This window comes from Sprattus sprattus (genome assembly GCF_963457725.1).
Source record: "Sprattus sprattus genome assembly, chromosome: 10".
Lineage (NCBI taxonomy): Eukaryota > Metazoa > Chordata > Actinopteri > Clupeiformes > Clupeidae > Sprattus > Sprattus sprattus.
The window spans coordinates 14,438,477-14,582,655 of NC_137908.1; the positions used below are offsets into that span (position 1 = coordinate 14,438,477).

General features: G+C 40.8%; 1 protein-coding gene across 1 annotated transcript; it reads left to right on the forward strand.

Moving 5' to 3' along the window:
• Positions 1-28,221: 28,221 nt before the first annotated feature.
• On the forward strand, positions 28,222-76,844 carry cdh22 (cadherin 22; the record flags this gene model as incomplete). The annotated part of the gene is made up of 11 exons (XM_080845442.1): positions 28,222-28,452; positions 33,109-33,403; positions 42,892-43,011; positions 46,674-46,841; positions 48,655-48,842; positions 49,080-49,336; positions 52,156-52,292; positions 59,235-59,356; positions 66,537-66,654; positions 68,824-69,075; positions 76,333-76,844. The coding sequence occupies 11 exons, from the start codon at positions 28,222-28,224 to the stop codon at positions 76,842-76,844; spliced, it is 2,400 nt and encodes a 799-aa protein (XP_080701568.1).
• Positions 76,845-144,179: the final 67,335 nt, after the last annotated feature.

Consider the following 144,179-nt stretch of genomic DNA (forward strand, 5'->3'; position numbering starts at 1 on the left):
CACACATAAGCAATTCACAGTCGACTATACATAAAATACCATATTAAACGGACAATGAGAGTTCGTAAGGCTTGCACCTTATTAAACACGAGCACTCTCGAGCAAAAGAAAAACAAGGACTAACGTCCTATTAAACTAAACTGGCAACTCTCTCGAACAAAAGCAAAGGGAGTTTAAGTAGCCTAGACCCCACCTCCAATTGGCTCATGCCAATTATGAATAGCAGGTGTGTCATCGGCCCAGGCACCAACACCTGTGGCTCACAGCAGCCATACTTAATTAAACAAATGTCCCACGTAGCTGGGAAAGGGAACTACACTAACGTAGTAAACAGGGCTCAGTGACAACATAGCCACACATGATAAATCAGCCATTCGAAACAAACGATTACGGGTTATTTCAGCTTAACCCGGAATTTACGACAGCACTCTGAACTCTCGCGCTTAACCGCGCCGTCTTCACTAACAAACAGACGCACGCAAGACAAGACAAGACATAAAACAGTAAGACAGACGTTATGCAATGTGAGAATATGAGTTATGATTTTAAACTAAATAAACGGAACATATTGACAAGACATTGAAATTGTGTGGTTATTTAAACAGAAAGACGTTGTTAACGGAACATGTAAACTGTACACATAGCCTATACGAACATAGAACACGCAACACACACACGCCAAAACAACTACACCAGTCCAGTAAGGCAGCAGCCTACAGGCTGCAGTGGCGGGTCACTCAGGTGCCCCGTCACAATCATCTTGTGCTACATGCTTGAAAAACATAGCCTTAGGTTTAATTAGGGTACATTGACAGAGGGCCGGCATTCAGAATCACACCCTTTCCATTCTAAAGTACAAGACAATCTGTTTATGGACATATTTGCATGAAATGTCAACCGACAAGTGAAATATTATCCTCTAAGCGATAGATGTCATTACAATTTCCTATAGCCTGCATTGCCTGCCCTGACAATCTATTATTATTATGCAGTATGGTCTGCCTCCTCTCTCTTCACTGGTCTGAGTCTAGGTTTTATAATCAGTATAATCATGGCCTTGGTTATAATGACTGGGTTATCATTATGTATATGGGTCACATTACTATGTATTCATTGTAGCCATATCTGGACATTCTTACATGTAATACAGTGAGTTATTTTGCAGGCATATGCTTAGCTTTTATCACCCGTAGTCATTTTTCAAGATATGGTTTAAACCCCACGATATGCTGTAAGCATCTTCCTCTAGTGTTCATCTGGACCACCTTAAATTGGGAGTTCTAATGCATTACATGTTTTCTCAGTGGCCTTGGTACATTTCTTCAATCGTCCTTTACAATTAAAAAAATTGGGCATTTTTTTAAACAATTTGTACCACACAATGGATTACCTCCAAAAGCCTGTAACTCGGTCAATATGCTTTCAAAAGTCTCAGAAGTAAATCGCATCAAAAATATTTCAGCACCATCAAAATACAAGTCCTTTTGTTATGGAGTGTAACCAATACTTAGTCATGTTGTCTGTATAAAATTATATCCTGGAAGCCTATTCCTTTTTTCCAAATTTGCTTTTTACTCTTTATCTTTTACATAGTTATTTATGGATTGACAAAGAATAAGACAATCTTGCATTCCACAAAAACTCTTTAAGGACAAAGTTATGTTATCCAATTATGATGATCATAGAGATTTTACGTACCTTCATTCTGAAAAGAATTTTGCCATTGGATAAAGTGCAGAGTAAAATAGATAGAACAGTTATCATTCCCTAATGCTGTTTTGTGGACAGGTTTACATTGACCCAAGTGACCACATACATTTTACATTAGGAAGGTGCTGTTACGGCAAGTGGTGAATATATGATTGAACATTCTTACTGTTTTTCCCCCCATGCTCGCATGACAAATTACTTGGTAACTCTCATTTTCTGACTGTAAGAGCCAGTTAATGGGGAATTCATGTAGAATAATAATTTAGATTAAAAATGTTTAAAAATGCTTAATTTAATTTAAAGAAATTCATGATGATTTTATTTTCTAAAATGCATAAATTAGTTAGTATAAAAAGATGGATAAAAGCATACTTTTATTGTGAAATGTAAATTTGGCTTCCACTACGTAATGCGTAACATTAATATTGCCGTTTGCACTTTCAAGGTCTGATTGCAGCTAGATACGGTGGAAGCAACACAGTTTTTTGACCGATCTGTACCGAGCCCTTTCATTTCTTATGTAAATGTACTTTTTTCAGTTCTTTAAGTAAACATCATAAAAGGAAACTTGGTTTCAGTCGAGTGATTCAAATACTGGTTGTTGGACAAGCTGCAAAGGTGGTACAACGAACTTTTGGGACACAGATGTGCCACTACACTGACTTTGAACAAATTGAATCAATCATCAATCACACGCGTAAACTATCAATGTCTGAATGACAAAGCTTACAAACATACACAAATATAATTCCAAACATTTAAAAAAATACCATGTCGTTGAAACCGATGAAGCATATGGTGAAGCATAGTATAAACTGGTATAACCCATTTGCATGTCATGACCTGCACAATAAATAGGTACCTAACTATTTTTTGGGAAAGACTAAACAGTAGAACATTGTGCATACCCTTCTGCATGAATGTACTAAAGCATTCACAAAATGTTCAAAAGACTGAGAAATTGCTGTTATGATGTGCACAAGTGACTACATGATGTGGAGTTTTTTTTTCCGGTAAACCATATGGCATCGCTAATATAAGAACCTGCTTTGGTACACTGTGTGTACAGTGCTTAATAGAAAGCCTTTGAAGGGAGGCACGGAGGAGGTGATGTTGCTGTAGACAGCCACCGATCTTCATTCTCATTTGTATGCTTACCATGGGGCCTTTTTTATCTCCATTGCACAATATGTTGTGTCTTCCGTGGTGGTCCAACCTCTTGAAGCAGAGCTGGCTCTCCTACGTAAAAGGAATGTATGGCCTTTTTCGTCTTCCATGTTGAATGACTTTATTCTAGCATCTTTTCTCTTTCTCCACTCATCTGATGTAGAAAGTCAGCTGTGATCTTTTGTCTTCGAATTCGTGTTTGTTTGCGCATTACATAACTAAAAGCAACACACTTTCTACTTGTGTGATGAGACCTTGGGTTAACTATGTATATCTCTGTGTCATAATGTTTACATGTTTACATCTTCCGTTGTTTATTTAATTCTTCAGATTCAGATGTACACAGTCAGACAAGTTCAGTCCGCTCTACCGTGGATCATTGTATATTAAACAAATCAACAATAGATATATTTGGACAGGTTTTAGTCATGTGTTTGGGGCAAGAAGGAGCCAAAAGGGGAAGAGCTGTTTAAATTGCATGGGTGAGAAATGTATGTATGATGGAATAGGCCTAATGACCTGCATGTCTGTGTACCTATGGTCACAGAATTTTTTCTGCAGTTGCGTGAAAGATAGCGCTTTCAGTGGCTCTATGCTAGATCCTTTTTTTTTTTGACTAAACGTGGCGGAGGAAAAAAAAGAATTCTTTGGGCTGTGTCATCTAAACCATCTATTCAAGGCCAATCTGGATATAATTTATTCATGACAGGCACGGCCCAGCTTCACAAATCAATGTGCTACATTTTCCTCATCACGCCTGATGCAAAATGGAAAGAGACTTTCAATCTTTTTGGCCACAGTGTTGCCTTCGACATAATGCCACAAGGGACCCAGAACCATTATAATTCATTAAAAAAACGCATCACACAAAATAAGCATTCATAATAATGATGCCTGCATGGAAATGTCCTTTTTTACTAAGTCCACATCATCTGTTTAAATGTAATTTGCCTGGTGTATACCGAGATAAATTCTCATACCTGCCTGAGAAAAGGTGAGAACACTGTAAGCTAATTCCTTAGTTTTCTTTCCCTGCACGCTAGCCTTATAACACGCTAATTGTTTGTGCCCTCTACTCTAACACACTTGTTACTGCAGCACAATTCTGATTGTTGCATTCTGATGGGTAGGATGTGATGTGATATTGCAGCGAGGGTTTAAGGTGGCCACCATTAATTCGTGCCACAGGCCGCCTTAGCTCAATTCAAATTGCAAAGCGTTCGCAGGCTAAATTAAATCAACCCCCCCCCCAAATGCCAACCGTGAAAAATGCGTTGAGGACTTTGCGAACTGCTGTAGTTGTAATGCGCCTGACCTTGACCCAGGGACAGCCAATGTGACAAGACAGGTTGACGGTGCCTACTACCACAAGTGGCTTATTACCATGCTGTACACAGACACCAATATGTATACACCAGCAAGTGAGGAGTCTAATGGATGAGACAGATCTATCATAGCTACGCAGGAAAAGGGATGTCACTAACATCATCAACTGGAGAAATTGGTTTTACTCTCTGCAACTGGGGTAAACATGACACTGCGTGTCTGCATTTCTCTGCTCCATACCTCACTTATATCCAGTGTCAAATATGCACTTTACTTCTATTTTTTTTGCATATATTTGCCTTTCTGCTGTTACATCCTTCCAGCTGAGTTTTATTCTTTTTCTTTGTGTAAGCTTTCTCAATGCGCTCTCAAGTCTTTTTTCCCCCACTTTTTCTTTAAATGGAGGGCCGCTGTTTTCTTCACCCCTCATTTCACTCCTCTGATCCGCTTCTCATTCTAACTTCACTCTGTCAAACTTTACCAATTAGAACTTAGTGCCTCTCAAGCCAGGAGATCTGCCCTGCCTTATCTTGAAACTTTGAAGCGGAAAGAGTTATCTCACTCTCGCCCGACAGTTGCCATGGTAGCTTGCAAGCATACCGGCGAGGCTGACCCCTGTCTTGGCCTTCACTCGAAGACCCTTCCGGGCTCTGATAGCTCCTCACTAGTCCTGTCCTCCAGGTTGTTGACAGTAAGGACATGATTGACATGTAAAGTGCTTTGCGAGCACAGGGCCTGCCTCCTTGAGAGCAGATGGAGGATTTGCAAGTGACTGAAGATGCACATAAGTACAAGGTAATGATTCACAATTGCAGAAGCAGAGACAAAAGAGGTGCATTAAATTCAGATGAGGGCCAGACCATTGGATGGATAGATGTCTGAGGATGACTCAGGGGAAGGAAATGATTTCTGGAAATAATTCTGGTTTGACAATACATGACTTTTGGGCTTACAAAATAGATGCACTTTCTCTTATTACTTTCCTCAATCACACACACACATACACAGGAAGTGAGAGCACCATTTCAATGACAAAAGTTGCACCTATATGTATGTCAACAGCATTACTAAGTGATGTAAACAATAACTATTGGTCTACGCAGTGTCATATCAGATTAAATGTATAGCCACTTTATTTGTAGTGTGTACAGTGTGTGAGTCACAAACATTACCATCAATCACCGATAAACAATAACTTCTCAACAAAATGTCATCTGCCACCATGTGCAACAGTACATTCATCGCCTATCAAGTCCTATGTCCTATGAAATTCTTAGCAAACAATACATTTCTGTGCGTGTGTGCATGCATGATACTATCAATAATCACATCTGTTAGTTCTTAAAAGATCATAGTTTCTTAACCTACACTGCAAAGTTCATTTTGTCATCCCAGAGATAAATGCTTCTAATGCCCTTTGTCACTGGAATGAAGCAACTGGTTGAGTGAGAGATGTTCACATAAACTGGTCCATAGTCAGTAGTGCATTTTCAATGTTATTTGAGGCAGGATTATATGCACACAAAAAGGACATACAAATATATTATTACATTTTTTGAGGAAGCACGCACAGTGTGACCCATCACAACCTTATGTCATCGATATTTTGGGAACACCGAGCAGAAAGATTTCCGAACCAAACTTTACATTAAAGGCCTCATCCACTGTCCTTACATGTTCAAGTGCGCCTACCATTTACCATGTGTTTATCTTTTTTCACGGGTCGTTGTCATGATGCTCAGGGGTCACCTGTGAGACACCCCCGCCTCCTCTCCAGTGCTAATACTGTGCCTCAAAACTATTAATTATATTTTCATCACTCCTCTGGCGCCTTGTCCCGCCATCTTCTCGTTGACATCACTAACTGCTCAACAAAGAACCTAATGAAGCAGAAGAAGCTGAATATTCGCCCGATAATTAAGAAAAATGGTGGGAGGTGACAGAACTGGAGAACTGTTTTTTTCTCTCTCTGCTATATAATTGTCTCCCCCTTGCCATACTTCACTCCCTGACTCTTTCCTACATTTTCCCCCGCTAATTTTTCAGACATTTAATTATAGCCGTTTTACATTAAGGATCCAAGAGTGAAATCCACTGAGATGGTACTCTCGTGTCCAGTGAGATGCCACTAATGACAACACAGATTATGATGTTTATGCTCCAGAGTATATTTTTGATGACAGGACTTGATCTTATTTTTTCATTTTTTTGGTGTGTCACCCCCGATCTTATTGCCATCCTCACTGCCATCTCATCTCTGCGTTTGAAGTGGTCTCAGCCAGCTGTGAACAGCAATCTAGACTGACATGCTGGAGAACGGTTGCATCTGCCCATACGTATTGCACTGGAGCTTAGCGTAAATGATTTTAATGAGGAGAATGAAGAATCACTTTACTGAAATGTTTTGTGTAACAATGAAAAGTTCACATAAAAAAGCATCAAACCCATGTGAGAGCCACCCAGAACTGAACCCAGGACTGAAGAAATTAGGTCAAATGGTTCACTAGCTTATGTATTTGCCATTTAGTTTAATTGGTGTTTGGGAAAAAAAAATACTAATTATCACCCATGGGCATTCCCATTCTTTGCCGATGAATTTCTAGGAAGGGCATGTTTCAGTTAGCATTCAGACATTTCACATCACCACTCTCCAAACTCGCTTCAGAGCCTTCCACTTTTTGGAAATCCTTAGGCAAGTCAATGAATATTCTGATAATTATAAAGAAGAACAAATGAGCCTACTGCATACATTATAATATAAGATTCGTCTCATTATATACATTACAATAACTTGTAATGTATTGAATGTGTTGCATGTCATAGTCATGGAAGGTTAGGGGAATAGGTATAATTTTAAATCATGCTCATTGTGTGTAAAGCCACCTACAGTGCTGTCACTGAGCAGTAGCTTCTTAATATGCCCATATTAAGATCCTCTCTCTGTTTCTTCTGTTATCCACAGTGATGCATTGATGTGTGTGCAGTAATGTACAATAATTTACTGTTGTTATTGTTTACTTTCATATTCACCCAACTGTGTCCTTAAGAATGCTACTTTAAATGTGTAATTACACTGTACAAATACTTGATGGCATGCACATGATGTGAGTGTGAAATAAAGTAGTTTGTGTACACGACAGGTCATGATAGTTCAATGCAGTTGCCAGAGGCAATTGTCCACGTGAGGCCATCTTCTAGTATAAATGGGTTCTTAGGCCTCCAGGTGCGGTGGAAAAAAAGTCCTACACTGCAGGACCGGCTGGGGGATGAATTGAAATCTCACGGCCAAGTTGCCTTTGGGAACCCCTGGTGTGCCCAGATGATGTAGTGCCGCTCCTCTTGGTTGTGATGCTGTTTATGTTGATATTAGTGGTAATACAACAATAATGACAGGCCACAGGAATTGCTGGTTCAATCCCGGCCTCAGCCAGTCCCCATCGCGTGCTGATTACTGTGCTATTGTCCCAGCAGGACAGATGGCTCTCGGTGAAGACTTGTGATTTAGAGCACTGAATGGTAAACCCCAAGCATGTAATTTCCTTCTCCTGTGGTGGGGCCTCTTGATCTGTTGAGGGGGGCAGCGGTGTGTGTGTGTGTGTGTGTGTGTGTGTGTGTGTGTGTGTGTGGGGGGGGGGGGGGTGTGTTTGTGTAGGGCCTTGAGCTTGTGTGGAGAGGGGGAACTTTCGTGTTCATTGGTTGACACAGATTGATGGGGTTGTGGCACCTCCATCTCGCAGTACACGTGACGACATACCGTGCCTGAGTTCTCCCGGACAAGTGGTAGTACTGGAGAAGACAGTGTAGGATGTACTGAGATGTCATTCAGACTTTCACTTGCTTGCATCACTTCTCTATCATACACAGTAAACAATCAGCATGGTATACTGACGAACTGAAATCCACTAACCTCATGACTGGTAGACCTCCTATAGTCTTGGGCTCTGGCCCTGCCCAGCCCCTACCAAAAGCACTGTGGCGCTGATGTCGTTGAGAACAGTCACTGATACTCTCTCTGTCCTTTTACGATGATCACAGTGTTACAAGATTCTGGGGAGAAAGAAACTTCATTTGGAAGATTAATGTGATGTCTGCTAATGAGAATATGTTAAAGGGGACACCGTTCACAAACAGAACTGCCCTTGATGATCACTCACAGCAAGTGTTTGATTGAGGAAGGTATTTGAAATGTGCCTTATCTCCGAGCTTTGAGCATACTATAGCTATTTTCACTATTCTCTGTGATGCGGAACACTTTCAAAGTCTTTCTCGAGTTTAGTTGCCATCCTTTTTTTCTGAGGGTCTTTTGAAGTGGATGGAACATCTGTACAATTGGCAGAGAAAAGCTTCAGTAGTTATTCCGTTTTAAAGTATAACTCTTCCAGTTTAAGGTGCCCACCTAATGATCTTATAAAGGTGTGACATTATTGATTAGTCATGGGCCTTGCATTGCCATTTTTTGCTCAAAGCCAGATGGAGGCATGAGCACTCTCTAGTTTCCTTTTTTATCTTTTGTCTCTTGCTCTTTCTTTCTCATATCTGTCTCTCTCTCTCTTTCTCTCTCTCTTTGTCACTTTCTCTCTGTCTCTCATTCCCTCCCTCTCTCACTCTCTTTCACCGTTGTTATTTTTGTCAGACCTAGCAGTTTCAGCCCAGGGGCCAAATGCTTGAATAAATGTAATACCCAATATTGTAATGAGGAGTTGTGTAATGGGACTGTCAATCAAATCAGGTAATATGTGTGGCGGTATGTGTGCATGGACCATTACCCTAACTCTCTGACAGAGCCAGAGGTACTTGTAATATATATTTACAAAGCCTTTTATTTATAGATTACTGAGTTTATGTTTACCCTGTCCCACTATGCTTACTGTTACGGTGTGGTGAACCCCAGGTTGCAAATGAAATGTCTCTATGGCCTGAGATTCAGCATGCAACCACAGTATTCAGCAAAACAGCTGCAGGACTGGTGCCGGTAAGCTGTTTTCTTTATCACTCTGATAGATTGTGGAATGATAAACTGTTCTGGGATCTTTTTGTGACCCTGAATCGCCCACTCCACGCCGGTAGTGGGATGCAGGAACAAAAAAAAACTTGCGCTGTTTGAGCAAATGCTGCTTGTTTAAAGTGTATAGCACTTTCTAAAGTGTCCGTACTGTCAGGGGACGTTAAGAAAAACCCAGAGGCTGAAATTCTGCCCGGTGGTTGAAGTTTTATTGTGTCAGTGCGATTTGTCTGGCGTGGAGGCAATCAGTTCTCCGTTGCTTCCTCTCTTTACCGCCGAACTTCGAGGGCTCGTAGGAGACGTGGGGGCAGTGTTAACGACTTCTTCGAGAGTTCACTGTTTGGTCGGACCTATTTATTTTTGCGGTATACAGCATACGTGGGATGTTTCTCTTGGGGGGGGCTCTGGGTTTTCTCTGGTTGCTGCAGTCTCTGCGTCCCTGGAGCCTTGTTAGAATTGGGTTGGGGCTGTCAAAATATTTATAGGGCTTGAAAATGTTGGTTATAAAGAAGAACACAACATGCAAAGGGCCCTCTCATGTGGATAGTGCTGCAGCGGAGGTTGCTAGCATGCATGGGATTGTCAGTTAGTTATTGATTTGTGAAATGGCTCTCTGTGATGATGAGAGGGCGTGCTTTATGTAGGGCTATCATGCGAGGTTGCCTGCAATGTGCTGATATGGTCTATACGCAGTTTAATCTTTGTTGTCATACTTTATTGTGGGCATGCGGTGGAATGGATGATAGCATTAAGAACAGTTGTGGAAAGTCACTGCACTACTGTGGAAATGTCGCAGGTAGATCAGATAGAAATACTATGGTTGCATTTTCATTTACTTCATATATATACACCTCTCATTGATTCTGTGTGTGCATTTTTATGGACATTACATTTGATTGTTCTAGTATTTCCTCATCGAAACCTTAGTGCACCCACCTTGGTTTACTGTCACGGTGAGTTGCACACAGTGTGAAATCTGATATGGTGTCTTATCAGTTTGTGAAGTCACTTCTGGCCCTTTAATGTCTGCACACATAAATTGTATTCACTAAATTGCATCTTCGTTCCACTGAGGTCGTATGTGGGGGTGTTTTTGCTTCAATTCCTCATTTCCGGGGCCACGGTACGAGTGCCAACACAATACAATGTGTTCGTTTTTTCCCTCTCTCTCTCTCTCTCTCTCTCTCTGTCTCTCTCTTTCTCTGTCTTCCCCCGAAGTTCCAGATACATTGCACCCGATACAAGCCGGAGTGAGGAGAAGCATGTTTGGGAAGCGGCCCCGGTGACCGCTTCCTTCTCTAATGGGAATCTTATGGCTGAGCGCACAGCGGCCGGGATGTATGGTGTGGGAATGAGAGCGTTCCAGCTGTGTGGCTGACATGTAGAAAATGAACTGCACTATGGAAGGTGGGAAGGAGTAAATGGGGTGGGGTGTGTGCGTGTGTGTGTGTGTGGGGGGGGGGGGGGGGGGGGGGGGGGGGGGGGAGTAAGGAGCTAGAGGGAAAAAACAGGCCTCAGTGGAATTGATGATGAAGTGGTCAAATCAGTGGCAAGGTGCTCCTTCTCCCTCAGTCAGGAGGACACTGTGGGTTTTCTTGTGTGTTGTCGGCTTGTGTCTTGTCGGGTTGATATTGCGCTTCACCTGTTGGGGTGTTTGTGGTGGTTTTGAAGGATGTTGTTTCAGAACAGTCTGTCTGTAAAATAAATGAAAAATAAATCAGAATGAGTCTCAACTGTTCATTACTCTATTTTACACATTACACAAAAAAATATTTTGGTTATAGTAAATTATCCCCATCTACAAGAGAAAGAAAACAGATAGCACATTTTCAAATAGTTGTTGGTAAAGTTGTTGCTGAAAGACTGCTCCAAGCAGTTTTCACTAATTGCATAGTTTGTAATTTGGCTTGGATATAGCCCCCCCCCCCCCCCCCCCCTCCATGTGCAGGTCAATACTTGGAACTCAAACTCCTACCAGGATGCTGCCAGGTTATGTGCAGAAAAGCCCAATTAAGCAGCTTTTGTTTCCCCCTGTGTTCTTTCATCTAGAAATCTGAATGGACTTATTCTGCACTGGGAATCTCAGCGATGGCTCAGCCGGTATAAATAATGGCACAGAGGAAGCAGTGCATGGGAGCAGTTTGAGTGTAATTTATGGATGGCTGCAGTTGCGGAAACAAGCGTGACTTTGGCAGGTTATCGGCGCGCTTTGACAACTGACGTGAGTGCACTAGAGTGATGGATGCTAATTAAAGGCTCGTAAGAGGGCCTCTTTGGAGATGGCAGGAGACTGCTGCTCCGCTCATGTGGATCACTCTTGAAGGGGCAGAGGGTTGGGTGTGTGGGGATTGTCGAGGCCATGTTGCCATCGCTTTGGCTTTTTTTCTTGGTCCCTTATTTCGGCACAAGTGCTCCGGAATGCGTTGGCACCGGTCAGGGCAGACACCTCGCTTGCCCGTGCCTGCGTCCCCTCCAGTGGATATAGACAGCTGTCAGCTGCCCCACCGCGTCCCCTGCCTGTCAGAGTGCCTTTGCCAGTGGGGCCACTGAGCCCGGCCTGGCCTGCCAGTCTGCGTGATCATTGGCCAAAGCCAGGGGTGGGCCAGCCACCCATGAGATGAACGATTGAGTAATTGTGCAGCTGGCAGAGAGCGTGGTGGGCAGTGTGCTGTGAGAGCCAGCAGTCACTAGGACCCGGTGGGGAGGGGAGGGGAGGGGAGGGGAATGGAGCTGGTGGGGGTGAGGGAGATGAAAATAGAAAAATTAAGAAAAAATTAAAGAACTGAGAGGAGAGAAAAAGAAGGAGGAAAGAAAGTTGACAGGGAATACAAGAACATGAAGTGAAACAACTTGATTAACACAACAAAGAGAGGAAAGAAAGAGAGGAGCGAGAGAAGGAACAAACAAAGACAAGGTAAGTAAAAAAACAAACAAGAATACAAAAAGTATGAAAGAAAGAAAGAAGGAAAGAAAAAGTCGATGCATAATCCATAAAAGAAAAAAGAAAGAGACACACAAAGAGAATGAAAGGAAGAGACGAGTGACAGGAAGTGCAGCCAGAGAAATAGCTTGATAACTTGAAGGGGTGTTAGAGAGTATAAGTCAAGGAAAGAGAGACAGAATGGTGGGAAGGGAGAATGGAGAGTGCTCATGAGTGCTACTTGCTAGACAGGGGCTGGAGATTCTCATGGCCACTCTGATGGGAATAATAATGAGAGGGAGAGCGAGAGAGGAGGACGGAAAGAGAGAGAGAGAGAGATAGAGAAAGAAGAGAGCTAGAAAGAGAGATAGAGAATAGGGAGGGGGTGGCGGCAATCTGCAATTAGCTTAATTAGACGACCGGCTTTAGCAAGGCTGTGACAATATATGTCACCTCTCATTACATCTCGTAAGCAAACACAGGGCTTAATTCGAGGCAGCATGCTATACAGGCTTCTGTATGTTTTCCGTCCAAAACTCCTGCTAGCATGTGCCAATGCCGACTCGACTCCACGCTTGCGTAGTTGCTCGCCTTTTCACTGCCAAAAGGAAAAGAGCCTTTTGGACAGGGAGTAGGTTTCTCTGGGCTCTTGTTCCAGGCAATAATAGCCAGTCCCATGAGTGCCAAATGACTGGCCAAATGGAAGATTAGCACACATTTCCACAATATTTTGCACTAATCCAGGTGTGTTAGTGTTTGCACAAGGAATTTGTGTTTTTTGAATGTGTTTGAGTTGTAAAAGTATCACACAACCACATTTAGTAGTGCAGAATCTTTGCACGTTTGTTGCTTTGTGTAGATTTGTGTCAAATGTACATATTCAGTGTCAAACTGATTACATTTGTATGGGGGGTGTGATATATGCATAGAAAGCTAACTTAATTAACGTAAAACTAATGGAATGTCAGTAGTAGAACTGCAATGAAATCCTGGAAAGGGGGATTTGATGTTATTTCAGTCAAGTTTATTTCGTCTTGCCTGTTTGGCCCCTCTGATCTCCAGATAGTTTTAATGACATATTTTACCCACCAGCGCTGTTTGAAAGCATTGTTTTTCTAAAAGAATCACTTTCTATCAATCTAAAGCTGTGGATGACCGTTGGAAGATCAAAGCCTTACCAAACGTTGTCGCTAAGCTAAAGTGTGTTTTTGTGTTTGTGTGCACGGTCTTGAGGTTTTCTCAGTTTGACACGGGTTCACATAGTCTAAGAACTGTGACAAATTTGGATTTTAGATAGCAAAATAGCCCTTTTTTAATAAGAGCGGGATGGGGATTTGACTCTGGTGGCTTGGCTCACTTGAATGAGCAGACTGTCTGAACTCCTTGTGTGTCCTGCTTTGATGATAGCTTTCATCCATCAGATATGAAATGGGGGAGGCTCATGCAGGGCTGGCGTTCAGCGTATGCATTATCAGAAGGAAGCATGAAAACAAGGGTGAAAAAAGAAAACCAAAGACAGAACTTTGTCACAGTAACTCGGCTATTAGTTTAAAAATATCAGCCGTTGAAGATTCTGATCAGCCGTGCTGTACAGGAGGAGGAATGGCCATTGCTGAGGTCCAGTGATATCACAGGGATATCAACCCCGGCTGCATCTGTGGCTTTTGAATGAATTTGATCACAGCGGCCTACTGTGCCAGTTGTTTGTATTATGCATTGAAAAGGGGATCAGGATATACAGGAGTCCACAGAGAAGAGAGCGAGTGAGTGAGAGAGAGAGAGAGAGATAGAGGAAGGGAAGAGAGAACGGGAGGGAGAATAAGAGTGACTGAGAGCCTGTCCTTCCTCCCGTTGGCCTGGAGCCCATCTCTCCATGGTGATCAGTCTTCGGTTGTTCCGTGGGTGCCAGCTGTCAGCCCCCCCACCGTCCCCCACCCACCCCCTCCACCACTCAGTCCTCGTGCTGGCCACTGATGAGAAGTAGCAGCCATGTTTTATAATCAATCCGCGACCTAATAGGTCACGAATGGCCGCGTGCGCCTTGCCAATAGTGTTTTGGGTGGGAAACGGGATGCCTTATGACTGTATCTGGCCGCCGCCGCCGCTGTCACTGGACCCAACCGCAGGTGGTAATGTTAATTGACACAGTGCTAATTAGCCCTGGCCATTGACTTCAGGCCACAGTTGATTGCACGCTACAAGCCTGTTTCCTCAGGCCAATTTTTTTTTTTACACTTCCTGGCTCCTCTGCATTAATTAGTGTGAAAACATTCTCTTAGTAAGACATGTTGGAATTGAGGAGGATAGAGAAAGTGTGTGTATGATAGAGAGAGAAAGAGACTAACAGAGAGAGAGAAAGAGAGAGAGAGATTTATAGGGAAAGAGGGAGAGAAATGGAGAGGAAAGAATTAAAGAGAGAGAGAGAGAGAGAGAAAGAGACTACTTTTGCATGTGAGCGTAAACAGCTCAAGTTTAACGGTTTTGTCTGAAGAAGTACTTCAGAGGGAGACTTTCACCCCTGAAAAAGTATTTGATACAAATGGTCTTTAATTAATCTTGCACACATGGCCGAGTGCGTTTAAAAGATCTTCCAGAGATAGGGCCAGGGTAGCTGTAGATTGGCTAAAACAAATTAATCTTCGTTTCTTCCCCTAAGTAGTTTGGCTTCGAGAAAAAAAGGGAATAAACAAAATGCTTTAACTTTGAAGTTCACTCTTAAGTGAAAGCACACAACTCTAATTGGAAACACAAAAAAATGGTTTTGAATGAATTCAACATTAGCATGTCTTCCTCACGTAGCCAGTCTAACTTAAAAACCTTGCTGCTCTTCAATATTACTCATTGCCTTGCTGACAGTGTTTACTCTTTAATGTTACATAATCCATACATACATATTTTAGCTCTGCATTTTCCTCTGTGTCTCTCCTCCGGATTAATGACATATGAAAAGAGACTTTTTAGTATTGTGGCCTGAATCACTGGTTTTGCTTTTCTTCCTTTAAATGTCATACATGCCATTGCCATTCATCGTCAAAGCCTGCCTAGGCTGAGAGAGAGAGAGAGAGAGAGAGAGAGAGAGAGGTCCAAAGAATCATCATTGTTACTGATGTTGGATGAAAAAATAGGCTGAAAACATTGAAAACATAACATTCAGGCATCAAGCAGTGTAAGGAAACGGTAAACATCAAACATTGAGTTTTTGCTGGTATTTTTTTCAGACTTGGAAGCGTTTTAAAACAGCTTTTAAAAAATATAGTGTGGAAGCTAATTCTAAATGCTGTTAGAATTCCACAGTACACTACAAAAGGTTGTAGTATGATAATAAAAAGTGCAGTGAAGTGCTCCTATTTGTCAGACCACCTGTTCAGTGCCTCTGTCTGTATTAACAGAGGGACATAACGACTTCCTCTTTGGCACTAGAGCGAGATTGACGTATAGTAGAGAGCTCCTCTAATAGGTTTTAGAAAAATACCTCCTATTAAAAAACATCAGAATTATATACACTTAAAATCCAATGTGAGAGGAGGGAAGATGCAAAAGAATCAAAAGGATGACAAAAAGATGCCATCCATGGACATGAACCAATTGTTGGCGATCAGAGAGGTAGGATCTAAACCAAGATAGGGCACAGCCTTTGATGGCAACATGATGTTCAAGTCTCTGTAATAGGATATGATGATCTATAGTGTCGAAAGTGGCACTAAGGTCTAAGAGAACTAGGATTGAGGTGCACCCATGATTGGATGCGATTAGTAGGTCATTCAGGACTTTGACTAAGGCAGTTTCAGTGCTGTGGTGGGCTCTAAAGCCAGAGCTACTATTAGCTACTATTTTTTCAGGTATTTTGAACAAGAAAGGAGGTTTAGATATGGGTCTATAGTTAGCTAGATTATCAGGATCAAGGTACGTTTTTTGAGAGAGTTTGATCACTGCTATTTTGAATGATTGCGGGACATATCGTGAATTAGTGAATTATTCATTGCATTAAGTAATGTCTCACTTAAAAAGGGTAGTGCATGTTTAAGTAGTTTTGTGGGGATAGGGTCTAGTAGGCACGTCGATGATATAGATGAGAGGATCAGGGTGTTTAGTTCAGGGAGGTCAGTGGGTGCGAAGGATTCAAGGAGAGCACCAGGTTGAGGGGGTGTTGCCATAGTTATACCGCATTTTGGAAGGGATGTTCGAAACACTCTTGTCCAGAGATTCAAACAATGGATACCAAGTGGCATAACAGCATTAAATTCTCTAAATGGCATTAAATGTACTAACACGAAATATCTACTCACAGACAAATAATGTCCAAAGTTCAAGAGAACTTGAGGCTCAAAATAATTTCTACAACAGTACAATTTGACCTATCGCTAAGCCCCGCCACCCCTATTCACTGTTGCTAATATGGTCAAGTTATCAGAGCTCACTAGAGTTTACAATGGCAGCTATCAGTGTCAAAACTATATCCCAAGAGGCTCTAGACAACTTTTGGAGACAAATGGACCTGATTTCGTCTAGAAGCCTTCAAAGGGCCTTCATTATGCGATGGAGGGATATGTTTAAAATTTAAAACAAGATATCGTTGATAATGTACAGATCACAATGCAAGAGGGAGAAGCCTCATCTCACGGTCATTACGGTCTCACAATATGACCGTGTACTGTGCTGGGCTGATTAACTGAAACACGGAGCTGCCGGTAGCCCTGCCCGTTGGAAACAGCATGTGAACCAAACCACTTTGAGGAATAGGGGGAACATGATTTTTCAACACTTAAAAAACACATTGTTTTACGTCTATAATTAGCACCACTTGTGTCGTTGTGCTTTTATTTCATATTATTATATTTTTTAACAAAAAAATGTTGTGTTTCCAATGATTGTTGGGGGGGACAACTTTATGGTAGGGGGGAACATGTCTATGGAATCAGATCAATGCCATAAATATTTTGTAATCTGTAATATAGATTTTGTATCTGTAATATAGATGTTGTATCTGTGAAACCATCTACACTTTCAAAACCTATCTACAGATACGGATTTCAAATACGAAATGTATAGATACATTTCTACACTTTCAAAAACTATCTTCACTTTCAAAATCCATTTACAGTTACGGATTTCAAAATACAAAATGTATCTACACTTTCAAAAACTATCTACACTTTCAAAAACTATCTTCTCTTTCAAAATCTATCTGCAGATACGGATTTCAGTTACGGATTCCAGTTACGTATTATGGATACGGATTTCAAATACGAGTTACGGATTTCAGTTACGAATTACAAAATCTTTTTGGCAGTGTTTTATCCAGCTTTCTAAAGAGCCAATCAGCGCTTATTGCAGATTTTCTAACGCGCCAATCAACACATTGTATCCTGTACTGACTAGCCAATCAGCGCTAGCTTGCTGCAACTGCTGGGAGAGTTGAGTGAAACGGTTATGCAGGCAGCAGCAGTTCACTGGAAACAGACACCAAGACACCGAGAGATGGCACAGGTAAGAAGGCCTATATTTCAAGTTGTTAATAAAGTAATTGTAAAACGCACAATCATAGTCAATGGTTTTCACTCCACACTTCGTTCCACCTGTTACTCAGATCCTTGTCGTTGTATGGAAGATAGTATGAACTGCTTTGGTAGCTAACGAAAGCTAACGTTAGCATGCTTGTGACCGATTCACATTTAATTAAGATAACCATGAACAGTATTCATATGACCCATTATCACGATGAGAACATTTAGCAAACAAACTGCTATTGTCTTGTTCTCCAGACACATGCAGAGGTGGTGGTGGGGGTATAACGTTAGGTGCATCCTCAACTGGATAATGACCAGCCTGATCTCAAAACCACCTTGCAATGACATGTCATTTTCGTTTCTTTTCATGACACTTTGGGGTAGCCTTCTTGTAACCATTTTCTGAAGTCCTTGAAAACGCTTTATTGTGTATTTTTTGTGGAAGCAAGTTTTACGCAAATACACTAGTTAGATCCATGGAAGTTGATGGAACAGTTGATCTAGGCCAGGGGTGGCCAAACTAAGTAATTGTTTGAACATTGATGCACTTAACATTTTTCTGCATGGACCATAAGCAAAAAAACACAATAACCTAGAGTCTAGTCACTTAAGCATAACACGTACAGACTCATAGACAGCAGCATGTTGAAAAATAACTGTTAACTGTTGATTTTTGCTTTAACCAGAAACCCCACATTTGTAATTTCTTGTAACTTTAACATTTACAGTCATACACATGACCAATCCATATCCATGACAAAGAACCATTATCATAATTTTGGTAATATGTTAACATGAATGTCTACTTTGAGTGTTATGTGCTGATTGTGTATTGGATGTTCATGTATGCATTTTTGTCAGGTGGCAGTGGGAAATGATGTTCTCCACAGACTGAGGTCTAGGTTGGAGGGGGCCTTAGATCGGCAGCCCTAAGACCTTGACTATCTGGAGTTCACCTGCAGGAATCAGATGTCTCTCATACAACTGTTATCTGCCAGCATCCATTTCCCAGTGGAGGTAGGTTCAAGTTGTATTTTTTCTTTGCTTTGGGCCATTGACAGGTCTATTCTTACAAGTTATGGCTTGCCTAACGTTACTGTTTGTGATCCCTGTATTTATATTATCTGTACAAAAGTTTCGCTCATAGGCTTCCCTAGATTAGAACTAGCTGACTTCCCCCAACCGAGGACTGGTTTAGCTCCATTGAGTAAAAAAAAAAAATACAATGTATCCCTGAGTGTGTGTGATCAACACGATCATTTTGATCACCATATTTTACATAAAAGTGATCGTGATCACAGATCACACACACTCGGGAGATTAGCCACATTATGGTTGACAAGATTAACAAATATTTTGAATATTGTTGATATTTGGCTGTTCACCATGAGTTCATTGTTTTATTGCTCAATGGTGATCTTGCCCGGCTATCAGTTGGGGAAGCCAGCTACATTATAACTGATACTAATGGACAAATAACACAAACATACAACCTTTTTTTTACTGTAAGGGTTCATTAAGGTCTCGCAACAATATTTCTGGCCCATAGAGAGTGTTTTTCCAGGATTGTTACAGCTGTCACTTCTTTCTTTTATACAGGCATATTGACGGGAACCATAAATTGGTGAGGTGGAGAATGGTGTTCCATGGCTGTGTGGATGGGTACAGTCGCTCCATCATATACCTTGAGTGCCTCAATAATAACAGGGCATCAAGTGTTTTGAACCTGTTTCAGCAAGGTGTATCTGACTTTGGTCTGCCTTCGAGAGTACGGAGCGACCATGGAAGGGAAAACATAGAGGTTGCCCGATACATGCTGAACAATAGAGGGGTGAATAGAGGGAGTATGATCATGGGGCGCAGCGTACACAACCAAAGAATAGAGAGGCTATGGGCAGAACTAAACAGAGTCGTTTCTTATTACTTCTCTGACTTATTTACGTTTATGGAAAATGAAGGCATACTTGACTCTCTTTGTGATCTTCATTTATTTTGTTTGCATTACATTTACTTACCTCGGGTTCGAAGGGGAGTAAGAGAATTCAGGAGTCAATGGAATAACCATGGACTCTCTACCCAAGGAAGCCAAACCCCATTGCAATTGTGGCATAGAGGTGTTGTCAGTCATATTGGAAGCAACAACACAGCTATACGTGGTGTGTTTCAGACTGATCAACATTTAGGCACTGATAATGGCGAACCGCTACCTACAGTAGAGAGCAGGAATAATATTGAGGTTCCTGAAAACAGTGTTCATGTAAGCAACAGTACCATGCAAGAAATTCAAGAATGAATTGACCCATTAATGAATGATGGAAATCATGGAATACAATTATTTCTGTCTCTTTTAAATTTTTTGCAAGCAAGACATCCCAGAGGACTAAGTGAATGATTCTCTTACTAGTGTGCAAAGTTGAGTTGGCTCTTAGCCTAATAATTTCACTACATTGATATTGATGTTGCTAGTTGATGTCTAGTATGTCAATAAACTTGAACTTGAATGAAGAGATTGGGCTATTATTACATAAAAGATTTATTGATGTAAATGTACCTGTATAAAAAAAAAAGTAGATTGGACACATCTACATTCTGCAACAGAACCCCCAAGCTCATTCAACAAGTAAAGTACATTTTAATTAAACTTGACAATAAAAACAAATTCATCAAGTAAACTGGCTCCATTCTTACTCAAACAAACAACAGGACAAATGTAAGCCCTTACTAGGAAATGTATCCACTGAAGTTAACAAAGCAAGCAAACTTGTGTCTAGTGTGAATTCAGTAATTTGAATTTCCAACATTTTTGGAGTGGATACCGACATTTTTTTTTTTTTTTTTTCATACTGTTACATTTTATACTTTTCAACTTTAAATTCATCATCTATGGCATGCCAAACCCCTGTGTTTCTTATTGCAAAGTCCATGTTGGTCTTAAAACAATCGTACGTGCTGTAGATCGGCAGTCGAAGACAGCTGATGCAGGTGTTGGCAACAGGGAACTTTGCTGCTTCACCACTAGGGTGAAGAAATTCAAGAGATGGTTGAGGAGAAAAGCCGATTGGTGGTACTGCATCAGATCCAGTTGCAAATGCTAGGATGTCCCCCAACTTCTTTGATCCATCTTCCTCTGTGGAGCAATCAGGACAGCATAGAATTAAGCACAGAACACAAACTACATTTCAGGACTTTGTTGGGGTGGAAGATAAATATGAATGAGAGACAGACCAAATACTTAAAATCATAAACTTTGTCATGTTAACACCAGAAGCTTGTTTCCCTTTTCCTAGAAAAGTGCACATATGAGTTTCCTGAGTTGTTCTCTCTATCTCTCACACATACCTTCAACATCTTGCAAATAGTCCCTCCAGAAAGCAACTACTGTTCTCTCCTCTCTTTTCTGGTTGCTCCCCTCCTCTGACCACCGGATGTGGAACAGCCCATCAACCTGGTCAGCGGTGAGCGGCCTTGGATTGTAGCACATCACTGGACTGAACGATTCTGGATGATTCTGGATCTGCTCCAGGACTCCAAGCGTTTTTAAGCCATCTCTGAACCTATGACAGTATGGGAGGAATGGTGATTCAATGAAGAGTTCACTTTTTTGCATGTGTCAGGCATCAAACAACAGGATTTTCAATTTAACTAAATTTAAACTACCTTTCAAATGGTCCACGGACTCGATTAATGACTTGAAACATCAAGACATCTTCCACAAGTCTATCCCTGTCGTCAACACTTTTCAGTGGCTTCAGACAGCCTGCATTGGCAAGATAGTCTTGGAGAGGTTGAGTTGACTGGGTGAGTTCCTCCAGAGTTGTTGATTCTGAAACCTAAAAATGATTAACAGTTTATTTTTTAAAAATCAGATAAAATTCTCATCCAAATTCCAGTTAAACATTATTCCAGTGACTACTTTTAGCTCAAAACTCAAATGTTCTCATATTTCAACACTGCTTTGCTAGAAGTGATCGTAACTTTGACGTTAGTGGCTGATGACGTGCCAGTGATATGATTTTACTTTTAATTGGGTAAGACTACTTCAGTCCAATGAACGCAACCTGGGCACTTCGTCACATCCAAAATGATATCTTGTGGCAGATGCATAATACCACAGTGTAAAACGGATATAAGCTGATCCATTTAACTGAATTGGGGGCACAAATGATAAGACAGATAGATAGAGAATGCTGAATATGATGAAATGAAAATGCATCAAACCTTTTGTATTTTCTCACGGATGTCGGAGTCGGCGATGTCCCCAAGGTTTGGTCTTGATTTCTCTGGCCCTTGAACAATGCAGTCAAACAGTGTTTGAGAGAAGAAATTTGGTGAAGGCCCTCCATGTACCAGACTTAATGCAATAGCCCTTCCTGTAACAAAGTATCTGTCCTCTCTGACAGCTGAAAAAAAAGAGAGGTAGAATTTAGGTAGTGTTAGCATAACCTTTTAACTTTTGCCATGGAAATGCCTTAAAATCACAGTTCGTAATCTGAGTTCAGCACCCTCTTTGGTACCAGGGTAGCCACACTGGCTTTTTACAGTGTTAGTCTATTATTTCAAAGGATTAAAATCACTATGAGGTTCAAAATGGTATGGGAGCCATATACCTGATGAATCAAGAGCCAAGTTGAGGTTCCCTTCTGTTCCCTCAAACACTGAAGACTGTGCAAGAGCTTCTGTAAGCAGTCGAAGAAATTCTCTTCTTGTACCACCAAGTTCCACAGCTTCTTCACTTGTTCCTTTGTCGTCCGAAAATCTCACACTTATCCTGTGTGTTGGGTCAAACGAGATTCTTTTAAAGCCCCGAATGGCACCATCAAGCACAGCAGCACGGTTTATGTTGAACCGGTTGACTTGGTTCTGGTTGATCTTTTCAGCAAGAGTAGATAAAATCTCTTGTACAGGGACACTTCCAGATGAACTTTCTTTTCTGAAAGCAAACATCAAAGGGAAAATAATGTTTAGATCACTGTTCCAACCATACGCAGTTATAGTGTAGCCATTTGTGCATACACACATCCACCTGATTTTCACTTACAGTCAAGGACAGTGCTAGCTTATTATTTAACGTTGTAATAACTTTTAATCCTCACTTCAGCTAACTGTCCTGTAAATTGTAGTAATTTATAATTTTACATTGTAATGAGTTCTTATACAGAATTCACTTTAATTGGGTTAAGTTAGTATAGCAGAATAATTTAAGAGGAATTTGAAATCGCACACTGCAATAGTTTATAATGTACCTCAACTTTATAATTTATAACCAGGAACTTCTAATCAAATGTATAGATAATTACAGACAGACGCAACATATACATTCAAAACATTTGTTTTATTTATACTGTATCAAATCCCTTCCAAAAGGGACAAGTAAATGCAAACTATCGAGACCATGTAACATGTTTCAGAAAAACCCAAATAAAATAAGATGCAAAATAAATGTAAAGTGGGAGATCGAGATACACAACAAGTTGATTAATTAACATGGTGTTGGATGGACAGAAGGGAACAATTCCAGATCCAACACTTGACTTCACTGAAGAAGTTTGTTTTTTAGGGATCTGATCTGACCCTTGCAGAGAGGTCCTACCCCAGTTCCATTATGACCTTTTTATGCTGCTGTCTATGAGTCTGTACGTGTTATGCTTAAGTGACTAGACTCTAGGTTATTGTGTTTTTTTGCTTATGGTCCATGCAGAAAGTTAATGTTAAGTGCATCAATTTTCAAACAATTACTTAGTTTGGCCACCCCTGGCCTAGATCAACTGTTCCATCAACTTCCATGGATCTAACTAGTGTATTTGCGTAAAACTCGCTTCCACAAAAAATACACAATAAAGCGTTTTCAAGGACTTCAGAAAATGGTTACAAGAAGGCTACCCCAAAGTGTCATGAAAAGAAACGAAAATGACATGTCATTGCAAGGTGGTTTTGAGATCAGGCTGGTCATTATCCAGTTGAGGATGCACCTAACGTTATACCCCCACCACCACCTCTGCATGTGTCTGGAGAACAAGACAATAGCAGTTTGTTTGCTAAATGTTCTCATCGTGATAATGGGTCATATGAATACTGTTCATGGTTATCTTAATTAAATGTGAATCGGTCACAAGCATGCTAACGTTAGCTTTCGTTAGCTACCAAAGCAGTTCATACTATCTTCCATACAACGACAAGGATCTGAGTAACAGGTGGAACGAAGTGTGGAGTGAAAACCATTGACTATGATTGTGCGTTTTACAATTACTTTATTAACAACTTGAAATATAGGCCTTCTTACCTGTGCCATCTCTCGGTGTCTTGGTGTCTGTTTCCAGTGAACTGCTGCTGCCTGCATAACCGTTTCACTCAACTCTCCCAGCAGTTGCAGCAAGCTAGCGCTGATTGGCTAGTCAGTACAGGATACAATGTGTTGATTGGCGCGTTAGAAAATCTGCCATAAGCGCTGATTGGCTCTTTAGAAAGCTGGTTAAAACACTGCCAAAAAGATTTTGTAATTCGTAACTGAAATCCGTAACTCGTATTTGAAATCCGTATCCATAATACGTAACTGGAATCCGTAACTGAAATCCGTATCTGCAGATAGATTTTGAAAGTGAAGATAGTTTTTGAAAGTGTAGATACATTTTGTATTTTGAAATCCGTAACTGTAAATGGATTTTGAAAGTGAAGATAGTTTTTGAAAGTGTAGAAATGTATCTATACATTTCGTATTTGAAATCCGTATCTGTAGATAGGTTTTGAAAGTGTAGATGGTTTCACAGATACAACATCTATATTACAGATACAAAATCTATATTACAGATTACAAAATATTTATGGCATTGATCTGATTCCATACATGTCCCCCCCGGGATCTCCGCCTATGAGATCAATGCAATCCAGCATGTTAATGGTTGTTTTTTGTTTTTGTATTATTTTCTGTCAATCTGTGTGTTTGTTTAATTTTCTGACCCTCTGTATCTGTGATAAAACTTTAAAAAAAAATAAAGTGTCAAAAAAACAAAAGGACAAAACGTGGTAAACATGGCCAACAGCTGTAAATATCCTATTTGCGGCACGATTGTTTTGTTCATAATAGTATCATGAGTATGAAAATAATGCTGTCACTTGAAAAGAACTCCATTTATACGGTCGTGACAGAGTACTTCACATGGTGTATTCCCCTACATCTGTTGAGCTCCTTTGTGTTGGTCCTACTCTTCTCACAAAGGAAGGAATTTAGATGGATGTTCTCTGGTTATAGTGGGAAGAACGGACCAGTCCGCAATGTTAAAATAAAAGTCACATGCTCTGTACTGAAGCAATATAGTCTGTGTTTCAGACAAAGTTAAGGGTTGAAATTCCACAGGAGTTTTCAAATGTGAAGTTCTACCAAAGCCTAGGGGTACAAAAGGTTAAACACCCAGAGGTGTGAAAAAGATTTCCTCTTGACTCTTAAGCCTGCTGGTTCTACTGTCTGTGGCCTTGAGGTTGCGATATCTCAGCCACACTATGTTGTGGTTGTTGTTGTCCTGTGTGTGTGTGTGTGTGTGTGTGTGTGTGTGTGTGTGTGTGTGTGTGTGTGTGTGTACTGTGTGGAAGGTTTCACAAAGACCATTAATCACCATCTCTCCCGACTCTCTCTCGCCCCACAATGGACCTCGGCTCTTATCAGCGTCCCTTTCTCGCGTGATGTTTGTTTGAACTATTAGGGACTGTTGCTGCAATGCATCGAATTAATTGATTAATACTTTTATCCAGTTAGCGCTTCCTCATGTAATTAATCAGCTGGCCTACCCTGTCCCTGTGCTGCTGGGCCTGATGTGCTCATGCTGTGTCTGTGATGTATTGCCGGCCCTCCCCCGCTCCCAGCACACCTGACTGGGTTACCTGTGGAAGCCATTGCTCTCGCGCTGGGCACATTATTGGGATTCATGCTGCGAAGGCTATGGCCCCAGGAAACAAAAATAGAGGATTTATTCTGTACATAACCAACAATGTTCCTTTACCCCTATTTATTTATGTGGTATTCAGTAAGAATCCATGGAATGTTTAAGATTTAGGGCTGGTAAATGTTTGCATACATCCTGATCTCGCTAGAAACCCCACACACAGTATGTATCCATTGTATTATAGATGCATTGTGAAAGTTACACACCATACCTTTCATTCTTACCATACCACAATATCTCACCAGTGTCACGGTTTTAACATTTAAAGTTCTTGAATCAGGTTTTTGAGCTAAGTAGCCATCCGAACAGTGGCGGCTCGTCCATAAGGGCGATTGGGGCGACGCACTGCCTATGGGAAAAGGAAGAAAATTAAAAAATTAAAAATTAAAAAATGATAATTCCTGATGTAGAAATTCATTTACGACTACATGTCAATGTAAATTTCATATTTTTTTTTCTGTCAGATTCTACCACTAGACCGTCTGATATGCCTCTGTATGTCTTTGTCGAATCAGGTAACAGTCATTCAGTCAGCCTAGAGTCGTGATTCAAATGGCCCCGCCCCTTCAGGGCGATCTTGTGCGAAATGAAAATCGCCCCAGACCTCGCCCATTGACTCCCATGTTAAATGCGTTTTTTTCACAAAACAGAGCTCTCTCAATGCATTCTCTATGGCTTCCGGGAGGGCGAGCCCCTCCAAGTCTAGTCATAAGTAAGCGACGCAAAAGCCTAGGGTAAAACGCAATGAGGACGTCACACAGCTTCGACAAAAGGCATGTCAAGATGGCACCTGTTCAGCACAACAACTCCATCCGCTCTTTGACAGAAACTTCTTTTTAGTCAGCGTAATTTTGAAGATAAATTGACCAAAAAAACAATTAGGACTTCCTAGACCAAAAGTATCCATTCAACAGTTTTCTACAATTGGAGGGAAATTGGAACAAAAGAAAATCGCGGTCCTGAAGTGGCTAACGCGGTCTGTATCTATATACCACTGTCACTTTTCATAGGTTTCACAGTGTGAACTAACTTTAAATAATTTTTAATGTGATGACTTATTTTGCTTTTGTAAGCCAATACTTTCAAGATCAGTCAATAAATATCGTTGGTTTTGACGTATGTTGCCCCCTTCTTTCTGTTGTTAGTGGACATATCATGTGTCCTGTTCAGCTACATCATACAACATTTGAGACGTGTGGATAATGAAAAAGTGGGATCATTTAATGTGGAGCCACATCATGTTTGCTTATGAAGGCTCCTGAATGTAACTTTCTTCCATAGCGTTCCACTTGTATCTTGCTACTCTAGCTACGTAGAAAGAGGGGAGATATTACTGTTGGTTGCTGCCAATAGTGGAAGGTTTTGCTGTATGAGTAAATCGGATAACTTAATGTACCTACTGAATAGGTCGCCTTAATCATTATCAAAAAAATTGCCCCCCCTGAGAATTTTTTCAGGAGCCGCCACTGCATCCGAATACACCCCTCTTTTCCATGCTCCTGAAGAAACCTTTGTTGATTGGCTGGAATGGTTAATGGCTCAGTCCTAGCCATTTGTTTTTATGAGACATGAGTATAATTCCACTGAATGTGATGAAAAGTGTAAGGGATAATAGTCATGCACTGTACCTTTAAACGAACAGTCATGATCACAAACTGTACCACTAATATGTCCTTTTTCTGTTACAGGGCAAAGCCTCATGGATGTCCCTCATCTACGGAAACAGTCTCAACAAGGCCTGAAGAAGGAAAGAGAGCTGTGGATAAAGGCTTGTCAAAGACTTCTAAACAGCAGAACTCCTCAACAGAAGAATTTGTACCAGATGCAGCATATATTTCATGCTTCTTTCATGCACTTCTCATACATTCCATTATTCTAATTGAGAACAAAACAACTATTTGAACAAGAGAGATCAACATCAAAGCCACAGCAACAATCTGTAATCTGTTGATGTATGTACATGGATATGCGAAGGATGTTTCTAATCAAAGATATTTATTTATCCTGAAAGTACTGAGATTCTTTGAAATTGATATTAGGTACATGTATTTCAGCATGTGTAAATTAGGCTGTCCTTTCTGACATTTTATGGTATTTTCTGCTTCAAATTGACATTAATTTGAAATCTCAGGGAGAGAGAGAGAGAAGTGTCAGTCTGTCCATGGTTTGCATTTCTTTGCATTTTAAAAAGATGATTTAAAGCAGAATCTGTCAAAAAAAAAAAAAGCAAACTGGGATCATGCCTTGTTCTTTTATGGCTCTCTAAACATCCAACTATGTTTCTTATTTCTTAATACTTTATATTATCAACTTCTTCGATATTGTTTGTAAAGCACGTCCCAGTACTCCGGTTCTGAAAGAGTGTTAATGGAGGGCAGACACGGGGACTAAACACTGAGGAAACTCTGGCATACTCAAAGTGAATTTCACGTTAAAAAAACTGATTATTTTTGCACCCATTTCCTCTCTGAACTTTGTCAACATACACAAGTGGTAAACATCTACAGATGAGAAGAAATTTCCAGGAACTATAGCATAAAGGGAATATTTTCGTTCACTGACTTTGGATCTATGTGGGGTTTGGGGTGTGTCTTCTGAGACCTTTCCCCTCATCTTGCCTGAAGTGTCTGTCACCCCACCACATGTAGACCTGACATGGCTCCCTGTTGGAGGCAAGGGGCCTCTCTGCTGCCAGTGACTCTTTGGCTTCTGCAGTGCTTCAGCTGGGGACAAGCAGAGACAGTAAGGACTAGCAACGTGCTAACGGGACCCGGAGCCCAGGACCAGGGCTACATGTCCCATGAGCGGGTGAAGAGAGGATGGGTGTGGAACCAGTTCTTCGTGGTGGAGGAGTACACAGGAACAGAACCTCTATATGTCGGAAAGGTAATATGCTTTTCATTGCTTTTCGTTGTTTTCCTTCATTTGTTTTTTTGAAAATTGGCTGGAGCAGCAGAGAAAAGAAGCATGGAATGCAATAGAGATTGTGATTATCGATAATGATGCGTCTAGATTACTGTCTAGACACATTAGTGTAAAAACAAATTCATGCTGTAAGATTGAACTGAATGCAAATGTACCACATAGATTATCTTTTGCATACTGCCAGCAGTAAAATAGACTTAGGCCATGCATGTGTCAGCATAACCCTGGCTCAGATAATCCTCAAATGAGGCCCTAAAACTGTCTCTCACCTACCTCCCATGATTCTGTGTTCTACCACTTTTAGACAACATTAGTCCTACTTTGGTGAGGCTGGGCTGAGACCAGCACGGGAGGAGGGACACATTTGGAAGTGATTCATTGCAGGGGGAGTGTGGGGGGGTGAGAGGAGTGGATGTTTAAATGGGAATGCGTTGTGGGGGAAGAGAGATGATTTTATTAATAAAATTACAGAGAGTTATTGCACCCCATGAAGCCAGGGCACGAGCCAAGACTATTAATAGTGCCTGCTGGTGTTGCTGGACTCATCCATCGCTGAGGGTATCAAAGACTTTAATTAGGACAATATAGGATTAAATACGATCGCCATGCCTTTTATCAGCAGTGGCCATTTAGAACAGGTTCTCTCCCCCCCCCCCCCCCCCCCTCCTCTTCCCTCCAACTCAGCAAAGATGCCAAGGCTGCCCTGGCCATTAATTCAGCAATGAAATATGATTTTTCCTAAATGGTCACTCACTGTGCAATAAACTGGCAGCTTTGTTCAACACATTTGGATAATGAATTTCCCTGCCCCTTAGCCGATCCACAGACCCCCACTTTTTACCTCAAATGTTTATTTGTTGTCATGAGAGGACAAAGCTTAAATAATGAGAAAGTGAAAAGTGTAGCCCTCACACACACACACACATCATTTTCGCTGATTTGCAGATATTGTTGTTATTGTTTTCATAAGTAGCACAATAGAGTCCAATAACTTCTCACTTAAACCACAAAGTCCCCAGTTGACTCCTTGGCTGCCATGCAGGACATTTTACTTGAAAATGTAGCTCTCTGGTAACTTGTGGTAAGCGCGCCCCCCCCCCCCCCCCCCCCCCCCCCGCCCCTCATAGTGAGCTCTGGTCATTGTTCACCCTCCTCTCCATCAACCTCTTTCTGTCACAGCGCGCATTGCTTGTGTCCGAAATCCTGCCCAACCAGATGTGCATTCAGTTACACGTAACAGGTTGCCAATTTAAAAAAAGGACTGCAATGACTCCCTTCCCCTCACGTATCCAAGATTTCTTTTTCTTTTTCCGCTTTTAAATGTCCTTGGGCACACAGGTTCAGCTCACAAGTTACCCGAGTTGAAGGAGGAGATTGGTTGGGTGGAGGGGTGGTCATACGTTATACTCTCCTGACCTTGTGTTATCCATGAGGGACGTTTTCCATACGTTGGAAGAATTCTTGAAAATGGCCTTCAGCCACAGAACAGCAGTTCTGAACAAAGGCACGGCTGAATAAAAACATCTTATAGAGGTCTGCTGTGAGCCAACAATGTGCAACCAGGTTTTGTTTCTTTGTGGATCCCAATACTTCCTGCTTGTAGAAGACTGGAATTGGTTTTAAAGACCTACACTAGAGTGTAGGGAGGGCTGAGTGTCTATGTGTATATGTGTTACATGTTGCCTTCAGTGACAGAATCAATGAAAATGTCCGATAAGCTTCTGAGTCAGGGTTGAATGATGCAAAACTGAGCAAGAGGTTTTTTTTGATCTCTCCTCTTTACCTTTCTTATATTTTTATATAGATATGCGAAATATGTGGCACTATGGCAGTGTGATTTTATCAATATTTATGTGTGGTTAAAAAATAATGGACAATCATTTGTCTTTTATATTTTCTGCTAAATCCACAGATTGACTGTCTGGGTCTCAGGACTTGACATAGCTACAGTACAAAACAATATTTTTATACTATTGAAAACAAATCTCTACAAAGAAGGAGAGGGAACTCTGGATCATAAAGAGGGAAATCTGGATCTACACACAATTAGACCATTAAGTAAAATACATTTTGATGTCTTTGATGTAAGAAATGCATAGTGAGTGTCTGAGAAAAAAAGCCCTTGCTTTGCATACATTACTGCTGGACATTTATCAAGATGTATAAAAAGTCTTGAAATTTAATTCAATTTCAGTTCTGAAGCTTAGCTGTCTATGTAATGTGGTCTGTTAATGTTATATATACAGTATGTGGATGACTCAGACACACTTCATTAAGATTGCTGAATACCACTAATTCAGTCTGTAGTTATGGAGACCATTTCTCTCTCCCTGGTACATTTTGTTCAGTTCAGTGGCACGATACAGTTTGTGACTACTCAGTGTGTTACTACACTTGTCTAATATTAAAAGGGAGATAGAATCTGAATCCCTTCATAGTGAGTGTCCTGCCTGAGCACTCGGTTAGGTTGATGACCCAGGAGAGGGAGGTCACCCCCCTACCTCCGTCCTTCCTCCCCCTGCAGCCCTCACCCACCAGGGGCTGTGCCACACCGCCACCCGCCACCGCTGGCCTGGCTCAGACACTCCACACACAGTTGGACACAAGTACACACACACACACATGCGTGCTTACACATGCACGCACACACCAACACACATAATAGTGATGATTTTTTTTAACCAAGTGCATATCCCATCTTTCTGTGTCTATCTCAGTGTTGATCTATGGCAAGATTGTCTTCTCTAAAGACGGATTTACTCTTTAAAGAGGGGTCTGCCTGACTCTCAGCCAGTCTGCCTCAGAAGTGAGACCGGTGAACTTCCTATCAGCCTGTCTCTGATATCTCTGTTGAAGGACAGCTTGACAGTTTAACTTCTCTTGGCCCTGCCGCTGTGGAAGATACAAAAAATAAAAAACTGAACAAAACAAAAAAAAAAGAGAAGAGAAATCAATCCCAACACTGTCTTTCTCGACACGTCGGTTCAAACAAGTTGACACCGCAAACAAATTATGACTGCTGATTAGCTTTGCTCAAATCCTCATTGTTTTTTGCAAGAATCTATTAGCAGCCAAGCTGCATGCTGCTGAAAAATGGCAACGGCTCGATGCTGGTGTCTGGGGCTGCAGCTTAGCAGGAGCCCTCTCTTTGACCTTTTGTTTGATGTCCAGTGCTCAGACACAGCCACAGTTACAGCAGTGAGGAGTGAATGATGTATGGACAAATGTTCCTTAAGGGGGGGGGGGGGGGTTATCTGTTGTGGGTTGTAATTACTAGTAGGGAAGAAAAGTGTCTGAAAGGATCTCTGTCTTGGTGTGGTTTGTGGGTGGGTTTGTTAACGATTGTTCTTGTTCATGAGCAAGAGAGTGCTTTTTGTTTTTTCTTCTGTTTTTTGAGTTAATCTGTATACCCAGAATACACTCTAATTAGTTTAAAGCGATGAAAATTGCAGTTAGTGTTTTTTTTCCCTTTGGAACAATCAGGGAGAGCTGGATTGCGTTTTATGGCGGCAGCTCGTCTTCAGATATTGCACTTTCACAGTCTGGCTATTGGAGGAGTTTTTTTTTTTATATTCGTACTGAAATATTGATGCCCACACCCAAAAAGTGTATATTTTCTGAGAGTTCATTTTATTTGACTCGGGGAGGATTCAAAATGAAATGGGGAAAAAATGCCATACGGAGGCCAGGCTTGCATTATTCCCCCAGTTTTATGACAAATACTTAATGAAAATCCCCAAGGGGGTGATCGAATCCTATATTTAATTAAGGCTTTATAAAATATTAACAGAGGAGATGGGGGGGGGGTTCTCCCCCTCCCTTCAGTCCATGGCTGTTTGGATGATGGGCCCTGGCTGCAACCACTTTTGAATGATAATGGGCGACAGAGGAACCGAGGCCAGCAGACAAAAAAAAGTGTGATGGAGCCAAAGGCTGTAAGGCTGAGAGAATGTCCTGCAATCACATTAGGGGGAAGTCTTGGCAGATTTATAGCGAGGGATGTTTAAGTTCACTCTCCCTCTCGTGTTCAGTCATACCTTTAGCAGCCTTGGAGATGAATTTGATCTGATAATTTGAAGCCCTTTTCAGAGAAGGGCATGCCATGCTGAAATGTGCAAATGAAGAAGGTGTGCTGCAGTGCAGTCTGCACATACCCTTAAGAAAGGGACGCTGCTGTGTGGTACGTCTGTACATTTAACAGAGACTTCCTCCTTTATGCTTCAATTTTCTTTCTTGATGTTTCAAGGTTGAGTCATGTAGCCCTTCGTATTGATAATATGTAGTATTTCTTACAGGATATGCTTCTGAGGTGTTTCTAGAAATGCATTTTTTTACCAACCTTACATGACATTACAGGGCCAGTAGTAGTTTTAAAACCTCCAGATGAATTTATTTCACTCATATCCAGGTTTCAGATTTCCTCTGTCTGAATGCTAGCCAAACATTTGGGATGAAGGAGTATCATAGTTCAGCCCTTTGTGGTGCTGTTTCACACCAATTCTACTCCATGACAGGCACGGCTGTTTTTCCCCTTTGCAGCGGGGGCAGAACCTGAGAGAAACTGTGGGGATTCCCTCCTCATCGCAAGTGTCACTCATTCATGTGTCTGACCCACAGATCCACTCCGACTCCGACAACGGTGAGGGCATGATCAAGTACACCATCTCGGGGGAGGGCGCAGGGACCATCTTCATCATCGATGAGATCACAGGCGACATCCATGCCACGCAGAAGCTGGACCGTGAGGAGAAGGCCCACTACACGCTCCGCGCCCAGGCCCGCGACCGCTACTCCAGCGCCCCGCTGGAGCCCGAGTCCGAGTTCGTCATCAAGGTCCAGGACATCAACGACAGCGAGCCCAAGTTCCTGGAGGGCCCTTACATAGGGAGTGTCGCAGAGTTATCACCTATAGGTAAGAAACGAGTGCCGGAGAAATGACAAATCTGTCACTGAGGAGAGTAATGACGAAACACACTTTATGTGGGACCTTGATTGTGGTCTGAGGTGCAGCTTTGATTATTAATGCTCCATTCATCAACTGTCACCTGCTCTAGCGGCTTATATTAATCATCTCCCACAAATAGCAGTATAAATATGTATTGATCTTGACCTAGTTATCAAGACAACATGATAAGGTTTAATGACGATTCCACTAATAGCTGAGATTGTAATGGCAGAAATCTGTTGTCTGTTGTGTGTGGGTGTGTGTGTGTGTGTGTGTTTGTGTGAGCAAGACTGTTTGCAAATGCTTTAAGAGCGTGTGATAGTAAATGCAATGGCTCGAGCACTCTGTCACTGTGAACCACCTGATTGGAATTAATTCCTGCTTCCTCAGCATGTTCATATGCAGGACTTGGGGGGCTTGCAGTGTGTGCAGAGGCAAGAGGGAGAAAGAGAGAGAGGGACAGAGAGAAAGATAGAGGGAGGGAAGAACGAGAACCGCAAACGCTCCGACCCTCCCTCTTTCCTCCGTCTGCACCACTCATTCACTTACCTCTCAGTCAAATTACACATTAAATGAGTGTGCACTTCATGTTTTATACATCGGACAGAGTGGCGGCTCTAATGAGATAACAGTAGTGCTTAGTCAAGCATTTCCCCGTTTGTTTTCGCCTCATATTTGCTCTCCTGTAGAACAACTCCTAATGGCGTCACTTTTAGCATGCTGGTGATAAGGTCACCAGCCTTCCATCAAAGCCAAACTTGACAGGAGACAGTCAATACTTCTCAGCCCTGACAACAGCCTGGTAAAAGCCTTCACAAGAGCTCAACAGTATGGTTGCTCAGATGGGGTTCACTGTAAATAATGGCTTAGTGGTTTAGAGCTGTCTTCCAGTGATGTGATCCTGAAAAGATATACCATGTTCTTTTTTTTTTAAAGCTTTTTAAAGCAGGAACAAAGAGTGCGCCGACATGATTGATTAGCTTTTGTGGTTTGTGTAAAGATTTTCATAGAGACACAATCACCTCACACAAATGTTAGTAGGACTACTGTTTATCAGTGCAGCATTGTCATGACACATACTTGTAGTTGTTAAAATATGAGTAAGTAAGTATGAGTTTAAGTATGAAGAAAGTATGAAAGGTGTTATGAAAGTATTGGTTAATGTGTGAGGTACCATGATGCCTGGCATGCTTAGTGCGAGTTAACAGAGGAAAAGTGAAAGCTAGCGATCTGAGGAAAAATGAGATGTAATCGGAGTGGGTGCCGATGCATGATCGCTGTGCTGTTTTATTACCTCTCTGCAATAATAATAAAAAAGTAATCAGGAACAAGCCCCCAGCATATTCATTTTCACTTAACGTTCCAATTATGCTTGCCCACTCTTTCGTTCGCTGGCCAGTTGCTGCTGGTGGCTTTCAAATACAAAGTCCGGGACCAAAAAGCATTTGTTTTTGCCATTAATCAAAGTGTTTGCGGGGGTCGCTGAGTTGCGGTTAACTCGACGAGGACTACCACCAAAGCCAGCCAGAGGAGTTGCACGCAGGGAGTTTGTTTAAAACATTCGCCTGTAGTGTCACCCAGTAATAAAATCCATGTCGTAAAACACATTTTTCATGCACTGAATATCAGTTAGGACCAATGGCAGCGCAGCAGAATAAATAACAGCCTTGCATGTACAAAAGACACACATCTCAATGTTTTCATGTGTTGAAAAGTAATGCTGAAGCTCTGAATAATTATAAATCCGACCATGACAAATACATGAAATGTGTTGCATACGCATACGCTGTGACATTGGAAATGATGCAGTCATTTCGTCATGTGGAGGCTAAACTCATTGGTCATGGGGGAAGTGGTTATCCTGCATTTAGTGTGTTTCATATCTTTTAAAGCAATCTAGGCCAGGTTTTTAGTCTTTATGCAGTTGCTGGTATTTCAGAGACAATAGTAAGACATTTTTTCAATCTTGTCAGAAGAGAAAATTATGTTTGTTTCATGTGCATACAGGGTATTTTACTTCTCATCATGCAAATTCTGTGGATGATGCTTGCTAGCACTGATAGCGAAGGCAGCTTCCTTTATCATTGTGCCTGCATTCCTTCTGTATCCATCCAGTTACCTAAAACAAGAAAACGCACAAGCACCCTTTCACATGACAATTGATAGAACGTACATTATGTGTACAAAGATGTATACCTCATGTATGACAGATTATGATTATGATTTTTCAAACCATCAGTGTTGCTCTGTGGTTTTGAAGGTAAAGGACAGAGAAAAGGCCCTACAGAGTAATATTCTGAGAACCATCTTTAAAAGGTACAGCGTTTTGTAAATGATGACTTTCAAATGCGCAGAGGAAATAGAGAACAGATTCATGGTAATGCACCTTGAAGCGTTTGGGCATTTGGCGAAGGACAACAATAAATGCTAGGATCAGCCTAACGTTAGGAGAAGTAATCATATGCAGGTCTGTTTGAAAGACAAGTATTCCATTAGGAGCAAAGGCTGAGTCTGAGTTCACCAGTTACGGTTCCATTTGAGGCCTCCCCTAATTGGTCATTATACGCATAGGGGCGCTAAGTTCAGCTGGGGAGCTGCACTTGATGTGAAAATGGGTGATGACTGATTGGCCATCCTTGCATTAATACGAACTCTACCTTACAACATTTACCATTTGTGTTTTGCATATGAAATATTACCTTTTATTTTCGAGGTTTTAAATGAAACCTGTGCTGCCCTTTCCAAAGTAAAGAGTTGTGAAAATCCATTTCAGGTTTGTCTGTTTTTCCCAGTGTTATCAAGCAAAGCTTTCTCACTCCTGTATACTTGAGACTACCCGGTATGTTTGGCAATTTCAATGGGTTATAAAACAGCCAATGTTAAAACTTGCTGTATACAACACTTAAAAAAAAAAAAAAAAAAGCCAGAACACTCTTGAAACAGTGGGCTTGGTACGAGGGGACAGGAAATATGATCCCTGAAAGCACTGACACAACACCTGTGCGACAAAGATGTTTGGCATGCCTCTCAAGTGATGCACTCAGGATGGATGAAGTCACTTTACCAAAGATATGCTGTATTATTGATGATGTGTTTGCTAATGCATATAGTTGCTTTGTAGACGTGTGTGTGTGTGTGTGTGTGTGTGTGTGTGTGTGTGTGTGTGTGTGTGTGTGTGTGTGTGTGTGTGTGTGTGTGTGTGTGTGTGTGTGTGTGTGTGTGTGTGTGTGTGTGTGTGTGTGTGTGTGTGTGTGTGTGTGTGTGTTTGTGTGTCTGGCGTGCGTGCGTGCGTGCGTGCGTGTGTGTGTGTGTCAATAAAAGTAAAGTCCCACACACACACACACACACGTAGTGTTTCTGCTCTGACCCAACTAATATTACCCTGTCATGCAGTTATGGCTCCTAGTATTAGTTGTTTGATGATGTTTTTAAATTAACAAAATTAGAGTCATGCACGCTATTATTATAATTTACATTATATTTTTTTACTTGGCACAGGAAGATCTGCTCATTTGATAAACTCTGTCTGTGTTATTAAAAACAAAACCATAAATATTTGAGAAGGATGCTTTCCCCTTGCTCTTTGTGGCCATTCTAGCCAAAGTAAAGGTTTAAATATTTAGGCTTTGGCTAGTTTGCCCTGCTTTGACTTTGTAGCTTCTTGCATTACATGCAAAAATAATATGACTCTTGTACATCGCACTTTGCTCAACATGGCTATAAAGGATGAGCTATCTTTGTCCTCATTGATGACTTAGAGATGTTGCAGTGACTCATGTTGAAAATAATCCAAAACGGTTTGCTTCACAAACGGGGGCCTTCACAGATAATCATGCAACACAAATCCTCCATGTCAGAGTGCATAGATCTTTTTCAGTTTTTCAGGTGCACCACAGGAGACACTGAGATGCCATGTAGAACAAAAGAAAAGGGTCTTGAGAGCATCTTGTCATGTTCTCAGCACTACACGCTCTCTTTTTGAATATCCATGCACAACCACAATTTGAGTGTCCAGAGCCTCATCCGACTCTGACACTGAATTATTATTCTCAAATCGTGTGCTGATATTATCTCCAAAGGCACAGGTACTTGGTAAACAACATCTATTTTATGTCACTGCTATCATCTGTAGTTTGGTGAAAGCATCCCTGTTTTCTGTCCTTACAGATCCCCTCCCCCCACACACACTACACACCACCACCACCACCCGCCACATGAGATGTACGATTAAACTGCCTCAGCAGGGCAGGATGCGTCCAGGGTCAGATCAGTCCCTGACAGAAACATCAGTTGACGGATGGTGCCAGTGTAATTGTGTGATTGATGGGCTGTTTTGAGGGGCCTCTGGCCATGGCAAGACAGGTGGGGTCATGAGGCCTGTGCCTGAGAATTCTGACTCTCTGACCCACCTTGTGTCATCTCTCCTGATTGACAGTGCTGCCTCCTCTTCCAAGTTACACACTGCATTTCCTTTAGTGGCAGCATCAGTTTCAAAAACACCCACCAAATATATATATCTGAGTTTATACTGTATACATACATACACACAAACATTCATACATACATACATACATACATACATACATACATACATACATACATACATACATACATACATACATACATACATACATACATACATTGTACATACATACATACATACATACATACTAGGGCTGTAACGATACACCTACCTCACGATTCGATTCGTATCACGATTCTTGACCCACGGTTCGATACACCCCACGATATTATTATTATTATTTTCTAATTCACTTTATAATAAGTATGAGCTATAAAAAAATGAAGAAACAATTTATAACCAAATATTGAGGTTTTTATTACTCAAAGCAATGCTGTTGAAAAACATTCAACAAACTTCGGAACCTGTTATCTATCTGCAGAGCAAATGTCAGGCTCATACAAAAACATTAACGTGAATGAATTGATGCTAATACCTAGCGCGGTCTCTAGGTTAGCATTAAGCTAACGTATTTTCTACCACAGTAAAACATGCAATACTATGTGATTGTTTTTAGAAAACGAATGTTACGTGATGAGATTACTAAAATGTAGTCTGCATGTCTGCTCAGTTTAGCAGTGCTACCCAAGCAAAGGTTTGAAAAGAACTTCAAGCTTCAGACTTTCTGTTAGGGAAACAGCTTTCAATCTGCCAAGCAAATGGCAGGCTCATGACAACACGCGCAACCTTTGGGAGCATGAACTGCACTGAGTAAATTTTGCGCAACAATTAACCCCAACGCTGAAGCAAGCAGCCGCCTTTACTAGCGAACCAAACTTTTTGTATCAAGTGACCGCTGAGGGCATGTCGCGGTTCTGCCTCCTCGCATCGCGATGCAGGTTCGTGGCCCAGAGTGTCGCGATTTCTCGGTTCGATCCAATATCGTTACAGCCCTAATACACACACACACACACACACACACACACACACACACACACACACACACACACACACACACACACACACACACACACACACACACACACACAAGTGTGTTTAAGAATATAGGGAAGGGGCATGGTGTTTTTTTATTGCAACCATCCGCTGTCTGAGGGAGACGGAAGAAGTCTGTTATCCTAGTTTTATCCAAACAAGCCGCAGCAGAGGCAAGCAGCATGAAACTCTAACCGTGCTTCCACTTTATGCCCCTCCTGTAGCCGTTAAAATGAATCAGCCTGTGGAAGCTTTGCACACCTGCCAAACAAATTAGCTTTGTCCTGTATTAGCGGTTGTACATTTAGCATTCCAGCCAGTGTTGTGGTGATTGTTTGTGCTGCTTGTCCATTGATCATAACATTGATTATACACTGTAGATACAGTTAGGGAGGTGTTCAGAGCTACCTGAGAGCTAACCTCCCTTTACTGACACCACTAAACAAATAACAGCACAATTCAATAAAAGACCTTAGGTTCAGCCTGATAAAAGCTTAGATTTATATATCTGTCGCAACGGATGAGAAAATACTATCACCAAATCCTTGTAGGACCTCATTCAGAATTACAGTAAGCAGGCCATTGACTTTTATGACATAGCACTCCCCCAACCCCCCTTCGTCCTTTTTTTTTTTTTTTTTCTCCCGTCGACTTTTATGTCGGCCAGCCAGTCACATGAATCACCACTGAAGTGGTGGAGGAATAATGTTTCATGTGAAAACACCTCAGTGCTTTATGGTGCCGCTAAATTATCCATAATACGTGGAGATTTGGGGTGGGAAAGCTCTCAGTCCACCGTGATTAGGACAGGGGCTCGGCAGAGGAGTGTGGCCGACGCACTGCGCAGCATCGTGCCACCCGCTGTGGCATCTCGGAGGTGGAGAGAGAGAGAGAGAGAGAGAGGTAACGGGAACGGGCACAAATCTCCTTTACGACGCCAGTGCTTAAATAGCTGTCAGTCCGGTGTCTCGCATGTGGCAGGCCCTCTCCTTCGGCACCCTCTCCTCAGAGCTGTAATTGAACCGTCTCCTCCCTTAAGTGCAGCCACTGTCGTTTGCGGCTGTTTGAAACAGATTGTGTTGATGCCGTTAAATACATATGTGCGTAAATCTCTCTCTCTCTCTGTCTCTCTCTCTCTCTCTCTCTCTCTCTCTTTCTCCCTGGAGCTCTCTCTTTGGAGATTTAGGGGCAAAAAGCAATATCTCCAAAATTCTGTCTTCTCAATAAGTGTTTGGGTCACGTTCAAATGATGGCTTCAGCATCGATAATGTTGCTCACTTGCCTATCCTCATATGCTTAAAAAAACCTGCATTACCAGATGAATCTGACCCTAATGGCATTCATTAAATGAGATAGGTTGGATGCTGGAGGATGTAGATTATCAACAGAGTGCTGGGTTGCATAAACCATGTCGAGGAGAATATCTCACTGACATCGTCCCTTAATATCTCTTGGAGTTGTAACCAGCCGGTCCAGAATAATCAAAACAACCTGACAAAGGAAGTTGGGGGGGACTTTTAAGTCGGCAAGTTTTTATCATTTGAATTTCAAGACTGGCCCTTTAATGTATTTTTTATGGCCATACCATTCCCCGCTAATCTAGTATGACTACCTCAGTGAGTGCCATGAGGGAGGTTATATCACTGTAGACCAATATACCTCCTGGCAGCAGTCCAGCCCTTTAAGAAATGGTTATGGAAATAGAGTAGGTTAAACATTCCTCTCGTTCAAGTGGTAGAGTATATTGTACACCAAGGTCATGGGTTCAATTCCTGTGCGGCAATAACACTGCCAAAATGAATGTGTTCGCTATGTGCAACTGATTTTTAGGACAATATCTATCGATTTAGTTGATAAACAGGTTTTGTTCGTGCAAATGGAGGTTCTCGAAAAAAAACTCCATGGTCACGGCCAGTTCAGTTATGCATCATGTGTTCCTTCCTTGTTACACTGACTTGTAGTTTTGAAGAGATATGCATCACATGTTTAGCTCTGTTTGTTTGATTGTTTGATTAATTTACCTTGATACAAAATACATTTCTATGTAATGGATATGTAATGTTTAGGGAAACGTTATTGTATAGAGTTATAGTATAGAGTTCCAATGGAATATGAAAGTTCTCTTGACATTTTGGACTGATGTCCCTTTTTAACTGTGCAAGGATAATGATAACAATATCATTATATGTTTATATAAAGCATACTGTCAATCACTGTCTTCAATAGAAAAACTTTGTTGAGGTTTGCTTGCAGGATGGAGTCAAGCAAAGAAGGGGCAGATCAGGAACTGCAAGCAATTCGGCTTACTGTATTTTTAGGCTGAGGAGAAATATTTGCAAAGAGAATAAAACACACATGAAATGGAGAAATGAAAAAATGATACGCCACAGCTCTGAAACTCGCCCCAGCACTTCCCAGTGTAATATTAGAACAGAGAGGGTGGGGGAACACTATTTTTTCCGCCCATCACCCCAAAACTTAAATTTCTGTGAGCGATTATTTATTTATTTTTCATTATTTATTGTATACCCTTGAGTCACCAACAGAATAAAATCTGCTTAGGACATCCAAGCCCATAACTAATGACTTCCTTGGGAAGCCTGGGCGGTGCATTAATGAGAGGCAAAGCCACAGTCGCTTCTCGCTCGCTTTTTTAAAATGTAAACCAAATAAAGAAGCATTTGCATTTATATAGTTCTCTCACCATTGGCATACCCAGACTTACGGAATCAGTTGGGCGTCATGCTGATTATTACCTGGGGAAAATTAAGATAAGAAAGTAATCCTATGAAAGGGGGTGGCTTTCCCATTACCACCTCACAGCCAGGTATATGGAATTAAACAGCCCCCATATCTAGGGAAAAAAAGAGAGAGGAAAAAGAAGTAGGATTCTGTTGCATTTTGTTTGTTTCCCTGCGATAAGACCATGCCGAAAAAAACGAATCGGGACAGACAACAGTAGCGATTCCACATGTTTGAAGATTTGAAGGCATGAAAGATGCTTAACGTTGTTCGAATGGCAGGTTTCTCATACAGGTTTGCTCACAGAAGGGAAGCATTGCATTTCAAAGTCACAAAAAAAAACAAAAAAACAGCCACAGCTAATATATTGGCGGATTACCATGCGGACAATTTCTTGATCTGGCCCTTTTGCTTGAAACAAGAAACTGAGAAGTGGTAACGCTAGCTAAAGAGGCGAGAAGAGATTTAGTGCAGAATAATTAAAAAGCCATAAGACAGAGACAGCCGAGATCAAAGAGGGAGGCTTACGGGGAGTAGCTCACCGGCTGTAATGATAAAATGCTGTCCTTTTCCCTGTCCTCCCCTCGGGACCAGAGTTGCTGACAGGAGACAAACAGGTTTCTGACACTTCCTTCTAATTAGCCTAATTAGCATAGTGCTATTATGTGGCCGGACAGTAGCATGACAGGTCCCGGGGAATGGCTACAGCTGTGACCTTTGTGGACACCACCAGCTGTCAGCAATTACCTGCCGTGGCGGCCCCAGTAGAGGCCGCTTCTCTGTCCTTGGGTACCACTTGTGACTCAAATCTATTCCCCTAAACAAGAAAGTGATTCTTTTTTTTCTCACTCTTTCCCTTTCTCGTTTTCTCTCAGCTTTTCTCTCTCTCTTTTCTTCTTTCTCACAAGAAAATAAGCTTTTTCAACAAGAGGCATATTTCCCACCTCCCCCAAAGGAGCTTGGGCCATTAAGCTTTATAGACTCCAGGCTGTGCTTTGGTTGAAATGTGTGACTAAATGTAAATATATGCTTTGCGTTGGGAGCCCCACAGCTTGTGGATGCGCACAGTTGACTTTGGAAGAGCAGCAACTTTGTGAACAAATTCACTTCTAGCCAACAAAAGCAACTCATGGGGGCACCTGTAAATGTGTTTAAGGAGATATAATTGGGTTTTGTGAGAGGGCGTGGTAATGGGGCCATTAGCAGTGATGGAAAGCTTTGCATTCTCTAGAGTGATGTTTGCTGTTTACCCCCTTAGGGACCTCGGTGATGAAGGTGGCGGCCTCGGATGCGGACGATCCCACCTACGGGAGCAGTGCCCGTTTGGTGTACAGCGTACTGGACGGAGAGGTGTTCTTCTTTGTGGACAGAGACACAGGTGAGGGCTGGCTGAGTAATCTAAAAAAATAAATTGTCAAATATAAAATGGTGAGTACATGTAAATAGAAAACGGTATAGTTAGTGTTCAGTGACATAGTGAAAATTAAGCATTTAGTCCATGACTAATTTAATTGTGTGGTATCTTTTAATTTGAAATGATGCAGTAGTGCAATAGTGAATAATTGGATACCAACAGTCATCATTTCATTAATTAACTTTTGTGTGATCACTGGTAAAGTCATAAGTAATTGAAATGAAATGCCGATGCTGATGACTGTCTTACTGGTGCTCTTCCCTGATTGATTCTCTGTGTTCAACACCTCAAAACATATACAGTAAATACCGTAGACATCCACACACATCACCACGGCTCATTTCTCTCCTGTCGTGTTGTCCATGAGGACAAACCAATATGAAATATCTCCTACTGGCGTCAGCTATGAATCCTGCAGTGAGGTTCGCATTCAGTGGTCATTCTGAATTTATGTACTTCAACGCATGGACGGCCACCTGAAAGATACGTCTGCACAGTAGTCGTCCAGGTATATCACAGGTTTGTGTTGCCTGCAAATATGGCCCATGGGAGTAGCACTAAACTTTTAATGATTTCTTTTTGGGGGCCTGCAGGGCTTGATTTGGTTTGCCCCGGTGCACTGGATGATAAATGGCTTTGCCTCAGTTGGGCTGGCCTGCTGACTCTAGACTCTTTGCTTACCTAGGCTTGTTAAACCCGTGAAGGAGGTACTACTGTAGTTGGAGTGGGTGAGCGCATAGGCGAGGAGACACAAGGCTGTGTATTTAATTGACAAGCACTAATAGTCTGGCAGTGGGAACTGAAAAGGACATTTATTGTTTATTTGCAAAACAACACAGTCTACTGTATGCTATGGATTATGTTCAGCATCTAGAATGGACCCCCTTATGTCACAAAGTTATGTGTGTGTCTTGCATTAGCAAGAGTGGATATAAAGCAAACTCTTTCTGTAGCCATTTTAATAGACTCCTAATGTCCCTAGGGCATTTTGTGTCATGTGTCTTTTAGATCGAAAATATCTATTCCATGATTGCACTAAAGTTTTTCTAGGCAAAGACATGCCTCTGAGGGGGGGTGTCACTGAGACGTTAGTTCTGTACACCCACAAACACAGACACATATAGTTCTCACTGAACACTGTAATGGCGAGTCCTCCTGTACACTGAACTTAAAGGTACCGTATGCAACAATAGCTATTCGCTAAAGGTATGCTAGCAGCTAAAACTAACGAAATCTCTTGAAATGTGCTGACTTTGTCATTATGACAAACTAGTTACTCAACGACTGTCCTTACACAGTCAACAACATCAAGCAAGTGCAACACAAGACTAAGCAAGACGGCAAATAAGCTACTTACTAGATCGGCAGAAGGTAAACAAGTCAGGTCGGCGGGCATCGGCAGGTAAAACTACATAACGCAGTTATATGCCTATCGACCCTGCTATGCCAATGGCAACGACGCAATTCTCCATATTAAATGTCATTGTAGCGCCCCAATTTTTTTTAAGCTGTTATTTTAAGGTTAAACTGCTCATCCTAACCCTAATCCTGAAGCATAATTGTTGCATACGGTGCCTTTAATTAATGAGGTTAACTAGAAAATTGGCGTTGATGTGGATGGTAGTGAAAAATATATATATATTATAAATAATTATAATAGTAATAATAATAATAATAACGTATAACTAAGGTCTGCATTAAGGAAATTAGAGAGTTACAGAATATATAAATAGTTAAAACTAAATTATTCTAAATTCTAAATGAGCCAAGAAAGAACTACAGGCTATTTGTTGGCAGCTCCTTTGGGTAACTACCCACACTTAGCCTTCTTTTCTAAAGAGGCCATCCTTCTTTCTTTGCCAAAATAGGAGTTTAAACATTAAATTAAAGTTTTGAAAATGAGTGAGAAAAATAACACAACAGGTTTAACATATAAATTACATCAGAATAAATGTAATAAACATTGGCTACTACAAACACACTGAACATCTGAAAATGCAAACCAGTCTGAACAGAGACATTCTGATTATAGCAGTTAAATCTTGGCTGAACAAAATATGTATCCTCTTCCTTCAATAGTTTGTTTGTGGTGGCAAATTGCTTGAAAGACTAGTCTTGCTTTTTTTCATTTGAATATTAAACCACACGACCTTTGACCTTCTGTATACAGTACCTTTGTTTTTCATGTGGTTAAAATAAGGCTAATTATGGACAGCACATTTGTGAATCACTAAGAATATTAATTAAATTAAATCACTAATCACTTTTTGCTGAACCAGGTTGGAAACAACAAATACAGACCTGCTTCTGTCTGTACAATTATCGAGACTATTCCTTTGGTTTAAACTTCAAAAGATTAAAAAAATATATATATTTTATGTTTGATACTACATGACACTTCACAATCATGACGATATACTATCCTCATTTATCCTAGCAACCCTAGACATCTGCCAGTGACAAGACTATACCCTCAGAATTGCAGTGTTCATGCTTTGGACCTCCATAACAAAGGCATTGTATTGGTTTAAAATTTGTGAACACAGTTCAACCACAAATTGTGCACTGCCAACATTTTAGCAAAATTCCTTTGCAGTTGTCCATGATGACATGATTTTAAATATGCTCTCTAATTAAAGTAGGCAACTTTCAAGTACTTGACAGGTTACTGCAATCCCAATAACTTGTTATGACCTATCTTCCTTCACATCAGTGCACATATTGAAACAATAGGAACAATAAAAACAGCATGCACTAGTGTTGTGACAGAGCAAGGCAGGAGGAGAGGTACCAACATGCCAGGAAGGCCTACAGTGATTCTGGGACCCCACAATGACTGTGAAAAGATGCTTTCTGTGAGGTTTCACTTCTCTTTGACCACAGTGGATTAATTTTCTTTGGAAGTATTAGCTCCTTTAATATTCTCAGTGAACTTAATTTGTATAAGCATAGGGGGTGTTACACTTCATTATGGCCAAGATTGGCATCTTACCAGAAACCCAGAAATGCAATAATAACCAACCTCTTGCGAGAGTTAAGTCCAATCTTGTTGACATTTCAGAGTCACAGGTCCAGTGACTCATGTACATTTGTTTCTCTTCAAAGTCCCCCAAAATCCCATTTCCAAACTTTGTCATTGTGACATTGCTCATTGTGCTCCTGATCCTCTGGCGTTGTCAGCATCCCTTCCTGCAGCAAGTCACATTTATTTTTGTAGAACGTTCAGTTTGTTCAGGCTCGAGGACAAGCCATCCATGGAAGTTGCAGTTAAAGAGAGCTCTGCTTTCAAATCCAAGCCATATATACATTTGAGGATTGTTATTATGCAGTCACTGACTGTCTGTATGCGGTAGGCATTTCAATAGTGAATTTTAATAGTGAAGACTTATATGACTGTGTAGCCCAGTGTCTGGTACAATCTACATTATCACAGAAGAGACTAGAGGTTGAGAAGTGCACTGTCGGTACAATCTGCCCTATATATGCCCTATAGTCTGCTTAATTGCTTTTTTTAATAATAGCGACAAAAAAGGAATACCTCCACTTTTGCTGGACATGTGCCAGTAATGTGACCTTTCATTTAATTCCATTTCCCTCTCTTCTTCTCTTCTGCCTTTCTTCCACAGGAGTGATTCGGACAGCAGTGGCAGATCTAGACCGCGAGACGCAGGATCGCTATGAGCTGGTTGTCAAGGCAACAGACATGGCAGGCCAAATGGGCGGTCTCTCCGGCTCTACCACAGTGACCATAGTGATCACGGATGTTAATGACAACGCTCCGAGCTTTCCACAGAGTGGGTGCACTTCAGACCTGGCATATTTGCGATCATGTGTGAAGTTATCTATGGTTTCTGATGTTAGAATTCAACCTCCAGAGAGGGACAGAGAGAGAGAGAGAGAGAGACAAAGTCATCTGTGGACATTAGAGTCTGAATTGGAGTTAGAAAAGGGCAGCGTGTATGACGCAGGAAATGAAAGTAACGGCTTGAAGGTGACGATGATGGATGACGAGCAAAGTAAATAATAATTAAAATGCTGAATGTTTATTTTGCAGAGGCAAGAAAAACATTTGGTGTAAGTCCATTAAGATTCACTCAGCTATGTAAATCAGGTGGAGATTGGCAAAAGTACACGTCCAGGTGATTACTTTGCAGATGCTAGCTTATGCAAATTCTTACATTGACCCATAACAGAAAGCGACCTGTGCAGTCTGACTGCTGGAGTTGTTCAATTAAGGATGCAAACATGCACCGGCAATAAACGCACACCCCTTATGTCGAAATAGCCCATGATGTACAAAAAAACACACACATACACACACCAACAGTTAAAAGGGCTACACTCTTCCCAGTCAGTTCTGATGGTCTGTTTTTTTTTTTTGCAAGCCCATCTGTCTTGCATGTACCACAGTGACAAAAACATGTGCCTCGCCTGCAAATAATCCACAGGAGAGGTTCCAGTGAGGCGACTTCCAAAGTAGCTCTTTTCAATGAGCGCTCAGCTTCAAACAAATGAAAAGCACTTTGTATCATTGCTCCCGTATCAGAGTCAGCCTAGTGGGTGATACATTTAATATATTTATGTCTGGGAGGCAGACCGAGGGGAGCCTTGTGCTTCATTCCGACACCAGCCAAACAAACCAAAAGGAAGAGCATGGCAGGAGAGGCACAGATGATATACTCATGAGCTGTGTGTGGGGGGGGGGGGGTATGTGTGTGTGTGTGTGTGTGTGTGTGTATGTGGGTGTGTGTATGGGGGTGTGTGTGTTTTCATTTGGTCCCGTGCGTTGTGTCTCTCATTCTGCTTCATCTTCTGTGAAGGAGGCAGCATTACTTCGATTACCGCAAAGCGAGTGCCGACATCAGGCTTATATACTCCCCAAAGTCTCTTTTCTTCTCTCTGGCTGTCTCTTTCTCTCTCTCTGCCTCTCTCTTTACACTCCTTTCCCTTGTGAGAATCTCGTATGTGGTCCACAGTGATAGCGTTTAGCTTACTTTCCTGCCGCTTTTTCTTTGTGAGTCAGACCTCATTCAGTTTTTATTGAATTACTGTGGCATATACCGTATACATGGCCATTTGGTATTAAACGCCACTGAAAAATGCAGTACTTAGTACAGAATAGCAGTCCAGATTACAAACGTTAAATGTTACTTAGTGCAGTATGCAGTATGCAGTATGTAGGCTACCAGGAATGGAAGTCTGTATGACATGTATGAGTCTTTATGATATGTTTGCCTATGTGTTTTTGTCTCTGAGTGGAGAGGATCCTGCTGGCATAATGGCTACACACACCCAGTGCTCTCTAAAAGAGCTATTTTCTCTCCAAATTATCAACAGCATGCTAGCAGCTCTCGCAGGATGCAACATGGAAACATAAATGCGTAATTGCACCATTACCCAACTCTTTTCCCTCAATCCCAGCCTCCACTTGTAGTGTACCCGGAAATGCTCGCAACTTCCTGAATCCGTTGATAAGCCTGAAATATATGCGTTTAGCCTTGTCTTGTTACCATTTACCTGTGAGAGTCTGGCATGTTGTTGATTATGTGCATTTAGCTACTATACAGCTAGTGCTGAGAATAACAGGTTCCTTGCTCTCCCCATCAGAGCTGTACCAGTTCAGTGTTTCGGAGGGGGCAGATCTTGGGACCCCGATTGGGCGGGTGATCGCAACAGACGCGGACATGGGGGACAACACGGATATGAGCTACCTGATTGCAGAGGGGGAGGACGGTGAGCTGTTCAAAATCACCACAGACGGAGAAACGCAGGAGGCTGTCATTTCAGTCAAAAAGGTGCGGTGAACTTGTTTGGCCTGGGCTGCACAGCAGTTTACTTCTGCTGCAACAAAGGGCAGTCATAATATAATATAATATAATGCTATATGGCATATGTGGCATAGCATTGTTTACCATGATATTTTTATGAAGTTTAACATGTATTTGTTATACACACACACACACATCTTCAATAATCAACTTCGTTTTTATTGTTTCCAATCATGGGATTAACGTGTGTAACACTGTTCTCAGCCTCTGGACTTTGAGAACAAGCAAATCCACACCGTGGTCGTGGAGGCTATGAACAAGCATGTGGACGAGCGCTTTGTGGATCTGGGGACGTTCCGAGATAAGACCATTGTGAAAGTCAGCGTCTCAGACGTGGATGAGCCGCCGGTGTTCTTCCCACCCCTGGGTGCCATTATGGAGGTGCAGGAGGACGCCAGGCTGGGGGCGCTGGTGGGCACCGTCACAGCCAGGGACCCAGACAGAGAGAACGTTCCTGTCAGGTATGCCCAATCCAACTTGCAGGAGGGGAATGGGGGAGGAATACAAATTCTGACTGGTATTGAAAATGCCCATGGCCATTGTTAGCAGTATTGAATCATTTTCCTTTAATTAACAATAAAACTGAAGCTTCACGAAGGCCGAGAAAGGAGTACCCAATGTCTCTGCAGCTGCCTGGTTGGGGTGTAAATAGCTCCTTGGTGAGAAAGGAGTGTCTGTGTGGAACACAAGTGTGTGTGTGTTTGTGTGTGTGTGTGTGTGTGTGTGTGTGTGTGTGTGTGTGTGTTTGTGTGTGTGTGTGTGTGTGTGTGTGTGTGTGTGTGTGTGTGTGTGTGTGTGTGTGGAACACGAGTGTGTGTGTGTGTGTGTGTGTGTGTGTGTGTGTGTGTGTGTGTGTGTGTGTGTGTGTGTGTGTGTTCGTTCATATTGTGTTTGTCCCATTATAAGAAAATATCCAAAGTAACTGAGCAGGAACCAGGTTGGAGTTTTGAATTGTGGACATGCCTTAAAGCCCCACTAGCACACAATTACCCACCTGCCATTTTCCTCTCAGTGAACACAGTAACTCTGCACACAGTCCAGCTTAGCCAAAGAGTAAGAGCACATTCCTCTGCCTTCTCCTTGGTGTTATACTTCAAAAATAAAAGTAATTACCATGTAATCTAACATCTGACAGCCATTTAACAAGCATATAATCATTACCTTTTCACCTTTTTCTAATTTTGAGGGAAAGAGATTAATTTTCCTTCTGTTGCCTTTTGCAGAATGATTGAACATCTAAAGTGAACGTTTTTCATTCACATTTTTTTCCTGTATTGTTTGGCTTTAAAGGAATGTCTTTCTTCTTCCTGGTGCTCTCTGCTTCTCAGAAGCCTTATGAAGGGGCTATAAAGGCAAAGTCGGGCTGCACACAGCCTGTGCAAATTACCTCTATTAAAAATGCATGAGGCTGAACCAAAAGTGCTCCAGGTGTAATAAAGTACCGCACAGCAACTGGCTGGCTGGATGGCAGGCAGGCGGGCGGGCTGGGCTGGCACACTGGCTTGGCACCGTGCCCATGCCCATCGGTACCACTTTAATCATCTCCATTGGACTGAGCTAACCAAGCGGGTCTGTGCCCAGGGTCTCATCGTTCTCCCCCCACCTCACCCCGCTAATGCCACCCAGCACTAGCTCAGCCTAGTGCTGGCACCAAGGGCACCAAGCCCTGAGGAATGAACATGGTGCCTGGAAATGTGCCACCCTATTTTGGATAGGAAATATTTGTTTATGTTTTGTTGTGCTCGTTTGCTAGGCGAGAGGTGAAAAAAAAAAGGGCTGGCCCACTGTGAGGATTTTTTCCACGCACCATCAAGCAATTTCTTTCTTCATGAAGCCCTGAAATAACACAGATTCATGAGTTTTTTTGTGGGTGAGATTTTTTATGAGGTCTGCTTTGTGCCATCTCTATAATGGAATACCTCGTTAATGCTTAGAGGCTTATTGGAATTTTTTTCTTTATCTCATTTGTGCCCCAACACAAACCCTACCACAAACACATTCAAGTTGTAAAGAGGGATTTAGAGTTAGTTCATTAATGACTGATAAGCAGACATATTTCTCTGCAGAGTCAGTTTATACAAATCCGTATGTCCTTAAATGTATAAACATTGTTAATGCACCATTAAATGTGTGTGACTACTGCATTCTCAAGTGCTGCGCTTCCTCAAATCTGTATTTAATATCGCAGTTGTCATAGTAGGCAGTGAAGGATACATGCATTTTAACAAATGTGCAGGGAGATTCTACCTGCTGCAGTAAGATGCAATAAGATACAACTTCAATCAAATTGAAATCGGTAACCTCACTGAATGGTTTTGCTTACCTGGATGATTTTTTTTTTTTTTTTTAAGAAATACAAAAGAAAGTTCTACAGTGAAGATGAAAAGAATCTTCCTTTAGAGCTGGGGAGGCTGTGCACCCAAACCATTATAAGCTCACTCTCTACCCTCTGGGCAATATGACATGGCCTTTTATACAAAACCCCTAGCTGAACCCCCATAACCCAGGGTAAAATACAAACTGATTAATCTCTCTAGTAATTTTGTATTCCAATCATTTTAGACACATCTGAAACCGTGAAGGCAGCTTTTACAGCCCTCTGGGCATAGCAATTGAAATGAGGGTGTGTGTGTGTGTGTGTGTGTGTGTGTGTGTGTGTGTGTGTGTGTGTGTGTGTGTGTGTGTGTGTGTGTGTGTGTGTGTGTGTGTGTGCGTGTGTGTGTGTGTGTGTGTGTGTGTGTGTGTGTGTGTGTGTGGGTGGGTGGATGCTGGGGGGTAGTGGGGGCTTGGGTGGTAGTGGTTGTTCGTGAAGAAAAAGTAAAAGTAAACTATATTCGCTTGAATTTTGTTGACTCGGTAACCTTCTGAGAGGTGCTTATGTACCATAAGGAAAGTGAAAGTGTATTTCATGGGAGTGCAGCATACATTATTAATCTGTGTTTCTAAGGCGGTCTGGGGCGGCCACAGCTCTGCCGGTTAGCTCTTTCTTCTCAGGCACTCGGGGTGACATGTTTTCGATATTGGCTAAATGCATAATTATTTTCAAAGTCGTTTTCATCTTAATCAGAGTTTTTTTTTCTCTCTCTCTCTCTCTCTCTCTCTCTCTCTCTCTCTCTTTCTGACACAAACACACACACACACACACCTACACACACACACACACACACACACACACACACACACAAATGCTAATTCCTGTCTGCAAACGATTAAAAATAGCACAGTGGATTGAAATGTATTTTTCCACGGCACAATAACATGCTTTGACCCTTTCTCGCAGGTACTCAATAGACCAGAGTTCTGACCAGGAGCACATCTTCCACATTGATCCGGTGACAGGTGCCATCACCCTGGGGAAGATCTTGGACAGAGAGACGGCAGGCTGGCACAACATCACTGTGACAGCGGTGGAAGCAGGTATTTGCAGGCGGTCTCTAAATGCTGTGTGTGAAGAAGAAAGCCTCTGACAGATCTGTTCTAGCCTGAAGCTTTCAAATCTCTCCAGCTCACTGCACAAGGTGTACCTACCCTTTTTCAGCAACAGTTTCTTTTGCGCCTGTTTTTTTTTTTTTCGTTTTGCATGCGTTTGCGCAGTGCTTTGAAACTGTGTCCTCTAGGTGGCTACATGTTTGAGTACCTGCGGTGTGCTGATGCTGTATCAACTGAACAGTGCCCTGAATAGAAGCATTTCTTGTGCTCAGGTCCATATGTAGGACAACAGGAGGGGGCATGTCTAGATTTAGAATGGATTCAGCCACTGACAGTAAAATATGCACTGTGGGTTTTGCAGAAGACAACAGAAAGATACAGCACAATGCACATGGCAAAACATGCACCAACAGTATGTGTGCAGACTCCAAGATAAACCAGTGACTTGGGGAGAGCAAAAACACTGCAAAATGCTAAATGCAAAAAAGTACAAATCGTTACAGTCGTTTCTACCTGGTCCACTTGTGTGATCATTACCTGCTAATCACAATGCATCTGAAAAGCTGAAACATCAATAGGACGTAGGATGGTGCTGGCCCAGTCAATACGTTCATATTCAGTCATTTCGTAATGTTCCTCAAACTTGTAGCAACACTTGAAAGATGAATTTAAAGTGGAGTCTTCAGCATGGCGTGTTGAAACAGCTGTGATTTTGGGGACTAATTGTTTTTTTTTTGTGTTCTTCCCTTTTGTGCAGTGCATTATGTCAGAGTCACATTTTAATGTTAATTGACCATTTAAAAAATGTGAGGGAGACAATAATTGTCCCCATATCTGGGCTAAACAGCAGCCTGCTCCCGACAGATAAAGCTGCCTTCCCTTGTGTCTTACAGACTATCCAAACACAGGCAGTGGTTGACTTCATCAAAATTCCCTCAAAATGTTGGTTATCGTCCTTGGCTTGTTTACCTTTGTGTATTGTATCTATCTGGTTAGGCTTAGGGGTTATTTGAGGCGACACAGAAAAAAAAGAGCAGAAAGTGGAGGTTTTTAGTCATCACCAGTAGTTTGGAGCTCTGGCCTTTACATTTAAACACCATGTTCTATTGTTTAAAAAACAGTGCTAGTTAATGTGTATCTGTTTACCAGGTTCATGTAGATTGAGGCTAAACAGAGAAAAAACACAAATGAAAATGAAAATGTCATTCTCTTCAGAGTTGAGGGTCATTATGTATCACTCATCAGAGTTTTACCCCAAGGTTTGAAAGGTGTGACACAGTTACATTACTTCTAATATTCTTAAGCTTCATTAATTTATCATATCATCACCAACCAGAGATATGAGAACATATTCATATCATCACCAACCAGAGATATGAGAACATATTCATATCTCCACAAACGGTAAATGCACTAGCAAACACTATCCAAGTCGTACTTCTGACAGTTCCATACAGTGTGCTATACTGGCTGCTGCTGTACTTTACTCTATGTGGGATAGGAACTCCACAGTGACCACATTGCCTCAGGGCACTTTCTGCTTTAATGTGCTGTGGCAAATAGGCAGCTTAGGAACACACACTCACACACACGCACACACGCACACACGCAGACACACACATACACTCACACACACACACATTTCCTTTCATTTTCCTCTCCATCTCCTCTCTCTCCTCTCTCTCTCTCTCTCTCTCTCTCTCTCTCTCTCTCTCTCTCTCTCTCTCTCTCTCTCTCTCTCTCTCTCTCTCTTCCCTCTCACTCTCTGTTTTCATATGTACAGTATATAACGTTGGTTAAAGGAATTTCTTAGCAATTCCCAAAGTGCTCATAGTAGATAGGAGACTAACTGGAGGAAGACTGTCAGAGGCAGAGTTCCAAGTACAGACTCTGACAGCCCATTCAGACACAGTGCAGTCCTATCTGCTGGGCCAGAGTGACATATAATTTCAGAGTCCTGTGATAGTACGATACCATGCTGGAGTCTTACTGACAGGTTCTTACCGACAGGTAACAGATGTGAGTTGGGGGTTGGGCTCCTACCACTCTTGGGCTGGAGGAGGGTGGGTTAAAGAATGGTGGAAAAAGGAAGTCTTCATCTGTGTCAGCAAAGGGCCTTTGGTAAACAAGTCAGGCCACATTTTTCAGGGTTTCAAATTAACTTGTTCAAAGAATGTAGTTTGAAAGAGTAATTCAAATGTGATGTATAGTGAAAAGTTATTGGCTGTTCCATTTTGGATGGAGGTGATGTCAGAAATTAATTAACCACAGTTAAGACCAATTACAGTAAACTGTTTTGCATTGCAACAGTTTTATAGTGAGAAATGAAATGATAACAAAAATTACTTGTTTTCAGGCATTCATCCAAGTCTGAGTGAGTGGGACTAATTAAGTAATGTCATATACTCTAGAAGAAAACGTATGCTTTCATTCTGATAATTTAAAAACTGCATCAACAGGGCTGCATTTCTTAAAGCTACCTAACCACCTAGGTAATTATAATGCAACGGCTTATTTTGTTCCCAGTATTGCAATACACACATACAAACATACTCTCCTTAGACATTCTTTCCCAAGTGCAATTTGATGTATTGCGATATTCCATGAACACAAAGCTGTTTATGTGCCTAGAGTAAGAAACAAACAAACAGAATTGAGCTGAAAAAGCTGTGCTTGTATTGTTAAATGGTAAGATAACAACATTAGCTGAGACAGTATCTTTCTAGAGGCAATCCATTGCAAACAGACAACAGTAATTAATTACAATAGTTCAGTTTTACTCCTTTTGCCAGTGAGGCCACTGGGTCATGTAGCCAAATCCACTGCCAAAACTGTGCATGTAAGCTGCTTCTGTGGTGTGTGAATGATCAGCATATAGGCAGTGCTGGTGCAGCTGCAACCCTAAAAAGAAGCCTGTGGCACTTGCACATCAAAACCACTGCTTGAAGTCCCAGGCTGCACAAAGATTGCACAAAGGCCTACCGTCATTGCACTGCAAAATGCCTTCAATAAAATACCTTTTGTGGGTTTCCCAGTAACCTGTCTCTTAGCGCTTTGTGAAGACTTGAAAGGTTAACCTTACAAAGGTTGTTTACTTTTCTACGTGTGTTTCTCAATCCATCTCCTAAGAGTTACTCCAAGTGAGACCTTCCTTCATATATCTTAAGAGGCTGAATCCATGTTTCTTGAGTGGATTATTTGTAATTCACGTAGGTTTGAACATGCGTGAGATGAGTTAGATGGGCATGACTCAGATTGGAGAGCAGGTGATCATTATTACAAAGAACATAAATAAGAAATACTTTGTCAAAAGTCTAAATAAAGGAAGTTCTCAAATGAGGATGGCTGTAAACTATATCTTAATTATACAGTAGATTTGTATTGGCAAGGGATTCATAAATCAACGGCCAAAACATGTATAATAATTCATGTTTTTTTTTTCTTTTTAATTAAAGAGACACAAAATGTACTGCAACACTATCTTGGTCTTCCATCGTAGTCAGTGCATATATGTCCAGACAACATTTCTAGGCTCTAAGACATTTGTTCAATCTGAAAACTGTAATAAGGTATGGCTAAGACAGGTCCAGGCTTTTTTATGGTCCTTTATTTATTCACTCAGATTTTCCATGTACTTTATTTTCCTATGCTCTTCTCTATTGCTGATTCTATTGGGGCTATTGCTCCATGATTCTGTATGTTGTGTTCTGAAAGAGATAAACACACAGCGGGGGCGAATTCAATAATGTTTTTATTCTAATTTATGTTCCTTGTAATGATTCTATTCCATATACTTTCTTTGTTATGTTCTCTACTTTCTTTCAATCATGTTTTATCTTTTCTTAGTTCCTTTGTTCCTCTGCTTTTTTATGTAAAGCACATCAAATTGCCTTGCCTTGACTTAGGGCTAAGGACATTCTGGGAAACACCTTCGAAATGTTAAGGTATAGCTTAAAGTATAACTTTATGACATAGCATGAAGTAGTCTCTGGGAATCCCACCCCTGATAAATATAATATAATGCCAGGGTAATTATGCAGTTATGCGGTTTGCACTATGTATTTTTTTCTTGCCACTGTGCTGCAATGACTTGGCTTTGTACTTGACTTATCTCAGAACACCCTAAACCTGTGTGTGTGTGTGTGTGTGTGTGTGTGTGTGTGTGTGTGTGTGTGTGTGTGTGTGTGTGTGTGTGTGTGTGTGTGTGTGTGTGTGTTTGTGTGTGTTTGTGTGTGGAGGGGCCAGTTACTTCAGTGTGAATAACGATATGAAGTGAATCACAGGGAATCTGACTGGGAGACTTCATTGCTGTTCCACGCAAATGAGATTATGTTACTCCCTGGGGCTTCAGACCCGCACAATGTTTGGCTGGCACATTTGGTTTTCTTGTCACTCGTGCACCCTGCACATCATCTTTCCCTTGTTTATCAGTTTATCGGCATGTCCCTCTGGCTCGTGCAACAGATAGGGCGGCTCCCAGAAATGAAATCAAATACATTGTCACAGCTGTAATATGTCATGAAGATATGTGGCCCTCTAACATCTGGTGAGCACGTGGCAGATGCTCCGCAACCTGTAATCTGGTTAAATCCCTTTTCTTAATATCGGGGACAGTAACATCTAACATAGATTTAGCCTGAGATCAACTTTAGTTGGGAGCAAATTAACTTTTTTTCCCCAGGACGTGGCAGCCTGCAGCCTTTCTCGAGGACATGGCAGCCCGTTTCCCTCGGCTGTTTCAAACAGAAATGGATTTGCTGCCCATCATGTGATGTTTTTACCTTCTCCACAGATCCACTCACAGGATAGTCAGTAAGAAGCATTTAGAAATCAAAATGCTTAAGGACGCACAGTAAAATAGATTCAAAGTGTTACTTAAACGGAATACAATGAGAAAACAGCTCATTCACTCAGTAAATGCAGTTAATTGGTATGTACTGTAGGCTATAATTAAAAATATTTCCAACATTAGATATCTTGCATATTTGTAGTCTCCATTTGGTTAATTGACTGTGTATCAAGATGAAATACTCAATTAATTAAAGTGTGTGCGCTACCTGTGCTATTGTCTAACAAAAATTCATACATGCATTCAGGCTCATACATATGGGCATTGTTATTTATCATAATGGGTCTAAAATGAATCTCCATTACAAATAAAAAAAGAAAATATTAAGACACTTCATATAGGCTTCAAAACGAGTAGTCTGAGGCCAATTAAAACATATCTGACTTAATTGAATATCCAGAAATAGGATTGGCTCTCCGTAGAGGCCTGTAATTAGTCTGTGTGGACTTAATTTGGAGTGCTTTTTAGATTGCATTAGTACTCTTTCTTTCAGATATGTCTCTCAAAGAACTTTTCAGGAAGAATACGTTTAAAGTCTGTGTTTTTTTTGGTTTGGTTTTTTTGTTAAAAAAATAAATCAGCATTACCATGATCAAATAAATTGCCAAGCTGTTATTACTTGATTCAATTAATATTTATATTATGAAGCTAATCCCAGTGGTGCACTCAAATCATTAACATTAGCAAGCGTATATAATTTTCTGGTGAAGCTTGGTTTGAAAATGGGATGCATTAATTAATTTATTACGCAGTCTTTTGGTGGTCATGTGAATTTCCTTACACATCATGAAAACTGGAGATATTTATGGATTTCAGAGATTCAATTCAGTACCAATGTCATTTCAAGCTCATGTACGTACATGAGATACATACATGGTATCAGGTTTCTAGTTATACATTTTACCCTGAAAACTAATTAAACTAAACTGAACTAACTAAGATGCCATAGCAACCTATGCCACTTTTTAATCTTGACCTTTTTAAGAGACACTATCATATCGGTGGAAACTGTCATCAGTAATGACACTGTATGTCATGAACCTCCTGTCTTGGTATGTTTATAACATGATTAGGTTAGCCTTATGACAGAAGGGTCAAATGAAGTGTCACCCATACTGTAGACATTACATTACAAGGAGACATGATATGAATAACCTTGACATAGTTTAAAACATCGGGAGCTAATGCATCAATTCAGTGCTCTGTTAGTACAGCTATATAACACATATATAAACCCCTCATGGCAACTGACATACGAATAGAGTAACAATTGTAATCCAGCTAGTGTGACTTGCATAAAGGCTACTTTTGCATTTGGATGTCAGATTGAGATGTAAAGTTATGTCTGGATACTTTCCAGGTTGAAACTGTAGTCTAGAAAAGATATTACTGTAAAATGAAATGCTGTCTTCATTAGGCACTGATTGTGCGTCAACAGGTAATTTTTATAGTCATCTGGGACACTTTGTTGCTTGTTCCATTGCATTGATCTATTGTTTAACCACATTAGCAGACAGGTTCTCTTTAAAGCTACCTTTCCTGACTTGATGAATAGGGGTTTATATGAAGCACCATGTCCTGCATTGTATGTTTTTTTCAGTCTTTGGGCCAATTAATATTCAGCACTTGTCATATTCATTACCAAATCCTGGACTTTGCATAAGCTTGTTGAATGGATTTTCTGGTTTGTTGAATGGTTTCTGGAGAATATTGGGTTATGGGAAATAACTCTGTGTGTAAGTAAGACAATCCCAAGCTGGCAACTTCATTGAACAATCTTGTTTATATTGTAGAAGTGACCTATTTTTGAATGCAAGTTCCAAAGTTAGTCAAACAGCTTATCTGAAGGAAAGCTTTTGAAGGAGTGTATAGTGTTAATTTCATGTTGCTCAACGTATTGAGAAGAATCTTTTGGTGAATCCAGATTCATCTTTTAATCTTTTTGTCTACGGCAGTTTGGTAGATCTTGTCTGGACGTTCCCTGATGTGACAGAGGAAAGGCCTCTCTGTCAGTAGTGTAGATATTTGATTAGGCATTTACTAGCTCTGATACAGTCTCTGCCCTACTCTGTCCCCTACAGGCAACCCTGCTCAGGCATCCCAGTCCGCCGTGAGCATCCGAATCCTGGATGTGAACGACAACCCTCCTGAACTGGCAACCCCCTACGAGGCCTCCATTTGTGAAGATGCTAAACCTGGCCAGGTAGGTAACAGTCAGATTGATCTCTCACCACAACTCATAATGACACTTAAAATAGCAATTCACAGTGAGAAAAAAATAGCACTTGATAATCTGGGGTTAAACGCAATCTGTTTAATAATTTAGTCCTCACAAGATTTTGTTTACACACTTAGATATCTACAGCCTATCCAGGGGATACTTTGATTGAACAGATTTTATGCAGTTTGTTCCTCTTTACATAAGAAGTCAGACTCTCTCTTCTTCCCCACTGCAACAAACTGATTCTGTAAAGTGGGAATTGAGAACCTTTACTGCTCAAAGCCCAGTCTGAAAGCAATGCAGAACAATCAGTTTGTGTCAGTTTTAGTACAAAGCCAATTGCTTTCCCTTCTTGTCAGAATTGTTTCATTATTTCCTTGGCCTGTAGTTTGGACCCTTTTCAATTGAGAAAAATGATCTGTCTGACATTTTGTTCCAAAGGCAATTTATAAACTCATTTTTTTCCAGTAGGAGGCTTTGCTATAGGATTCATGGTTTGGTGCACTGGATAGCACTTTGTTGTATGGCCTTAAATAAATGCATTCTGTGTGAGTACTGGGACATTTTGTGTAATGAACGAGTGAATGAGCATGAAAGTGTGCAATATGTCTGCTGTTCTAAAGTGACATAGTCAATCTCGTTAATCCATGAAACACCAAATGTTTTACCAGCGCAAAGAAAGTTCTTAGCACAGGGATGCACAGGGCAAATGAGCCCTCACTCACTTATTGCCCTTTTTTATGAAGTAGAATATGCTCACCAGGAGAAAGTGTTTTCCTTCGAAAGACATCTCATTTTGTTAATGTGTGCTCCTATTGGCCAGCTGAATCTGCAACATCTCGGCCCAGATTCAAGAATGACACCAGAATTCCAATCCGCTGTGAGGACAGGAAAATATGAACTGAGTGATTGTTCTGTTTCATTTTCTCCCATTTCTAATCAACAACTCCCGGCTCAGTTGAAGCCAGGTATGATGTGCAGGGCTTTAAAATAATAATAATAAAAAAATAGAAAGACACAACGTCCAGCCAATGCCTCCTACTCTAATCACTGAAATGAGGTTGAAGCCTTTCCCCTCGTCCCAGTACATTAAAGCGCTCGCCGCCTTATGCGCTTGCACACTAGAGAGGCTTCCCCAGACAGATCCTCCTGTCCAGCCCTGGCCCCTCCACACCCGACCCGGCGTTAACCCTGTCCACGTAATCATCATTGCAGGCAGACATCACCCTGAAAAATTCCCTCCGTAGCCATTCTCCAGGGGGCTACTTCCTTCAAAGAGCCCACAATGTGTTGAGGGAACATTGGTGGTGGTAAATGAGAAAACATTATGTACTTCATACAGTATATATGGGATGTCTTTTTTTTCAGTTTTCTACTGACCTAGGTTTAGTGTTGATGGAAGAAAACCCACTTTCTGACCGCTCAGTACCCTGCAACAGTAGGGGTTGTCTAGTAAATATTGTCAGTGTTCTGACCTACTTCTGGGTAATGGCACTGAAATTATGTTGGTAAGGTCAAAGGTATTTCACAAAAGTCTGCTTTGTATTGGACAAAAAGCAAGAAAACAGCTCTCATCTATTTTTCTTTTTTCAAGTATTTTTCACACAATCTTCAGGGATCATTGTGTGTGTGTGTAACACTTTGGGGTATAAGGTCATAATTTGAGTTGATGCATTCAGAAATCAAAAAGTTCATAAATAGTATAAATAGAATTAAAAGGTTAAACACATTTAGTGTGGTGATCTTACAGTTGGTTAATATTTTGTTGATGTTTTCTGGCTGTAGTTTCATGGTTAAGTTCATGGACTGTATTATTTACAAGGTGTGGTGGTCAAGTGCTAAGTGTATAGTGATTGCAATGTTGTTAAAATACTTGGTATAAATATGTTTTACATTATTTGTATGTAGCCGACCAATCAGGAGGGAGGTAAAGGTTGTGGTTAGCCGGAAGGGAAGATGAAATTGAGTAAGGGGAAGAGCGATGACAAAAAAGGGAAGAACCCGCTGTATATTTACCAATGACTTAAAAGTGAGAATATGTATTTCTATTGAGTTTAGAGAAATATAATAATGTAAGTGCATAACCCATGAACGTCATAAGTTATATATCTGAGGGTCAGATGGTTTGGGAACAATTTCTTCGATGTTCCACTGCCAGCCTGCCATCTTGATCAGGGCGAGCTAGTGAATGTGAGTGAGAAAGTAGTTTTTTTCTGGGATGTTCTTGGACTTGGCTTGTTCGCCAACACCGTGATCTTGAAATTGGCTGCGCTGCCAAATCATCATGCTATATACTGATAGGTCAATTTAATACATAGCCTTCATAAATGTGTTCTCCTTTGCCTTCCACCTATTACACAAGGTAAGTATAATGGGTTCATAATGACCAGTGGCCTGGGCCCATGAATTGTGGGGGTGTTAGTCAGCCAGTCCCTAAAACCCCACTATTTGTACTGTAAATTGGCTGGAGGGGATGCAGAGGGGAGAGAGAGGAGGGGGGGACGATGGTGCCGTGAACATACATTTTTCTATTCTCGGATACATAATTAATCAATGTGGTAACGTGGGTAGAAAACAGACTTGTGAGAGAGAGAAAAAATGTAATTACCTCACTTTCTCCTACACCTGGTGCACAAGCTGTGTATACAGGCCTTCTCCTGTTTGGTTCATTTGTTGGCAGAGCAAGAGCCAAAAGAGTATTTTATGGAAACTATGTGTGTATGTAAGTTTATTCTGAAATGAATGCTGCATTAAAGGACATGATAGGGAAGATGGAAGCGGAGGTCTCTTGATTTATGGAACTAGTAGGGTCAGTGAACAACAACTTCATCAAAAATGATCAATAGGCATGTTTCATGTGGCTTGTTAACTTCTTGATGATTTCCTTGCTTTCTGGTCTGGCATGGCATGCAGACCATGACACATTCACCTCGTCTGCCATGGAGACGTATTTTCATGTCTCGTGATGGGGCTTGTCTGTGAAGCTTCATAAGGCATAGCCGTGCAATTCTAATCAGTGACGTGTTGAGTCATTTAAGAAACCGTCAACAAAACAATATCCACAGTAAGCCCAATTAGAAGGCTCTAAGACATTCAACTCGATGCTCCATGTTAGCACTCATCCTCTCAGTGTGTTTTGCCTCACAGCTCAGGTCTGGTGACAGGACAGTGAAATCAGATTAGCTAAAGCCTTTAAATGCATGGGGTTTGATCCCATTTGAAGGATGACAACACAGCGTATTTGTTTGTGTTTAAAGGAGGAACAAATCTGAGGGGGAAAATGGCTGAAGACACAAATAAAGGACTTAAGCGACACAGGATAAGCAGCTTTGGATCCGGGACACACTTCCTCGCGCTGGTGCGACTGTCTTGCGAACGTGGCAAAAAAACTCAAACAAACCATGTTTTGCATTCGGGTTTGTTGGCTCTGGTGCCATTCCTTCAGATGAAGGCAGAGACGGAGAGACTGAAGGCTTGTCCTTTTGTGATCTCATGATGATCGTCATCCAAGCTCCACACAAGCAGGGGGTGTCTTTCAATCAAGGGTTTTGGGGAGAGGGGAGGATTTAATGATGTTATTAGTCACCCTTGAGTGATCCGTATGGCTCCTCTTCACAATCAGCAGCCAAAGGCCGCTGGTGAGATAAAGAGGGAAAAAAAGAGCCACGTGTCCTTTATCATGTGCGATTTCTCAATTCAAAAAGCACGTCACTGAGTTACGGGTGGGCTGTGACACGAAACCACTTGTCACCCAGCAAGTCTCTTTCTTTCTTTCTCTCTCTCTCTCTCCTTCTCGCTCTGTCTGTTTCTCCCCCTTCTCGGCCCCCATCCCAGCCCCATTCTCCTTGACTGCCCTCGTCTGATTGACAGATGAAGCAACTTTGACTGTGCAAGGCTCCTGTCCACATCCCTGTGGTATTTTGGATATTGGGCTGATTAAATACAAAGGGACAGATATCATATAGTGCCATGTGCGCAGGAAAAGGCCGGGTGGAAAGGCAAATACTAAGAATGGCCCGGGGACGAGAGGCCTGTCAACTCGACACAAGATATCAAACAGCCCTGCATGGGTCCCTGTGACAGATTGCAAGGGTTTAGTCCTCCCCTGGGACAGACAAAGCCAGATGACTAATGTTGAGCCTCTCGAAAGCCCCACAATGCACTAGCAAATGTACTCTACACTCATGATACACACACACAGACACGCATATGCATGCAGACACACACACACACACACACACACACACACACACACACACACACACACACACACACACACACACACACACACACGCACACACACATACACATGTCAAAGGAAAAGCAACTTGAATTTAAAGATTGGGGCCTTTAAGTATGTGTTTTCCTATATTTAGTTGTTACTTTTCATTTCTATAACTAGGGATGAATTTTTCAACCCCCTCCCCCACACTCACACACACACACACACACACGAAGACACACAGACAAACAGAAATCTCCTCATCCTTGAATATTTGTTTGACATTATACACATCTTATTTTTCAAACTCCTGTTCTTCTTCTTCTTCTTCTCAGATCCTTAGTTTTACAGTTACAGTTTTACTTGAAGCAGTAAATCTAGAGCTTGTTTTTTCTCCCCAGAAATAATCTTTCTTGTTCTAGTTAACTCCCACCAATGTGAACATAAACACAGCATCAGACCCTTTAGTCTGGATTGGCCCTTCAGGACATGGGATAGTCTCCTTCTCCTGCTTTCCAGGGTCACTGAAGCTTACAGGTCAGGAAGGGGACCACTGGATAGAAATCTAATTAGGCAATTGTGCTTGGGGGAGTTGCATTTGCTAGTCAATAAACTCCCACACACACACACACACACAAACACACACACACTTTCTCTCATTCTCTCTTTATTTCTCCCTCGCTCTCTCTTCTGCACACACTGGAAGCCATAGGGACTGCAGACAATGCAGCATATTTCAGATCACCACTATTTGTTGTCCTTGACACTGCTTTCCTTCTTTATTATCTCCCCAACAATGAACATTCATTTGGTTAAATAATGAAATATTGTGTTTTTGTTCCTGGGCTTTCCTATTGTTTTTTGTTTAGTTTTTTTCATCATTATTTTCGCAGACCAAACAGGAGATAGTCGGTTCAAAGCGTCACAACGGGGAGACAATGCCGACTTTGTTGCCAAGAGTACTCGTCTCGTTGTTTACCGGCTGGATTAAATGAACGTGTTGATGCGGGTGGCTAGATAGGGAATGCACACAGCAGGTGTCTGGCATCAGTATGCCCCTTGTCTGCTTGTTTGTGCTCTGTGCGAAGATGAAATGTAAAAAATGGAGGGGAAAAAAAGTCTGAATCTTGCGTTGAACTTTTAAACACATTTGCTGTTGTACAGGAAAGACAACAGTGAGAGTTTGTTCATGGTCCCCATGCAATTTATCCCTGACAGGCCGCCACCTGAGGATTGATCTTTAAATTGGCTCAGACTGCTTTGCAGAAAGCAATGAATTGAGGACAGCAGTCCATCTGTAGACACAAGCAATTGCTGCGTATTAACATTCATGACTCTCTATATCAAACATGGTGAAAATGAACACATTACCCACTTGCACAGCCAAGGCAATAGGATGCCTTATGTCGTTTCTTGACATAAAACAAATCTGTGATAGATGCCATTTCCATTAAAAATATAAAATTGATAAAGAATAATGGAATGTATAGGACAGATCTTAATCACCAGAACTGAGGTTGGGGTTAAATGTCGGACATTGTTATCGAGTACAAGAAACAAAATCCTTTTTTTGGACACTGCACACACATACACTCACACACACTATACAGACCAAAAGGAATACATTCACTCTTATTGAAGGTCTACCCCCTTTAAACACTTATAGTTACACTGCTTGCAAAAGAATAACATAACAGGTTAAAGCCACAGTTATTCCATAAGACTCAAGTTTGGCCATGGCTTCACCATGTCAGGGTGAAAGAACAATAGTGGCTCTAATTAGATGTTGTGTTCAGTTCAGTTTGAACTGGTCCTTAAAAATACCCCAAAAAATAATAAGAAAAAAAGGAGAGAGAAAGAGAGAGTGAAAGAAATTGAGAGCCCTTTGCTTTTCAAACAAACAAGCTGAGGTTGGAGAAAGTGAAGACAAAATATACTAAAGTAATTGTTGGATTTATTCCCATGGGACTTATCCACAGAAGCATCTCAGTAGGCCAAGTCAGGGAAATCACGTCCTCAAGGACACTGACTTAAAACCCATACTTTGCCACTCTGAAAATGGCTTGCTTTAATCATTGTGAAAAGTGCCACTGTGAGGACTACGGCTGTTTATTATATGAAGCCTCCTTTGAACACAAACACTGAGAATATATAACCCTTTCGCTGGAGTCCAGAGTGCACCTGAGTGCATATGCATATGCGTTTTAGCTTTTTCTCTTTCTATCCTCCCTCCACCCCCCACCCCCCCTGCCCTTTCGTGTGGGTACAAAAGTGTTTGCATGAGTGTGTATGCGTGAGTTTCGTCTGTGTGTGTGTGTGTGTGTGTGTGTGTGTGTGTGTGTGTGTGTGTGTGTGTGTGTGTGTGTGTGTGTGTGTGTCCTTCTGACTTCCACCTGACTGGAAATTAAGGGGAAAAACGTTGAGCACGGGGGAAATGTCGTTGGCTGCCTAATTTTCCAATTTGGAATTTACTTCGACTCCCTGACGAGTGAAATAAATTCTCTGTGAGCCTATTGACAAGCATATAATGAGAAAAGAGCAATAAGCCAAAGTTGGATTTTTGAAGATGATTGCCTGAAGTGGTTTCCCTCTCCCAGTCCCTTTTTCTCCTTTTTATAAGTACACCCATCTGTTGTTTTACATGATCTGCTAATTTAATAAGCGTGGCGTGGAGCAGAAGCATGGGTGAAAACGGGGTCCCACTCGCCCTCTTAGTTTCCCACGTGTGAGACTGCCACGCTGATTTATAGCCAAGAATTGAAATTCATCAGCCAGAGCAAGAGGGGGATCTTAAGCGCTGGCAGTTATAGAAGGGAAAGATGAGCACATTATGAGGATGTTGCCATTTTCAAGAATGACTTTGGTCCTTAATTGTTCCTTTTTTTCTGTTCTCCCTTTTTTCTATCCATTTCTCTTATTTTCTCTTGTTGCTTCCTGTAGATTATTCACACAATTAGTGTGGTGGATAAAGATGAACCCCAGTCTGGCCATCGATTCTACTTCACCCTGGCACCTGAGGCAAACAGCAACCGCCATTTCACCCTCTGGGATGTCAAAGGTAAGGTTTGCACACTACCTCATCACACACATCAAAGGGCAAACATTTGAATCTTTTATGAGAGTTCTTTACATGTTGAATTAGTAACATTTTTTATGGCGCCCATTTGTTGCTTCAGTAATTGTTCTCATATGAGTCACTGATTGCATGATGCATATCCTCAAGGTAGAACATATCAGTGAGTCATCATGAAATAAATAATAAAAATGCAGTTAAGGTTAATGCTGCAATTTTCATCAAATGCAAACACTGCCTGGACAAAACTGACTGGAAACAAGCTGAATGCTACTATACATTAGACTCTATAGTATTTTCCATGTATATGTTTTTTTAATGGTTTTTTTTTTGGGGGGGGGGGGTTATTGTTGCTCTGCTAACACTGTCCAATCAACCCAAACAAGATTTATTTGTTAGCAAACGGCTCTTTAGAGACGTGAACATAACTGGATGTGACGTGTGGGTAAATCAAGATTGATCTGACACGATGAAAATGTCAGGGGAGAGAGCCAGGGAAATGTCAGCGCGTGGTCTGCTGTGTCGGCACTCCCATGCCCCAGTGAGGGCCGCAGAGAGCTGCTCATGGACCCCTCATCAGCCAGCATTCAGTCGCTCTACACACAGACACACACACACACACACACACACACACACACACACACACGCACACACACACACACACACGCACACGCACACACAGACATGCGTACACACACATATACAAAACACACCGACACACACACATATACACACACAGACATGCATACACACACATATACTCACACACACACACACACACACACACACACACACACACACACACACACACACACACACACACAGACATGCGTACACACATATACAAAACACCGACACACACACGCATACACACAGACATGCATACACACACATATGCACACACACACACCCACAAACACACCCACACAAACACACACACACATACGCACACACACACAATAACAGAAGCTATATTTAGACGTGAAATTACATAGCAGGACGACATTTCAGCAAACACATCAGCAATGTCATGAATGACACGGGTCATATGTGAAGGAGACTTTTCAAAAACATAAATATGTGCAAGGCCTTTGCACAGCATCTCACAAACCTCCCACAGCCTTCACAACCCCCAGGCCCCAACACACACACACACGCACTCACACACACACACACACACACACACACCCACACACACAGAAATACACAGGCATTTTTATCATCCCACCTCTTTTTTTGTCCACCCTACTTCTGTTTTCATGGACACATTTGTCAGCCTGTCAGATTCAATCTGTCACATTTTCCTTTCACCATCACGGCTTCACATTGCATTCTGTCTTATTGAGCTTTGACACATGAGGACAAACATGACGCTTTTTTATGGCACAAAACTTTTCAGTCATTGTTAGAAGTACAGACAAACAATAGTTTGTCACTGATGGAGCAGCTCTCGTGGGATATAATTAAATTACTGCTCAGGAGCACGAGCATCAAGTAACAATGGTAAGCTTCAGGGAGTGCTGAAATTCTAACTATACATTATTAAACAGGATATTTTATGAAGTGTCAGTGTTATGCATGATCAGAGAAGAAGGCATGACTCACAAATTCAATTCATCATGAATTTGTGTATTGTGAGGAGAAAACAAAAAGTCAGGTTTAAAGTATAAACACGTGCATTACCTCTCAAGTAATGTTAAGTATTGTTTTAATTCATCTTAAGCTAAACTTAGAATGTGTACTCTCTCTTAGAAACACTTGTTTGTAATTTAAATTGTACTATACATTTGTGGGTTATCTTTTAACCAGTGTCCTTTTAACCAGCTAGTTTCCTCATAACTTCTTATTTCATGCCTTTTTTTGTAAACATGAAATAATTGTTGGTGTCCTGGCTCTTGCCTTAATGTCTGCTTTAACTAAAACCCGATTTGTCTCACAGTTATTCAACTGTTCAGACATAATAACAAAATAATAAGGAATTGTCATTGAGGCCTAATACAATTTGCCTCCCAATCGCCTGTTAACATTACAGACTATATCATTGTCTTGGTTTGAACTCACAGCATATTAAATCTTACCAATTAACATCGTTTACACTGCTCCATTAGAGTTGATATATTGCTCAGCCTTGTCAACTTCCTTTGTAATCTCCAGATAATACTGCCGGCATAAGGACCCAGCGGTCTGGCTTCAACAGGCAGGAGCAGAACATTTACCTTTTGCCCATCCTCGTGGTGGACAGCGGACCCCCAGCCTTGAGCAGCACGGGCACTGTGACCATCCATGTGTGTGGCTGTGATCCAGATGGGGCCATCCAGTCCTGCAATGCCACAGCCTACGTCATCTCCGCAGCCCTCAGCCCCGGAGCCCTCATCGCCCTGCTGGTCTGCATGCTCATCCTTATCGGTGAGCTATGAGGCCATGACCTTAGTTACCATGGTAGATGGAAACAAAAATGAAAAATAGAAAATGAGAAAAAGGGATCTCTTAAAGCGTTATGCTGCATTCAAATGACCCTAAGAATTTCCTTGTCATGCATTTGCATGAAGCTGATGCAAACATGCCATATGGGTTCAGTTAGAGTTCAGCGATGTTGTTTTCAACTTCAAAATAATGCAGGAAAGTCGGTGGATTCATTGTATAAAATTACATCAAATTAACTGTGAACTTGATGTGCATTATGATTAGCCTAATGGCATGACTAGATGGATTAATGGAAAATCCAGATGTCCTGGCTTCCACTGGCATGCAGATGTAACACTCAGAGCTGTGTTGTCATTTTGAAAATAAGACGCATAGATATGATGAGCCCATCGCTGTTCTGAGACATATCTTGTCAGTTAGCTAGCTAGCTTGATAACTCTTCATCCTATAAATCGGATAAGGTACATTTTAAAATCTAAAAATCCATACTTGATACCTACACATACACAACAAAACATTATTTAGTTTTTCTGCAACAAGGAGATAGTTGTATGAGCAGCCTAAACCCCAGCCCTTTGAGACATGTTTGTGTCAAAGCTAGCATCCATGTTGTTTTGTCCTTTGCTGCTATGGCTCCCTGTCATGCTTGCTGTCGTGCAGAATCAAGAGCATTGAATCAGAATGCTGGTTCCTTTGGCAACAAGCTGGTTTGGGAGTTTTGGAGGGTTTTATGGGATAAGCGTGATGGAGAGCAAATGACTGGAGATTGTAAACCTTACTCCCTTAAGCCCTGTGGTAGTGACGAAACTTTACAGCAGACTTGGATTAATTTCCTTGTTAGCACACCTGTCTTCCATCTGTACTATATATACCTCATTACACTGAATTTACTGTTCAACATTAGTTACAGTGTTATTCACTATGTGAAACACAGTGACATTCTGTGCTCGAGTATCCATATACCTAAGCCTTGATCTAACTCTTAATGTCAGTACAACGTATATCGATGCGCTGTCCTCATCATTTCTCTGTCTTCTTGACTTCACCCAACAGTGTTGTTACAGTGGAGCATAGACTGGTAGCTGCAGCTCATCTCTGAATTTTGTTTCCTCTTTGTTTCCACTGTCTGTTATGTCAGGTTGGCTGTAACCTTCCAGTGGAACCTGGAGTATGGTGTGTGTTGTTTTGATAGATAACTTGGTGACCCTGCCTGTCTTTGCACTAGTAAGCAATTGTGTTGATGAAGATACACAAGGCTGTGTTTGATGAAAGGGCACACCTGTGCTTTCCAGTGAAGATTCACTTTGTTGGCCTCTTGGTGTGTGCCATTCTTCTGTGTGTCATCTCCCCTCTCACTTAGGGACTTGTCAGTGTGAGTGCCCTTTGGCATTGCTGTCCTGTTGGATTACCTTCTTATTTGGCTGATGAGTAATTTTTGTCATCACAGCTCTCACCAAACATAAAAAGAATGCATGTGTTAATGCTAAAAGCTGACAAACTGCTAATAATGTGACTTGCTCTTTTGAACTTTTGACATTGTTATCATGTGGAAAGTGAACTAACATTAGATTTTTACCGTAATTATTGTTATTATTATTATTAATAATAATAATAATAAAGAATATATAATAAATATATAATAAACAATATATGATATTTTGTTATTATTATTATCATTATTATAATATTAAAGAATAGATGACACAAAATATTGCCTTCATAAGCTACTGGCTATTGGACAAAATATGTCAGCATAGTTTACAGACTTACACTTCTTTGTGTAAGCCCTTGCTTACACAAGCTGTCTCTCTTTCATATTTCGGGTATTTGTGTTTTCTCTACTGCCTTCTCTATACCCACCATAGCGTGATAATCTAGTTTTTTGTGAAAGCATACATACATCTGACATGTATTGTTGTGCACTCCAGGTTATTTACCAGTGCGATCAAGGCCCTATTGTGTCTCCCTTCTAAAAGGCCACTCAGCCTGTGCTGTTGTCACCAGTAAGCCAGGCTACAACTTGTCATCCGGAACCAGTATGCCTCTGAAGGTCAGGTGCTAGACTTCACTGGCAAGAAGAACCATGGATATCTGTTCAAAAGAGGGTGTGTTGTGTAATGAAAAAGAGCACATCAAAATTGTAGTTTTACTTGCATATTTCTTCAATATCTATCACAAGTGGTGGATTTTTCGGCCCATATGTTTCTCATATGATCGGATCATGAGGCATATGATTCACTTTATGCTCTTGAACTGAAATGAAGAAGGGATCTTGGTCCTAACCCATCTGTGTGTGCCGCATTGACCACCTCCACTCCTTTCCTATCCACTATACAATCTGAACGCACAAAAAAGCTACCCTTTGTCTGATTGTATGCCTCTGGTCTACTGACCGACTGTTGCTGCAAGTGGTCTTTTTTGTGTCTGTGACAAACAATTATGTCACAAGCAAAAAGCATAGGTAAAAAAATGCTTGATGTTGGATCCTTCTGACTTGACCACTTGTCAGGGTGATTTGTGATGGTGTACTTCCAGTGTACTCCTACTCCTACTACTCTCAGTGGTTGTTGTGGAGGTGGGCATTGCTACCTCTGATGTCGTAGATGTCCATCAGTTAGCCTGAGCCTGAGAACACCAGCTTGTTTGTCTGTTGAAGCTCAGCGGGTTGCAAGCCATGCATGGCCGGCACTCCTCTGTGTTGGCCCCCTCGGCAGGACCCTGTTGGTTGATTGGTGTAAGGTTGAGCAGGTCATGACTTTTTCCTTGGTGATTTGGTTTGACTCCACTACCCACTATACCATGTATGGAAAGAAATTGACCTAAGTATTGGAACCAAAACAAGATAAGTTTTATATGAATCCAGAATTATTTTTACGTAGAGTAAGCTAGATGTAACAGGAGAGTAATATAGAACATACTTAAGCAATATAGCACGAGTGGGAGTGGGGTAGGTAAGGGATAATCCCACGGGTGGTGTTCGGCCGTAGCCACCGAGGCCAGCAATGCGCTATAGAATTTTTCATCGCGGAGTGATTTATTATTAGCTGTGAGAAGTCCCCGTCGGGTTGTTCTGGGATAATCCATGGCATGGAACTTCTCTCGTCCAATCAGAAACAGCTAAATAACGTGATAGAACCCAATTGTTTTATAATATTGAATAAATAGTACATTGATGTACTTATCGATGTACTATCTCTTAAAGATGTACTATCTATTAGTAAGGTTACTCATGGTTTTCCTCTTATGTTCTGTGATGTCTTCTGACTTGAAATATACTGTATTGTGTCCCTTTTTAAAAATTCCTAATTTCAACAGCAAGAACACTGAGACATTTTTTTTCGTCAGGCTTTTTAGATGATGCTCTCTTTCATGTGGGAGAAGAGGCTTTTGCTCAGACAGGAGCACATACAATATAGGGTTTTATGAATGACATCAACCCTCTTTGCCATCCAGAGTGCTGTGGACATATTGAACGATGTCGCCATGGTTAGGAAATAGCTGGCTCAGCACTCCTGTCCCCACGGCACACCCGGGCCTTTAAATAGACACAGCTTTCCAGACATTCCCAGATACTAGCACTCTTATTTCACTCAGTTGGCTAACCAAACAGAAAGGGCTTGTGTTGTCAATTCTGAAAGTTTCATGAATGCCCTTTCTCTTTTTTTTCTCTCTCTCTCTCTCTCTCTCTCTCTCTCTCTCTCTCTCGCTCTCTCTCTCTCTCTCTCTCTCTCTCTCTCTCTCTCTCTCTCTCTCTCTCTCTCTCTCTCTCTCTCTCTCCAAACATGCACCCCATGGCAATTTGGAGAGAATATATTGTGTTTGTTTCAGTCCTTTTCTGTTTTGGGAGTGGTGTTTCATGTTTGTCATGGTTTTAAATGAGTCAAGTTGCATCTAGGTCGTTGAGGTTGTCGTAATGAGCTCTATGTTACTGCCATTTTAATGTTTATGGCTCTATTTCATTTCTCAATCATATCAACTATGAAAGTATGCAAGAACAATTAATATTTGATTTGCTTGTGTACAGAGCTGTTCAAGTCGTTATGCTAAATTATTTCATGTTGCAAAGGAACAGGGAATGGCATAGTTCCTCCAGAATATAATTTCATAGCCTATAAAAGTATGTTTCTATGTCTTCAGTTAATATTTAAAGCAGTTTGTGTCTAACACTTACACCATATAGGCCCAAATATATTAAGATTGCATGATGTCATTATTGAATTATTATATTAAGAATATTAAATGCATTCAGAATTCTATTCATAGATACCACATGGTCATTCATTGCTCCATGCCTTTACTATAAACTATTGTAGAACCTATTGTTCTTCATAATAATTCAAATGTTAAACTTAATACACACAATTATTCCACATTTACCATCTGTTATAAGTAAGCTTGGTTGTGCCGAGCCGGAAGCTCTGAGGGCCCTGTGGTCTAAGCAGCTAAGAGTCTAAGCATCTGGGAAAGGAAGAGGACATAAAAGAATGAGAAAGGGCAGTGCCGGATTCACTGAGTGGAGAGCCTGGGTGCTGAGGGGAGACAATCAGCAAGAGCTAACAGGCTCTGTCTGGCACTGTTGAGTTCCTAACCATCCCCGTTAAACGTCTCTTACTCCGAATGTGGGAGTGGACGAGATTTGGGCTCGAGAAGTGTGTGTGTAAATGATGTTGTAGTGTGTGTGTGTGTGTGTGTGTCTGCTGGAGGGGCAGGGTGGAGGGAGAGTATTTGGCTCTCCACAGGCTGCATCGCCCCTATGAGATCAGCAGTGGCATGATGAGGAGAATGAAAACAAATTTCTGCCTAATTACCCGCAAAACAAACACTCCCTCCATCAGTTCGTTCCAGGGGTGACGTGATGAATCCATTCCGACGTGGTGAGGCATCTGTGCACATCCGTCCCAATTACGGCCCATCTGCCGTGATGCCGTCCCCGGCGCGCCCAGCCCAAGGGTAAATTAGCCGTCTTGTCAGGGCCGCTTATTGGAACATCTGTAGGTGGAGAAGCCGCCACATGTTTGCCGCGCAGGTACACGCTGCAGAGGTAACACCTTGGCCCGGGACAAGTTCGCACACGTGTCAGGAGTGCAAAGGTTGCTCCGCGCGGTCACTCCCTCGGTCAAGCGATCATGTTCGTTCGACGTTAACCCTTGACACTTTGGGTGACGCTGTTCCGGGTGATCTGCCGCTAGAGGGGCCACTGGTCTTGAATATTTAATGGGCGAAAAAAGATGTGTGTCGATGCCAGTAGGCTGCATCGCTGGGGCGGTGGAATCTTAGTGGATTTTTCATCAGTTGCATAATTGCTTTGGAAAGCTTGGCGCCATCAAGAAGCAGGGCTGTGAAATTGAAGCAGGTTCTGCTGAACACCCCTGGTGATGAGTTTGTCAGACAGTGCCAAATATGAAACAAAGGCGAAATGAGATGGACAAAAAGAAGGAGGGCTGACGTCTCCCTGTGGCTCAGTGCGAGTGAGTAGGGGCGCCGCGGCAGTGGTGGCGGCAGCAGCAATGGCGGGTTTTGTGAGGCAGATCATCGCTCTGTGTTTCCCGTGCGGGAGCTGCAGATGATCAACATCCCCGACCTCATTCCTCAGACCGCGGCTCTCTGGGCGCCGCTGTGCCATTTTCCTCTGTGTGATTTCTCAAGTCATTTGCACTGAATAAAGACAATTACAGCCCCCCTCCCTGCACAAGTCATTTATATAGATTAATATGACCATCACTGTTTTCCCGAAACCATTGTGAAGAACAGGAAAAAAAGCTTTGGCAGGGAAGGTGAAAAACATGGCGCTATGGCCTCATCAACAGGCACAAAGAATCCCTGCCTTAGCCTTATCTGTGTCTTCTTATGATGAGTGAGGTCATGAAAGGAAATTAGGATATGATTTAATGTTCGTAAGGCTTAACATTAATCATATTTAATAACGTTTTACGTATGTGTTCACATAAACAAACCATGAACTTTAGTATTTGCGCAGCCTTCATTATATTGATTGCTGTCGTTAATATTTTATCTATGATAACTTCTGCTTTTAATTAATGTTAATAAATGGAACTTTAATGTAAAGCATTACCATAACCTTAATGAGTGGCTGCTCACAGTCTGCGCTAGCTATTATGTGTGCAGAGAAATCACAGATTCTAAAAGGCTGGCAAAAATTGGAGCATTCAAGTGACACCAAAGAATCTCAAAAAAAAGGCTTAATCAGGAGCACCAAGGCCTTTTCATGGAGACTTTTATTAATTTGCGGCGGCGCTCTGTCGTCGTCTCACCTATCGGCTTCAGGCTTTTTCAAAGCCCTTCTTTTACCTGGAGCCCCTCAACGTACAAACACGAGAGCGCTGTGGACTGACCCCGGGCTTCTCTCTCTTTGACTTCTCTCTTTGACTGGGTATGGTTAGGTTTGATTACCACACATCTTAGGAGTTCTATCAGGATGCTGCTGGAAGGGATTGGGAATCTAACCAAAAGTCAGTTTAACTAATTACAAATGGAGATGCTAATGAAAATAATTCAGCTTGGATTAAAGGCTCATTGATTTATGGGCATGAATAAGGCTTTTGTTTGCGTCTGTTCCATTAGTCGATTAACTGATCCGTCTCAATTGTTTTCATTTTCAAATCAGATTTGTATTACTCAGTCATTACAGAAATCTATGCAGGCGTTACCTCGGCACAATCATATCTAGATTTGCCTTGTGCGGTTTTATCCTTAGTAATCCATGGATGGCTCTCGGTGGCCTGATAGGCTTATCGACTTTTATTAAAATGTCAAGCACATACTGTAACGCTTAAAGAATCATTAGCTTGACGCTAACTGTGTTCACTTAAAAATCAATATAGCTGCATTCAAAACTTAGTGTTTCATTATCTCCACTCATCTTCTCATATATACTGCGTCTGGACAAGCCAGACGAGCCATCAGGCGCCTTCAAATCACAGTGGATAAAAGTAGGAAAAAAATGCTTTTGTAATAAGATATAAAGACCAAAATGTCATTGTATGAGTATACTGTCATAACTGTAATATTTTGTCCGTTTTACTTTGCAACCTCAAAACACATTCCAAGAAGGGAAAACCATTGTTGTCTTTTAATAAATTGAGAAAATCAACCAATCAATCAAATCATCTATCACTGAAGAATATTTGAAATGTTCTGCTTGTTGGCCTCTCAGTCTGTTATTCCCTGACACCTATAATCTCCACTCTAATCTGCTTGTGTATTCTCTCCTCCTCAAAGTGCTGGTGTTGCTGATCCTCACGCTGAAGCGGCACCGCAAGGGCCAGCGTATGTCCGAGGAAGAGGAGGACATGCGCGACAACGTCATCAAGTACAACGACGAGGGCGGCGGTGAGCAGGACACGCAGGCCTACGACATGAGCGCCCTGCGCAGCCTCTATGACTTCCCAGAGGTGAAGAGTGCTGACTCGGGCGCCGAGCTGCCCTGCCTGCCGCAGTGGATCCAGAGCCGCGTGAGCGGTGACGGCGGTGCGGCGGACTTCTCACTGTTCCACGGCTACATCCGCAAGAAGGTGGAGCAGGCAGACGCCGACCTCTCAGTGCCGCCGTACGACTCCTTCCAGACGTACGCCTTTGAGGGAACCAGCTCTCCCGCACTCTCCCTCAGCTCCATCCGCACACTCTCCACCACCTCAGAGCAAGATTTCTCGTACCTCAGTGACTGGGGGCCTCGGTTCAGGCAGTTGGCTGGTTATTATGCCCCGGGACAGCCTGAGGAAGAGGGCTCCTAGCCTCTTCCTCCTCCTCCACCTCCTGCCGCCGCCAGCACTCCATCTCACTCATATTGACAGTCCAGTGTCCTAACTGTCCTTGAACCCACTCCCCTGTGACACTTTGGAAACCCAGTCAGTTATGACAGTTTCATTACTTTAAAAAAAATAAAAAAAGTCAATTTTTTTCTCTTTCTCCAGTTGTGGATTAAAATGGGGTGATGAACTGGGCTCTGGGTGTAGCTAAGAGACCGGGTGGAAGCCAGGTATTATTGACCCATAATAGTAAGGGGGAAAAAATCACAGATACACACCACTGCTCTTTGACCAACATCATGGATTTTTTTTTTCATTAGTATTTGTGCTTTTTTTTCCTCCATGGAGGCAGAGACCAGAAATAACCATTTAAAGGAAAACGAACATTATGGCATTTCAAGTCAAGGGACACGTTTTTGTTCTCAAGCCAAGGCAAACTATCCCCTCCCCTAAACAAAATGTATTTATTAAAGAAGAACATATTTATGTATTTATTAATTTATATTTATTTATTTATTCATCTTGAATACAATGATATGCCCAGAATGAATGGACTTATTTGGGAAAGGGGCAGAAAGGGAGCAAAAATAGAAAGCAAGCTAACATTGTTATACTGCCCAAAACTGAAGAAGGGTATTGTGAATGTGAAGGTTCATTGTTGAAGCAGCATTATGTGGGTCACAGACAACAACACAGTATTGAAAATATTTGTATTTGTATTTTTTTGGAACACTTTTGTAAAATACTAACAAGACGACAACATGGGAAGAAAGACGCTTGAGGCAAAAGAGAGAAAATATGTGTCAATTCAGTGCAAGCATTGGTTTTGTTCTGACATAGCCTACTTTTTATTGTGTTGTGATATTTTGCTCACGTTGTGGACATTCTGTGTTAACTCTTTTAAAGGGATAATCTTTTAAGATCAAAGGTGGCTGAGGTTTCTTACATGGTCGTCAACTGGAGTTGTTTTCAAGCAACTGCCCAAGAATTTTGTGTTAAAAACCAGAACTGTGAGTGTGTTTATGCATCAGATTTCGTTTCTATTGAGCGTTACTTCTGTTAAGCTGATTTTGTTTGAGGGTGGGGATGTTAGGGTGATTAGGAAAAACATTCACTATATCACAAACATTCAGTACCCAAGAGCTCTTTAATGTTGACCATTATTGTAAATGTATGGAAATATACTGTTGAAAACAATAAATATTTAATGCTTTTTTAAATTACGTATCCGTGGATGGAGCAATACAGTACATCCTGTATTTATTCAGTCAAGAGGTGTCATTTCACAACAATGAACCATACAAACACGAAAGATTACAGGTAATTTCTTTGGTACTTGCAAAACTACATGTACTGTATATCAACAAAAATGAAAATGTATTTTTGATGGTGACAAAAATGACAACACAAGTTTTATGTGCGCTTTAATACCTTGGTACTACCCTGGTGAACCTTGGGTGACTTAGTCAGGGAATCATATTGGCTTTGCATTATAAAAGCCTTGATTTTCCAGCTGAAAACAAAGATTGGGTTGGTGAGACATGCATTTGTCTGGTGTATTCCTTTATTTCCTCTTTGAATAATTTTTGGGGAGAAGGCATACCAACTTACCAGGGTACAATGGAAGGGATGTTTTTCAGAGCAGATTTTGTGGATTCTGTACAGCATATGTATGCTGTACTGTGTGTCACTGTGATGCCTTCAGCTCGGGCTCATTCAGACTAGTGTCACAAGTCTATTTGACAGTCCTCTATTGAATACAATAAGGACATGTAGGAGCGGCCTTTGAACCTAATGAAACACAAATATGCCAGTCTAGAGCCTGTGGTGTGCTGTAATAAACTAGGTTAGGTATTGTGCGTGTACTCGCTTCCAATGCTACTTTATCCCTGTGCACAGTTCTCTTCCCACGGATTGTAAAATAACATTTCCTGCCCCATGCATGCTAACATATCACCACACTGTAATAAATTGTGTTTTCTTTTTCTCTAAGGGCAACTCACAGTAGGGTAGTGTCATTTCTTCTGTGGACCTGAGCATTGACAGACAATGCTCTGGGGCTACCTATGTCTTTTAACAAATTATGTTCTTGCTTTGTGCTCCTGAATTAATCATCATAATTGATTACACATGGTGTATGGAATATAAGTCTATCACAGAAATGATCGATCCACACATAGCATCTCATCTCTCCTGCAGTTCATCATAAAGTCGAGATGGAGAGGACATAGATTTATTGTTAGAAAGCAATGTGTGTTTCATACATGCGGTCTGCAAACAGGGTTCCTGGTTGAAAGGTGCTTGCTACTGTATGAATGTATTACAGTCTTTTGCACATTTGCTATCATCACCACGTCGGTATGTTATTACTTATTCACAAAAATTATCCACCAGTATGATACCATACCACTATGATGCCCAGCTTGCATGGATTGTTCCGTTTTTATTAAGAAATGATCCAGTAGCCAGCAGGTGCATAACAAGCTTTATATACTTTGCAGTGTTCTCTTCAAAGTCCAGGATATGAAATAAACTAGTTATGACAGAACTCATTGTCAAGAGGCAAGCTATTGAACCAAATTAGCGCCTGCTGCTAAATTACTCTGCAGACCCTAGCATAACTGCTCAGGAAAATGACTACACAACTACTGCTTACAAAGTCAGTGTGGTGTCATCCGATTCTGCGTTTTCTAAATAAAACCAATCTGGAAGTTTTCTGTAGCTAGCTGTTTCAGAGGCGAGGCACATGATGAGACATTTCAGAAGTAATTTTATGTTATTATTTTAAAGAGAAGAGTGAGTGGGTGCACAGTAGGTGGCTAAGTGATGCTTGAGCCTCACCAATGCATTTCCTAATCTAGTTTTGTTTGGACAAGATTTCCTGGATCGAGTGACCACAATTAGGAATGGAGTGCATTCGACTATATTTAAAACTATACTTCAGGTTTTGAATGTGGATAAGGGCCAGAAGAGCCATCTGGGGCATTGAAGTCTGATCATGGTTATCTGCAATAGAAACATAGTTGGCATATTGTCTTGCTCCCTGTGGCTTGTGGGTAAAGTGTATTATTTACATCCTGCTGAGCTCATTTCATAGTTCATCATGTTCTATAATACCAGGGTGTCAGTGAGACAGTGTCAAATATATTTATATATTTTTGTATCTGCTCTCAAAGGAATTGCTGTGTCAAAGGGTCTTCCACAAACCCGTGTAATGGAGATGGGAATTTTACTGCTTTTATTTTAGCCTGAGAAACTCAAAGGTTATTGTCAAACCAGCACAGGTGGTAGAAACTGAGTCATAATGTATTTGCATGTGTCCCTTAGGGGCAAAAGAAACATGCTATTAATTTATAACAATGCCCCTTTTTATCGTTTTTATCATTTTCATAATGTTTACAAAAAATTATTATCTTTTAAATAATATCAGTTGAACTTGTTTTGCCATTTAAATTAAGGGAAAGGATTATGCTTTGGTAGTAGAGTAGTACTACCAGAGGACACAGTAATACTTAGCAGACAGATTACATAGAAGCATTAAAACATTAAATCACACACATTTTATGAAGTGGTGAAGGTATATGTGAGGAGTGTGAACATGCTTCAAGTTTTCAACGTCAAAGCTCCCTGATGCTTCTCTCTCTCTCTCTCTCTCTCTCTCTCTCTCTCTCTTCCTCTACTTTTCTCTGTCTCTCTCTCTCTGTGTGTGTGTGGAGGTTGTTGAGTGCACCTCTTGTTATACCTCTTTGTTGAGATGTTTTCTTTATACCCTCTAGAGACACAGTTGTGTGAGATGGTCTCTCCCCTCATATGACCTCCTTCCCTTTCTTTTTTGTCTGTTTTTCACTGGTGTCTCTTCTGTCTGTTTTTCACTGGCGTTTTAAACTGTTCCTCTTCTGTCTGTTTTTCAGTGGTGTCTCAAACTGATGTTCAAGTCTTAACTTCCTGGGGGATAATGCGAAAGGCTGTCTTCCTTACCTTACCTTACCTTTGTATACAATCATAGGTAGTTTAGGTGGCCTGTGGTATTTGATTTCAATTGAATTAAAATTGATTGAGAGATTGAGACCTTAAGCTACAATAGATGCCTTGAAAATGACTTTATCGGTTAATCAATAGTTAAAAAAAAGGGCTGTTAAACTGGCTTTTTTTGCTGGTAAAGGCTGCTCCAACTTTATAAAACAAATGCTCGTATTTTACAATAACAGCAGGGTTTTGACGCCTGTTTGCATTGCATCATGTCACTTGAAGTGGAACTAATATTTTCTGTAGATGACGTTGAAAGAATCACCTGAACCAATATTTGTGGACTTCATGCTTTACTAATTGCGTTATTTTGGCTGACTGATGGTTAAGAGCAGTAGGACACTTCTGGTTGTTCCAAAAAAGAACCCTATCCTAATAATCTTCGGCACTAGCCAGTGACCAGCCTTTTCAGACCAAATCAAAGCTGGGATGTTTCTGCTTGATGGCACACTCCCACTAGAGCCATCCTTATACAACAGTGTATTGTTTGATCATGATACTGTATTGATACTTTGACAGTATTTAATTGTTTAACCAGCGTTGGCCAGGGACTAGATTGTGAGATGCTGCTTGAGATCACACTTCCACTTGTGTTCTATTGCGTATATTCTGCATGTTGGTGTTGTAGCGATCACACAGAGTGAGTTGTATCTTTGGCTTCTATGCCGTATGTAACACACGGGAACAACATTCAAACATTGATACAGAGTGGCAGACTGGTATGGGCATGTATACACTGGCACTGGAGGAACTACAGAGGAAAACCACTAGATATTCAAAATTAGAACACAAAGCTTTGAATAACATAATAAATCCTTCACTCTCGCATTCGCACTGCAATCCCGGCACACAACTGCGTCATGCAAACAACATGGTGGCTCTAAGCATATTCTAATAACATGGCAACAGTTTCCTTTGCGCTTTGGATAAAAGGGTCCTTCAAAAACCAGTCCTTTACCTTTAACTGTACTTACATCAAGTGTTCATAATGCACTATATCTGCACTGAAATTGGTTTGAAAAGGATCTTGAAGGAACTGATTGTTAATATTGAGCATTTTATAAATGTATGAATCACAAAATGCAATGCCTTTTTAAGAGTGCGAACTGAAAATGTCTATGAGGGTGGAGAAGAGAGAGGTTTTAACATTCAAACACTATGGATTAAGGTAAATAATCTGGTTTCCTCCTACCCCCTGCTGACTCACAAAACAAGAAAAGGAAAATGATTTTGAAAAGAGGTTGGAATAATATTCTTCCATTAGGGAAAGAAAACAAGGATGATGAAACTGGGTGAATTTGAAGTCCTGAAAACCTAAAGACTTGGACTAACAGAAAGATGTATTGCCTTATTCTGCCCACAGCAAAGTCATCAATATCACTGTGGACAAACAACAGCCTAATCTTTCATCAATGTATTCATCAATGTAAAAATGAAAGTCATTGATTTTCTTTTGTTTCTTCGTGACATAAATTCTTAAAAGACAAAAACAACCAATTTATTAACAATGGTTGTCAATAATGGTCTCCATACTTTTGAATACAGTGAAACACAACAAAATGTTGATTGCAGACTTGCATTAATAAGATGATCATTTGGACAAATGTTTGTCTTTGTATACAACCATTAGGCATCAAAACATCTTTGTTTTTTGTTTGTTTGGTTTCATTCAATCTGATTATACTGCCAGAACCAGGCCTTCATGAACAGAACAAATCTAGCACTGCAATACATACCATGTGTAAGGATTTTGTTCTAACTGTTCCCAAGGCCTATGCTAATTGGACATGATCCCTTTATGGGGTAATGCTTTGCACTCCATAGCCCCTGGTGCATTGTAACGGTACCATTCACTACAGTGTAACTGCATCCTGGTGTGTCACAGCACCATGATGCCTTGTTCTCACCAACCCACAGTGCTCTGATGCCATGGGGTGAGTAGTAGGAAATGAACATAGACTTGTGAAAAGTGACAGTGGTATGTAGAAATACAGACCGAAGTAGCCACTTCACAACCGCGATTTTCTTTCTTTCCAATCTCCCTCCCTTTGTAGAAACCTGTTGAATGGATACATTTGGAATAGGAAGTCCTAATTGTTTTTTTTGGTGAATTTATCTTCATTAGTACACTGACTAAAAATAAGTTTCTGTCAAAGAGCGGATGGAGTTGTTGAACTGAACAGGTGCCATCTTGACATGCCTCTGTCGAAGCTGTGTGACGTCCTTATTGGCTTTTACCATAGGCTTTTACGTCTTACTTATGACACGACATGGTGAGGCAAGCCATCCTGGAAGCCATAAAGAATGCATTGAGAGCTCTGTTTTGTGAAAAAAATGGATTTAACATGGGACTCAATGGGAGAGGTCTGGGGCAAAATTCACTTCGCCCCAAATCGCCCCGAAGTGGCGGGGCCATTTGAAGCACGATTTTTGCCTTGACTGCCTGGCTGTTACCTGATTGAACAATGACATTCAAAGGCATATCAGACGGTCTAGTGGTAGAATCGGACAGAAAAAAAAATATGACATTTACATTTAGTCGTTTAGCGGACGCTTTTATCCAAAGCGATTTACAAGGAAATTAGATGTATACATCAGGAATTTTTAATTTTAATTTAAATTTGTTTCCTTTTCCCATAGGCAGTGTGTCACCCCAATTTCCCTTATGGACGAGCCGCCCCTGATATCATGTGTATATATACAGTATACACATATAGACATATACACCTACACTGATACAACTAATCACAAAGTCCCCTTTCGGAGGTCCAGTCAATTGTAGGCCTGAGAAAATAAATAGGACTATTCCATTACGAATAGTTTTTTTTCCTATACCTAACTTTAAGTCTTGCCCTAGTTATTATTTAATCTCAAAATGTCAATGTTCTGTTACACCCTGTTATGTGTTGATTGAAGGCTGCTTAGGTAATACTAGCATTACATTCTGTAGAAAGAGGATGAGAATGTACAGTGTTAAGACTAACTTAAAAAAAGTGCGGGCAATTTATAGTGAGGCTTAGCAAAAACAAATTTTGGCAAGTGAACCTGGACAAGTGCGAGTCCATGTCGAGAGGCACATTGAAATGAGATGATAAAGTAATCTAAGGTTGAATATGCATTTTGATTATGCTCCTTCTATGCTTCTCCCTGGCACGGTGGTTCCTACAGCTAACAATACCACCACAATACTACCAAAGGGATGCTACATCATGCACAATGTTAATGTCTAACAGAGTGAAGGGCTTTAAAGCAACCTCTTCAGTTGATGAAAATGTATGTGTGCTCAAATGAATGTGAACCTCCGTAATCCAAGGTCTCATGCTCAAGTGCTATGTCCTATCCAAGTCCAATAATTGGGAAAAGGGAGAATAGGGTTTCATGTTTTAATTAAAATAAACAGTACATAATAGTCTTTTTTGGTCTTTGAGAAAGGAAAGCTATGGACTGTATTATGTTGTAATAGGCTCACAAATGTGGTGAGACTAGAGGCAGATGGGAATTATTGAGAAAGCACTGATTCCATGACAGGGGCTCTCTTGACTCATCCGTATGCCCATCAATTTTCTGGAAGATGCGTGTGTGTGTGTGTGTGTGTGTGTGTGTGTGTGTGTGTGTGTGTGTGTGTGTGTGTGTGTGTGTGTGAGAGTGTGTTGGTACATGTATAAATGTGTGTATGTGTGTGTGTGTGTGTTTGTATTTGCATTTGAGTGTGTGTGTCTGTCTGTTTGTGTGTGTGTGTGCCTGCCAGTGTGTGAGAGAGAAACAGAAGGGCAACAGAAACAGAAGAGAAAGGTAGAGAGAAAGAAAGACTAGAAAGAGACAGATAGACAGAGAGAGAGACAAGTCCCGGTCCGCCGTCCCCATATGAAGCACTGCGATATGAGAGAGTCTTCTGTTCGCACTTCTTCACCATTCACCTCTGACATTTGTCAAGAGCCCCGACAGGAGTGCCGACACATCGCCTCATGCATTATTAAAAAGGCGTGAATGGTGGAGGCCTCTCTCAGATGGGGAGGAAGGGGCGCCTCACATCCCTTTCATTATCCTGGGGAAACAGTTAAAAATGTCTCCCCTTGAATGGAAATCTGAAGGGGGATGCTGTGGAGGCAGATGTACTGTCATTTTTCATCACTGTCCTTCCACTTGCCATTGGCTTTATATGTGTTGTCTTTGATAAACTAGCATTATAATAGGTGGTAGGTTTAAGATGACAGTAATTTCACTCAAGTTCACAGTCAATTATATTTCACCTAAAGGTTTTAATTGCTATCAGGGGCGGCTCGTCCATAAGGGCGATTGGGGCGATGAACTGCCTTAAATTAAAATTAAAAAATCCTTTTGGAACCTTTACAGGACAGACAGGGTAGTGCGCGTAAAGGCCAGCTTGTCATAAAATGTCTTAATTTCCCCCAAAGCGGTTTTCAAGCTATTGCCCAAATAGTGCTAGGGAGCACTAGCACCAAGTGAAACACACACCTCTGGACACAAATCTTCTATTCCCTACCAGCCATGTGGGGCTACAACTATACCAAGTTTCATGTTGAGTCAGTTTATGATATCTGCGACCAAAGATTTGTGGGGAAAAAAAACAATATTTGACAAAAAAAATATTCTGTGTGCAGCAGCAGTCATAATTATATATCCCCACCCTATTGAAACAGCGTTGCAAACAGAGATATAACAAACAACAGAAAATGAGATGAGAGATTCAGTGTTGAGGCCTACCATTAGCATGATAATGAAAATGTAATTAGTAATACCTCTTAGAGAAAAGGAGGGGGTGGTGTGGAGTAAGTGACATTGTAAGGTCACCTTTTTTCCCCTGAACAATTCTGTTTAAAAGAATAACCGTGTGGCAAGTGTCTTTGCCATTCTGAATGAGCCTTTGTGGCTTTGCAAAATGAAATAATATGAGCAAGCTATCTTGGTATTTCTACATGGCAGAATTATGGGTTTATTGGTGCCATGTAATTACATTTTTTGTTTCTTTCTTTCACCTCTCCTTTCTCTGTTCCACTTGCTTTATATCCTCTCCGCCCCTAAGAGAAAAATCGTCATTATGCCAGTTTTTGTACAGTAAATTTGATCTCCTTTCATTATGCGAACCAATTTCACTTGAGAAAAAAACTGAAGAGAGAGAGAGAAAGAGAGGAAAGAGAAAAGATGAAAAGGACAAGAGAAAAAAGATGCTGGAATAAAGCATGGAAATCTGCCCCTCTCCCCAGATTAAAACCTGCTACTTTGTGCACTCAGTATCTTTTTCATAAAACATGTAATACTGATTTAGTTGGACACCATATTTTTGCCCTCAAACAATTAGGTTAGGTATATTTATATACACTCTGAGACTTCCAGCTCCTTCGATATTCTTGAAATCAAGTTGTATCAAACTTTTTGCCATAATGCATCATTGTATGGCTTTGTGCTGCCCATTTGACATTCAAAATTAAAGACCATTTGTCCATGCTTCTTAGAACAAGCTGATTAAATTTTCCCACCGTTGTGGCTGAATGGTTTTCTGACCCATATGAATTGATCAAACTCAGTGTGATGGGCTGCAACCTGACTGGGCAAAGGGGTTAGACAGACCCTGGGATGTGTGCAGGGTGTCTCAACACGACTACTCACACCACACCACACCACACTCACACACACGCACGCATGCACGCACACACACACACACACACACACACAATCACCCACACCTCCACAATGTCACACACGCACACACAGACACAATCACCCACACCCACACCCACACACACAGAGGCTCCAGCAACAGCAGACAAATGCCATTGGCAAGGTTATTAGTTCCTCTCTGATATCCTGTGTGTCTCTTATTGAAAATAATGAGGATGTCCGCTCTCCAGGAGGGGTGCCTTTCAGTGCAGTGCAGATGAGGATCTGTCTTCACCCGAGAGTTTTTTTTTTCACTTATCACAATCATTTGTCCTGGTCTACAGCTTTTTCTTTGAAGGGTCAAACTTCAAAAGAAGTATAAGAATTCTCTTAAAGAGACACATTAGCTGTTTCCTTTACCTGACCACCGGATTCATTCAATTTTCCTTATAACCATATACTGTGTTGTCTGTTATATTTAACTACACTTGCTTTAATTACAAATCATTTAACGCAGAATTTGAGAAACACTTGGAAGAATTAGGAGAAAATGGTATTTCCGGTATGTTGGGCCAACATCTCTTATCTTGCTGTTAACATAGATTCTTCATTTGGGAGCTTATATTGCACACGTACACATAGGAAAATCACAGCCTTGTCCTTAAACTGTGGCCTCTGACACATCTCAAAGAACAACAACAAAACAATATATATATCCTTGACCTTGTTCCAATCATTTACACCTTGAAAATGCTTTGGGGGAGGACAAAGGAGAAAAGGTAAGACGTAAGGGATTTACAATGAGTCTTTCATGAAACCATACATCTGAGTACAACAAAGATGCCTCTCCCTCCAGTCTCATATGCCATCGTGAGTTTCAGAATAAGTTAAGCTGGGTGCTTAACATTAGTAGAATAAAGGCAACAGAAAATTAGGACGTACCGCATAGTGGTACATAATATGACCGCCACATAAAAAGAGAGAATGAGCAAGGATTAAGTGATTTAGTGTAAGGATTATGTTAGGCAAACATCTCTTATCTTGCTGTTAACATAGATTCTTCATGTGGGAGCTTATATTGCACACATACACATAGGAAAATCACAGCCTTGTCCTTAAACTGTGGCCTCTGACACATCTCGACAGAACAACAACAAAAACAAACTATTATAAATTAAATATACTTGCTGTATAATATTTAATACATACATTTTCAACAAAATTGTATAATGAAATTCAATACATTAAATCTTGAAATATTAGTTATGATATTATTATTTTTTTCAAATTTGCCAACGATTTCCCAGCCAAATACTTGAGTGAGTTTTACTTCATGAAGGCAGCCATTTTTAATATAGCATTCAAAGGCCCACTACTGCCTACAGTACACCTACAGTACACGGATAATCCACCAGAGGACAGAAGTTGTGTCAGATTTCATACAACAGGTTTTTTAAAGAAAGCATCGATCTTGATAATGTAGATGTCTCAAAAAGTCATGCAGCAAATATATAACACAAACAAAGTAAAACAAACATGCCATACGTCAGGTAAACAGAAGAGGATGTATATGCTAACTGTCAAAGGAGGCCAAAAGTGGCAAGACCAATATTACATATGGCCTCTAGTCCCAATAAGGGAAAAATACTCTGACCTTAAGATGTATTGGATAAGCCATATTTTGTCATTCTGTGAAGACACTGTGAACAGTTAGTTTTAAAGTAATGTGCAGGTACTTACCTTTCTCACATTCTGACTCCCATATATTTCACACCCTACCAATCTTTTGAATCAACAAACCAAGGTTTATTTACTGAAACAGCTCTAAATAGGAAAGAAAATTCAAGGAACTATATGTGTGATTGTGTACACTAAAAGGGGGTGAAGCAGTAACACTGTATGACCACCTGTGCATGCACAGAACAAGGGTTATCACAATTTATTACACGGCTCTTCTTAATGCTGTAGAATGCTCCATTCACTTGAATGGGGCTTCCCAACGTTCTGCGGTCCGTTATTAACCGATAGCGGACCGTTGCTATTCAATAATGACCGCTGTCAAGGAAAGTGGCCTTTTTACCTCTGATTCACGTCTTTCGTAGCACTCCGCAAGTAGTCCGGTAACTTATCAATGGAGTTTCAGCGGACGGTTGAGCAGCTGTGTTCTAAAGAATGTTTGTTAAATGTTTGAAGTTCAACGTCTTTGACAAACTATTTATCTGCTTTCTCCGCTTTTTAATACTAATGGTAACAAATACATTGTAAAGAAAACACACTGTGTGAAGTAATTTTTAAAAATAAGCCCCTTAAGGGTGAAGCAACACCCCTCCGTTTCGCGTCGAGGTGCTGTTTTCCCTGTCGGGGCTTATTTTCCCAACAATGACCTGCGTTCTATACATTATCCCTTACTTACTTGCTAGTAAGCGCTAGAGTTGTGCATTGAACAAAATTCACCGGGGGGTGCTACTCCACAAATGAGTCGTAATGAGCTAGGGTCATGTGCTTCCTAGAGGCCAACTTCCCATAAAAATGCTGCAATTGCTGAATAGAAGGTTGATGAGCTATTGCCCAAAAAGTGCTTCGAGCCTACCCCATTTCAGGGGCGCTGGCATGAAGGGACATGCCCACATAAGGACACAAACTGTATCAGCCATGCTGGGCTGCAATCATGGCAAGTTTCATGTGGATTGGTGAAGTCTGAGAATGTGATATTGTCGACCAAAAACTGGTAAAAAAAAAAAGAATCTGGGGGCAGAGGCAGTCATAATTATAGAATAAAGATGAAGGCAAAACAGCTTTGAGTGGTGGCAAAAAAAAAAGATTTTAAAGGTTATTGATTAAACGATTAAAATGTAACTGCATATGTCTAAATTGCAAAACCAATTAACTAAACAAACAAATAAAAAGCAACCAAACAAAAACACAACCAGACAACCACCATTCTCTACCACATGGGTGGTTTTGCATAATTATGAAATAACCGGCTTAACATTCTGTGCGTCAGATCCTAAATAAATCTCAGCCATCTTTCCTCCCAGACTGAGGCCCATAAACACATCAGCTCAACACCCATATTTCATTTGGGCCCCTAAATCTCGCGTGTACTAAACGCCATGCTCGGTATATATCTGGCTTTTGCTGAGCAAGCAAACAAAGTTCAGTAGAGGGGAAAAGAGATGGGAAGATATGCCATGCAATTAATTATCCCTGTTTGTACATCATTAATTTTTATCAAAGCTGTATGCAAATGAGAATGGGATGGTTGTGTTCTGCTCGATCAGAAAGGGTAAACAGGTCATTAACTTCCCATTGTCTGAAGGAAAAAAGACACAAAGGCAGAGGTGACCAAAAAGGCAGTTCCTTTAGATGGGCAGAGGCTCCACTTTGACACTGTGGTTCTGAAATCATAGTCTGGACTGATTTTACGCTACAGAATTGAGTTGTCAAAATAAGGCAACAGACTCTGGCAGAATGGATATCAAAGGCTTGTCATGGGAAATCAATGTAGGACCTGTCTGTCAAAGGATACTGGCAGAAATAGTGATTAGATGGACCATATCAATTAGATATGTAGCCTTTTATGCTATCACTAGTGTGGTGTGTGTGTCTGTGTGTGTGTGTGTGTGTGTGTGTGTGTGGGGGGGGGGGGGTATGTGAGTGTGTGTGTGTGTGTGTGTGTATGTGTGTGTGTCACACTTGCTGCTATTGAAAATGTACATTATACAATTGCTTTTCCTGAAGTCACACATGTTTATATTTGTATCACGACTTTTAGAAAAATCTATGAGGACCATCAAATTAGCTAGAGTTTAGTTATTTATGTTTGATGCTTGACTGGCCTTTTCCTTTGGGATTAAAAACAACTTTTGCCTAATTGGTTACACTGTCTTGACAGTGAATAATGCAATGTTTCAATGTTCAAAAGTTCTTAAAAACACTCAAGAGTGCTCTTTCAAGAAAGCTGCTTTGCCCATCCTCCTCTTTAACACTGCCTTAATTTATGTAACAAAGGGTTATTACTGCCTCTTTATATTCTTTATAATATAGTCTTTATATATTTACAATTGACAAAACAGTGCAAGAGAGCAAGTGGCTCTCCCTTTGATTTAAATTCCAACATCCCCATTATGCAAAGCCATCTTCATTTAACCTCATGGTTAAATGGATCTCCACAAGATTGGTATCTAGGGCTTTGGCGTCAGATGAAATAAATAATCGCCATTACAGGTGATGTTCAGCGATGCCTCTCTAGAAGTGGGCAATTAATTCCTTGCTTATTAGCGTCATGAAGTGGTCTTAAGCTTTTTAAAAGAGATTTATATCAGCTCGAAACTTAGTCTCTGTATCTGATTTGTGGCAAACAGAAAGGCTCTGCTGGGATTGCAGAACAGGACATATGCAAGCCTTATCCAGCAGGAGGTATTGCCAGGGCAACCCATTTTTCTCCCTCTCTCCCTGTGGAGCGCGACAAACAAAAATGTCAAAGCCATGTAGACTCCAGGCTCCATGTAATGGTATAGCATGGCCTCGTGCCAGGTAATGTGAGCATCTGACACATTCTGAGAATCTGGAACAGCAATCCCGGAAATACACTCAATTTAACAACGCGACAGATGACCGGCTTTGGTGTGAAAATGATGTTGCATGCCAAAGTGGCTCTAGAGCTGCCTCAAGCACGTCAGCTTTGGGTTCATTTCTGCTTTTTGAATGCAATATTGATCTTTACCCATAACAGAGAGAGGGGGTGTGATCATGTGTTTGTGGATGCAGAGGGCATACTGCCGATATAATTGTTGTATCAGTTCCAATGGATTTTCCATTGGCAAAAAAACTGTGCAAATGGTATTATCACGTCAGCAGATCAAATAATAGTCTCACCAAAAATGTAAGCATCGCTGGTGCACCGTAGCTGTTGATAGATTCCTTAGTCCTGCTGTGTCATGGTTACACAATATTTTTCCCCATTGCCCAGCATTGCAAGATAGTGCCAGTCTAAGAGATGGCTTTGCTGTCTAGAAGAACGAGAATTCCATTGAAATTTGGCACAGAATACGAACAATGAGTTGATGAGAAGGGATTTCCAGTGTACAAGTTTTATTTCTGGCACACCATATATAGTATAATCATAATATACAGTTTCACTACCTTTGCCACGACAAACAGTGCTATATTCAAATGCTGCATAGAAGTTTTCTTTTGGTTTTCAGCTAAGGCATGTCATGCAGGGAAGATGTCAAGGACGACCATGAGATAAAAAAAAATAAAAAATTGCTTTGCTGTTCAGCGGTAACCCCATTGACTCAAGAGAGAGAATGCAGCCTAACTGTTTGTTATATTAAAACAGTGTCTCTCCACATAATATGTGGCTCCTTTTGAACTAATGTTAAGCCGTGGGAGGAAAATCAATTAACTAAATGAATTGAAAACCAAAGAAGAGAGCAAAGAGGTATAGTGCCCTCTGAGATTCGAGTGATGAATCAAGGAAAGGAGGAGGCTGAACTTGTTTTCTCTCTATTGTTTAATAAAAAAAAGTTTCATCAGCCATGCCCTGAAGGTTGCTGGAAAACTTAGTGAACATCTCAAAGAATGTGTCAGTGTACCATTCTATACTGTATATTCTTAAGTTATACACCGTTAACACAAGTTAAATTCCTTATAAGGGACTTCCTACAGTGACCAATCCTCTCACTGTCACACTCAATTACTTATACTCAACATCCTAAAAACAGGGTGCACTACAACTATCACACTTGTACTACATTTCTGGTGGTGCAATTTTGTATGACGTCATGTCACCGTCACAAAAAAAGAGATAGCTGATTATTAAAAGCAGTAGGCCTATATAGACCAGTAAGATATACTATGGGCTGCATTTTGAGTGCCAGCAGGGAGCAGAAATCTTATTTCAAATACATTTTACCTGCTTTACTGCTCAGTGAAACACGAAGATGTTGCCTATAATACAGCATTGAAGTTAAATGATTGCAACAAAGTAAAAAGATTAGACAGACACATAGCTCAAATTACTTGCATAATTTATTAAGCTTGCGGCACACTTGTGGCATACACTATGAAGCAAAAGGCAGAACTTACAAATTACAGCAACCAAACATGCTGCTAAATGAATACAAATATGTTCTCGCATATTGCTCGATACATCAATCAGCTCCAAAAACAAAGTTTGACTCACAGAATCGTAGTGTCTTTCAGCCTGTTGTCGCCCTAGCACATCTCCTCTTCTTGCTTGTGAATGTAGCGGGTGACACGGTGTGCGGGTGGGTCAGGCAGAGTAAGTTTAAGAGATTTTGTATTCAAATAAAAGGCTTGACAAAAAAATCTAAATCAGGTAAAATTTTGAATACATTTTCAAAACAGTGAAGGAAAAAAAAGAACAAAATGATATATTTAACTGACAAAACGTCTAGCCTTTTCTAAGTTTCAGCAATTTGCATCACACTAGACTCCTTCTCTCTCAGAGCCAGACAAGACTAGCCGACCTTAGACAAGACAAAGATACATCCAACACTGCTGGACCGATGCACTCAGATATGGATAACAACAAGTTGCCGGTATCTCTTTACGCTACATACATCATCTTGCAGTAACTTGGTGCACTAACTTAGTGTACAAAATAAATGTTTTTACAGCGTAACTAAATAATCTGTCATCTTTTCAGTATGTCTGTGTGTGTGTGTGTGTGTGTGTGTGTGTGTGTGTGTGTACATTACAATGCGTTGGCATTTTAGTTCCCGCGTGTGGTTAAGCAGTTCGCAATGGGGCGAATTTGTGCCGACAGGGCATCATTTCTGTGCGGTTTCACTCAGACTGTCAGAGTGAACAAAGCTAGTTACCATCTACAGCCTCTCTGATAATGTAGCCTTACACCATGCTTTTCAACTGTAACCTAACCAAAACTCTGCTCCACTGTGCCTGCCAAATGATATCTCCATGCTGTAATGCGCCTTGCTTCTTGTGGATTCCCCTTCCTCCCCGTTTTCACCATTGGTGCAGTGTTCTTTACTGTTGGGTCTGCAGACTCTGCAAAGTCATCTCCAGGGTGGTCTTAGCACATTTGAACTTCTCCATCAAGCTGGTGATTGGTAACTCAAAACTCCTTTTCAATACAGGGCTACAGTATCCTACTAAGACAACGTGGCACACCAAGACATTTCCAAGCTGCCTTTTTCTTGATTCTCTAAAATGTCTTAAAATACTAACTTCATACACAGTCAAAGGCCACCTCATCCATGGCAAAAGCTCAAACTGCAAACACCACAATTTACCAGGCAAGAAGGTCTTATAAATGGAACTGATAGCCTTAACAATGAACCCTCTAAGATTTTCAACCTGTCCTCGGTCACTCAATGTGGAATTGTACTACCTGCCTGAACACTCCACCAGTTTCTCTACAATAGGAGAAATCACCTCACTTGCAGTAGTTTTCCCTTACGGATAGATACATTTCTGTAAGGCCTTATAGGTCAACAATGTAGCTGACTACGCCAGCCCAGAAGGGCAGTGTTAACAAATGACTCTAATACAGGCAGACTATGTTCATCTAAGCGTGTGGACACACACACACACACACACACACACACACACACACACACACACACACACACAGACATCCCAACCTGCAAAAACTGATTGTTCAAATCCTTGATTGTGATTGGCTAAAAGCCGTTGTAAAATCCAGCATAACCTTACAATTTGTCCTCATAAAATTCTATGACAACATTCCATATTACTGCGCAGCGAATGGCAAGGCAAGGCTGTGTATTCATATAGCGCATTTCATACCCAGTGTTCCATCTGGCTGTTGTGTTGCTTCAAGGGTTGCGTGGCAACGATTTATTTAGGAACTATATTTTTTAGTGGCTGAAAAATGACAGTTTATCATTAAACTATTGTTTCTTAAATTGAATTGTCTTTATTTATGAAACCATATCAAATATTTGTAGTAACAGTTTTCGAAAAGTAAGTCTGTGGTTTGCGCTTCGCGTCGTGCCTAACAACTCCCCTTACCTGTTCTAAAATCAGCCCAAACCACGGCCTCTTGGGGCTTATTGCTTAAATCATTCTATAGGCTTTAGCCCTATGCAATTCTTTGTTAATTATGCTTAAATATGTAGATTACTTTTACTATGTATTACTATTTATGTTAACTGCTATTTGTATTCCATTGCAACTTTAAACAAGTCTAAGGAGCTTGTTGTTTTCATGTAGCCCTGGCAACTGGCCAGCATGAATGATATGCACATGAAATGAAACTTGTTGAACTCACCTCAACATGTCTTTTACAGTCATTTAACCCACCATAGGATCACTGTTACAGATAGTACAGCGTGCAAGACTGTCTGTGATTTACTTTCATAAGACAGGGGTACACCTTTGTATAACCTGTTGTAAAATGTCTTATATTTTCTTTTTTGCGGGGCACTCTCCCTGTGCCATGGTGCCCCTGTTCCTAAATACACTGAACTGATTAATTTGGTTCGGGAGAAGAGATAAAAGCCCACCCACACTAAAAATTGATTGGTTGATTTACCGAAACAGGCCAATCAGGATGCTCCTGAGGCACACACGCACAGTGCCGCACACACGCACAGTGCTTCACACACGCACAGTGCCTCACAGACGCACAGTCTCTTGGTCCCTCGCCCTCTCTGTCGTGCACGCACTACACAGATGCTAACACGGTTTGGAGCACGTCTGTCGTGTGCGCGGTCTTGCTCGCTCGCTCTACATTCCGGGAGATTTTAAGTCATTTGCGAGTTACTCAACAGGAAAAAATAAGCCGCTTGTATGCTACTAGGCCGCTGGTTGATTCCGGTGCTCCCTGTAGCTACAACGTCGGATTATGCTCGTTCTAGCTTTAAGCAGCGTTCAATCATATCCCAGGTTCACGGATTGGTCGGGCTAAAGTGAGGGAGAAAACAGTAATCAGTGGACAACAAACCACGAAGACAGACGAGAACAAGGTAATTGGGCTAATCTATTTGCACGTCAAACCACTCATGTGTAAGCAATTAGTACCACTACAATCCCTTGTTTACATTAAAGTAACAATGCCACTACAATCTTGTGTCACACGTGATCACTTCAAACAATAGGCTACCTTTAGGACCCATTACACTTCTACATTTGCAAGGTTTCATTCTTGCCCATTTCAGATTGTTATTCAGCTTGGTTCACAGCCGGCGGGTACATGGAGCAGTTGTCATGTTGTCCATACAAGCTTGGATTGGAGGTAACAATCCATTTAGATGCTTGAATAATTACCGCCATTGCCATGGTGAAATTAAGCTATGATACCTATCTCCAAATGCTGCCTTGGTTAGTGTAGTTAGCCTACTTGTTTTGAAGCACAACTGATTATCTTCAAAATATGCCTCCCACAATAGACAGTGTGGAATCAATCCAAACGTATTAGTGATGCCAAATCCTGTTCCAAACACACTATGTTTACACCCAGAAAATCCAGATTCCTGCTTTCCGCAAAGATATATCTACCAAGGCCTTCAAATAGGAGACCAACCTCTTTGCTACCACACACACAAAAGATCTTTCCTTTCACATTAAGAAGATTGAGGTCGTAACAGGCCCATGGTCATGGTGTTATTCTCCTTTGGAATGAAAATAAACATCCTCCACATCCTCGGAATTAGTACTTTTACATTATAACTCTACTACATTATAATACTAAGGTCTTTGTGGATTATACTTTTCGAGGTCCTTTCTTTCAGATCAATAAACCAAACTGCTTTTGTCAATCACAATCACACTAATCTATGATAGTGTCAATAGGTAATAACAATAGGTAATGATTTACTGTTCGATTTTTAATATCTACTGTCAATGAACCATAAAACACTGAAAACCCAACAATGTGTCATATAGATTTAAGTAAAGGTTATGCTTTTGAATTCACCATGACACATGAAAAGGTTGAGTGTTTTGTTAAATTCCATCCACAATTTGTGGGGCAGGAAAAAATTGTCAGTTTGAGTACTATTGGGGACAGAACACCAACCATGTACCTTTATAAACTCTGTTCAAGGACTTTTCATTCATCTGACTTTTCATTCATCTGAGCTATACCAGTCTTTCAGATTGTTATTATAAATGGTCCTTAGTGTTCAATGTATTACTTTCTTTTACTTTATTTATTGGAAGCTGCCATTTGAGCATTTGTCTCAGCTTTTTTATGTCACCTCGCCAAATATCCAGAAAGAACTTTGTGAATGCAAACAGTGTTTCTTCATGACAACGATTTTAAATCAGAGAATGTATATAGTTGTATATAGTTGAATAAGGTTTCACTGCAACTCCTTGTGTGTGTCTTAAGAGGTTTCAATGCCTCTCATTACCTTCAGGTAGGATTAGACTGAACGTGGAAACTGTTCCATACAGTGCCATCGCATTGTAATGAGCCTTCAGCAGATGCCACAAGCACACTCGATCCTGCTCTTTAATCAAGGCTGAGGAGAACTTCTTCAGGCCCCTCAGAAGAGACAGCAGGGGAAGGATTTGCGAGTTTTGTATCCACTGATGACATTTAATCTCTTTTGAGTGTGGAGTATCTGTGCAGGTTTTGATTGACATGCCCAGGTGGGATTTTCAAAGGCACTGAAGCCTTTGCGTGGTGAATAGGTAAATTCACAGCTGAAACAGGACTGAGCTGAGTCAATTGTAGAAATTGGAAGCATTCAGGGTTTTTTTCAAAGTGAAAGGAATTGTTTTAAATCTGACGATGAACGAAAGTGCAGAAGTGTAAATTGCAATAAAAAGCCTTTCTAAGTTATTGAAATGAGAAAAGGGTAAGAAAACCAGTTGAAGAATGCAACCAACACCCTGAAACTTTGACAAAGTCTAAAACTGCTATGTAGTCCTCAGCTTGAGTAACTTTGACTTTAAGGTTAGACCCAGCAAGATGTTCATTTGACTTTGAGGAAAGCTTTTGTGAATACATTTTGTGGAGCCAAAAATAAACTCATGACTTATGTTTGAATATGAAATGTTGTATTAGGAAATGCCTCTATCTCTCTCTCTCTCTCTTGGTCTAAGTCCCTCCCCTCTCTTGGTTTGCCAAGTCATACAAACGCTAAGGGCAAATCTACGATGATTTGAGTACTGTTTTTCATGGACAGATATGTCTTTGTTGATTTAAGATGATGGTCCCATAACTCTTGCCTTGCTGGGATAGTGTTTGGTGGTGTAATTCAAAGCTTCATAAATACAAGGACCTGAAGGAAATACAGGGCTTTTATTAAAACTGTAAATCGAACACCTCTCCTGTAAATGCAAGGCAAAAAATGATGGTATTCATTTTAACTACTAAGGTTAACTTTGGCAGTCTTTTTTCATGGTTCATGATGATAGCATTACAGGAAGAGACATTGCTCTCTGCTTAAAGCTTGTGGAATTTCATTTGCTTTCATTACCAAGGAACTTGTAGAAGACATCCTAGCTTTTAGTTGTGTGGGAACACCTACACTTGTCGACAGGCCTTGCTACTCGTCAACACTACAACCAGAAAATTCGTATGAACCTAACTGACTGTAGAAGTGACATTATTATGACGCCGCGCGACAGGTTTAGTTGGAGTTTTTTTTTTTTTTTTTCTATTTGCTGATTTTCTGTCACAGTTCCGGGGACACTGAAACACCGGGGTGCACGAACTTTGCTGTAGCGCGGCGGTCATAATTACTGGATGGACTTCTGTAAAGTCAAGATGTAAACACATATGTGAATAAAAGTGATGGAATTTGTAGTAATATTACTCTCTGAACAGTGGACAAAGTTACCCTATAGTGTGTCTATTTGTTTTTAACATTTTCTTGAGTCATGTAATGCTTAATCAATACCTTCACAGTTATGGTCCAACAATTATCTCTGGTTTTGGGTCCAGCACATGACCATCCTGTCATCATTTGGAGAAGAGTTCCAATGCCACCTCTCCTCTAAAGGTTACACATGTGTGAGAGGGTACTACACTACCCTTGGGCCTCAGTCCTTGTCAGAACAATAGCTGAATCACCATTTATCCGTTAACTAATTGTGAAATCAATATTTTCTTGTAAAATTGTAAAATTGCACAAAATAAAAGGGTAAAATGAATCTAATGACTCGAAATGCAATTACAAAATGCTTTAAAAGACTCTGAGTAAAAAAAAAAAAAAAACAATGTGAAAAGCCTATACAACTCAAAATGTTATTGTTAAACATCAAATTAAGAAAAAACAGATGTATATGGTAAATGATTCTGTAAATATAACTTATAGGCAGTGTGAAGTGAACAGTAGTATGTGCTCTGACCACCATACAAATGAGCTTGGCTCTAGGGTGATCTGGATAAAGTGCATGTCTATTACCCTGTGGCCGAGGCCATGTGAAACAACTACTCGTGGCGTCAGAAGTGGGATGGCTGTATGATGCCATGAGGAGCTGTCCCAGTGTATAGCACCATGCAAGGAACCCACAGGTTGGGTTGATCCCATGGTGGGGACTCCTGTAATGGCTGAAGCACTGTGTGTGTGGCACTCAATATGAGAGGTATGGTGTGGGGTATGGGAGGAGTGCTGCAGAGTGACAGAGAAAGGGGAGGGCAGTGAGACAGAGATGGTCACTGTGGCTGAGTTTGTGTTCAGACTGCCATACTAATGAGCCTGGCTCTTTAGCAGTGCAGTCAGAGTCCATGTGTTTTACCCTGGAGACCCAGACTCAAGGCCAGGTGGCATGACTTTGCTACATAGTGGCTTATTAAGAATTTATAAGATGACGTTATGACAAAGCATTACCAAATCTATATCAACATCCACAATAACAAGTAATTAGACTAAATGCAGAGAAGCAGTGGGCAGAAAGAATTTCATTCGACTAATGATCTCCTGGGTCTCTTAACTCTAAACAACAGTTGTTTTTGCTGGGGTGGATAGTGACAATGGAATTGACACTAGGAGGATTAACCTAACCTCAATTAATCACTACAATACAGAACTACTTATCATACCTACAGTACTCTCTGAGAACATTTGAATGTGACGAATGGCCGATGAGCAGTTAAGTGAAGCCATCAAATATGAAATGTACAAGGACATCCTTGAAGAAAATGTGTATTATGAAACATTTCTTTTTGCAAGCTGACTGACAGACTAAGTACTCAGCCCATGTTTTGTGATTTTTCACATGAAAAGCATAAAAAGCCAATATTTAAGCCATTTAAAACATCTGAATATTGTTATCACATTATGTTTTTGTATGTAACCATGATTCAATAACCTATCAGAACAGTTCCAAGTGGGACTGGAACAAGACTTCTCTCCAAGAATTACCCGATAGCTACATCAACGCAAGGTCTGACACATCTATGACTAAGTGACCTTGATGGGTTATATAACACTTTGTGCATGTCACATCCTCATTTCCCATCCTCTGGGAGCAGCCTCTAGTGACTTCTGAATGGAGTTCTTTCTGCCCACTTCTTCTCTGCATTTTGTCTAATTAGAGACATAAATAGACATGTAATTATTTGTTATAATGCATGTTTTTGCAGATTTGGTCATGCTTTTCCCCTGTCTTGTGACAGCCACATGGAGTTCTCCTAAGAGAACAAACTGCTCACAGCGCTCTGTCTAAGTAGTGACTGAAATGGGGGGAAGTCCATTATAGCCTGTCGAGTGAGGTGAACATGCAGTCTAAGGCTACGTTTACACGGAGCCTGGATTGCCTGAATCGGGAAACATTTTTGGATCCGGAACCTTTTTTTATTGCGTGCACACGTTGTCAAGAAAAATCTGCATTAACACAGAAACGCTGCAGCGGAGAAGATTAATCTGCTGTAAAGACATCATGGAGCATGAGCATAAAGTGACAAAAGACAGATGTTGAGATCTAACTAGCAAACTTCCGATTCCTGAATGACTTCTCTACCACCTGAAATTACTGTTACCACAGCACTCAAACAGGACTAGTTAGAATCGCGCACTTCACCATAACCCTCGTTTGTGTTAAGTTACTGTTTTGAAACTTCTGTGTCTATAATAAAGAGCTTTTCACGTCAGATTTGTTCATATAGGCTATTGCTGACACTTTAAAAAAACGGTTATGAACAATGGTCTGATGCAAATCAATTAAACAGTGATAGATTAAAGACTTGCTTTTTAATGTCATCCCTTTCCAAACCAGCTTCTTAACAACATTGATTTAGTTTATGTTGTTGCTGTTATAAAGTGACGCATGGGGGGTTAATAAGGGTTCAGGCTGAGGTAGGGATGCGTACCGGTACGCCGGACCGGTTCTGGACTTGTAAAAACGTTTAGGTCCAGGTCCAGAAAAACCGAAACCCCAGTGATTCGGTACTGGACTTGTAAAAAAATCTAGCACTCACATACTATATCCTTTTCGTTCAAGACCATCTTAAACCTTCCATAGGTCGCGGAATTCGCGGTGGAAAAAGTCATTCCTTTACCGTTACGCACCCAGACCGAAATGTCACGCAGATTTCGGTGCCTGAGCCGATTTAAATAAATAACAGGAACAAATCATGCAGCTAAATCTTGAAAACTTATGTCAAATGTTGTCTTATAAACAGGAATTATTTCAGGCTGCAACATGAAACACAGGGGCTGCTTCCAAAACAGTAGAAAACTAGCGATAGCTAACTAGCAGTAACGTTAGTGGTGTCACTATGTCATCTATATGAATTATTTTGTATTTTTTTGCCAGGCAGATTTCGTGGGGCACTATCACAACTGCCCTAGCTCCCAATATAAACTTTGTCCTGTGTTGCTCATTGGTGTTTTCATAGCAACAGTCTTATGACAATGAAGAGCAGGCAGCATTTCACAGAACAAGAACAAACAGAGCTAGCCATAAACCTTTTAACAGAGAAAATACCGAAAGGTAAACGGTCAAAAGTGTGGCTGTATTTTGCACAAAAAGATTCAAACATCGTGACGTGCAGCAAATGCAAAAGAGGGGAGAAGGTCAACAGCAAATCAGCAACCTCAGACTGACAAATAAACGGAGATCACAGCAAAACGTATCCTAGTCTCTTAAAGGGGAAGTGCACATTTTCTCGTACTCAGTGTGTTCAAGTAAAAAGATTAACTATAAACAGATAGAAAAGATAGGTATCAGAAATGGTGAAATTCCATGAAATAAATAATACAATACAAACAAAATAATACATTTTTGACTCCAAAGGCAAATATGCTCATATTTTTGCAAAATAAGTTTGAAGCTGTAGTGTGTGCAGAGTGTGTGTGTGTGTTTTTTGTACTTATTTATATTTATTTAAGTAAACTATAAACTGTTGTTTACAGTTAATATAATGTTCATAGTTTGAAGTAAAAAAAAAAAAAAAGCTGTAGTTTGAAGCCAAATGTTTTGTATGTATTTATATTAATAGTATACTTTAAACAGTTCATATATTCAATTATGCCATGGGTTCGGGTCCGGACTTATTAGGTCCGGACCTGAACCTAAACCTCTGGATTCGAATTCGGACCTGAACCTGAACGTGGGTTTAGGTATGCATCCCTAGGCTGAGGTTGAGAGACTTTCACATTGGGCAAATACGTCATCAGGTAAGAAAGTGTGCGGATTGGGTGTTTAAACGAACACGGATCCGCTGGTGGGATCTACCCACTCTGGAGAGCGAATTCAAAAGGTTGCAGATTCAGTGACCCAATCCACCAGGTTAGTGTAAAAGAGAGGCCTATATGGCAACATTTCTTTCCTGATTCAGGCAATCCAGGCTCCATGTAAACAGCTCCTAACGTTTGTGTGTTTATAATCACATAACTCGCTGAGAGAGGAGTTTTTCCCACATGTGTGTAGGCCCTGAAAATTACCTTTGATTGCCTTTAATGGACTCTTGCCTCTTTGGTGATTACAAATAGAAGTCAACAAACAACTGGCATTGTGATTTAGCTCATGTTCATCACAACAACTGTACAACGCAGTCTGAATTCCTAACGACAGAAATGACAAGCCTGGAACGTATATGGAACAGGAATATGCATTAGTGGTAAATATAACAGCATCTAATTTGATTGCAGGATAAATCACCACCTTTGTAAGATCACAAAGACCAAATATTCTGACTATATTAATATGTACTATTATGTCTAACATTGCCAATATTTAAATAAAATAGTTACCCACTTAACCAAATGTACCTAAATGCATCACAAACCATCACTGCCAAACTTCTGATTTATCTATCTGGCAAAAGAAATGGGGGTGTGATGAATTGCCCCAGATGTGAGAGGCCTGTTGTGGGTAGTTGTTTCAGAAGACAATGCTAGTGCTTTGTTGTGAGATCAAGTAATCCCTATATTATACTGCCTTTTGAGCCTCTGGTCACACTTTGGAAATCTGGGTGTCTATTTTGTAGATGTCTTCATTCTTAAAGTGCATTCTGCCTTATAGGAGGTAGAGCGTTCTTGCAGGAGCGCTGGCCTCATAGTGAGGTCTTCATGGGATCTTCATGGGAGCCTGCAGCTGTGCCGCCGCTGTTCTATTTCTGATCAAGAAAGACTGGTCAGTATGATCTCAGCCGATATGCTCCAAGTGTGACTGGTCAGTATGATCTCAGCCGAGAGGTGCTTCAAAGTGTGCTTGATTTAATCATGCTCCTGAAAATCAATAGGGGGTTGAGGTCCTTGAGAATCTTGATCCCCTTCATATTAGACCACTGTTTGCAAGATGTGAATCGACTGAATGAATCAAGTCACACAGGACCACAATATGGCTTAGAGTTCATATATAGAGCCTTAAATGGGGCTCTTTGGAACAAGGGAAGTATCAAGGATATGATAATTGTTTTTTATTAAAAAAAGATGTATTGCTAATGACTACAGATTGGTATGGAGAAGGTGAATGCAGCTGAATGTGAAACCCTGAAAACCACGAAATCCACGTCTAAGGTATGGACAATATATGCCAAAAGACTTTTACCTATTCCTTGTAGGCGCAGTAGAGTGGTAAAATATGCTGCTAATGAGAATATGTCTCACTGGCTCATGGCTATGCTTAGGGCAATGACTACATGGTACTCTGGTAATAATAAGGTCTACAAAAGTCAGAATGAAAACTTCAAGCTTTCTTCCAATTAGGATATGTTTCCCTGACAGAAGTAATGCTTTGTGACACTCTTTGCCATTGGCGTTCTTAGTGATGCATACTGGTAGATGTGGATATATTTAGTAAATTATGGGGACTGACATTGGAGACATCCAGGGCCTGAACAGATCATCTTGTGGGCACAAAGAGCTTGCGGGTGGTCAGCTAGGGGAAGGATGGGTCATGTGAGCCACAATGAACTTAAACAGTAGCATCAGCTAATGCATAAGAATGCTCAGTATGGGGGTTGCAACTGTATAGATAAAGAGACACAGCCAGGCAAAATAATAATAAAAAAAACATATTTATGGATTTTTTGGTCTAATCTTGAATCTTGCCGTAGGCAGGAATTAACATTTTATTTTGCACAGAAGGCAAGTTAGTCTCTCTCTCCTACAGGCTGGTCATGCTCTCATAAACTTGGCAGCAAGCACTTAGCTGGATTTAGTGCCATTTGTAATGACTGGTACACATTCACATTTTCACATCACAAGAAATACTGTATGCGTCCTTTAATTTAGCAATCTTTGTAATTACACTTGGACTCTGAGTTTGAATAAGTAAACACAGTTTATATTTGTTTGAATGGAGACCCATCTTCTATATATATTTGCGTAGTCATAAGTTTGCCATTTTCTAAAACCTAAAAATTCCGCTTTGATGCTCGGTGTGAGGACATGCATTCATTATTGTACTCTCCCTGAAAGAAACAACATGATAGAATACATTAGACTTGTACCTCCTCTGTTGCCCTTTACAAAGGACGTTAAAACCCATGCAAGGGCACCAACCAAGCAGAATAGCAAAGGGTAACAGAGTATGGATTTACATTTTGGGGCTTATCAACGATCTACTGCAGAGAGTATACTGAAAACCCACTGTTCAGTACACCACTGTTCGTCTCTGCAAAATGTGTTCAGTTACGTATTTTGTGGGTGAGAGATTTACTGTCCTGACAAGAGAAATAACTCATTCATTAACAAGTATACTTGCCCCTCAGACAAAGCAGGTGTCTTAGTTGTGCCTAAACACAGGATACCACGCCACCACTGACATGCACCTGTATGTTGTTGAACCAACTTAAATGGATCTTACAGCTACATTTTAAAAAGACAATAAGCTTTGGGTTATCCAAACATGCAGCTCTATATTATTGCATTTACAAGAAATAAAAAAGTCTTGTCTGGTCTTGTAACCATCATCAAGGCCATCATCAGCAATTTGCTCTCGTTCTCTGTGTGTTATTAAAAACGTTCTATCACAAAGCACAAGGCCTTGCTGATCTGTTTCCTCAGTCACCTAAGATAGTTGTGTCACATTTGTGATTTGTAAATGTTAATCCATGCATCATGTCCTAAGGGCAATAGGTCTTTGTGAAGTGTGTAGATAGATGTGTTGGCCAGATGGACAAACTCTTTCTGCAGCATCGTGATCCATATGGAGACTAGCTCTGCAGAGAAAATGGCTGTGGTTCAAGTGAACGAATGTGTGACAGGCTGACTGTGGCTCAGGAAGTGTAGGAGGTGTGAAATGGGCTGATGCTGGCAATATTGGCCACAATAAATCAGCATGTTCATCTTGTCTTTATAATAACCATCCAGAAACTGTATAGGGATTATCAAAACATGTTGGGTGCAGACATCTCTTTGTCACAATTGACAAGGTTTCATTTGGTCCTTTTTTAAGGAATAACACATGAATATGATTAACATAGTGATGAGGCAGGGTATGCATCATCATCATGTATATATTTCCGTAGGCTTTTTCATATCATTTACATCTGATCACTTATGAGATCTGTAGTAACTCCAACTAGATGGATACGTTTTCTGCAAACCAAGTAAGAAAGAAAAACCATTATGCTCTGGGTGGTCATATGGTGTTTGTCCAAGTGTTGTTTTTTTTCTATTTTTCCTACCGTTGTTTTACCAGATACTTAGACTTTACCAATCCACATGACACTTGCCATGATTGCAGCCCAACATGGCTGATACGGTTTGTGTCCCTATGTGGGCATGTCCCTTCATGCTAGCGCCCCTGAAATGGGGTAGGCTCAAGGCATCTCTTGGGCAATAGCCAGGGGCGGCCTTTCCTACAGGCGGGTTAGGCGGCCGCCTAGAGCGCCATCTAGAGGGGGAGCGCCAAATAATGCGCCCGAAAAAGAAAAAAAAAAACACTAATACAACTTCTTCAGGGGGTTATCAAACATTATTGTGAATGAGAACATGTACATGGATTTATGGGAACAGCCGCTCGACAGGTCCTCGTCTGTTGCAACTAATTACAAATCAAACTTCTTCCAACAATATCACATAGGCCTATGCGCAAAGTAACGTATTCTTTTAACGACATTGAAGCGAGGAAATACATTTCGCCACAAAGCTAAATTTAACAAATAATGATAATACTGACTGTAACATGCCAGCATAGTCGCCCCATAATGCCGTGCGGCGGGCGCATATACTTTTCTATGTGTGATAATGCACTAACGATGTACCTGTTCCTTACTGTTCTTATTGCATGTCGTTGTTCTGTGTTGGGACTGAGTTTATACAGGTGTATGACGGTAACACAGTCTATTTGCTGCGATCGTTGTGTTTATGTGAAATAATTGCAGTCTTACAAGGCAAAATAGCGTTTGAAAGTTGCAATGGGGGGGGGGGGGGGGGGCCAGGAGTGAAGCTCGCCTAGAGCGCCTAATGTGCTAGAGCCGCCCCTGGCAATAGCTCATCAACCTTTTTGCCAAAATGTACTAAATCCTTACAGCAGGTTGGCCCTGAATAATGTTAAATGTTCCAAATCTACCACTACATTATCCAATACCTTTTGACGTGAAGGTTAAACCTTCACAAAATTTGACACACTGCACCATTAGCCTACCACATTTTTGGGATGCATGCCAAATTTCGCTTGGGGGGGGGGGGGGTGCACTGGAACTGACACATTTCAATAATGTTGATAATATAGATTATATAGATAATATAGATATCAAAAATAAGTTTTAAAATTATATATTTTGAAACATTTTGTCCATAGGGGGTTCTGCAATTGACACATTTCAAATGTAGTATGCTTATACTTGGCTACATTTGCTCACATCTTTAAAAGTTCCATTTGGCTTGCTCAACAATGGCCAATCAAAATTCAGCAGGTAATACGCTTGTAGGAACTAGGGACGGGAATCGGCAGGGACCTCCCGATATATTGTGATTTTGCAAGTGATTCGATATATTTCTTGCAATTTCTTTTGGTTATTTTTTTTTTTTTAACTGGACCATGGAAAACAGTTGAATCATACATTCAATTACAACACAGTCTAATTCACTTTGAGCTTTCCAAGTTTAATTTCAAGTTTGAATTCCTAAATCTTAACATTAACTTAATGACTGCAGGGCAGCCAATAGAGAAAATAAATACAAATGTGCCCTTTTATTGTATAGCCCCTGTAAACTGCACACAAACTGACAGATTAAGAAATGAATGCCACTTAGGCTACTTTTAAACAATAAATAAAAGGTAAATTAAATAGAATCAGTACAAGTTTTCTTAAAATAAGGGCTGTCAATATAGATTTTAAAATTTTGAAATTCATGAATCTTAATTAATCTTGATTAAAAGTTTGCTTTTCTTTTCAAGACTACAGCTTATAAACTAGAATGCGTTTCGTGAACGAACTGCGAGAGTGTGCTTGCTCTGTTGAGGCCATGACCGAGAGAACAAGTGCCTTGGAATTGGGGCAGGTGTCAGCTCTCCAGCTCTCCCTGCTGGATGAGCATGCACAAATGAGTATGCACAAATGAGTATGCATGAGTGAGTATGCATGAGTGAGTATGCATGAGTGAGTAAACATGAGTGAGTATGCACGAGTGAGTATGCATGAGTGAGTATGCATGAGTGAGTATGCATGAGTGAGTATGCATGAGTGAGTATGCATGAGTGAGTATGCATGAGTGAGTATGCATGAGTGAGTAAACATGAGTGAGTACGCATGAGTGAGTACGCATGAGTGAGTAAACATGAGTGAGTAAACATGAGTGAGTATGCATGAGGAAGTATGCATGAGTGAGTATGCACGAGTGAGTATGCATGAGTGAGTATGCATGAGTGAGTATGCACGAGTGAGTAAACATGAGTGAGTATGCATGAGTGAGTAGAGCCCTGGTATGGAAGGTGTCTCTTAATATTCCTAGTTATACAGTTGAATGGAGAGGGACAGAGAGAGAAGAGGAACCGTGCGCTGGTGTCAGTGAGAGTTGTCAGTGAATCACAGGTGCAAGCCAGTTTAATGAGCCTATTATGATGTCATAATGCCTCAAAGTTCTGCCATGCAAGTCTATGGAGAAAAAAGGTGATGGAAAAAGAGGAATAAAAAAGGAGTGGCAAGGAGTACCGCCACGAAAAGTCATAGCAACCTGCACCGGATCGGGCCGGACGTTTTGGTGTTTGAATGGCGTCTCTAGCTCAATCGGGCGAGGAGTAGTTAGCTGCAAGAAAAACTACTAGAATAAAAAAAATAGTAAAAAACGAAGAACAATAGTGTGCTTCCCTTCGGGCAAGCACACTAATTAACGAGTAATCACTTCAGACAGTGTGTATTTTAGACACTGTTGTTTAATTGTATTTTTTTCATGCTCTCTCGCCATCATACGAGGAATGTATGCGAGACACAATGGTGCCCCTCTAGGGGTAAGCAATTCGAATCACCTCAGTCAGCCCACCGTCTTCAACTACCGGCAACCCAAACTGCTACAGAGTTGGCCAACGTTCTTCCAGACGTGCGATTTAAACTGTTGAGGTGCAGCATGAATTTCGGAACTAACGTCTGACATCTTTGCAGTCCAACATGTTAGCCTTTGTATTCCTACCTAGTTACTATGTGTGAAGCTGAGCTTCTAGCTGTAAAGAACTCACGAATAGAATGCATTGCGCAATATGAAGGATTATAAGCGGCAACATTTTTTCCCGCCTTATATACAATAATTAAAAGCAGGCTTTTTTTAAAAATTGATTTTTGAGGCAGCGTGGCGATTAAAAAATCGTCACACACAAGAATCGCGATTTGTAACTGAATCGATTTTTCCCCCCATCCCTAGTAGGAACTGTGTAGGAACTGTGTAGGCTCATTAAAGGTTGGAGAAAAACTGAGGGTGTCTTATGGAAGATTTTAGATTTGGAATGAAATTAGCTGATACATGCAGTAAACTGGTAATGATTTGTTTCTGCTCAAATTAAGCGAGCAGTTCGGGGGGATCGGGGCTCTCCTAAATAAATAAAAAAGTTTAGGGTGGAATGTCAATGGGCTGAGCAGACCTCTTGTTTGGCCCCCTTCCTATAGAGCCAGGTCCTGTTAGGGACTGGCTGCTTCATCATGAGTGATGAGAGGTAACGGCTGAACAATTATCCCTCCTCTGTACCACTATTAGGGGAGAGGAGTGTGTTTGTGTCTATGGGGTGGGGGGAGAGAATCAAGGTTCACTCGGGCGTCATTCACAGGGCAGTATCCCCTTAGGCCCTGCAGCCTTCTCTAGCCCATGTCCTCTGTGGTCGCCCTCCCCAGGGGGCCTGCGTTGTCACTTCTCTTTAGTCGTGCCGACTGCCGAGGCTCAGCGGCTGTAATAGCTTTTGATCCAGACAAACCCATGGCTAAAAGCGGCACGGGGAGGGGAACTCCTGCCAGTGCTCCCTAGTCATTATTCACTTTGAGGACAAACCACTGTGTTTTGTTTTGCTTTTTCCTGGCGCTGGCGCTTAAGATTCAAAAATACATATAATCAACAGTATATATATATTTTAGGTCATTGTTTTATCCCCTTTTTTTTCAACATTCCGTGCCTCAAAAATTCAACTGACTTATGGGGGGTGGGGATGGGTGCAGCTGCCTGGACCAGGCCGGAAAGAGAGGCAGAGATAGAAAAAGGGGAGCGGCTGGCAGAAGGGAAGGGAGGAGAGAGGGAGGGGAGGGAAGCAGAAAGGTGGCAGATTAATTCATTCACATATCAATATAAGCATGCTAGCATATATGTGGCAAATGTACACGATACATGCAAATACAAAGATGGCATATATGTGATACATACAAAATGAATAGTGGATAAAATGAGGAGAGAGCATTCAAGTACCGAGAACAGCTTAGTGGGTACACAGTGTGCCCGTAAGGTTACTATTACAACGGTAAGTAGAGCAATGAAACTGAAAACTATGTCGATGGTGGTAATTATTTACATTATGGGTAAAAAGGCTAGCACAGAGTACGTAGATGCATCATATAATTAATGCATGACAGTGTGGTGGGGATGGGTAGGAGTAGGCAGAGAGTTTCTGGAAGTTAAACAGGTGGAGAGACTACAGCCGCATCCCATAGCAGATAGGCTACGGTCTAGACTAGGAGGGGAAGCAAATAGACAAAGCAAATGGGCAGAGCTTGCTTGCATAATATGCGTACATGTACTTAATGGTCATGGTGATGACAAACAATGTTTTCACAGCCATCGGCATTTGCGGGAGAAAAAATTGGTTCGTAATCATCAGTTTGATCAATTTATATAAACAATTAACAGCAGGTAATTAGGCTACTTTATTAATGCCTTAGCATAATATGATATACAAGGAGACAAAGAGGGAGAGACTTTCTCTTATGGAACACATTTGCAACTTCAGAGCTAGGTATTTTAATGAAAGCTAATATCTTTGGTGAAATGTTAATTGTTTCAGCAGACATTCTGGCACTTGCAGAGGGAGCAGAAGAGGTCAGTTCTATTTCCGATGGAGATCAAGGTTTTTGTATGGACTGCATGTGTAGCTATACTGACAATATGGGATATCTTAGAGACAGGGAAAGAATCTCATTCGTAAAATGCAAGAGCAGCAGTGACCAGTAGCCCACATGAATGGGAAATGCATTAGATATGGAAGGTTATGAACTATGTTTATATGGATGGATTTGAACAACTGGACCAACCAGAATGCAATCTCTTTCTGCATTTCGGGTGAAGAAAAGAGATCTTTTGTGGAAAATGTGCTGGTGTGGCTGGGCACGGCATGTGAATAGAAAAAACAAGAAATATAAGTGTGATGACCACTGCAGCGCCAGCGGTCATAATGTGTAGTGTTTGTCAACGTTTTAATGTGTAGTGTTTGTCAAAGTTTTTTTTTCTTCATCTGTTTTCTTCGGAAGTATAAATGAGTAAAGAAGAAAATCTTTTGACCTCGAGTGGCCCGATTGTCTGTAATTGTAATTTGTTTTCGTTGTCGTGTGGACAGAAGGCCAAAACGCAACAGAACTATTTGTAAAAACTCTGTTTTCACCATTGTGTTGTGGAAGTCTTGTGTGTGTACCTGTTTTCTTGTTTGCCTTTGTGACTTGTTTCTGGTCTACTTGCTCTCTGTTTTTGCCTTCTTGTTTTTCTTCCTGGTCATGTTTTTGCACCCAGTCTGCCCTTGTGTTTTGTTTGCGTGCTTGATTTTTTTAATACAATTTTTACGTTGGATCTACATTCTGTTAGTAAATCTCACTTTGCTTTACAACTGGCCCCTGCGACGCTCACATGGGTCCTCTCCCTCCCGAATCCTGACACATAGACCTTATTTAGGGGACATTGTTTATTGTGCAAATAAGGTCCTCCTGATTGTCCTGTTTCTATGAATACACTCTAGCAGAGTCACTGGCATGAGCACAAAGCTGATATATAAAGGTCAGGGGTACTTTGAGGCCAGGGGGAGACTCCTGTGTTTCTGCTGGCTGCATTGACATTTGTCTGTCCAAATGCCCTGCACCTCATATAGATCAGCAAAATTTTAATGAGGCTGAGTTAGAAGTCAGCCAACCCCTGGAAAACATGGCCGCCCTTTAACGGTATTTGCTAAAGTGAAACGTAGTCACCCTCGCAGTGTATCTTCATTTGGTGACTGTTTTGCATCATAAAGATTGAGGAGGGTGAGGAAAGAATACCTTGTTAATGACACATTTGCATTGTGCTTGCAATGACAAACTGCATTCACTATTGGATTTACAGTTGGTATTCATTGTAACCATTTTCATCTTGGTTTTAACTCAGTCAAAACATTTTGTTTGTTTAAACAACCATAACCATGCACATATTGATTAATGTAATACACAAATTAAATGTTATGTAGCTAAATAAAGACAGCAGGAACAATTTGGTTATACCCTACCTCAGTACTTTTTTTCATACAGTTTTGTGACAACTGCATAATGCACTCAAGATGACTGACATAAGCATACTTAAACATGTTGTATTTTGTGAAGTGTGACATCAAGTTGACATCTCACTTTGGCAAATTCACATCTGGCAATTTTTGCTGATGCATGCTTATGCCATGACACTTGGTTGAAATGGATACTGCATGTATTCTTCTGAAATGCTAGACATCATGCTTAGTGACACTAACGCACAAATTAGTTCCCAGTTAACAGATCTTCTTGAAGGCATAGGGCCCCCTTTGCGAATGCGAAAACGACTGGTGGAAGCCGCTTATTCCGTCCAGATGGGTTGTGCTGTTAAGTGGATTCTTTATACAGGTGTGCCAACATATTGTTCATTCCAATGCACCAATCACCAACCATCCCTGCCCAAGTCTGATTTATTCATCTGGCAAAAAATATCACATTGCCTTTATTTGAAAAGCGGTGCAATGAATGGGTTAACTCAATTAATGCTCAGATATTCTCAAAGTTTACACATATCCTGGCATGCTTTAAAAAAAGTAAACAAACTAAATGTTTGTTTTTAAAGGTTAAACCCCTTGAAAGACTCAAGCATCTGGGACTTGAATTAACCCATGGCTATATTGCAGTCTTCTAACACTGTCTTGTCTGATTCATTCAGTTTAAAGGGATTGGTCAACATTAACCAAACCTTTGACTTATTACCTTCAGCCTTGCTCTACCCAGTTAGTGCCCTTGACCACAACTTTCCAGCTCTCTCGGCCTTCCCACCAGTCGTTTTTGCCATCACAATAGGGCCCATAGAGTTAAAAACAGAGCTCCATTCATGTATTCATTGTTTTGTATATCTGTGTTTATCACAGCAGAATATCTTTGGCCTTCAGTCCGGAAGAAAGCATCTCTGCAGAATATCTGGCCTTCATTGTCTAATTAAACATTGTTGATTTAAAAATCCCATTTGTGTGTTATCATTAAGTTGCCTCTATTAAATCATTTTCACTAATTATATGAGTTGTGGCAGTGGAGGAAGGCATAATACCCTGAGGTGAATTAAATCAATAAGATTCAGTGGCAGGTGAAGATAACAAGACTAATATTACTTAATTTAAGCAATATAGTACGAGTGTGAGTTGGGTAGGTAAGGGATATTCCCACGGGTGGTGTTCGGCCGTAGCCACGAGGCCGGAGCTCGAGTGGCGCAGGCAACAACACCCGTGGGAATATCCCTTACCTACCCCACTTGCACGAGTACCCTCAGCACACAAAGGAATATTTCAAACTTATTCATAAAACTTGCTAATCATGTGGATGTCCAACATAACGCTTATTTCACCTCAAAACAGGCCAGTGTAGATGGGAGATATCAGACATATGCTAATTGTAGGTTTGTCCTGGCCCTAGTTACTTATCTAAGGGGGATTTCACAGGACTCAGCCACTTAATTAGTTTGGTTGACTTGCCCTGATTGAAAGACCATGTTCAGTGTCTGTGCCTCCCAGTGATTTATTTCAGCTCGTGGCTAATGAAAGCAGAAGTGTGGAATTGGTGCAATTTGGGGGACTGGGGGCAGCAGGCAATTGTTTAATTTCATCTAGATGTACAAGGGTGCTGCCTCCAAAGAGCTCTGACCCTTGGGGCCTGTATGATACCATCTACAGTCCCACCTAGCAGCGGGGTATCGCTCTTGGACTCAGGAGCGAATCCAGTGTTAAAAATAGCGGTAGGCTAAGCTAGTAGGCTGAGGTGGCAATTTTCCCATGGCGAAGTTCCAGGATCCCATAAAAACTGCTTTATTGATTTGTGTTGTATGCCCAAGTTCAGAAAAAGAAACAAAAAGAAAAAGAAAGAATGTAAAGGAGTCTGACATGATTTCCCAGATAAGTATTGTGTTTATTTAATAAAACAACTGTATATTGTAAATTTCTCTCTATCTTTTTAAAGTAATGGCTACATTATTTTGTTCTGTTGGCCTGGATAATTTCAGGTCTACATTCTCTGGTAACAATAGCTCTTTTGCATTAATTGCTATGTTTAACAAAAGTGGCCATCAATCATACTGCTTCATTCCTTCCTGTCACACTGTCTAACACTGAAAATAGATGAGAAAGACGGTCTCAGGTGTCTCCAAACACTTTTACTCAGAAGTCGATGAAGATGCAAACTGTTAAGACTCAGCTCAGCAATTTATTGCATGCCAATCTTAATCCCAGTTTATTGATTATGGATTTCATGCACTTTGCATACACCTCACCTCAAAACACCAGGTCCTATGTGTAACTAAATTGCTTCAGGTCTGTATACAGGCTCAGATTAAGAACACTAAAGACCGCTAGCTAAGGGTCTTCACAAAAAAGTCACACAATATTTTCAGGCCATTTTATGGTTCCTATTCCTATGGCCTAGGACATTTTGGCCAATTTGCAACCACAATGATGATACAATGGCAATTTGCAGGCCATTTTATAGTTCCATATTATAGGCCATTTTATAGTTCCATTCCTATGGTCTAGGACATTTTGGCCAATTTGCAACCACAATGAAATGCTACATTCTGACTATCCTATCCATACCACGACACAACAAATGCATACTTTGTGGTTAAGCAGCATTGACAACTCAACTACACAAATTGAGGAACTAGATGAGGTGATGCTTATAAGAATGTCAATAACTTAACACTCAATGAACCTATTAACCTGAATTGAGTACACTGCAATATTTAGAAAGCTGTGAGGTATGGTTAATTCGTAAACTATTTAGTTTAGGACAATTATTTTCAAAATCAAGGCTAAATGTGCAGAAAACCACGGCACAACTATTGCATAAAGAAGCAACATGATATACTGTACTGTACAACACAAATTAAATGCTAGATCTTCATAGAAAACACAACGCAGATATGAAGGTTTTAGTACAGTATTTTTTCAATAACTTAGAAGAGTAAGTAGGGAAATTAGTCAGAATCATATTTTGTTTCATTACTGGAGGTATATTTGTCTGATAAGAAACAAAAGCTATGTGTTGATTTTACTAAATGCTGTTTCACTTTAACACAAAATGGTACGCAACAGGCTGCTTCAAATCTTCGCGAGCTAACTGACCATAAGATTAAGCTAACTGGCAAAGTGAAATTCAAGTTATACTGTTGTACATCACAAATCTTGAGTATGGACCGGGTGGTTCTGGGACGCCAGGCACTACTGTTTAACGAAACACTGATGAAGAAAGGTGCCCAACTTGACAACCCCAGTGAAATGCTTACGAAGGCATGAAGGTATCTTTGTTGGTGTTGTGGTTGTTGGAAGTGTAAACTATTGGTAGGTATCAGTATGATGGTTGTACCCTGTTGTATTATAATACTCACAACTTGAATGTGACATTGAGAGGTTGGCCTGCTGTGAGAAGTCCCCTACCAATAATATTTGGAATTTAATTTCAAATCTTTTCCTGCGTATGAACTGTGTAATGCAAGCTAGTTTGATAATTTCCTAGCTGTAACACCATTAATTAATATCTCTGTGTATTTTATAATGTAAAATATAAATGCAGACTGGTCCATTTAGTAAATTCATAATAACACTTTATTTAAATAACTCAGGTTAGCTACCCCTCATAATAGCCAGGACAGCAAAGGGGTGCTTCATATGTTATACCAGTGATTTAATGTTATTTCAGTGCAGCCTCACAAGCTAAAACTATATCACACTTAATCTTAGAGTATATTTGCCAACGGGATCTTTGAGTGCATATCTCTGGCTCAAACTCACCAGGCATGTAGATGAATGTTAGTGACATTCATTTGGCATAGGCAAATGGCTGCACCTAAAATCATTTACAGTTTAGAAATAAGGCATTCCACCATGATTGAAAAATAACCATGAATGCCCTAAAGTGGAATTGCCATTAAGGATCCCATGTAATGACTTTCCAAGTAAATGGTCAGAAAAAATAGGTTTCTGAAAGACATTAAGGTTATGCTGCATGATTAATGAAGTATTGATATGCATGGGTTATAAACCAGAGGAGCCTGCAAATTGCTCTTCTTGCTTGATGGCATGATAACGCAGATTGGAGCTAATTCCTGATCTCAGTCAACACTACCCATCATTATACCTTTGAACTCAATCTGCCAGGTGATCTATCCTATCATGACGGGTTTTAAGTGATTTTGGATCACGATTCAAGCTTGTTCCCCATCATAGTGACCCTTGATTATACAATGTTTACTCCATGATATTGATATATTCAACAGGTTTTTTATGTACCATCACTATGACAGTATGGTAATTTTAGATGGAGATACACACCAACATTTGTGGAAATAGAGCAGTGATTCCCAAACTTTTGACAGTCCCGTACCCCTTCAGACATTAAATCTCCAGTTATGTACTTATATTATTTATTTTCTCATTTATTTTCTTATATATTTTTTCTCATGTTATGTAAGCCCCCCCCCCCCAACACACACACTCAGAAGGGTGTGCTTGAGAGGATGCACACAACTCTGCAATGTCTGGCTGAATTTGAGAAGGTCTTCAATCGTTTCCGACACAGTTTTTGTCTGTATTTTGTTTTCATGCTCATCAGAGCTGAGAACCCACTCTCACATAAGTAAGTCGTGGCAAAGGGTATCAAAGTCTTTTCACTGACGTCCGTTGTTATGTCGCGTTTGACAATGTCTGTCACACTGAGTTGATTTGCACACAAAAAAGCTAGTAGCTTGGCTAGCAACAACTGTGCTGCTGGTAACATCCTGATCCGAGGTAGACTGTGAAGAGCAACCTTAGTTGCTGTCGCCGGCAGGTGCATCCTCAATTGTAGGCCTTCTACTAGTAGCAGAGGTTGGTCTCTCTGGATCAGTTTGAAAATGGAATGAGCGGTTTCACTTTGAAAATGCAAATCACACTTTTTCCACCGTGTACCCCCTACATCCCTTTGCGTACCCCTGGGGGTACGCATACCCCAGTTTGGGAAACACTGAAATAGAGTATGCGAAGAAGACAATTTGTTCCTTGCAATAGTTTCAACATAGACTGATAAGACAACATTTAAGTATTTTGATCTTATGAACTATCATATAAAAATCCTTTTAGTTTTCGGATATGAGGATATGAGTATCCAAAATTCAGATGGTCCTCTTTCACCTGTTAAACCTGTCAAATCATTCAACCTTTCGCTACATGGGGCAGTTCGCACAACTGCTTGGACCCCGATTATTGTTGCTTGCAGCTATATTTGTAAAAGCATTATTTTAATAGTGTATACCCCTGTTGTGTTATAAATGCAGATACTTGTAGGCCTATATGTAGCATTTACTCTAAATTTAGTATCGTATTCAAATATATTCTTGCCTTCAACTAATAATTCTACATTTTCTATTGACATCCAGACTTTGTTAATGAATGGCAAGTTCAGTTATACAATGAAGCTTATATTGTTGCTGACATATGTACATTTCACAGAATACTCAAATGTAGCATAAGCCACTGTTACCCTTACTTAACAGGTCTCAAAACCACAGAACAGAACTCACAGTTACTGCCTATCAGTGCACCGCATCCACAAACTATAGTTCCTTACATTTACAAACGTCTATTGTTGACAGAAACGTACTTTTCTTGGAACAGAAAATATCTTGTTATTTCACTTAATTCTTGCTTATTCTCTCACTTTCTGCAGCAGTCATATTATGCACCACTATATGGTACGTCTAATTCTAACTGCAGTGCCAGTTTGTGAGTCCAATGTGTAATCTGAACCTTACTCTTGACCTTTCCACATCAGACAAAGTGGGGATATCCACTAGTCTGTATTCTAGTACACATCAACCACTGGACCCAGTGGTCGACATAAGAGTCAATGCTATTTGTTCCGTTAATTAAATATCCAATAGGTATCCAGGGTCCCTACCTTGTAGGGAAGCATTGATTGAAGTGGTTGGTGTTAGGTGTGTGTTTAGAGCCTTTAATACACTTTGCCAAGTGGATGTCAAGGATGGTGTTTGCTTAATTTCCCTGGTCGGTGAGCTGTGCATGTGTCTCAATTGTGTTGTTACTTATCCTGTAGTCATAATAATCTGGCCACTACTTAGGAAAATAAATGAATGACATTTGGATATATATCTTGCTGATATTGCTGGCAAAATGAGACCAGTCAATTTTCTATTGTTGATCGTGCCAGGCCTGAACCGTAACAATGGCATTAATCCTACAGGAAGGTATCTGCGAGCCTGCAGATTGCTTTGTGAAAAGTGCATTAATTCACTGTCAGTTCATCCAATTACATTTTATTGACATGCCAAGAATAACTAAAGAGAATTTAGGTGGTGTTATCAGAAATCGCTTTTGTTGTTGGCTCTATTATACGTCTTGGTACGCCGTGGATGGTCATGAGAAACCCTACAGGGGAAAGACAGTGGAATATGTTGGTGGTTGGCAGAGGTGTAGCAGGGGGAGACACTTGGGGGCTGTTTTTCCTAGAGGTTTGTGGGAAGTTTGTTGCAGATGAAAAGAAAATAAGTGTAATGTTGCATAATGCTGGCAGAGAAAGGAGTGAGCTGAGTGTTATAGTGGTATTCATAACAGTTTGATGCGTGGGCAGGTGCAATGCCAAGCCGGTGCTCAAGCTTTTGTTCATGCAATGCATCAACATACTTAGGAGAAAAGGAGAATACAAATATTTTCCTTTTCTGATCTTTAGACATTTCAATCTACAAAACATTTCTTTATTTTTTGTTGTTGTTAAAGGTATCTTGATGCTTTTCTCATGTTACATGTTCAAACAATACAGAACACAAACAAGGGGGCGGGGGGGGATCATGAGTTGGAATAATCAATTAAGCTTCATATCTTTTTTTATGATTATGGGAAATAGAAAGAGAGGAAAGATATGACAGGTATCTTTGCACATCTCAAATGCATACTGCTCGGCTTTGGCGAGCATTACTGTGCATGAGTTTCTAGTGATAAAAGTCACTGCAATTACACATGGTTATTGTCCGATGCTCAAAAGACGTTTCAAAGCACAATGTGCACACGGACAGAGAAAGATGCATATCATCAGTACTTATAACATGTGTTTGCGTAGTCAAATCAGTCAATACACAATTTCTTCCAAGTGACTTCTTATGTTAAATGTGCTGCTATCTAATCTGATTTCATAACAGGTTGATGTCCATCAAAGACTTGAATAGGAATCACTCTGATGGAACAAGCGGATAAGGTGTGCTAATGGCGCTATTCCCTCCTGCGCACACACACACACACACACACACACACACACACACACACACTCCCCCTCACCAATCCACTCTCCATCTCCCCAAAATGAATTTCATTGCTTCAGCACTCATTTGGACAGAGAAATTATGAAGGAAGAAAGTGATTTGACTCCCTCAACCTTGCCTGTCTCCCTGCCATCAAACCATTTATCTTCCTTTTTATTGTTCAGTGCTCATTAGTCTTGATTTAATTTTCATTTCCAGTGCCTACTTGCAAGGAAGTCCAATTAAATGGCAGTCGGTTCTCCTCTCTGTCTGGCTCCAGTGAACTGTGCCGTGGCTGTGACTACTGAGCACTGTGCAAATAACATGTTCCCAATAATATCTATAGAAATGTGGCGTTCCAAAGCAAAATATCATCTCTACAGCAGTGTTGGAGATGCAAATGTGTAAATGTTATTGAAATGTGTCATCCACCATCATTATTGATCTGCAACTACAACTTTGGGCATCGCCTTTATTAAATTACCTCAGGTAATGTGTTCTTAATACTTCATTAGTTAATTGAGAAGTTCAGTGCACTCTGTAGCAAAGGGAGAGAGTAGTCACCTTGACACACTTACCTCAGTGCATTTTCTTATGAAAACATTTTTGAGGTTTTGCTTATGATTAGGTTCGGCTAGGGTTCTAATAATGTATGTGATATACTTTAATTGGGAGAACATTGTATTTACTGCTTGATTGAGTACATGGCAATAAGGGCACTCAATATACGTGTCTTTCACCCCTATCTTTGTATTTCATTTGACATTTAAATTACCATGTATTATCTCTCATCTGTCAGCCCCCACTCAGTCCTCTCCATCAGTCTCCATTGTGGTCCCTGTGCTCCTAGCGCTGTCTGATGAACTGGGTTCCAGGGGTCAGAGACCTTTCAACATGAAAGCCATCCAGAAATCACCTCGCCTCCAGCTAGTCATGCCACTGCTTCATTCATCACTGTCTTATTCTCCCTCTATCCCCCCCCCCCCCCCCCCCCCCCCCTCTCTCCGGTGACACTGATAACGTGCCCGTGTGTGTTGTCCCCGCTCCATGTACTCATCCATGATTAGGTCATTTTGCACAAACAGTACGCAGTGAAGTTATCTGGAGCGAGATTATATATTCGTTCTGCATGTTGATGACTTTCTCCCGGGAGGGCTAAATATTGTTTCCATGTAACAGTGACAGATCTACCTAAGCCACCGCAGTCGGAATGTGCAGAATGCTGATGAGAGCTGTTGGGTCACCTTGAGTTTATGTGATATGAGTGTGTCTAAAGTTTGTGTAAATTAACTGACAAGACAAACAAAGGTACTAGTCAAACCTAACAGCTGTTGTGTGTATGCCTAGTCAGTGGAGAAGGGCGAATTATATAATCACAGCTAACACTTTTAGTGTGATAAGTGTGCACATGAATACCTGCAATTATGCTACCTGTAATGACATGCAATTTCTGATAATTAGCCAAACCTTAGCTACTGCTAACCATAGCTGTGTAAAATTGTATTACATGAAGAAATGTGGTAATAAACATGCTTGTATAAAATATTAATTGACACTTATAAAGGAAGGAGATGATTAAAGATTTATTTGCCATTTATACAGGGCTTATGAAAGGTTCATTCCACTAACGTCTCAACACACTCCATTAGGAACTGCATTATGGGCCTCCTATGCCGACTCCTTGGGAGCACTCTTTTTGGTTTTTGGCCCACTGTTTCTTTCAGGTTTTAGGCCTGGGATTTCTGCCAAACATTTCTTGATTCAATGCTCTAACACAGCACTTCAAGGAACAGTCCTTTTACACTGTAAGCACTGAACATTCCCGTTGGAACAAACCAGCGTTCACCAAAACAGATTTAAAGCCCTATGCAACACACGCTGTCTGCAGGTCAATGCATTTACCTTTTGTGTATCTACGTGACTTTGTCACAAATACCCTTTTGTACTCAAGGCATATTTTTTGCCAACTCATCTACATAACCGAGCTTTGAAAAAGATCGTATCGGCTGACAATGAGAGCCATTTCTTACAGGTTGCAAGCCTTTTAAATAGGCGAGCACTAAGCTCATCACTCATAATGACACTGATCATCTATTATGAACTCAGATATGATAAAAAAGGCCTTCCTTGGTGAATATGCCCCTCTTTTCCAATTCCGATTCCCATGGATCTCCTCCTTTAACCTTGGCGCCTGACAGATAATAACTTTGTCATTGAAGAGCCACCTCCCTTGCACATAAAGGACCTTTAAAAGAGATGTATGGCTTATCCCCTTGTGATGAAGTCCTTGCTGTTTCGGATTATATCTCTATTCATTCTCATTTATTTTTTCCCTAGCCCCTAATTTGAATGACTTTGCTAGTAATTACAAGAAAGGTTATAAACTCCATGGCGGGATGAGATATACCCTTCCATACTGGTAACTTTGTCTGTGTTTTGCCTTTAGGCACATATGAAGACTTTACAGTAAGTCAATTTTAAGGCCCTCTGTTAAAGGCAGCAATAATATTCTCATCCAAATCTTATCAACATTTGAAAATTCATGCATTTGGTATAAAACTAATTTGCCAATAATTTCCTCTTGCAAATCCCGATCTCTGAGTAACTTCTTGCCTACAATCTTCCTTATTTTGGAAATTTTTACTTTTAAACTTGCATCTTTTGATCTTTTGATTCTAAACCTACATGCAAGACATTTATCGATTCCATAAACATGGATTCAGCCTCTTAAGGTATACTTAAGAAGGTTACGTAAAAATGATACATACCATACAATGAATGGTAGAAAAATAAACATTTTTAGTAGTCTCAAATTGGACCACTTGGATAATCAGAGAGCACCTCCTTTCCTAACTTGCACTTTCTCTAGCTAACCTCTCCTCCCTCTACCTCTCCTTATCCTTCCTCTAATGCTATCTCCTCTAACTAGTACTTAACTTGCACTTACAGTAGTTACATGCATGCACATTTATTTTTACACTAGGTCCCGTATTGCTCGTAGCTTGAATGTTCTCTCCTTTGTACGTCACTTTGGATAAAAGCGTCTGCTAAATGTAAATGTATTGTATTTTAAGTGAAGTAAGTACATTAGATTCCCTCCTCCAATCCCTTCATCAAGCAGATTTCTTTTAGTTTTTAGGGTGCACTATCTTTCAAACAGCCTACATAACAGAAAATCTGACAACGATGTTGTAAAGCTTATTACCCTTTTGAATTTAAAAAATGATGAAGGCACTATGTGGCCCTGATCATTCATTTGAAATTGTCCATCAAAATAATGAGCCATTTGAAGAGAATCTGTATAACACCTAACTGATTGCTTCTCTACTTAACGGGGACCATTCTCACATTTGTAGGGTAAATTGGTACCAGCCTCACATGGGAGTACCAGACTCTGTAGGAGACCTTACCCTGTGAGCAGGCGCCGGGTGAATGCGGGTGCAATTGTGTGTAAATTGTGATACCGTCCTCGCGAGGGCCACCAAGACACACTGGTGCGGTCCTTTGCAATAGCAACAATATGTTGGTAGTCTCACCCGATTAGACAGGCATCAACCATTCAACACAAAGGCATATCAATTAAGTTGAACACCTAGGGGGCGCCACATAAACTGTAGTGTCCTCCACAGTGGTCAGAATAATGATAATCCACAAATCGGCTCGAGGGATACTGAATTTTGGCGTTTATGGATGCCAAGCGCCAGATTTAGTTTAATGAAAGTTATTGAGCATTATTTAAATAAATCAAGATACCAGAATGTCCCAGAAGACATACCCTCAGCTGCTGCATCCTTAATTTAAGAGGCTCTCAACTCGTCTACTAGTAGTAGTAGTATTTCTAGTAGTGTTATGAAATGTTGGGTTTAATGTGGCCTACTGGCCTTAGCCATGGGTGCACTGGCCGTAGTAGTCGTAGCGCTGTCGTTACCCCATCACGTCTATCTCTTCTTCCATAGTTTGCATCAGGCTGCTATTAGAATGTTACGCTGTAGCATGGTTCTTATGTCCTCAGTTTATTTGGCTACAACAGGTAGACAAGATGGAATGTAAAACTCGTAGTCCACTGGTGGAAGTGCAGGGGATACCATTGATAAAGCCAATAGTCACACACTGGGGAAGGGTTGAGAGATTCAGTTATAGGGTTGAAAGAATGCAATCCTGCGTTTGCATTAACGTATAAATGAGCACTACGTTAACAGCATCCATGATCAGTAAGCAAACTAACTGTAAATATAGGACGCTCACATGAAGAATGCATTTTTAGGCGCATATGTGACGTTTGATAACCTAAAACTCCATTTGACCCAGTGCAAACGCAAAAACTGAGTTTTCCTGAAATCTCCACTTTGGCCGGAGTTTTTAGAAATGGTCGTTTCCCGTGATAAAACCTCAGTTTTTTCTCGTAAATGAAAGGCCGAACCGCATGAAAATATATACGTTTTCCCACCGTATAAACGGGGTCTACGTTCAGTTGAGTTCTGGATTTTAATACGTTTATCAATCTGTAGATTGGGAGAGAAACCCAGACCTCTGACAATAAAAAACCACACAACACCAGGCTTAGGTCTCAATCATGTCTCTCTCCGCTCTGAAGGCCGGAGGACCATCTTTTATAGGGCACAATAATGTAAACATAGTGACAGTCAAGCAGTAATGACGTTACAACAGTCTCAGAGAAAGAGACTCACAGCTCCCAACACATGACAACTCTCAGACTAGAGAGTTAATAGTTGGAGCTCTCCTTTTAGTCATGACAAGGGACGTTTACCCATGACTTTCTCCAGATCCCGAACATCTATACCCCTGACACAGACACAGTCTACTCTTATTAATACCTGATACCACTCTGCTGCATTTGCCGCTTGATAGTGTGCTTGGACACTCGAAAAAGGTTCGCAATATCTTGTATTTTCAGGCCAGAGAGTGCGAAGTGTTCAATTGTGCCAGCCGAAGATCAAACAGAGTACGACCACCTCCAGGGTGTATGCCTGTAGGCTATCACTCAGCCTCATCTGCTACCATCTCGCTGAGGATCGTGAACACATTTTCATCTATGTCTGTGTCAGTTAGGGCCGATACCGTTGATATAATCTCAGCGAAGCCCTCAATATGATTTTAAAAACAATGTGAATTGTCAGTTGCCTCCATCTCCTCAGCTACAGCCAACATTTTGACTACTGTAGCATGCAATATTCCATTTATTGAATCCACACCGGGTGCTGCCATCTTGAATTAGTCAAAAGCAGTCAATTCAAGTTGAACCACCAATCAGAGGCTTTAACCCGCCCCCTGACTTGGTGACGGGGGATGACGGATTTATTTTGCTGCAAGCAAGTTACACCGTGGACAAAATGTAAGTATGACAAAATGTATGACAAAATGTATGACAAAATGTATGACAAAATGTAAGTATGACAAAATGTATGACAAAACGTATGACAAAATGGAAGTATAAATAAATATATGTAAGTATAAATAAATAAATGTAGGTATAAATAAATCTAATTATGTATTTATCCAAGTATTTAACCATTCATTTATTTATTTATTTATTTATTTAGTTTTGGCCCCGATAATCCTCCATATAGAAGAGGGCAATGGTTAGTGATGCATGCCCCTGTGTGTCTGATAAGCAAACACTAACGTTTTTAACCACGTCACCAAAGAGCGCGTTTTCAACAAACATGGGAGATGTGTAGATTCTGCCATTGAGTCTGTTTTAGAAGACATCGACAGCGCATTCATTTTGAAAGAAGAACAGAGAAACGCGATCAAGGCATGTGTCGATCGAAAAGATGTTTTTGCCGTCCTTCCTACGGGATTCGGTAAAAGTTTAATTTATCAGCTGGCCCGATGGTCACGAAGAAGATGGGATTGGTTGTAGGTCTATCCAATTGAGCGAAGAGGCATTTGCGAAGAGGCATTTGTTTCCTGGTTCGGTTGACTGACGTGAATTATGAGTTTGACAACATCAGTCTAATCTGATACTGCAATATCCTTGATTTCACAAATCAGATTGGCTGAGAGGCTATTTTCTTTTGCGTGGTAGAAACTGAACACATGTACACATAAAAAAACAGTCCACGACAAACATTGACGTAATGCACTTAATCTATTATACATTAATAAACGCTGATTAAATGATGGTCTTTAATGTAGCAGTATTAGCCGAGGACTCGATGACAGACACCGTTGTGCTCCATCAACAGGCAACATTTTAACAACAAAATGAAAAAAGGAAATGCAGATGTCACATGTCAGTGCCCTCTCTCGACTGCACTGTATCTTTTTCTCCCTGCTCGATTTTGATTGACAGGCACATTTCTGTGCCCCCTTATTCGTTTCTCTCTATCAAATTGGATTGCTTGTTGTAGAATTTCACCCTTGCTAACCACCTGAGAGTAGGGGTGCAACGGATCAAAAAACTCACGGTTCGGATCGTTCCTCCAATCAGAGTCACGGATCGGATCATTTTTCGGATCAGCAAAAAAAATAAAAAATAGACAAATAAACATGTGGAGGAAGGGGCTGCTTAAATGCCGCGGTGATGAGCGGTTGTTGAGCCGCTTTCGGTTTCACTCCTGTCAGTGAAACACCGGGGTGATGTCGCTGTAAATGCGTGGCCATGCTCGATGTGTTTCCACTGTTGTATGGCTTTTTTGTGCCACAGTGCCTACACACCGTCACGGTTTTATCCACCAACCTCTTTCCTTCTGCATTCAATTTGACAGGGGAGCCAAAATGCTCCCAAACAGGGGATTTAAATGTGGGGCGTTCAAGTTCTTCTGTTCCTCCGCTCGCCATGACCACGCTGTGTTGCAGGTTTTTCTTTATGTTAGCAATCGTTATGTCAGCTACGTGTTACGTCTGTGTGGTAACCTAGGCGACAGGTTTGTGTGGCAGCGCGAGTATATGGAAACAGACGTAGCACTAGAGGCAGCAGTTATCGTTACAGTAGTCACCGATGTCTAGCCTACTTTTATTTTCCATGCCCACTGTTCTACATGTTGTACGCTGAGGACAATAAACCACAACGAGCCATAGGACTGTTTGCTTATTGAAAAGGGAACTGTTGCAGACTTTTACCCAGAGCGTGTTAAGTAGCTCTGTCCCTGGAACTAGCAGGAATGGTTACGGCTGTGTGTGGACTGAACATGCGCACAATTTTTTTTTTTTTTTCATAAATCAATCCGCGGATCATGCGTGTGCCGAACCGAAATAGATGATCCGAACGGATCACGGATCAATGATGATCCCCTACCTGAGAGCCACTTGAATTAAAACCAGATGACTGCTCTAAGTTCCTCCAATATAGAGGATCTTAACTGTGGACAGCAGGTCAATTTCAATCAGCTAAAGTCGTATAGCAATTGAACTCGCTCCTTTCTCTCCCTCATACTTGCTGATGTGCTTTTTTTTTTTCACAACGCTAAATGTGAAAGATAGTACCATTCTAAAATCGTTGCTCTCACTCTAGCTAAGGCCAGTTATCTATCATGGCCAGTGTACATATACTGTATGTATTGTTGTAGTGTAAGGGTTGAATACTTTGATCTATATTAATCATTGTTACAGGTGACTGTCATTTTACACATAGACTTGGAATTAGTGGTGAGTAAATAGTGAGATAGAAATCTGCCTGCATGGGTCATAGTATAAACATGCTGTTGAAATGACTTAAAGGGTGTGGCGTAATATTGTAGTGTCCTTTAAGTATGCACTCTGACTGCATCCAATAAATTCAGGTCAGACATGGAAACATACTCTATACTGCAAAGTGTAAGTAAGAGGGAATAATTCTGCACTGGCCGCCTAAGTAGAATTGCAATTTGTTGTTGTTTGCCAGAATCACCAGCTTAATGAGATAAAATGGCAATTTTGTGTTAAACAGCAAATTCTAAGCCTCCTGTTTTTCCACCCCATAGCTAGACAGTACCTTTCTTATGTCTGTCATGTCTATTCTGGTCTATTCTCCTAACCACCATGCCATGCATTCCTCAGTCCTCATAATATCCTTGAACAAGCTCTCAGCCATGTGCTTGCCCTGCACCATCTGTAAAATCTTTCTCTGTAATGAATAAGTAATTGGTGACCCGGTGAGTGTTCTAACAGGCCATTTCATTTTTTCTTCATTGCTAAGACTCTTAATTAAATTAGGAACCACTTGATCTTAACCATCACATTCTTGCAAATGTGTCAACACTTTTCCATTGGTTTCACACATCTTTTGCACCCTTTGAGACAGATCTCATAGAAAGACTCAAAACTTGTCTTTGCCGTGTTCAACAAAACAAAATATCTATTGACAGCTGATAGAAATGTCTAATTATGAATCTGTATTGGTCCTGTGTGAAACTCCTTTGCAACACTTTTCAAACAGCAACAAAGTATAGTAATGATGGAGCAACACTTGGGTTGGCATCTTTACTAAGCAACCAGAGCATTCTTGACTGATACAGAAGGGGCAAGATGGCAAGGATCTTTTTTTCAGCAGACACAACACACAGGGCAAAGGTAGATGCTATTACACAAGGAAAACAACACCAGGGCATTACACGTAACATACAGGCTAAATGGCAGCAGAATTACACACTAGTACATTCTAAATTTGAACATAGATTACAGAAGTAACATTGATATGGAACACACAGAATCACAGGAACAACTTTACACACACACAGAAGCGCAACATTCTGGCACACTGCAGTTTCAACAAATTAAAGTTGAAACGACTCAAATTGATATTTTGTGTTCCATTGTGTATTGATTGATTGAAATAATACATTGCTGTCATATGACCACAAGTTGAGTTGTGGTTGTTGACCAAAAGCGTGACCGGAAGATCAAGACCGGTACTATATACTGACTTTACAGTCATTTTCTACTGTTTCTTTACAATTATTGGGTTAAACGGATGCAGTTGTATCTCAGACCCTTATTATAACATTTGCAAGCCTGTCAGTGGCTAAAACAAGTGGTTTACTTTAATGTGCCTGCTTTCTCCTTAGGATTGCATTGCACAGCCATTTTGCAAATTCTGGTTTAAGCGTTTTTACTCAGTGGCGGACAGATTTTGATAGTTCTTTAAAGGTGCATTAAGGATTAATAGCTATTCGCTAAAGGTATGCTAGCAGCTCAAACTAACGAAATCTCTTGAAATGTGCTGACTTTGACATTATGACAAACTGATTACTCAACGACTGTCCTTACACAGTCAAACATCAATCATGTGCAACACAAGTCTAAGCAAGACGGCAAATAAGCTACTTACTAGATCGGCAGAAGGTAATCAAAGTCAGGTCGGCGGGCATCGGCAGGCAAAGCTGCAGAAGGCAGTTATATGCCTATCGACCCTGCTATGCCATTGGCACGGACGCACTTCTCCATATTAAAAGTCATTGTAGCGCCCCAATTTTTTTTAAGCTGTTATTTTAAGGTTAAACTGCTTATCCTAACCCTAATCCTGAAGCATAATTGTTGCATATTGTGCCTTTAATGAAAAATATTGTCTGGGAAGTCCCGCCCATCTTCTTCCGGCAAATTTGATTTTGCCTGACAAGTGGGTCTGGCAAAGATTGCACAGCATTTCACTACAGCATTCTCAGGATCTCTGGGACCAATCACAAACTGGCTTTTGGCTACCTGGCGCGCCATTGGCGGATTCAAAATAACCACGTCTACGTAAAACAAAAGCGAAAGCAAAGAGAAAAGCACAGCAAACTATATACTGCTCTCGCGGCTGTCTTGGATGATTTCAAAGGCAAGTTTTCTTTGAAAATAGAACAGAAACCTGCTCTGGAACAATTCATACAGAAAAAAGATGTGTTTGCTTTATTACCGATCATTGTATCGTAGTATAGTATCGTTGGTCTGATTGGTTAAAGGCGTGTCCAATTACGTGTCTGAAGTGGACCTCCATTTAGTACTTCGCCAGACTAACTGAGCAAATGAAATGCAGTGAAGGGGCGGGGAATTCCCAGACAATGAAAAATAGAGCCCAGGTTGAAAAATCCCAAAGTTGCCCCTTTAATGTTTTGGAAGGTGTTAGAGGATTTTGCAAACGAAATAAGTAATTTTGCCCAGTCAGCTTCTGATTCATCCTGTGTGTTAATTGTTTCGAAAATGTGACATCAAAGTGGACAAATGTGTCCATTGAAAGAACTTTCCAATAAAAAACTTTCACAACAATCTGTATGGAGGGCAAAGGTAACTGGCTAAACTGCTGTTGCAATTGTGCCAAAATTTGTTGGTGAAACGTAGACTTCCCAGTTAGACTTCTACAATGATGGGAAAATCCACCATGCACATAGCTTTTGTTTGTAGATGAATACGGATCAGTAAAGAGTGCCACAAAAGTTTGCTCATGCTATTCTTAGCGCAGAAACAATGCAGCATCAACTACATTCTAGTGAGTGCTCTGACAAAAAAAAGTGTTCCCATTCTCTCCCTGCCACTGTTGCCTCGCCATGTGCGTGCATGGGCCTGGCTCCTGTCATGCGGAGGCCCGGGGCTAGGCTTATCAGGGGGAGACGAACAGGGTTAGCCCTGTGACTAAAGCCAAGCTCATCTCTCTCTCTCTCTCTCTCTCTCTCTCTCTCTCCCAGCAACCATGGCCCCTGCCTCTCTATCTCTCTCTCTCTCTCTCCCAGCAACCCTGCCCCATGCCTTCAACCCTTCCCGGCCGCTGCAGCTGAGTGGAGCCTCACTGTCCCCAGATGTGGGACTGAGCGGTACCGATAAGAGTCGGAGGGTCCATCAGAGCCGCTCAAGCAGAGTGCCCTGGAAAGCTCTTGACCCGAACGCTCGGCTGCTCTGAGCTCTCACATTCTACAGGGAAAGGCGTTGGACTCACACCTGTGAGGGTCCTGTATAACTTACTCGCTTGGGGACATTTTAATCCCCTTTTTTTCCACCATGACCAAAACCCCTTTAAGCAACGTGTGGGATACTGGTTCCACATCCTCCAATGACATTTAAAACATTTCTGTAACACTTTAGTTTAAGGGTACCTACATTAGGATTTCATAACACATTCAGAAACACTTCATAGCATTGTCAACGAAAAGTGCATGTCCATATTCGCAAGATGATGACTATTCACACAGGGGGTGCCCAGGTCATAGGTCAATTGTGTCTGATGTAATCATTTACCCCAAGTTCTTGCTTTTTTTATTCGTTCCTTGTGTTATTTATTCCATTAAACATCTCATGTTATTATGTGAGAACGGATCAACTCGTGTTTTGCCTCTTAAGAATTCAGTGCTTAAGAATGTGTTATAAAATCCAAGATAGATACCCTTCCAAAATGTGAAATATTATTGGTAGTAACGTTGGTCGGTGAAACAAGAGAACAATTAGCCGAATATTTGTGCTGATTTAAAACCTGACATGATTTATAAAATTCCATAACAAGATCAGGCTTATTGAGATAATAGCTATTTGAAAGACATTTGTAATTGTATTTCCTCATCACAATGTTGATCCAAACAACATAAAGAGCTATTCCAATTCAAGTCAATACAAATTAACCAGAGAGCTAACATATGTTCTGAATGATTAAGCAAATAATTGAACACATACATTCAGGCATCCTCAATGCCTCCCACAAAGGATAATTAGTCTTTCCTTTTACGTTTTACAAAGCGTGGAAGATCAGTCAATCATGTTAACAGCTGTGGTTACTCTTAATGTCTGTAACAGACTCTGGCATCGACCATTACTCTGGCTATAGCAGTCTAACAGTCACCATAATATGTTTAAGTCTGCTCCCGCCAAGCACACACAGCAGTAGAAACAACCCTATACAGTAGGTTGCCCAGAGTACTCAAGGAATCCAGTGTCCGAAAAGTTACATCAATTCTCGAGTTACTACACTTACATCGAGCACTTGTTAATGACAGATTTCTCAGTTTCCAATAAAAAAAAAATCAGAATAAAACTCTGAATAAGAGGAAGGATTCAATTAAATTAGTTGTATGGAAGTCCTTTTCTTTCCTAACTGCTGTTGTGATCAAATAAACATGCAACAATTGTGAGTTCTGGAGAAATTCCTCAAGGATGGCTCTAACATTGAGTCTGCCATTTAATAGACTACAGTAGTACACTAACTCAGCTAAACAAATTAATGTTGTTAAAAAAAACCCGCAAATGTTGCAAGGAAATATGACTGGTTTTCTTTTTCTAATCGGTTCGGCTTACTAATGATGACTGAATTTACAAAAAAACACACGATAAGAACACTTTGTTGACTGAACTTTCTACCTTGGGCTACCGTAGCATGTTAGTAACCATAACGTTAAAATATTGTCTGTGTCATTTATACTTCACCATTGTGTAAAGTGTAATTGTGCAATCTTCAAAACATATACAGTATATGTTATGCTTTGTGATATGTGCTGAGACCAACCCCACCATAGTTGCAAAGACTAATTGATGCAAGACACCTCCCACACAAACCAACCCCACCGACCCCTGAGTACTCAGGTTTTTTCCAAAACACTTGACTTGTAATATGATGCTCTCGTGCAACCCCTACTATGCAGACATACAGTTGGTAATTAAACAGTATCTTGTTAATTGTATCCAGAATGTAATGAATCACTCAGTATGACTGAGGCTGTCTTTTGCAGAGGCTCCCCGGGGGAAAATTGCAGGTTTTAGAACAATCATCTTCTGATTTACTTTGCCTGGCAGAGCACTTCAATAGGCACCTTTTAACAACACATCAAGCCCCCAGTGACAATGTGGTGCAAGGCCTTCCATGAGCATCCAAGAGGATCTGAGAACAACACAAGCTCAGCCACGATGACAAGACAGGTCAAATTGTTTAATGAGTTGACAGCAGTGGCTACCGTACAAACATTCGCTTAAACACTGTCAACCCAGTCTTCTGTTTTAACGAGGCGCCTCACAGTTATAACTGGATATCAACACGTTGTGTTCAATCCAATCCTCATTAAGACTGATGGATCTGCCTGCGGTTCTCAGCGAGCTGACCTGCCTCTGGAGCCAACAGAAGATTGCTGATGATGGTGCAGTTTTTGTATAGTGTCAAAGCTCCTTTCTCTGACCTGCAGAGCACACAAGTGTGATTTAAAAAGGGCATTTACTGTCATCGGCAGATAACGACTTTTAGCAAAGCATTCAATTTGATTAATTACCGCATTCATTGGCTTAATTAGGTATCGGGTCCAAAAGCCAAGGATGAGACCCAAGGGGAGTCCTGCCAGATTGGGGCTTCACACGGGCAGATTACCATAATTATCAGAGGAAAATTAGGGTCACTCCTTACCAATGACATGAATTGAAAATTTAATTATCACCATGTAGTTACATTTGAATCAGGGGAGCTAGGTGACCTAACGACTGTGTTACCAAGTCTCAAGTGTAAATGGAAAAAGCACATTTTTGCTTTTGAGAACTTGTCCCCGTTTAAAGTTTTATGGGGACAAATGTGTATGGGCTCTTTTGGGGGTGGAAAAAAGAATTCTACTCTTTTGCAGATGTGTCTAGCTAGCAATACTCTCATTTAGGACAATGCCTATGCAACCAACATATATCTGTTTGACAGAAAGCAGCATATGTCGCTGAACTGGATTCCCTATATGGGAAACCAGTGGGGGGGAAAGTAGGCAGAAAGGGGAAAAAGGGGGAAGATTTTCTTTTTTCTTTCGCTCTCTAGTTCTTGATTTAAAAAAAGTCTCAATCTGGGTCACTGGTCTTGTTTTCCCGTGGGCCGCCTGTCAAGTTGGATATGTACAAACCGGCCTTGCCTGAGGCTTACGCTAAAAGATATCGGTTTGCGGAAAGTCTCAGCGCACCATGGGCAGGGCACATTAAGTCTCCCAAATTGAGCAAAGTCCCTGAGGTGCCCATCCCAGTGGCCCAGTCTGTTGACTCATGGAGACCTTTTCCAGCTGCCAATCCATAGTCCAGCTCTTAATGACACGTGCGCCATCCCCCATCTGACTCACCCTAGGGCGCTCCCACCACTGCCCTGCTCCAAGCCCTCACCTCCGTCCCTTATTTCACAGTTTTACTAGTGGAATTCTGGCACACCACGACACACACAAGAGGCACGGCCCAGCTGTAGGATGCGAGAGATGTGCCAAACCTGTCACTTTTGGAGTGAAACTGTGTTGGCAGGATAAGATTTTCCAGCAGCCTACAGCTCATTAGGAATATGATAACAGCTGTTTAGTTTGTTTAGTATCTACAGCAAGGTTTTGTTTGTTAAACTGTGTACACACCGGAGCAGTGTTGCAAAGCCTACCATTCATTTTTTAGGATAAATATATTATTCTAAACCTGATTGTTCAAATCCTTGATTGTGATTGGCTAAAAGCCGTTGTAAAATCCAGCATTACCTTACAATTTGACCTGATTACATTCCATATTACTGCGCAGCAATTGGCAAGGCATTCATAGAGCGCATTTCATACCAGTGTTCCATCTGGCTGTTGCGTTGCTTCAAGGGTTGCGTGGCAACGATTTATTTAGGAACTATAATTTTTAGTGGCGGAAGAATGACGGTTTATCATTAAACTATTGTTTCTTAAATTGAATTGTCTTTATTTATGAAACCATATCAAATATGTGTAGTAACAGGTTTAGAAAAGCAATAAGCCCCGCGAGTCCGTGCTTTGCGCTGATTTTAGAACAGGTAAGGGGGTTTAACGGCACTCCGCTTCGCGTCGTGCCTAACAACTCCCTTACCTGTTCTAAAATCAGCGCAAAGCACGGCCTCTTGGGGCTTATTGCTTAAATTTATGTTTTTGAAAAGACAGCTGTTTGAAATACTATCACAGGGAATTAAAGAGGATTATTAAAAAAAAGCAATACAATTTGCCCTTTCGACACATTTCAGATAAAACAATATAGTTCATATTTTGAAAACTATAAAACATTCCAATGAAACAAAGGTCTTATGTTCTATGTTTTCACCACACATGATAATGATATTACTATACCTTCCATGGAAGAATATTTAATCAGCTAGCTAACCAAGCTTACGGTTAAGCATCAGGTAAGATAGTGGTCATTCCAAAAACATTGTTTAATTTATACATTACTAGAAACATTTACTAATTATCTCCTTTCAAACAATGCTTAAACTCCATACATGCTTTTTAAAGAAGTTTTGTTTGTACTTAGGTTGGGTGTGCTGCATGCATTTTTGTCGGCATAGGTTTCCCTCCTATCCAATTTGGACTAATTTGAATTGCTAAAAAGAATGTGGCTGCTGTGTCCATTAGTGCTAATAGCAACAGAAATATGCACATGCACAAAGAGATTAGTTCCTGATTCTAACATCGACCCGAACTTTGCAAATCAACACACAACAGGTAGTACTTAGGGGACTCTGTGAAGGGTTTATCCAGAGTGCATGTACTCAAACAAATTGTAACTCTCCGGAAGAGTGACCAGCATAATAAACGTGTGACTGCACACATGTATGCACAACAATACATCAGGCTGAAGCTCTGAGGAATACAAGTCTCCCAAAGTTTATACAAGAACACTTCACGCATGGGCCATTGTTACATCTAAAGAACATAATATATGTATTAGTGGCTAATAGCTGAACATCTGCAGGATTCAGTATTTGAAAGTTGAAAGTGCTGGCAATATTATTTATTCACTCTTTTCAGTTTTATTTCAATACGTGTGAACAGTGAACACCAAAAGATGACATTCTCTTTCTCTCTACCACTCCCTCATTATCTCTCTCTCACACACACACACTCTCTTTCTCTTTCTCTTTCTCTCTCTCATGTCTGCTTTCTGCAAATGTGAGGGGGCAATCACAGACACATTTATGTTTGCTTGACCGACCTCCATTCCAGCCCTGAAATGTCAAATACGCACATACATACACAAGCATACAAAAAAAGAAAGGATTCATCCAGTTGTTTTGTAGAAATGATTCCATCACCACCATTTCACAATCCGGTAATTCATGTCAAATATAAATATTAGCTATTATATACAGTAGAGAGACATTGTCTGTCAACATTAGATTTGAATAGGTTTCTTGGACCAAATAAAATAATCTGTGGAAGTCATCATACCCTTACATCATATCCTCTTGGCCCTGCCACCATGGCAACAGCATGCTCTCCCCAAGGTAAAGGCTGGCCTTAGGAGACATCTGAACAGCTTGATAGTAACCTGGACAACATTACAGCTCAAATGATCTCTTCCATCTGGTGTCCTAACCCCTGTGGTCCCACTCCAGGTATCTGGTATTAACCTATAGTGGACAAAGACCTCAATGGTAAACGTTTGAATGGCTTGCAGTGGATACAGTTAGCATGACACCATGACTCTTCCAAGAAGGTGCCCATTCTTGTCATTGTCAGTCTTTAAAGTTTAGAACTTACTTTGTGTTGTTAATGGGGAAACTGGTCTTTCTTTTCTTTAGGGATTAAATAAAGGAAAAATATTAATTACGAATCTAACTATTCCATTATTCGGGCATAGGCCACCCCTGAGCAAAAGCAACTCAAAGTGATGTAGTATAATAGCATGTATTCCAATGATCCAATGGCCAAATGATCAGACTTTATACTTGTATAATACTATTGTGTACTCAACGTGGTTTTCTGTTCCCTTTAAAAACAGAATCAGTGCTTTTCAATTCTATGTGATGTATTGATATAATCTGGAGTAGATGTGAAGGCAGGAACCAGGAAAACATACTTTACTTGAGAGGCTTACTGTTTTTTATCATGTCTTTAATTGCTATTCAACAACACAGTCAGGGGTGTCGTCTAAGAATTTCAGACATTGGCCAAAGATTTCCCCAGATTTAAGAAGAATTAAGTGCCATACTGGTTAGTCCCTCAGGGTATCCTACAGTGTTCCCTTGAACAGTTTCTCTGATCGTGCCAGGTTTCTCCATCATCCTTACATTCTTTTTTGGAACCATGCATTCTGTTGTACTTGTGAAGAAAACATTGACTCCCATTTGCAGTTCCCTTGGTGGGATTCTTTTCCCAACAGTCAGGAAGTATTGTAGATTGCTATTTGCTCAGTTTGGAAATGTTTTTTTCTAAATGGCTGTATTTTGTTGCACATCAGCCAATAGAGACTTTGCACAGCTCCAACCTGCACAAGACCTGCACTTTATCTAGCAGTTGATGTTTAAATGTTATGACAGACATGAACACACGACTGGGGACAATGGTATTTCTATTGGGTTTGCTGTAATATGCTCATATAATGTCACTGAACCCAGGAAATGTACCATTATATAAAAAAAATGGTTCTACAGTATGATGCAAAAGAGTAAGTCACAAGACATGCACTGTAGCTAAGGTAAGCCATTATCACAGCTGAGATCATGTTTAGTGGACCATAAGGTGGTCTCGCCCCTTTAACGGTTTTAGTCACAATGATGAGAAGCTCAGAAGCTACTGTTCTCCCACAGACTGATGGACATAACTAACACACAATGGTAAATAACAGGTCAGACTCTGTGAGTACAACAGGTCCACAACAGGAAATTGTGTCTGTGCGAACGAAGATGATATGCATTTGACAATGGTTCTACTGAGAGTATATAATAACAAAAAGTTATGGATATGCAAATTAAAAGAAAAAGCTATACAATCTTTGGGAACTTGTCAGAGTTAAAGCAACTTTATATTTAGTTTTGTTGTTGCTTTGCAAAATCCCAGAAGGATGTGCAAAGTAGGCTGAGAATAATGTGTACTTAACAACTTTGTGCCAAGAGATTTTAGCCAACAATTTCCCATTGTTCTACCATGCATCTCACAACATTACCGCCTACACAGTAGACCTCGGCCCTGTCTCATTCTGTGAGGAGCTACAGTAAATAGATATATCTTGCCATTCAGCAAAGTCCAATTATTTTAGCTCCATAGATTAACAATGTTTAAAGGTTAAGAGAACAGTTAAGCCAAGGAGATGAGAGGGTTAAGCTGGATGGCGATGTGGATTTTAAAATATACAATCCTATTCTATCTAAATCTCTTGATAATTCTAACAGTAGAGACGTCAGAGACCCATCAAAAGTGAGAAATATCTTTTTACTTTGCTGATAGACCTGTTGCCAGGGGGCTGGACCTTGACCTAAAAAAGATGCAGCTGAAGAAACTGTTGCTCTCTTTCAGAGACTGCCAGGGGAACAGAGCATCCCCTAAGATCAGCAAGGGTGCAAACTTTGCATGCAACTGCATAGCATCCGAAACAGTGATCGCCTGGAGATCTGCCAATGCATCTTGGCTCAGTAATTAAACCTTTGAACTGGAGTGAAGGATCCACAGAGGTTCTGAGTTTAACAACAAGGTCCACCAGGGACGTTGGAACTATGTTCAAGGGATTGGTGGGGGTAGGGGTCATGAGGCATGGACTACTTCACCAGTTGCACATAATAGTCTATTTTACCCCACGCACCACTATCACTTCTTTTGTGGTGCCCCACCCTGGAGGGGGCTGTCTAACACAGCAGTGCTGATTAGACGGAGCTATTAATGAGTCAGACCCAAGGCCTTCATTTCAAATATGAAATATGTTGAGACGTGTAGAGGTGTTAAGCAACATGAGTTTTTAGCCAAACATTTTAATATTAGTCTAACACAGCGTTTCTCAAAGTGTGTGTAAATATCCAATGTGCAGTGGATGAGTGGTTTTGACTGAGCAGCACAGGTCATAGCTGTCATCAAAAAATATAGCATGCATTCCTTTGGTCTTTGTGTGCATGTCCATAACAACAACACACTAGAACATGAAACATGAAATCACTCCAAGCAGTATACATTTGCTGACCTAAATAAGATGCTTTTTGTTATTTCAATAAATTTGACAATTTTAAGCTGGGCCTACCATTTTATGGGAGGGATGAGAGAGAGGTGGGGCTTGAAAAGGCCCCCTTGTTCAAAGTGGGGAATGACAAAAAAGGGTTTGAGAACCAGCATGCTAAATGTGAATGAATTCTGGCAGCAACAAAGGTTCAACCAGCCCAACAGTGGCATCCCTGCAGATGGATTCTACTCCTGCACCAAATCTAGTCTAACTTTAACAATTTCACTCTCACGCAGCATGCACCTGCTAACCTGGTATGGGTTTTACCAGAAGAGAATTTGAGAATGAATGGGGTATTGGAAAATCCTGAAAATAACCCCTGTGGTAAATGACAGCTTTAGAGTCCCCGGATTCATCTCCATATGGGCTTTAGACCCCGTATATCTCTAAAGTATGTCTGTTGCTATTCTACTTACAGCAAAAGATAACGGTACCACTTTACAATAAGACTCCATTATAAATGGTTTATAAATAGGTTATTAATTAGGTTGTTAGCCCTTTTTAAGTCATTAATAAGCCCTTATAAATGAGTAATAAACAAAGTGTTTATACATCGATGTGGACTCGCTATTTTGGAAGATCCCCATCTTGGCAACCCACTGTCTATCCCTTAACTTGCTCTACTAGCCCAATTGCACACTCCCTACCACGTGCCCCCCCCCCCCCCCCCCCCAATAAGGCTCCATTTTGCCAGTTATAAATGTTTGTAACTGATTACTAGATGATGATGTGTTTCACACTTTACAATAAGGCTCCGTTTTGCCAGCTATAAATGTTAGTAACTGATTAATAAAGGGTGATTTTTTGTATAATAAGTAGTAAGCAGTAACTTGATATTGGATGGATGGATACTTTTTTAATCCAGAAGGAAATTTTAGGTCATCCAGTAGCATCCAGACACAACATTCATTTTCTTTTTCAATTGGAATTTGAATTACATGGGATGCACACTATGGTCTTATCTGGTTTTCCAGAGCTGATATAGAACATAAGAAAATATATTTAATTGTGCTTTCTTTGTTAGCTAGTGACGTGACGACATAGGTCATAAGGTCACAGACCAGCGCGCCCACGGCAAATAGGGAGCTTGAGTTTTATATCTTGCCTACGTACAGTACTGTGCAAAAGTTTTAGGCAGGTGTGAAAAAATGCTGTAAACTAAGAATGCTTTCAAAAATGGAAGTGTTAACAGTTTATTTTCATCAATTCTTCATAAATTAACAAAATGCAGTGAAGGAACAGAAGAAAATTCTAAATTAAATCAATATTTGGTGTGACCACCCTTTGCCTTCAAAATAGCATCAATTCTTTCAGATACACTTGCGCAGTTTTTGAAGGAACACGGCTGGTAAATTGTTCCAAACATCTTAGAGAACTAACCACAGATCTTCTGTGGATGTAGGCTTCCTAAAATTCTTCTGTCTCTTCATGTAAACCCAGACAGACTCGATGATGTAGAGATTAGGGCTCTGTGGGGTCATACCATCACTTGCAGGACTTTCTGTTCTTCTTTAAGCTGAAGATAGTTGTTAATGACATTGGCTGTATGTTTGGGGTTATGTTCCTGCTGCAGAATACATTTGGTGCCAATCATACGCCTCCCTGATGGTATTGCATGATGGATTAGTATCTGCCTGTATTTCTCAGCATTGAGGACACCATTCATCCTGACCAAATCTCCAACTCCACTTGCAGAAATGCAGCCCCAAACTGGAAAGGAACCTCTACCATGCTTCACTGTTGCCTGCAGACTCTCATTATTGTACCTCTCTCCAGCCTCCAGCGAACAAACTGCCTTCTTCTACAGCCAAATATTTCTAATTTTGACTCATCAGTCCAGAGCACCTTCTGCCATGTTTCTGCACCCTAGTTTCTATGTTTACGTGCTTAGTTCAGTCACTTGGCCTTGTTTCCTTGTCGGGGTAGAGCTTTTTGGCTGCAACTCTTCCATGAAGACCACTTCTGGCCAGACTTCCCCGGACAGTAAATGTCTGTACCTGGGTACCACTGGTTTCTGCCAGTTCTGAGCTGATGCCACTGCTTGAAATCTTCCGATTTCGAAGGTAAATAAGCTTGATGTGTTTTTCATCAGCTGCATTAAGTTTCCTTGGCTGAACACTGCGTCTACGATCCTCAACGTCTTCTTCAAAAGAGCTGGAACTGCACATTTTGAAACCCCTGTCTGCTTTGAAATCTTTGTCTGGGAGAGACCCTGCTGATGCAGTATAACTACGTTGTGTCTTGTTGCTGTGCTCAGTCTTACCATGTAAATGGATACAAAATAAACATTTATTGTTTACATTTTTCAAAGCATTCTTAGTTCATAGCATTTTTTCACACCTGCCTAAAACTTTTGCACAGTACTGTATATGGGGGGAGGGGGCTTCTTGTGTTTCCGTTCCGTTCCCACTCCTTTTGAACGGGTTCTCCCTATGTGGATGTGATTTGTGGATGTTGTGTGTGGATGCTACTGGATGTCCTAAAATTTCCCTCTGGATTAAAAAAGTATCCATCCATCCAAGATCAAGTTACTGCTTACTACTCATTACATAACAAATCACCCTTTATTAATCAGTTACTAACATTTAAAACTGGCAAAACGGAGCCTTATTGTAAAGTGTGAAACACATCATCATCTAGCAATCAGTTACAAACATTTATAACTGGCAAAATGGAGCCTTATTGTATTTTTTTTTGTGGGGGGGGGGGGGGGGGGGGGGGTGGGCACGTTGTGAGTTTGATAGCCACAATCTGGTGAATAAAATAAATCAGAAGCTGAAACGTAAGTTTAGAGTTAAGTTTAAGTTTCAAAATAATTGTTCAAATAGTTTATTAATTAATCATACCTACACAACTTTCTTGAAGGGGACCTACTATGCTGATTTTATTGTTCATCATTTTATTTTCTACTGGAATAAATTGACATGACTTCAGTGTTAAATAAAATACATCATTTTATCATACTCATCTCTGTTCAGCCTCTGTCTGAAATGTTCTCTTAGAGATCCTGTGTCTTTAGGACCCCTCTCCCAATGTGCCTAGTGTGCTCTGATTGGTCAGCTAGGCAGGCAGTAAGATTGTGTTACAAGATTGTGCCATCTTGTAACAAAGGAAAATGGCTGGATTTCCAACAAGGCGTTTCAGGCAGCTAAGAAAAATGGTTTCTGTTGGAGAGAGTTACTCCCTTTGGTGTATACTTAAGACTTTGTAACTTTGCTGACCATATACATGCACAGAAAGCTAAAAAAACACACTAAAGGACAGTGACAAACTGGAAACGCATTATAGTGTACTCCAGTGACGTGCCGTGACAAACAGTTAAACACCGCAGACATAGCACACAATACCAAAATGTTCTACTAGCCAGCAGTGGCGGCTCCTGAAAAAATTCTCAGGGGGGGCAATTTTTTTGATAATGATTAAGGCGACCTATTCAGTAGGAACATTAAGTTATCCGATTTACTCATACAGCAAAACCTTTTTGTCCACTATTGGCAGCAACCAACAGTAATATCTCCCCTCTTTCTACATAGCTAGAGTAGCAAGATACAAGTGGAACGCTATGGAAGAAGGTTACATTCAGGAGCCTTCATAAGCAAACATGATGTGGCTCCACATTAAATGATCCCACTTGTTCATTATCCACACGTCTCAAATGTTGTATGATGTAACCTAGCTGAACAGGACACATGATATGTCCACTAACAACATAAAGAAGGGGGCAACTTACGTCAAAACCAACGATATTTATTGACTGATCTTGAAAGTATTGGCTTACAAAAGCAAAATAAGTCATCACATAAAACATTATTTAAAGTTAGTTCACACTGTGAAACCTATGAAAAGTGACAGTGGTAGCCTATATAGATACAGACCGCGTTAGCCACTTCACGACCGCGATTTTCTTTTGTTCCAATTTCCCTCCCTTTGTAGAAAACTGTTGAATGGATACTTTTGGTCTAGGGTTTTTTGGTCAATTTATCTTCAATATTACGCTGACTAAAAAGAAGTTTCTGTCAAAGAGCGGATGAGTTGTTGTGCTGAACAGGTGCCATCTTGACATGCCTTTGTCGAAGCTGTGTGACGTCCTCATTGCATTTTACCGTAGGCTTTTGCGCCGCTTACTTATGACTAGACTTGGAGGGGCGAGCCCTCCCGGAAGCCATAGAGAATGCATTGAGAGCTCTGTTTTGTGAAAAAAACGCATTTAACATGGGAGTCAATGGGAGAGGTCTGGGGCGATTTTCATTTCGTCCAAGATCGCCCTGAAGGGGCGGGGCCATTTGAATCACGACTCTAGGCTGACTGAATGACTGTTACCTGATTCGACAAAGACATACAGAGGCATATCAGACGGTCTAGTGGTAGAATCCGACAGAAACAAAATATGAAATTTACATTTACATGTAGTCGTGCAATTGAATTTATACATCAGGAATTATCATTTTTTATTTTCTTCCTTTTCCCATAGGCAGTGCGTCGCCCCAATCGCCCTTATGGACGAGCCGCCACTGCTAGCCAGTATAAGTTAATGTTGGTGCATATCGTTGGAGCTCGTAACCGTCAATTTAAGGTTAAACAACAGTAATCCACTCACGACTACCGATATCGTTCTGTGGAAATAGGTTGAATGTATATATACACATGTATATTTGTCTATCGTTTAAAAATGGTCATCTGGCCAGACCTGAAAAAACGTTACGTTTTATTGTCTAATACAATTACTTTAAAACGATCGTTTTTTTAATTATGATAAGTTATGCGGCTCAATACTCAACTACCTTGTTAATCTAACTTTTACGAGGCAATAGGCCTACAGCTAAACGTACAACCAGTGTGCAAATTGAACTTTAATACTGTGTCAAATAAGATATTTATAGAAACAAACTAGCGTGTGTAGCCCTCCCACCAATGATATGGCTCATTTAATTTTGTCTAGGGAAAATATAACTACGGTGGTGGGATGCTAATTTAAATTACCTTTTACCCAACTCGGACACAGTTTTGAATTTGCAGTTTAGAAAAAAACTATTACATATTTTATTTACACAACATATTAACAAGCAAACAGTTAAACACCGCAGACATAGCACACAATACCAAAATGTTCTACTTGCCAGTATATTTAAAGTTGGTGCATATCGTTGGAGCTCGTAACCGTCAATTTAAGGTGAAACAACAGTAATACACTCACGACTACCCATATCTTTCAGTGGAAATAGGTTGTCCTCTTCTCCGTGAGAGCGAATGCAGTCAGTGGCTAGTTTAGCTCAGGATTAGCACCTAGACTGCTCACAACTTCAAGCCAACTGTCCTTCACAAGCAGCCTTTAGCGAGGTTCGTGTTGCGCATGTAGTCCCGTTGGGAAACGTGAAACACTCCAATGCAAATGTCAATACATTCTGTCCCATCATTTGAAGCAAAACTTTTAGCTCCGGCATTGGTCTCCCAGTATTTATCATTTCACATTTCATTTCACATTTGGATTGAAAGTACAGTTTTGATCTGCTTCAGCTTAGCAATACAATCTTCCATTTTCGCCGTCAAGTAGAAGTGTAGAAGAAGACCAACCGACGTCAGAACCAGCATATACCCGATAAGTGCGCTCTCACTTGCCTCCTTCAATGAGGCAGAGGTACTGCCTGCCTCACCTAAGGGATTTTTCATTGTGTTTTGAGCTCACCTCAAAGGTTCTACGCTGGCGCACGCATGCTTGAAAAAAAGAAAATATACAGCCATGGTTTAACTGCACTATAGGAGTCCTTGTTTATCTGAAATGTGCACTTTATAATTTTATTTTGTACCGCCCTGTGTGGCAATGTTGTTTTTCAATAAAATAAACATTGCATAAAGCAAGCCAATCCACTTTTCCATGTTGATAAGAGCATTCAAATAAAATAAAAATGATGGAAAAAAAATATTGAAGGGACATTTAGAATAGATACAAATTTGCAATTAATCGTGATTCATTTCGAGTTAACTATGACAAAAAATAGATTAATCGCGATTAAATATTTTAATCGTTTGATAGCACTACATTTTATATTTTCTTGATGGAATAAGAAAATCTGACCAAAGCCCTATATTAGTAAGGAACAAGCGATTTTTCATTAAACTGCATTTCTGGAGATTTCAGCAAGACAGGCCTCAAGTGACGCATCTAGGTAGCATAAGAGCAGTATCTTCTCCTAATATAGAGCAGAGGTTTTCAACCTTTATGGGGCCAGGGACCCATCAAAGGGCAGAACATTTTCCAAGGACCCCTTCA